At 36.2% G+C, this 144179-nt stretch overlaps 2 protein-coding genes across 7 annotated transcripts; both read left to right on the plus strand.

The window, feature by feature from the left end:
• Positions 1–756: 756 nt before the first annotated feature.
• LOC134755756 (uncharacterized) lies at positions 757–93166 on the plus strand. 6 transcript variants are annotated; one of them, XM_063692326.1, is made up of 20 exons: positions 24573–24662; positions 26012–26202; positions 26585–26837; positions 27524–27664; positions 39630–39954; positions 43816–43974; positions 46521–46704; positions 49385–49540; positions 51285–51400; positions 55289–55463; positions 61800–61928; positions 62096–62238; positions 71284–71515; positions 72643–72914; positions 73367–73548; positions 74461–74643; positions 78087–78246; positions 78736–78860; positions 79561–79727; positions 89735–93166. In XM_063692326.1, exons 5-20 carry the CDS (start codon positions 39864–39866, stop codon positions 89931–89933), a joined length of 2673 nt encoding a protein of 890 aa, XP_063548396.1. In that variant the 5' UTR covers positions 24573–24662; positions 26012–26202; positions 26585–26837; positions 27524–27664; positions 39630–39863; the 3' UTR covers positions 89934–93166. The 6 variants fall into 6 exon arrangements, with proteins under 6 accessions (XP_063548400.1, XP_063548395.1, XP_063548399.1 ...); XM_063692328.1 differs by having other exon boundaries at positions 24600–24662; positions 26044–26202; XM_063692330.1 differs by lacking the exons at positions 24573–24662; positions 26012–26202; positions 26585–26837 and adding exons at positions 757–1143; positions 5134–5241.
• A 12940-nt stretch (positions 93167–106106) lies between these two features.
• On the plus strand, positions 106107–111257 carry LOC134756272 (gamma-glutamylcyclotransferase-like). Its single transcript, XM_063693100.1, has 4 exons — positions 106107–106227; positions 106889–107022; positions 107466–107634; positions 111083–111257. Exons 1-4 carry the CDS (start codon positions 106108–106110, stop codon positions 111236–111238), a joined length of 579 nt encoding a protein of 192 aa, XP_063549170.1. The 5' UTR covers position 106107; the 3' UTR covers positions 111239–111257.
• The last annotated feature ends 32922 nt before the right edge of the window (positions 111258–144179 follow it).

Raw genomic sequence — 144179 nt, forward strand, 5'->3', positions numbered from 1 at the left:
ATAAAAATTTACCTGCCGCGATAGAGGACGCTGGTTCGATTCCAGCCTGGGGCACTGGAGGCCTTGGTCACTTTTTCTTAGTATATGACATTTTTTCAGTTTACAAATTCATCATTTCAGTTTTATTTTATTGTGACGTTATAATGTAAGTTTCATATAATGTATTGTAATTTTTATAAATAAATGTATATGTAAATGTTTACAAATTGAAATTGTCACATACCTCTTCTAGATCAAGAGCATTTTTTTTCGGAAATGTTAGTCTTGAACATATTCCTAAATGATAACGAATATTTAGTTGCATTGTTTTTCTGTCATATAACTAAAGTAGGTAATAAATTATAATTTAACATTATACATTTTATAGATTATAAATTAATAAATCACGCTTCTTGTTACAAGAGATAAAAAAAAAACTAAAGACCGACTACTATTTAAATAAAAGTAAAAGGCCGGAGTAGATTTAAGCTATAGCATGGGGTGCGGCGGTAAACTGTCGAAGTAGAAGGCGGTCGGCTCTAAAAATACGATAAGGAAGCTATCAGGCAGTTGGTTATCGGCTTGGCAAACATAGGACCAACGGTTCATGAATAGTTAAAAGCTGGGCATCTTAGGGCTCGAGTACACATGGCTCAATCCTGTAAAAACAAACAAAGTATACGCTTTAATGCAATAAATGTTTACGCGAGTACCACGGCATTAGTATGAACAGGCGTTGCGTAATCTTTTAGAGAGGGTTGTTGCATTCCTACAGATAAATTCGTTTCACGGATCGAGCAAGCTCTTCAGCAGTCCGTGTGAACTTTGGCTTATTGTGATGGAGGCATGCGCGGTGTGTGCCCGCCAGGCGGTGTTGGCATAGTCTCGTCCGGCGCGACTGGGACCGCCCGCCGCCTCGCGCCCACCGCGCGCGCTCCGGTAAAACTCGCCAATCGTAACCCGATTATTTCCTACAAGCACCTGCTGAATTTTAATGAACTTTTCAGTGCTTCTTGTGATTTAACGTAAGGAGTCGCAGTGAGATCTTTAAATAATTAACAGTGAGTAAGTAATCATAAGTGGGTGAAATCGTACGTGATTTTATTTGACATTTTTGCATCGGACATTGTTTATCCACGAACCGGCCGGCCAAGATTGCACGAGGTAAAATATTTACTTAACTATAAGAATTTTATTTAAATTAAAATATCAGTAAACCTATCATAAAAAATGTATTTATTTGTTTTCCTGTTTGAATACCTACGTGAAAGAGTCTTACAAAGTAAGTCGTACGTAGTAACAGGCGAAGGAAAGGAATTATTCTCTGTCATAATGAAAAATATCGCGCACGTGTTCCCCTCGGCTCAATCGAAAGCGGCTTACTTTCGTGATATATTTTTCACCAAGTACAGTGTACCAAACGACGTAATGGTAAATATAAGACATGTTCAATCCAATTTTGCCTTATTAATTTAAGTTTTCTGGAATAAAATATTGCAGTTTTGTTCAATAATGTTTAACAAACATTGCCTTATGGTCTCGCTACGCTACGGTATATGTTAACACGTAACAAATGACAGCGAGTGGCATGTGATGTTTAATTGATTAGGACGGGATTTCTTAGAGATTTATTGGTCTGTTTTTTTCGAAAATAAGACATCATCATATCTCCTAGGCGTTTTTCACGTTACATACGTCGTATAGGTACGTTACATTCTCGTAACTTATGTTGAAGTTGATAAGTACGCACCAAAATTAAAGACTAAAATTGAAAGAAAAATAACATGAACAATTGGGTTTTCCCTACACACTACCTACACAAAAGTGTTTATCATGTATATTACCTATAATCTGATATATACTTATAAGATTTTGGCAAAATTTCATTATTGGTACAAGCTTTTATTGCTGACTGTACTTTTCTTTCCACAGACAACAAATACTCGAGACAATTCTAAAAACCCCAAACACAATTAGGTTGCGTTGTTTTATCACAGAGTTCCTATGGCCACCAGGAGGTGGAACAGGTGGGAGTCTCCATCATCAGATCAGCTCCATGACGTACCATAATATTGCATTGTCATCCGACTTACACACGTATTCAAATTTTCAGCTTCACCGGAAACCGAGAAGTGGGGCAAATTAAACTTCCAAGATTTGACCCGTACATATATAGCTTGTAAAAACAAGTTAATAAAATGAGTAATTTAAGTCAAATTGTTTTGGTGTAGATTAAATATCTATAGTTAAATCTACGATAGTAATACATTTGAGAGAAAGATGATGACAATATTATACTTTGGAGCTTTTCACGCGTGGGTTCGAATCTTATCCTCGTCGCCATTATTGGTAGTAAAATAAAACGGTAAATTAATTAGTTATGGTTTATTGGGTAAACAATAAATGTTATAGCATACACCTAACCTACCTATACCTATATACTGCTAAAGTATGTACTACTACCAAAGATAGATATAACTCCGTAATAGATGGATACAGTCTATGGAAAAAACGTGCCTCGAAAATCAAGAAAATTTGATTCTCGTTCAGAGAGCGCTACTAGCTTTGGCCTACTGTCGTATAGATGGCGTTGACGGTTTCGTTTGTTATTTAACAATTTTAACGCATATCAGTGAAAGAACATGGGTCAAAATCATAAAAATAATTAATGCAAATAAAAAAATCATTTATCCATATTTAAATACATTTTATCGTATTTTTATAAATCTTCATTTTTAGTTTTAAAGTGTGTTGACAGATAGCAGTGAATTTACTGGGGTTACAAAATTTACTATGACAGTACCGCTCTAGTATAAGTTACTTTATGCTACTACTAAAGTTACTGTAGATATGTACCCAGTACTTACATATACCCGAACACGGAAGCATACTATAACGCAAATTCTCCGCTTAATTCAATCTGTCTGTTTGCTTTGAACTCCGGACGAAATCCGGTTTTAAATAACGTTTCGATTTAATCCCGAATCTCGATTTAGTCTCATCGCTTAATGATAATGCTTTTAGATTAATTTGTCTTGAAAGCCCACTGCGCTGTCCGCTGGATGCTGGTGCTGCGCGGAAGCGAAAACATTTCTCGGCAGTAATGACGCGCTGCAAAACAGCAGCAATAATGCTCGTGCAGCCGGAATCCAAACGTCACATTTATTTATATACCTTCTAAAGAATAAGTTTAACGACTAGGGTACCTCATTGTCGATCGTAAGGACGACCGACAATGAAGTACCCCCTAGTCGTTAAACTTTAAGCGTAGTTTTTTCCAAGTTATCGCAGGAATTTGCGACTTTTGTACAATACACATGATTATTTTAAGTGTCTAGAGACTGTTTCTGAACAAAACAAAATTTAATCAATTACAACTTGATTTACAAAATCATTGATATTTCGGAATCTATAAGCGACAATGCGGTGCCTTTTAATTGACGATGTCACATATATGGAAAGACATATAGTAATAATTCAGGCTATATACTCGTACGTCCCACCGTTGGGCACGGGCTTCTCTTATGCGCGAGAGGGCTTAGACTATGGTGTCCACGCTGACCCAATCGGGTTGGGGACTTCACGTAGGGTAGGTACACCTTTGAATTTCTTCACGGATGTATACAGGTTTCCTCGCGATGTTTTCCCTTACCGAAAAGCTAGTAGTAAATATTAAATGATATTGGATACATATTTTAAGTAGGCACACTTTTAATAAGTTTAAGAGCCTGTTATCGATTTTAGTCGCAAAAATGTAAAATTGATAGATTTAGTCGCTGAAATTGTACACCTTTTGATACGTTATAGAAGTAACAAGTACTGGTTTCTATTAGCGCGTCTTCTCATCTTGCCGTTTTACAGATCAATAGTTTGAAAACGGACTCACTAAATTAGTAATGATTTTTTTCTGATGGACATTTAGGTAAACGCGCGTAAAGCACTGATTTTGTCGCTCTTATTTGTAAATTTCGTAAAGTTTGGACGGCTAAAAATAGTAATTTTGTATTACACATATCCTGTACTCGACCTTTTACAGACTACATTTTTATTATTATGACTTTGAAGTAATGTAACCAGACTAGCCTTATGAACCGATTTTGCATGTACAACCAGCCTTAAAGTTTATAGTCTATAATGGTTCATTATTTTTAGTATGTGGGTATTTTTGCACTTTGTAGTTTATCCTCAGTCACCCGTTGACCACGAACGCTGTAAAGGGTTCGAAACGTCGGGATGTATTATAAATTCAATATACGCGATATAATCCGTTTTCATAGTTTTATTTCATGTGTAACTATCGCGGTAACCGAACACAATATTATGTAATTTTGATATTTAAACAATCTACAACATATGCTGAAACTGTTCTTATACATCATTCTGTATAATTTACCACCATAATTTTTTGATGAATTTTTAAAATCTCTTCTCTTTATATATTACCGGTGACGCACGCTCGCGACCTCATTATTAAAAGGCAAGATGAGATTATCATGAGAAGACGTGCTAATAGAAACCAATTCTTGTTATTTAGATATTACGTAACAAAACGTGCATAATTTCAACGACTAAATCTATCAATTTTACCTACATTTTTGCTCCAAAATCATATAAGGACGTGTTCCGATACATTTGGTCACTTTGACCTTCGTTATCTATTTGATGCTGACTGTACATATTTTGCATACTTATACATGCCTAAATAGATCTTCCAAGATTTAAGGCCCAGTAGGTTTGCAAATTCATCTCTCACTCTCACTGAGCGTAAGCGTGAGCGACTTGAGCGAGATGGATTGGCGCGTGCTCGGGACCGCGGATAGCATGTTTTTGAATTTAAATTTTTTGTATGTTTATAAGATAAAAAGGTAATCATTATATCCCAAGCATATTATTGCTCATTTTAGTTTTTGTACAAAATTTATTATACTTTTTAAAGTGCATTTTAGACCTATGTTCGTGATTTTTTCTATCGAGCTAAAGTCAAATACTCAGGAATCAATTAAATTTTTGGCAAACCGTATTGTGATATAAAAAAGCGTTACGACTTTTCAAAAACTTTGTTCTTTAGCCTACTGCACCTTAACACAAACAATGCTTGGTGAGGCGTTAGTCGTTCCAAATGAATGTGAAATATAATTGGTTAGGAGCTTTCAGCGTGTCTCAGTCTCCGCAGAAGAGTCAAGAGCCCTCCGTCAGGCGAGCGGCTCTGTCAAATGACTACAATGGAGAGGATTATTCACACGGCGCACGGACCACTTGGCAGTAAGATGCATTATCTTTTGTTAGCACCCCTTTGCGTCACTCGAGCGATAAAAACTCTGGGAAATAATATTTGTAATCATGAATGTTTTTGCAATTTTTGCCTTATCTACTCAGTGACGATCGAGTTATGGGCACTTACGTTTCTATCTTTTTGTACAAAAACCATCCTATTTGTAACTTTTTGTGTCACAATTCTACCGTGTATTCCGTAAGTAAAAGCAATCAATGGTAATATTGTTTGGTTCAAGTTTTGAACAGTGGATTGTTTTATTTTTTTATTATTTAGATATTTAATGTTTCTAGAGTTATTAGCACAAAGATGTCATTAAAAATCACCTTTAAATATTAACAACTGACAAAATAGTTATTTACGATACAAGTGCGGAAAAGAGGAAATTAGAAACAAATGGCGATACGCACTAGTGCGAGAAAGTAGCACCATATGTACTGTAAAAGTACTTTACAGTACATATGGTACTACTTTCTCGCACTAGTGCGTAAAAGAGCACTTTTCGTGCATATGTCGAAAGTTTAAAGGGCCATATGTACTGTAAAACGTTGTACGATACACGTGCGAATAGGTAATTCGCAACTCATGTCGATTAAAAACACTCCCTGCGGTCGTGTTTTAATTTATCGCCACTCGTTTCGAATTTCCTCTTTTCCGCACTTGTATCGTAAATAACTATTTCTTAACATCACATTCAAATGTAAGTACCTAATACCTACGTAAAGGGGCCCACTGACTATCAGTTCGCCGGACGATATCGGCCTGTCAGTTAGAACAAAAATTTGACAGTCCCGAACAACTGACAGGCCGATATCGTCCGGCGGACTGATAGTCTGTGGGCCCCTTAAGAATATGAAATCAACAGGTTAGCTATAATAAATGAAACTTTTTAATATTTGGGTAAAGGGGCCCACTGACTATCAGTCCGCTGGACGATATGTCAGTTAGAACAAAAATTTGACAGTTCCGAACAACTAATAGGCCGATATCGTCCGGCGGACTGATAGTCAGTGGGCCCCATAAGATACAACAACCCTGACGTAGCGGCTTCATTATTATCATTATCAACGTTGTCACATAACAATTAGGGCATTATTACACAATAGCCGTGTAGTACTTAGTTTACAATATGAAGTCTGATGTAGGTCAGTCAGCGTTCCGCTCGGGTAAATTCACCATTTCATTTGTCGCATAGAGAAGCACTTTCATTTTTTGTATGCAAGCGAGAGTGCCAAAAGTTTTGCGCACTGCGTCGCTTCCTCAAACTGAATATGTATGGGATGAAGTTGCCAATTCAAATTCGGATACTTTGTACATAGCAATACAACCATAAAGGGGCCCACTGACTATCAATCCGCCGGACGATATCGGCCTGTCAGTTGTTCGAAAGTGTCAAATTTTTGTTCTAACTGACAGGCCGCAGGCCTGCAGGCTATTGCCGGCAGGCAATAATCGCTTATGTGTGTGGACGTTATTGGCCTAGGACGGCAGGCCGCCCGATAAGGCAGGGAGACTGTAGGCGGACTGATAGTCAGTGGGCCCCTTTAATGTGTGGCCTGTTGCGATTAACTTACAGGCTGATATCGTCCGGCGAACTCTCAATTAAAGGGGCCCACTGACTATCAGTCCGCCGGACGATATTGGCCTGTCAGTTGTTCGGAACTGTCAAATTTTTGTTCTAACTGACAGGCTTATATCGTCCGGCGGACTGATAGTCAGTGGGCCCCTTTATATCAGACCGTTGCCGGCGGGCGGCCGTACGGCGGAGAACGGACGACTTTCAACTGCTAGTCTGTAGTCGCAGAGGTGGTAGCAGGCTATTGCCGGTAGGCAATAATCGCTTATGTGTGTGGACGTTATTGGCCTAGGACGGCAGGCCGCCCGATAAGGCAGGGAGACTGTAGGCAGACTGGTAATCAGTGGGCACCTTTAAATTGGAATTTACCGATTTATGTGTGAAATTGAATGGGTATTTTAAAGTTTGGTAAAAATATTCGAATGTAATTTAAGCATTTCTTAATTTGTTATACTAGCCTCCGTTGGTGCCCTTATACATGTATCAGATATTAGGGCACGGACGGAGATTAATTGATAACAATTTGTTATAAAATTAAATACCCAATAATATCAATAGAATAGCTAATTACATTATCTATAATGACATTTACAGGCCAATTCGAGTTTTAGTCATTCGATCTGTTTCCAATATGATACTGATCTGTCAGTCTCAAAAGTGACATTTTTTTTATACCACGTCGGTGGCAATCAAGCATACGGCCCGCCTGATGGTAAGCAGTTACCGTAGCCTATGGACGCCTGCAACACCGGAGATATTACACGCGCGTTGCCGACCCTTTAAAAACCTGTACACTCCTTTTTTGAAGAATCCCATACTGTAGCCCCTCGGAAAAACCTCGGCAGGGAGCTCATTCCACAGCCGAAGCGTACGCGGTAGGATATTCCTCTTAAACCGCACAGTACGCGACCATTTAGGTGCTAGGGGGTGAGGATGAACACCCTGCAGATGGCGAGCGGTGCGGTGATAGAAAGCGGCATTTTTTCAACCAAAAACATACAAACCAAATAAGTACAAAGTTTCAGAGCAATCTAGCTAGTCGTTTTTATGGGGAACCGAGCTTGCCGGAGACCCATAAGTAAAACATCGTCTAGTAATAAGAATATTTCACTGAAATACCTACATTTTTGAATAATCAGTCAAAATTATTTTTTTACCAAGGCATTTTGCGAAAACTAGTTTTGACTGAAAAATTCCAGTTAAAACTATGTAGTTTCCACCGAGGCCTAACGGAAAACTAGTCTTAATTAGTGAAAACGCGGTTTCACTAGGGGCGATACGGAAAACTAGTTTTAAGAAGGGAAAACGTGTTTTCAATAAAAACTGGTTTTTATGGTAACATATACATTGTTGATTACAAGTCCACATGTGTTTTTACAAGTGCGTTATTATGGTGCGTTATTAATAATAACAATTACCTTAGGGAAAACTTCTAAAATTTCATGGTTTTCCGAATATGTGACAATGATTTTGGGCATTCAAGGTCAGAAACTTGATTTTTACAAAAGCGGTTTGTCACTATTAAAATGTAAAATAAACCAGCCAACTCTCATGGTTATAATGGTAAATTGGTTTGTTTACACTTTTAACAATTTCTATTCAATTATGATACTTATACCAAGCAATCATTTCATATCCATGAATAAGGTCAAGCTGAAATGTTAGTATTCTACAGAATCGATTGTTTTTGGTGACATGCCAATATTTTATGTTGGTAGTTCAACTTTGACACTTAGGTCGGATGTATTTGCCAAATCGGGCTGCAAATAGTTCCCGGCAAGCATTTTATGAAGTAGGCATTTTTCCTATTGAAAGAAAATTTTTGCACATACCTCGAAGAATCATTAACGAAAAGTTTTAGTTTTATATTGTGAGGTAATTAAGGTGAAGTAGCTTCAGAGTAAAGTGGTCCCCTATGTTACCACTTTACTCTGAAATATTAACTTAATTTTACGAAAAATATAAATATAATGATTTTGGTTGTTTTATGTTATTTGAAGGTATTTTTTAAAATCTTATGTGAATTCGATACACAACTTAATTAATTATATAACCTGGGTAGAAAATAATCGCAGTTTTCTCTGAAATTGCATTTTTTTGCCCTAAAACTTAAAGCACTTCGTAATTTCATTTTTTTAATACTACGTCGGTGGCAAACAAGCATACAGCCCGCCTGATATTAAGCAGTCTCCGTATCCTATGTACGCCTACAACTCCAGAGGAGTTACATGCGCGTTGCCGACCATAACACCGCACCCTCGTTGAGCTCTCTGGTAACCTTACTCACCGGCAGGAACACAACACTATGAGTGGGGGTGTAGTGTGGTAGGGTCGTTATTACTTAATGTTTTATATTTATTTTTGTGTCGTATTATTTCTAATTTCACACTTAATGATTATATGTAACGTTCCATACCTTAAGCGTCCTTATGCACACGGAGCATGAGGACCCTTTAGGCAAGTAACGTCACATATGAACTCAGATTTTTTCCCAACTAAAATAATTAAGTAGGTAGATAATTAATATAACTGTAAGAAAGACGCTCGCGCCAGGTGCGCCACACAATTACATGCATTTTTGAAGTTGCTGCCCTAATCAAATAAATATTGTAGGAAGATAAAAATAAAAAAGTAATTAAAACACAATTTTTTCTACCTTTTTTAACACAACCGTAGATTGTGTTATTTATTATTTATGTAGAGGAAATTTGCTCGTAGCATACGTAGGCGTATGCAATCTGCACCATACTTCCTTAAAGTGCATCGGGCCGTCTTCAAACTTTACAAATTGATCTTAATCTGGGGGCACGATAGTGCCCCCGCCAAGACGAGCAAAGCGAAGCACAAGGCACTACCTACCTTTTATTGATGCGCTTCGTCGTTTTTTTGAACACTAATAACTTGGGTTTAGAATTCTGGATTAAGTATACCAGATGGACAAAATTTACGGAATATGATGACAATAGTGTACTTATTAAGCATTAAAAAATTCAGTTGCATAGCTCTTATACTTTACATTTTATCCATATCTAAAAAAAAACCCGATTTCTTTACTGACTCACTCACTCACTGATGATCATCAAAACTCTTAGGGTACTTCCTGAAGTCCTAGGAAGCTGAAATTTGTTATGTAAGATAGTATTAGTACACAAACTACAACAAAAATTAAAACTTGAAATGTTTAGCCCCTAAGGGGGTGAAAAGGAGGGTAGAATTTTGTATCGGGAATCAATAACCGCTGAGCCGCTTTAGTTGAGATTTGGTATGCAGATAGTTTTTGTTATAGGGAAGGATATAGAATAGTTTTCAATCCCAAAATCACACCGTTAGGGTGGAAAAGGGAAAAGTTTGTATGCGAAATCAGTAAAAAGCAGATTGTATAGAAGATGCCCAATATGCAGATACGAATTTCAGGATATTGAGTAAATCACCGCCAAACCCTTTAAATTAAGGGATGGAAGATTGTCATAAGCAACTTACAAAAAGAAGTGAAATCCCACCAAAAACATTTTCATGTGAAATGTTGCCAAGACGAAACCATAAGGCTCGCACTATCAAAAAGTTATCAGATCTCTTGTAGAGCCAAGGTTCTAACTCTACAAGCCCTAACTTCACAAACTGCACCTTACGCCCACGTGACGGTAGCGAAACGGCCAATTCACATATTTTGACTAAGGTGTAAAGTTTGTGAAATTAAGGCTAGTAGAGTTGGAAGCTTGGCTTTACAAGAGATCTGATAACTTAATAATAGTGCGAGCCTTATTGTTTCGTCTTGGCAACATTTTACATGAAAACGTTTTTGGTGGGATTTGATTTTTCACATTTTCTTTTATAATACTTGTGTGTAAGTACTATATAAAAGAAAATGTTCTTAGTTTAACAGGCCAATTGGAACGTAGAATCATATTGAAATCATATCAGTCAGCTGTCATTCGCGCGTTCGTTTCTCTTTGACTTGTCCGTACATTTATTAGTGCGAGCGAGACGCCCGCTTTCAATATTCAAATATCGGGTTGATGTCAGGTGCACATTCGAATTAGCTTGGATGTCAATGTCACTAGTTAGAATTGGGAATACGTACGACATCTTGCTCACGACGGCTTTTAAGCCTTTGCATTGTTTGATCAAAAGGCTTTACCAAAACGGTGCCATGTGGTTTGGTCAACGTCCGTTACAATACAGACTATGGCTTTATTGATAAACGCGCTACAAACCTCAATTAGTTGTTAATCGTATGTATTTCTAAGAAATTGATAATACATAAATTAACTAAACAAGGCTTGTAAAGTTTTATGAAAATAGGGGTAATACTTTAAATATAAGAACCACAACAAGAAGAACAGAAGAAAATTATGAAAGTAACACAGACTATAAGAGAGAGCTCAATTTGTTTTTGTTTAGACTATCAATTTTCGCATTGCATAAAAATATTTACTTTTTGTAAACATTTACTTTACCTACGGCTGCATGTGAGGTTTTTTTTTCGTTGAATGTAATATTTTGTCACCATATTCGACCTTGTAGGAATAAGAACAAATTTACCAATATTTTACTTCTGATTTTTCCACGTGGTGTGGTAATTCTGTGTAGCTTGGGTGAAAAGAAAGTGTCGTTAAACATGTCGAAATAATCGAAAACAACTCACTCGTTTAACATATTTTGGTTGTAAGCATAGAAACAATTTTTCTTTTGATCAAACGCCATTACAAAATAGGTATTCACTTACTAAATAAAAGGGGAATGTTTTATTCCCGCGAAGCATAAATCTTCTGGTTTGAAATTTCGTTTTTTCGACATCAAAGGGCCCGGTAACGCATACAAATAGATTGTTTTCATTTTCTTGTTTTACTTTTTTCCTACCTATAGATATGTAATTATGCTGCTTACAGAAAATTATGCAAATTAACGTTGTTGATGACACTTCATTAGACTTTTTAAGGGGTTGCGACGTGACCGAAAGATAAAGAGCGTTTTCACATTGTCCGATCCGATATCGGATGTAGGATCCGACATCCGCGTAGCAAGGCCGTCTCTAGTAGACGCACACTACAACATTACAAACATTATGCCTACACTAGCTTTTGCCCGCGACTTCGTCTGCGTGAAATCAGTAACAGCAGCTTGAGTAAGTTTAGCGTCTGGATAAAGTGTGATAGCAATCATTCAATTTGAGCATAAGCTTAATTATTTGACATCAATTATCAGGCAACTCATAAAATCTCTCAATTTCACCCTCCTTTTCACTCTCTTTAGGGATGATTCCCGACATAAACACTATCCTATGTCCTTCCCCGGGACTCAAACTACCTCTATGCCAAATTTAACTAAATCGGTTCAGCGGTTTAAGCGTGAAGAGGTAACACACAGACAAACAGACTTTCGCATTTATAATATTAGTATGGCTATGGATATACGCACACAAACAAATATTATCGGTCCGACAGCTGACGGGGGGCTCCGACATGGCTGAATTTATCGGAACCGCCTTTCCGATATCGGATTTCGGAAGGCGCCTATGACAAAAACAGCTCTAGGAGAGTGCCATTGGTATTAGGTAAACACATACCTATATATTACTTCCTTCCGACATCCGATATCGGACCTGACAATGTGAAAACGCTCTAACTTCTCAGCTATACATATACAATCACTTTACGGTTGTAAACGAGCCTAACCCTAGGGTCACGCTAAAACGATCCGAACGCTTCGCTCGAAGCTGCTTGCACCGTCAAGCACCATACACTTGTTTATATATTACCAAGCAAGCAAGGAAGCATTATTATCGTGACCAAAACTTACATGCGAATTCTGATTTTAATAACAGGTTATGAATTGGATCATACATACATACATACATATAATCGCGCCTATTTCCCGGAGGGGTAGGCAGAGACCACGGATTTCCACTTGCTACGATCCTGACATACCTCTTTCAATATCATTTGAATTGGATCAGATGCATAAATAATCAATCTAATTCATAACCCGTTATTAAAATCAGAATACCTACGCCTGATACAGGAGGGTGCCAAACTCCGTGATACCTAACTAACTGCGATCTTCAAAGGACTAAGTAGAGCAAAAAAAAAGTTTGATTTGACACAAGTGAAACTAAATTAGTTTTGACTTGCAAAATTTTCAACAAATATAAAGTTGAGTTGTCTTCGTAAAATTATGATCACGGGGCCGCTGGGGAAATGTCATATTATAAAGTTTGAACATTTCCACAGCGCCGCGCCGCGCCGCGCCGACTAAAAACAATTTACTGCGACCTCACTTTGCGAAATCGTCAATTTAAAGTTTCTTGTCACATTGTACGCGGGTTCAATAAGGGATGCCCTTATTTATTGATATTTTCAGAAGTTGAGGTGTTTGTAGTAACAGTCCGTACTTGAAATTTCATGTTGATTTTGAAATATGCTTCAGTGTTCCACAATTCGGAGAAATTGTAATTTAAAGTTACGATCCAGACAAAATAGCTTTTCAAGTTGAGATTTCCAGTAACATTGATGCGAATCTTTTTTTTATAATAGGACTATATTACACAAAAGGATCATTACCGACTAGACCAAGAGCCTGTATTGTTTAAGACTTTTATCAGTTTTTAGTTGATTCACGATTTCTATATTTCTAATACGTCCATAATGTTTATTTGGGGTCGCCGTCATCGAAAACGATGAGGAGGACTATATATTTCTAATAACAAGTTATTAAGCGAAGTTTACAAAAACCAGTTATGAGTTACCTACAATATAACATTCATTGCATAATTTATACTTAAAAACCCGCCAATTCGAGCAAAACATGCAAAAGGGACCTTATAGTTATACCCTCTTTTCTCAAAGCCATTCACGGCATCCCCCCCTCCCCCTCTAACTTCGCTAGGCATATTAAGCGACATAATGAAACACATTTTTTAGTTAATAGGTACTTGCAATCGCACACGGTGCTGTAGGCCCTCAGCACACGGAGCGTAAGCGTAAGAGACGCGTAAGCGTTTCGCAATACGCGCGTAGAACGAGAGCGCTACGAGCACGTACAAGTTCCAACAAGTCCGCGCACGAAACGTCGTCTTAGCGTAGCGTATGAGATTTTTGTCGTCATTACGACAGGCATAGCGTAATACAGGCTTAAAAACAAAACTTCTGATTCTGACATAATCAAACAATAAAAAATCTTCTTCATCTGACGAGAAAGTAAGATCGTCGATACATCCGTCGAAGACATCTGACGCCATGATTTCAAGTAATGACATTTCACTTATAAAACGATTACGCTCTTTCGCACAAACCTGTAATTTTTATGCTGTGCTTTTTCGCGTACGTATAATGTTCGTACTAAGATCGCTGAAGTTTTTATTTAATAGTGGGTTGGACTTATTACAATTTTTCTGTTTCACAAACCTCTAGGTACTCCACTTAAAACGTTGTGTGTTGAATTCGTATACATTAAAGTAACATAAATATACTGTAGTACATCGGAACTCCAGTGATAACGACGCATTTAGGTAGTCTAATGGCGGACTTAAACAGCCCCGCGCCAGTGCAACTCCGAGCGGAAATATATGGCGCTTTCATAAAATCTGAGGTGTCATTTCCTTTTGAATAGTTCGTTATATCTACGCGGGGTCGCTGCATAAAGTCTCAGGTTATTCAGGTTATTACGGCGACGCGATCCGTCGTTGCGGGGACGACGAGTTATAAAGGGAACACTAAATCTCACCCTTATTGACAAATGACATCCCTCGTTACAATACCGTGGATATCGTTTTCCATATCCGTCGTATTTTATACATTTCCTCCCTATTTTGGTGCCATATGATCGTAAACCTACACAACTGTATAGACACTAATACGCTCTTGCCTATATGTATTGAATATTATGGCGGTATGGGCTTTCCCGACAAATTGGGCTCAAGTTTCTCGTATTTTGTTTTATTAGGGTTCCGTACCCAAAGGGTAAAAACGGGACCCTATTACTAAGACTCCGCTGTCCGTCTGTCTGTCACCAGGCTATAGCTATATCTCATGAACCGTGATGGCTAGACAGTTGAAATTTTCACAGGTGACAGTCAAGGGCATAAATATATATACATTCCCAAAGTTTCAAAAATATGTGTACGCTCTTACACCTTAGACAATAAAGTCGTGGTCACATATTTTTGAATTTTGAGCAATTTGTCTGGATCGATATTTTTTCCTTCGACTGTACTGTTGCTATAGAGTAACTTATACTAGAGCGGTACTGTCATAGTAAATTTTGTAACCCCAGTAAATTCAATGCCATCTGTCGACACACTTTAAAACTAAAAATAAATATTTATAAAAATACGATAAAATGTATTTAAATATGGATAAATGATTTTTTTTATTTGCATTAATTATTTTTATGATTTTGACCCATGTTCTTTCACTGATATGCGTTAAAATTGTTAAATAACAAACGAAACCGTCAACGCCATCTATACGACAGTTGACCAAAGCTAGTAGCGCCCTCTGAACGAGAATCAAATTTTCTTGATTTTCGAGGCACGTTTTTTCCTTAGACTGTATCCATCTATTACGGAGTTATATTTATCTTTGACTGTTGCCTAGGGTGTTTCATTTTTCCGAATTTTCGATTTTCATGTGACTTCGCTCGAATTCTTGTTCTCGCTGATGAAAAAATGTTATATTCCAAAAATAATAATCGGTCAATATTTAGAGGTTGCACAACATCAACAAAGATACTCTCATATAACCAACGACTCTATAGCAGTAGATAGAAAAAGCTTTAAGCGGCTACCATCAAAGTGGAGAGTTATGTGTTACTGAACCCTCTATCCATACTATCCATACTATCCATACTAATATTATAAATGCGAAAGTCTCTCTGTCTATCTGTCTGTCTGTGTGTTCCCTCTTCACGGTTAAACAGCTGAATCGATTTAAATGAAATTTGGCATAGAGATAGGTTGAGTCCCTGAGAAGGACATAGGATAGTTTTTATCCCGAAAACCATCCCTTAAGAAAGTAAAAAGCGGGGTGGAATTGAGATAATTAATGAAGTGTCTGCTAATTTGTGTGCATAATATGCTCAAATTGAATAATTGCTATAAGACTTTCTCCAGGCGCTATTCTTACTCTTGCTGGGGTTACTAAGTCCACGCAGACGAAGTCGCGGGCAAAAGCTTGTATATAAATAAATTTAAAAATTTGTAGACGCTGGGACGGAAAATGACGATGGGAATATTTGCTACCACATATCCTCAACGAATTACCTGAAGTAACTTTTAGTAATATTAGTAACAACCCACATAAATGTAAACAAATATTAAAAGCCAAATATCTTAGTTAAATAAATTATATGTTCGTCACACTTAAAGGAATGTCTCATATCACGAAGGCGGATAATTAACAAACATGATTGCCGACTTCGTGAAATGAAATACATACTCCATAGCTTAAAAAAAAAAAAGATAAGATAGTATTAAGATTAAGAGCGATTACAGCGGCAGTTAAGCCTTAGGGGGCTTTGTTCGCTGTCATAGTTTTTAGAATGTATATACTTTGTGTTAATAAATAAATGAAAAAAAAAAAGTAGGAAACTTGGAGTTTGGTTACTTGATAAATGTTCTAATTAGATGCAGTTTTTTCATTCAAATTTAGTATTATGTAATTATATTTTATTATTTTATAACATTGTCACTTTTATGGGGTTCTCACTCTACCTTTTCAATTTGTGCAACCCCTAAACGTCATTCCCTTGAAATTTAGATAGTTAGATAAGTCTTTGTAAAAAACTGCTTATAAAACCTTTTTTCGGTAGATGGCATTAGCACTGTCTGGCACAATCTCTCAAACGAAAAATGTCAAAAATGCTTACGTATGATTATTACCTATTTCCAAATTTTGGTTTTATAAATGGTTTATTGACTTTTTAAAAAACTTATCAAACGGCCCTTGTAGTTTTTAGTTTAGGGAGACTCGATTGGTAAGCAAAGTCAGGAAAAATATCACAACTTTTTTTTCTCCATACAAAAGTGAAACTTACTGTTGCCGCTATAACAATAAATTACTAAAAAGTACGGAACCCTCGGTGGGCGAATCCGACAGGTAACTCATGGTGTAGCTACACTATCACAGTATACCTACACCAGTTAAGTAATTGATTAAAATCTCGGACTTATCTTGTAGGTTGTAGCCGCTAATGCAAGCGAAATAACAGTAAAAGAAGCCAACAATATAAGGGAATACCTGTTCAACATTTTTAGTTCGTATATATATTTATCGTGTATTATAAATGGCAGTCGTTTGGTAACACACAATTGTTCACTGGGTATAATATATCTACGTTTTATTTTCTTTTAAACCTCTCATCGCATATCAACAAATAATTCACGCAGTTAATCTACCGTGAGCGGGTATAATTCATTGCTCAATGGTTTACGCTAAATGTAGGAGTTCTAATCTCTGCCTTATCGCAATCGAGCAGAGTGCATGAGTCCGTCAACGGTTTCCCATGTTCTCAATACAAACGGAAGAATTTATTACAACAACTCTTCATATAGGTACGTACGGACCCTTTTATGGAATATGTCATGAATCACCCGGATGAACCCGCGCGCCTTTGACAAAAGCTTTCATAAATAAATAAATGTACATACATTCATGGAGTTTATCCTTTTTTTTTCATTTACATAACTCATTGAAATGATACCCTCTATGTAAACTATAGAGACATGACAGATGTGTGGTGGCAATCAATTCGGTTTTGTGGTCTATTTGACAGGTTCAAAACTATGAGGAGTAATATTGAAAATAATCGTAGTTTGGTTAATTTTATTGTGGGCACGAAAGTAGGTGAATAATAAAAATGTAACAAAAATAAAAGTAAATTTTCGCCATTTTTAGGGTTCCGTACTTCAAAAGCAAAAAACGAAACCCAGAATCACTGCTGTCCGTCAATCTATCTGTCCGTCCCGTCCGTCTGTCTGTTAAGACCCTTTATCTCGGAAACGCGTGGAGGCATCGACTTGAAATTAAAACCATATATCAATTACTTAGGTCTACAGTCCCTTGAAGGCTGTAAAAAAATCAAACATCTAAGTTAACGTAAAAAAAGATACGTATATTTTGGCACTCTAGAGTTAATCAAAATTTATCAAAATGGCCGTCGAGGTTCATTTACGTTTCTCGTCTGTCTGTATTTGGGTCTGGGCGACTAACATACCTGTACCAAATTCTAACACATAATATATGTATAATTATAATCAGGCATCGTAAACTGCGAGCGAAATCCATTGAAATGACGTATGACAACCAGTTACAACGTTACAACCCTAGTACTTCAATGGATTTCGCTTGCAGTTTACGATGCCTGATTATTATACATGTATGTATTGTATTTATTTTTCCCCTCTGGGTTGGAAGGTCAGATGGCAGTCGCTTTCGTAAAAACTAGTGCCCTCGCCAATTCTTGGGATTAGTTGCCAAGCGGACCCCAGGCTCCCATGAGCCATGGCAAAAATGCCGGGACAACGCAAGGAAGATGATGATGACATGTATGTATTGTGCATACGACTTATTTTTCTTCTACCTAAGCCTTTTCCCATTATCTGGGATCGGCTCTCCTTGTCCTTTTTCTCCACACTGGACGATTTTGTGCAGTTCCGGCGTCAATATTTGTGTTTTTCAGGTCATTTTAGACCGTTGCCAGCCATGTAGCAGTAGGGCGTCTTCCACGGCCTCGTTTCGTCGTTAGTAGATCCAATGACGCTCGTACCATGTGATCAGAAGACCGCCTGAGTACGTGACCGTACCAGCGTAGTCGCTTTTCCTTCAGCTTTTCTTCACTAGGAGCGATTTTAAAACTGCCTCTTAGCATTCGTTACGGATCCTATCCCTCCGGGTGACTCCAGCTGACCAGCGAAGTATGCGCATCTCTGTTGTACGCAGTTTTTAAATCTGTTTTTTAAGTAAAACTTCTTGTCACTCGGATTTTTTTTCTGACGGAAGTAACACTTAGTAGTGACGCACGCACAATAGGACACACGTCAAAGTGCCAACATAAACGTCACCGTAAAGATTACACGCACACACTTTTTTTTGTTGATGCCCAGAATTCGGTTTCATAAAGAATGGCGGGTCGCACTGCGGTTTTATTTAATTTACCCTTTACTTTTAAAGGCATTCTGTTATCACACATAACACCGGTCAACTGCCTCTACTTCATCCAGCCTACTGTGGTACTATGAGTGACATCTCTATCAATTTTACCATCGTTGCTGATTATCGACCCTAAGTATTTAAATTCTTTCACTGTAGACATCATTTATATAGAGTTTTATTGAGTTGGGATCTGTAGTACCATCAAACAAACATGACATTCTGTTTTCTTACGGCTTACTCTGAAACCATTTTCCTCTTATGATTGAGTCGAAATGCTTAGTTGATTTGGGAGGTCTTAGACATTATCTGATATTAGGGTGACGTTATCAGCATACAAGATGTGCCATGGCACTGGTTTTTGGTGAGCCCTTGCTAGGTAATCTATGGTGACGTTAAATAATAACGGGCTTAATATTGACCCTTGATGCACTCCGTTGCTTATTTCAAACTTTTCACAAGTTCCAGCTGGACAAACTATCTGGGTGGTGACATTGGTATACATATCCTGTATTAGGTTTATAGAACTTTATTTTCTCAAAGAAATTATACATTTCACTTCAGAGAAACTTAACTACAGCAGAACTAAATATAAATAATCAGTAAGTATAGCGAGTGCATTAATGCTATATACTATATACTGTTCAGGTACTTCATGGTTTATGGTATCTCAATGCTTCCCAGATAAGTTCGCGTGGGACATGATCGAAGGCCTTTTCTAGGTCGATAAAGATCATATGCAAATTGGTGTTGTTGATGGCTTTAGCTTTTTACACTAATATTCGAATGGCCTGAATCGCGTCGGAAGTGCTCCTGCCAGCAACAAAGCCACATTGATTTTGAGTCAGCTGTACGATATCTTTTAGTATGTTATTTAATATACGTTCCCACGTTTTGAACGCATGTGACATTAGTTGTATTCAAGCGGTAAGCGGAGCTATTGCTCTAAAATTATTGCAATCCCTACCCCATGTAAACTGCAACCACTAATGTTTCCTTTCCCTTTATAAAATTAATTAATTAAAGACTATTTAGATACATTAATTTCGCAATGCAAATTAAGTATACCGACAAGTACCTACTTAGAGCGCTTGGCCCGTTAAAGGTATTTATCTCTTGTGCAGTATTCTGGTGATTCAGTTGAGTGGAAATATCTGAGGTACAAGGGTATCGAATATACCACAGTTCAGTCTGAAAGGATTAAGTCGATTGGAAGTAATCGTCTTTTCTTCTGATAATATTACTGAGGGCGTTTGTAAACGTCTCTTATCTCTGATCTTGCTTGGCGGGATGGATTGACGTTATAGTGATTGGATTATATTTGTCTTACTGTTTCCGAGATATATAATTTTGGGGGAAATATAATGCATGCATTATTTGTCATAGAGTTAGTGATGAATCAGACACCGCAAAGTAGTTCAAATTTAAGTTACAAGATTTGAATCATAATATATACAACGTACAGATAGAAACAAATTGTGCGAAAATAAAAAGCAATCAGATAATTTTAAAGGAAAAGCTATTTAGGTACAATCAACAGCAGAAATAACTAAGCGAACGAGGTATTCAAAATAATCTGAATACAACTTTACTGTTAAGTTTTAGGGTACATTCAATCGGCTGCGCCCACATTGCTTAGTCAACTAGCGTGCGAAATTACGAAATGTATTTGTTGATATCATAAATTTGTGTACAGCGACCTGCAAAAGTGCATGGCCACATTATGAATGAAATCCATTCATAAAGTGGCCATGCAATATTGTGACTGGGTTTAGGTACATAAAAAGTAAGTAAATGATAGATTATTATTATAAGTACGTGCTAAATATTCAAGAAATTAATGATATCGGAATTTACACACCAGCGAATCGTGTCTCAACTTTCTTCGCCGCACAACTAGTCGAGGGTCGAGGCAGATCTTCTCTTACATAATGCAGTCCACTCCACTCAATAACGTACCTATCTAACACAGCACGGTATGTTAAAGTGAAACGTTACAAGTGCAAATCCCCCCATAGGTAGCGTGATGTGTGACAATGGGCGAGCAAACTGCATGAGTGCATGAGAGTTCACCATTTTGCTGAGTAAAATGTTCGCGTCTGAGATTTGCTATACCAATAAAATGTGCAGCAACTTTTATAAAACAATAGAGATGGTAAATAATCTAATATCTATTTTTTTTTGCAAAAAAGGGTTTCCAATATTTCCTTTTTGTGTTTGCCAGCATTTTCATTTATATATTTCATTTTGGTTGATTTGCCTTATCCAAATACCTGTTGCCTATTTCTATAAGTCAATTTTAGAATGACTTTTAAACATTACATTAACGTTGATATTAGGTACATTATATCATCCATACATCTTATAAAACTAAGTCCCCCGCCGCGTCTGTCGGTATGTCTGTATGTTCGCGATAAACTCCAAAACGACTGAACGAATTTTCATGCGGTTTTTCACCTATCAATAGAGTGATTCTTAAGGAAGGTTTAGGTGTATATTTTTTTAAGGATAACCCGTGCGAAGCCGGGGCGGGTCGCTAGTATAAAATAAATATCACTCAGATGAACATCATTGGGACACGATGTTATATTTGCTCTTTAATTACTCAGTGTGTGGGACGCCTACAAGGGTACTCAATATCATGCTATTTTACTTTTCGACATTTTCCAACGTTACAAAAACTAGTAATATATGTTATACCACTTTATTGCGTAGCACAATATTACGTTAACACTTTTTGTCGTTTGAAGCTTTTATTGCAATACTTTATTGTGTACCTTTGTAGGAAGAATAGGGAGCTGGAGGAGCTGGTTGCGGTGCCCAATTGGCGAGATCAAAGCCCCACGACTCCGCTCACCTAGAGAGGATGGGAGAGGAGCGTGCTGTTTGAAGAGCGTATGTGGGGCACCCGGGCGGAAAACGTCCATCTGGGCGCCCCAGATACCGCTGGAGTGACGAAGCCCTAAAAGACCTATCCGCTCTCGGAATACCCAACTGGCGTGAAGTGGCGCAGAATAGGCCAGAGTGGCGCTCTCTTGTGTCAAAGACCAAGATCCTTTTTGGGTCACTGATCCAGTAAAGTACCTTTTCTCAAAAATGGACGGCAAAGTCGACGTTGCCGGTTAAAAAGTAGGTCGCGAAGTACGTAGTTTATGGTCAGTCAAAAAATTAAAAAGTTAAAAACATTGCAGTCTCGATTTCGGGACTGCAATGTTGCATACAAATTCCATTATTTGTCGAGTTCCAAACTTTTTAAAAGTTCAAGTGGCCATATCAAATGAAGGCAGAGGTCCATTAAACAGCCAAGCAGATGATCAGTACTTATTATTATAATGTTGGTACCGCGACTATTTAGGTGTCTCAAATAGGTTGGCGTATTTTCAGCAGAAAAATACACTTCTATTTTTAATTAAAAAAATAAAAAGGCGTCAAAGCAAATCTTTTTACTTTTTTCTGTGAAAACGTATACATAAGAACGTTGGTTCTGTAAAATATTTCTACTATATTTGTATTTATTGCGCCATTTTTGAGAAAAGCACTATATATGACTCGGCTGGAAGGCTACTTGCTGGCTTCGGATTCAATTAAACGGACTCCCAAGGTCGTCCGTTTAAAACGAAACCTCAGCCAGCAAGTAGCTACTTCCGAGCCTCGACAATAATGTACTATTTGTACTCACATTCATGCAATAAAAAAATATGAATTAAGATCTAGCAAAACATTACGGTTTTATTAAGTCTCGTCTCAAAACACATACTAAGAGCATTCAATTTGATATTCGATTTCTTAGTTAATAAACTGATATTCAGATTTTGAAACTAGAGCCATTTCCTTTACCGAGAATATTAAGTTAAGCACCGATCTACCGTCAAATACTTGAGCAAATGCAGATCTCGCTGGATTCCCTTAGGACGTGGTCATCTTCAATTCTCTGCGGAAGTGATGAACGGAATCGGCAAGTAAAAGGCATTAAATCTGTCTGGAGCGTTCGATTTGCATTGGGAAAATTGCATTTTCGAGTCGTCGGCGACAAGGAGGCGGCTGCAAATGTTTGCGACGCTGGCAAAAGCTTTGCTTTAGGATTTTGCTCCGTTTTGTTGGCGATAGCACGGCGACTAATGTGTGTTCTCGGGACCGTGCAACCTTACGGAATAGGGGATAAGTGCTTGATATTGAAACGGTAAGATTAAATAAAAATTCCTCGGGTAAGGCTATAGTTGGCTAAAATGATCTATTAAATACTGAAGAACCTGGTACATACCTAATATATATAATATATAATATATGTATATAATATAGAAGGAAAGTTATAACACTTGTTTACTCATACTGTGTAAAATTAATAAGTTTTGTTAGGTTTTTAATTCGGTGCGATGTTTGTTCTTTTTAGTGTTCCCCGATTTTTCATACATGGCTGATGGGATTAGTTTTTTTTTAAAGTTTAATTGGAGTTTAATTATTATAAATAATAACTGTAAATTTAAATTACAAAACTTATCTTATACTGCAATTTCTTTACATAGAACTTAGTCTATTATAAAAAGGTTCCAAATAGGGTTTTTTTAACAAACAGAATTATTACAACTTCTCATTCTAAACGCATATTAGGTAAGTGGCATATTAACGCATATGGCCAATATGATTTCTTATGGGTTATTGTCGTCCTTGGAGAATAAACAGATCTGAAATTGGAGTGATCAGTGCTGGTTGCAGGTCTAATGCTAATATTTTAATATCGCAACAGGGATCAAGTGCTAACTTTTACGAGCCAATCTCTTTTCTGAATTTTTTTTTTTCACGAAATGCTTTCAAGACAACAAATAAAGTAAATTAATTGAAAACCTTAAAAGTCCCCGTTTACGTGCCGATGCCGGGCCGTCCCAGTCAACTTGCGCCTTCGTAGCTCGGGAGATGTCTATGAGCAACGAACGTGATAGAACTGATAGACAAGCGCACAGACAGGACATTGTTTATAATCAATTTGATTGAGTAAGCGCTGCAGCAGCTGGAAATCTTTCACGTGCACCACCATCTCAATTCACTGCACTCGAATCGCGGTTTTCGCGGACGCCGCTAGAGCACAACAACCATACGATAATATTACTTGAAACTGTCATCTGCCAAAAAATGCCACTGTCAATGCAATTAAATCTACTGCATGGAGGTCCAAATCATATACCTAGTAGCAGAATACTGGTAGGTAATTATTAACTTTTAAATCACTGCCGAATCATTTCAAAATTGACAAATAATAGTATAGGGTTCTTTTGGAAAACTAATATAAATTTATTGTGATATTTTTGTTGTAGCTAAATTTTTAAGTGATATTAAGGATAAAACCATAAAAATGGAAATTTGTTGCTTAGAGGAATGTGGAGCAAATTCAGTGCGGCCAATGCTGGTCGCTCCGAGATGCGATGATGGGCCTGTCGACTTCTACCCTTGTCTTCCGGCGTGCACTAAAACATATTATTGCTGTGAAAAACCAAAACCGAAGCAATGTCGCGAGGAAAGTTCTCGTCGAGGCGAGTGTCCTCATAGACAACATAAGACTGAACGTCGACCATGTTCACCGCCTAACAACCATCAGGACTGCTACTCACCTCGGCCGCCGTGTTGCGAGCCGCAGTGTAAACCGGCCAAGACAAAGTACATTATACCATGCTATCGATATGAAGATGGACGCATTGTAAGTAAATCAAAACTGTTATGCTTTGGTTTTTTTTGTAGGTATTGGCACCAGTTAACATTGAAAAAATAGTTCATGAAGTAATAGTTATTAAATAACAACTCTGCCCAAGTTGTTTAACCGCTCGTGCTAATATTGACACCCGAGCAAGCGAAAGATTCCAAAATTGAAACACGAGCGTAGCGAGTGTTTCGAAAAGTGGAGTCTTGAGCGTTGCGAGGGTTTCAAGGCACGAGGTTTTAACATATTTTGCCACCGCGGTGCACCGAGTGAAACACAAAAATTTTCATCACACCACGGGGCAATTACTAACTGTAAAATATCAAATAAAATCAAACCAAATCAAATCCAAACGAACTTTATTAATTATTTATCATTCAAAATCATCATTTAAAAGTCAATTCCATCAGCCGACATGAGTAAACAACTTTTTTTTTTAAAGTATAATACATTTTAAACTTATACTAGGTTCGCCAAACTTGCGTTTAACGGCGAAATGATAAAAAAAAAGAAATTTAAAATTTGCTATTTATAATTTGGACACATGTGGATAAAATGCAACTTTCTTATCCGTTTTTCAAAGTACCAAGAGAGCCTTTACCAGCTGGTGTGGTGAAAAACAATTTATCGAGTAAGTAGATCAAGTACCAAGAATAGTAATTTGTTTTAACTTCATACAGCCGTTATTTATTACTATACCTAATATAACCTAACACAAAATTACCCATAATATTGACATGTAGGTAGCACTTATTTAAATTAAAATCAAGACAGGCTCAAAGCTTAATACGGTTTTAGTTCTGTATTAATGTATGCCTGAAAACAATTACGAAAAATTAACTGGAACATAATAAAAAATCATATAAGCAAAATAAATCCTTTAGAAAAGATAGTATTTTGAGGTTTTAGTTAAAGAATATATGACAATTTTATGAACTGACACATCTTGCTAGGATAACCTATTTAACGCCCCTTTTTGCGACTTCTTTCCTTTTTGTGAATTCGAAACCAACCGTACACTGAAACCAACTACAAACCTTTTATTATTATTATTCATTTACTTTGTGGTTGGTTCCAGGAACGGTATGTTCCTACCCGTCACGGACGACTACCAAAGACGGCGTACATGCGAAACGGAATTCAGGATCAAATCCATGGATACAGGGGTGCAATTAGGTTTCTGTGTGCTGGTGGGATAGCACTCGAACCTTCCGTATACACAGCTGTTACACCGCTAAAAAAACATTACCCTAAAATAACCCAAGAAGTGCAGCCTATTAAAAAGAGGAAATAGTAGTAGTTACAAGAAAAGTATATATTCAAATTACGACCCAGACGACCTTTGGCAGGTTTATCCCCTGCCATCAACTGCATTGAAAAGGAATGGCCTCCAAGATCAAAATGTCGGAGAAAGCGGTGGCATTGCATACATCAGAAAATGTTGGCACGATGCTTGGTGTGGCGACTATCCCAGACCAATTGCCATCAAACCAATGAAGAAACTGGCTGTAAAAAAAACTAAGAAACAATGATCCTGTTGGTGCGTAGATTCTAGCGTGGGAGTTATTAGCGTCATCAAGAAATATAATCAGAGTATGATTTTTACTACACTCTTATTTTGATTACTCGACCCATAAGATGCCAACTATCACTGCAAGTGCTACATTATCCTCAAAAACAAGACGCATAAGCATTACCATTAATCATTTAATATTGGGTTACATTGTGCAAACAGAGCGTAAACAAGATTAAAAAATAATTTTAAAAAAAAGATAAAAGTGTGGCTGGTTGATTCGTCATGCTCAATAAATTACACATTTCACTAATGTGTGCCTACTCTTTTTTAACTTGTTTGTGTCACCAAGTCTGAAAATTATTTTATCTGACATAAGTGAGACTAAACGGGAGTGTCTGGGTTGCAGGTGCACAAACTCCCCGTGACTGCATTCAAGCGCAACGGCATGCAGGACCAGGAGCATGGGAAGGTCCAAGGTGCGACCAACTTTCTTCAGCGCTGTCCACGCGATGTAGAACTCGAATGCGATGTCAGCCCCAAGGTCAAAGTGTGTGATCCGGCGAAAGTACCGGTCTGCGACGGAAAAACCGCACTTTGCTGTCGTCTTTTGAAAAAACCCATAAAAGTTTCACTTGAAGATATACTAGATGATTGACAATGTACGCTGCCTTTGAATTTTCGTTTGTTGTTATAAGTTATAGTTAATTATACATTTCAATAAAACAAGGTGCGAAGAAAAAAAAAGTATTGCTAGGTTTGTACTTGAAAGGACACTTGTTCTTACCGGTTACCTGCTAATTAGTTGTCATTCATTTAATTCTGGTTTCCCTGGAGTTAACACTCGTTTGACACCTTTAATAAAGGACATTACTAAAACCCTTGATCTTTATTCTTATTCATCCTTAACCCGTGGAGCGCCCTAGTGACACGTGTGATACTAACTCCATACTAATGTGATACTGGGGCGCTCCATAGGTTAAGCTGGTAACAGAGTCCTAAAAAAACGACTCGTGGAAAAATTTAGTTCCTCAATTTTATTCCTCTACATTTCTCTGTACCTATGCTAGACTGTTCGGCCAATAATGAATTTCAATTTGATTTTTGCGTTTAATAAACAGTTCACTTTAGAAGTAGCCTTATTTAGATTTGGTGAAAACGGCTTTAAAACAAACAATACGTATCAAGTCTCGTCAGGTACGTTTTGCCCTAGATTTATCTGTTATTATTTTTTACTACAACGCCGTGCACTTGGTTTCACTTCCTTGTTTTGCCAAAAATCGTTCTGTGTAAGATAAAACGACGTTTAGTAATATTTGTTTTTAAATATTTATTTTTTTTGCTGCAGGCTAACCAACCGACGGTGCTGATGCGGCGCGCCTGCGAAGTGGCAGTCGGCAAGCGCCCGCGCAAGAAGCCCTACGAAGAGAGCCGCTTCATTCGCGACGCTGACCACCAGGAATCACGTTACATTAGGGAAGATGAACAGGTAATTAATATTCAAATCATTGACAGACCATTCCTACATCGATAGCACGTTTATGACAAAAAGCACTTTCATATTACACCATCTGGATCTATCCGTACCATCCGCAAACCTATTTGACAATCGGACTTCTCAATCACTTGTATCGTCATGGGCTCATGGCAATAGAGAAATAGTTATTTGTTTTACAAGGGGGCAGTTGTTGTTTAACATGCTCGTTCTAATATTGATACCCGAGCAAGCGAAAGATTCCAAAATTGAACCATAAGCGTAGCGAGTGGTATCTTGGGCCTTGCGAGGGTTTCAAGGTACGAGGGGTAAAACATCAATCAAAATCAAAATCCAAATAAAATTCAGTTCTACCAGCCAACTTAAGGAAACAAATCAAAACTTGCATCAAATTACCTTGCGCTTTGCCACACATGTGGACAATACTTTCTCAATAGTTTTTGAACAATCAAAAGAGCCTTTACGAGAATTACGAGGTTGGTGAGTTATTATCTAAAAATCTGTTCGGATTAGTTGTCGGTTAAGCTAATGTGCGACTGTAAAAAATTTAAACTGTGGAAATCTACGTGTAATTTTAACTCCGGGTGTATATGTACATATGTGAATATGTATACTATATTTTAATTATTTTGTTTTCAATGTTTTATGTAGTGCCTAAATTAATAATGGTTTCGAATAGAGGTAAATAAAAATATAACAAAAATGGGCAATTTATTATTATAATTAATTCCGGTGTTTATACTATACATACTTACGTTCGAAATTTTATTTAAGAAACAGAAATGGCTATAAATTGAATATCCAGTAAAATTCGATACCAATAAAAGTTTGAAGCATGGAAAATCGCAATCTGAATAAATTCCCACGCAATATCCTTTTAAAGTGAAAGCAAAAAGCCAAATGAACGCCTGTGCCGCCGAGGTGAAATCCAATTTCATTATAGCCACGCTCAAAAAACTAAGGTGGACCGAATCAAACTGAAACCTCAAATAATATTAAAATCCGGCTTTTATTAAAAAACTTGAACAAAAGAGGGAGAGTTAATATAACTGCGATATATTTTAATGATAATCCGATTCTGTAATACTTCTGTGGGTATTCGTCTACCCAATAATGTGCCATTCTCAAGCAAAAGGGATGTCGGTTGTCAATAAGGCGCTATTTCCATATAGCTTTAATTTGAAATCAACCTTTTCGACAACCCACATACCAAATTGTTGGTTGTCGAAAAAGTTGATTTCAAATCCTTTTGGTTGAAAACGTCACAAATAATCGATGGCCAGCACAACGTAAGGCCCACAAGATAAAAGTTTGTCTTTCCCGTACATGAAACAATTTATCACATCGTGGTAGGGTAACGTTACGTAACCCATCATGCACGTTCCACCAACGTTACGTTAACGTTAGATGGGGTAAGAGAAGTATAGGGGCAAGAAAAACACTTGTAGGTAATCCTCATACTGTTTCCTATGCCTCAAGCAAAAATAAACTATGTTTCTCTTACCCCACATTATATTACGAGTATTAAAATTTCAAGCTAAATTCTCCATAGGGACAGTAGAGACGATTTCATAGTCGAGATGAAATGTTTTGTAAATTAGGCGAGACTGAGGTTGGAATTTGTATTCGTCTATGGTTCGTAAACCACCGCTTTGTGAGATTGGTCTCAGTAATTCCTTTTTATAACTCTTGAGTAATTCACGATGCTTTGAAGAGATTACGTTGACTCTGCTTACTCTAATTGATAATGCTCGTAGCAATTTTATGACACAAAAAATTTCTCGCAGCTTAAATGACTTGTTACTTCGTCTGTCGTCTGCAGGGTACCTCTTTAATTTTATAACTTCACCAATCTTCTTTGAAACTTTGGTCTATACTTTTGACAATGCGACAAATAGTTAACATACCATATAAGGACTGTGGCTCTATTTAAATATGTCTATTAGGGTTTTGCAATTGAATCGAAAACGTGTTGTGTTGTTTGCATTGCATGAGCTTCTCTAAAAAGGTGGCCACTGGCAAGCCTTTCAACAGTCCAAATAGCGTGGCTGCATTCGGTCAAAATCGGTCCGTGAATGTCAAAAACTTATGTTACGTTTTATTGTTGTGTTGTGTAATAATGTACTGTAATTTTACTAAAATTATACTAACCAATGAAAATAAAAAACTTATAATGTAACGGCATCCTAATCGTGGATTTCCATTTGGATTGAAATCCAGCACGCCACTCCATTTATACGTATCGGCGTGGCGACTTTGGAGCGACCGTCAATGCTAGAAATGTACACCAAACGTGCGCCACGCCATCTGAACGCACTCCAAACGTACGTCCATTTTATTCAGTTTACATGGCGCTGCCACCAAGTAACGACACGACAACGAATTCATCGTAAAAATGCCAGGCCGAGACTTTGTTTTGTCGTTAATGGAGGAGTATCGGAATCATCCATACTCCAACATCCGTTTGGAAGGCTGACGAGCTGCTTTATATGTGGAAGCACGAAGCACTGATGCTTATATAATTTGGGTTGTCGTCGAATATAAGTCTTATACATTATATTATTAGCCAGTTTAAAACTTTTGCTCTTTTACTCTGGGAGTGAGTACCGTGGTGGGTACGGCTAACTCGATCACTTTAGTAGAGGATGCACTTTATGGTTACACCAGTTAGCACTTTCATATAAACTCTTGTTTGAACCATGTTGACAGCGTTCAAACTTTGACTTAAGTTCACTAATTGCCACGCGAGTGCATCGAGAATTGTATGCAAAGTTTAGAGCGACATTCTGATGGCTCCTCTACACGATGGGCCATCATACTGGCCCACTAAGCTGGGCCAGCGTGTAGAGAGGGTACAGCCGAGCTAGCACATGATTGGCGCGAGAGTATCTCGCCGCGTCATAACTACCCTTCCCTCTTTAATTTATACAGTTAGTAAAAGACAGGTAGTCTATCTCGCGGCGAGATACTGTCGCGCCAATCATGTGCTCGGCCTACTAACTGGTGTCGATGCTGCTGATGACTGGTGCTGCTTGATGGGATGGCCACGGTGTCGGTTTTTCGTCCGCACATCAAACGTCAGCGATGGTGCGTACGCATCTACACGTAGCGTATTCCATAGTGCGTTCTCTTAACCATCGCATGACCGTTTCGCTGGTCCAGCGCTGGGCTCGCAGTTCTAACCTAACCTAACCTACTTTTCTGATAGCATTTCATTTCTGTAAGGGTCACAGCTCTAACCTAACCTACTTTTCTGATAGCAGTTCTCTTCTGTGAGAATCGCAGTTCAAAACCGAACCACCCACCTAACCCACTTTTCTAGTAGCATTTCCGGGTCCGGGTCTAGGTCCGGATCAGAGTCCGGGTCCGTGTCCGGCTGTCCGGGTCCAAGTTTGGGTCAGAGTTCAAATCGCCAATGACAAAAATGTTTCTTGAAAACCTAACTTGCTTAACAAACATAACGAAGAGGACAAATCGCCAAACGTGAACTATGCGTCATTGAAGAGTTCCGTTCCGATCATCATCAGCAGTTCCACTTCATCAAATGTCACTTTTTAAAATGGAAGTGCTGGATTTGTTTATAAAAATACAAAAATCACTATATGTATGCCTTTCACATTTGAGGAGTTCCCTCGAATCCTCATGGATCCCATCATCAGAATTCGAGCTTGACAAAAATGTTTCTTGAAAACCTAACTTGCTTAACAAACATAACGAAGAGGACAAATCGCCAAACGTGAACTATGCGTCATTGAAGAGTTCCGTTCTGATCATCATCAGCAGTTCCACTTCATCAAATGTCACTTTTTTAAATGTAAGCGCTTGATTTGTTGATGAAAATACTAAAATCACTATATGTATGCCTTTAACATTTGAGGAGTTCCCTCGGTTCCTCATGGATCCCATCATGCTTTTTGACAAAAACGGGACCAATCTGTATGTATATACATATACTTACAATCAAAAAAAGAATTTTCAAAATCGGTCCAGAAATGACGGAGTTATGGAGTAACAAACATAAAAAAAAACATACAACCGAATTGAGAACCTCCTCCTTTGAAATCTTGAAGTCGGTTAAAAAACAACTGAATTGAGAACCTATCCTTTGAAATCTTGAAGTCGGTTAAAAATTATAACAAAAGTTGAAAATATTTTGTTCGATTAATTGTGACCACATGTGCGTATAGCTTCCGAATCTTACAGTCACGCACATGAAGGCCTCTTTATAATTGTATTGAATTGAATTTAATTGAATAATAAACAATTTGTTTAATAATTTGTTCTAATGAAATATATGTACTTATGTACTTTATGTTTGTGTCATCTGTCTGTTACCAGTCTGTATCTCATGAACCGTGATAGCTATACAGTTTAAATTTTCACAGATGATGTATTTCTATTGCCGCTATAACAACACATACTAAAAACAGAATAAAATAAATATTTAAGTGGGGCTCCAATACAACAAACGTGATTTTTTTGCTGTTTTTTGCGTAATGTTCGTGCGCAAGTCCGACTCGCACTTGGCTGGTTCTTTTTATATAATTCATATAATTTGGTCTATTTTAAAAATAAATACCGGGATAAGTAGGTAGGATAAGGACATCTGAACTTTTCAACTTTCCGCTCTAAGCTCAGTAGGTAATTAACAGAAAGTGCCGTATTTTTCCAAGAATTTTACAGTAAGATCTTTACCTGGGAAGTTAATTAATTCACGGAATCTAACTTAAGGAAGTTATTCGCTTATGTAAATAAGAAGATTGACGGCTTGGTTTTTTGTTGTTCGGAATAAAGTAAAATTGGTAAATTGATTTGACTCGAGTAAATATAAACGTCCTAGTGCTCGACAAGCTAATGTCCTATAAATATAAATAAATAAATATTATAGGGACATTCTTACACAAATTGACTAAGTCCCACCGTAAGCTCAAGAAGGCTTGTGTTATGGGTACTCAAACAACAATATATATAATACTTATACAAATATTACTTTAATACATATTAAACATTAGAGGAGAAATCACCATACATCATTAAATAAAGGATTTAATACATAAAACCACGGAAAACAGGCATAGCTTAGGTAAATCACACTCCGACGCCCCAATGGCGAGCGATCCTCGTCTGACAGTTCGGTGTGACCATCGACATCAATAGTAGGGCTGCACCCGAGCAAGCCACATAATCGGTTATCAGTAGAAAACATCCATGACTCAGGAACAAATATTTGTGCTGATCACACAAATAAAGCCCTTACCGGGATTCGAACCCAGGACCATCGGCTTTACAGGCAGGATCACTACCCACTAGGCCAGACAGGTCGTCAAATGGATGACACCCTACTGTTATAGTATAGATAACTCTATTGACAATTACTTTAGTGAGATGACGTACTGGGATATTGACGACTGTGATAAGCACTTGGACGTCTGATTTCTCAAATCTGAGAAACAAGGCAAAACGTTATACTTTTTTTTTTCATTAGCGATTTAGTGCAATACAAGTACGAGTATTTAACGCAATGTAACTATGTTTAATACTCTGACACACGCGCTCTATTCTAATAACAATTCTATCCATGACTACTTCTTTTTTATCCACAACTGTGCCAACAAAGTGAACAGCCCGCTTGTTAAGCGGCAATCGCACTTTTGTTTTTAAAACATGATATTTTATGTTTTTTTTTCTTCCTTTATCAGGGTAACTGTTGTTTTCATTTCGAAAAACAAAAAAACCAGTCCTGCCCTCCGCTCATTGGACAGTGCGCTTCATGTCCTCAATACTGCATAGAGTACCCGCCCTGCGTGACCGCTCGCCCTTTGCCTTCAATGCCAGCACCACCGCAGAATTGTTACTATTACTCCTGCTATAATCCTTGTTAAATACTAAAATAAATAAGGCCATTAGAAGATTATTCACTCCGTACATACTCAATAATATATATCGAACCTGTCACATTGTATCCTTGTTTGTTATTTACCGTCCGTGACTAAAGTGATAACTGGGATAATTTCGTTACTTTGAGTAAATGCGCTGTTTTATAGAAACTTCAGAGAAATTTAATCACATTAATGGGTAAAAATCGCCTTAGGTACACCTGCCTATACGCACACTTATGATTTTATATTTAAACAAAGCGCATTTACCCCGATGAACGCAATTTTATTCTGATAGTAAAAAAAAACAATAGTTAATGTTTTGTTTCGTATAACCGATTCCAAGGAAAAAAAATAGATGCCATAAACACGGAATAAAATTTTACAGTACATATGGCGCTACTTTACCGCACTAGTGCGATAATTAGCACATTACGTAACTATGCCGAAAACTTAAAGAGCCATATGCACTGTAAAACGTTGTACGATACATGTGCGAATAGGTAATTCGCAACTCGTGTCGATTTTAAACACTCCCTTCGGTCGTAATTTAATTTATGGCCACTCGTTTCGAATTTCCTCTTTTTCGCACTTTTATTGTACTGTACAATGTATTTATTTTTGATAATTTTCTATACAAACTTGATGTAAAACCATAGGCTGTTCTGTCAATTCCATTTAAGTAGGTATCGAATATCTTAATCTAATAATTAAAATACTCTGTACCTATAAGTTTAATTTATACACCAGATAAATTTTGTTTTTGTTTACTGTTTGTCATTGTTTTGTAAGACAACTGTAATTATTTATGGCAGTGTTTGTTGTTATCTTATCCAGTCTTTATTCGCCATTACATTAATTTGATGTTGAGTTTTCCTTTTCTTTTGAAACTTATAACAAACTTAGCGCATTTAACAACCGGAGTCGCCTATAAGAGCTTACCACTCTGTCGAGAACATGTCATACTTTCTAGCGGTCACACCGCTAGGGACATACTTTCTGGCGGGCGCTATCTATTTCACTATGTAGCAGTCGAGTGTAGCACATTTTTATAATTAGCGTACAATTTTGTGCATTTCTCGTACATATTTTCTGATTCACAAGAAAGTTGAAAACTCGACTGCTACATAGTGAAATAGATATCGCCCGCCAGAAAGTATGCTTCCTAGCGGTGACAGATTGATCATTGATTTCTCGTAAGTACGAGTAGTATATTTTTTTAGTAAGCGTACAATTTCGTACATTACTCGTACATTTTTTTGATGTGAGTTTAAATGGGGTTGGCAACTGTCAAAAGTTTGCAGAGATGGCGCCAACATAACTTGCCCCTTTTTCTATGAGATTTGGCTTAAAGGGCTGGCATCCAGGGCATTAAAAACACAAAAATTTCACACAATTCTAGGCATGGAGACTATATAAAGGAGCCAAATCTCTATGTATGAAAAGTGTCCATCAAAAAACAGTAATTAGGCGGCGCCACCATACACCGAAATACTACCAAAAACAACCTACGTAATTTGGTCGGGTTATTTGTTGGTTCATGTGATACTCATGTCCCAGAGCCTAACTAGCGCCACCGGAGAGATTAGGAACTATTATTTAAAACTGAAAGCGGTCACTTTTGCAACAATTCTGCCATAAGAGATTGGCATCCTTTCTATACCATCCATAATTCTAGGGATTGACAGGGCATGCTATGGACACTTCGACCGGCCAACCCCATTCCGTACGATACCATGTCACCGCTAGAAATATGACATGAGTCGTGTCACAAAAAATACTGTAAATAAAATAAAACTTCCTGGCAATAAAAATAATTAAATTACTTTGAAATGAAATGACAGCTTAAATATGGAAATACTGAATGAAAGGTTTATCTAAACAAGGAGCGGGAGTGTTCTTGTTTTATTATCAATTTATCAGATTATCAAATCTATACATCTCATAAAACAAAGTCCCCCTCCGATTTTCATGCGGTTTTCACCTATCAATAGAGTGATTCTTGAAGGTTTAAAGTCTGAATTTTCTTCTTCTTCTTCTTCTTTTAAAATTATGGCTTCAGCCCAGTGGGACTATTTCGCCAGTATCAAGGTATTGAGAGGTTTACAAACGACAAAAATTGTACGGTTGTACAAGACAGTGTACGGTGAATTGTTAGCTCTTGTAAATCGATAGCTAGTCTTTACAAGAAGCACGTGGACTACCGGCCGTTGACTCCAAGATGGTGGTTAAACGCGCTTCAAAATTAATTCTCCATTCACTGCACACTACCACATTAGTTTACTGTATAATAAGCTATCGATATTACACTTTAAACAATATTAATAAGCAAAAAACAAAGTAATTAATCACGATGCTAACTATCAAGATGGCGCTCGAACCGGAAGTCCAGTCTGAATTTTATTCTCACGGAATTAATCTAAACAAACAACTGTCACTGTCAAAGTGACACTTGCAGGCAAGTTAGGGTATGGATGGTATAGAAAGGATACCAATCTCTTATGGCAGAATTGTTGCAAAAGTGACCGCTTTCAGCTTTAAATAATAGTTCCTAATTTCTCCGGTGGCGCTAGTTAGGCTCTGGGATATGAGTATAACATGAACCATATAAGGCAACAAATAACCCGACCAAATTACGTAGGTTGTTTTTGGTAGTATTTCGGTGTATGGTGGCGCCGCCTAATTACTGTTTTTGATGGACACTTTTCATACATAGAGATTTGGCTCCTTTATATAGTCTCCATGAGTTAGGGGTTCTCAAAGTAAAGCGAGGTGTAGACTAGCAAGAACTTGCATGCAATTTACGTTACATTGCCGAATACGGAGGTAAACTGCTTTCAAAAGTTTTATCAGATACCGCAATGTAATGAAAATTTAATGCAAGTTCTTGCTAGTCTAAACCTCGCTTTTTAGGGTTCGCAGAAAAACTTAAAAATAAGACCATTGGGCGAGGTTGTTCAAATACCAACCTAGATGGCGCTGCTGGAGAAACATGAAATATTCTGAAATATTTATTTATTTAAGAAACAAACAGTCGTTTACAAACAAGTTTACATAAATATTTCTTAAATGAAGACCTGGAGTTTCATTATTGGAGGTATATAAATTGCAGTCTATAAAAACAAAAACATAATGTAGGTAGGTACTAGGTAGTAATAGTTTGAAGGTATAGGTAAAACTCACGAGAGTCGGCGCAAGATTTGTACTGCACTGTCAAATGCATTATATGTATAAAAGAAAATCCTCGCCAATTTTCGTGAATCGACCCATAGGTAAGTACATTAGTACATAGGTAAGTAATGACGCTAAACTGTAATAAAGCTAAACTGTAGAAATTAATAAGTAGTGACATAATTACCGGAAAGTGACATTTAAGTATACATATGAAAAAAATTACATAATTAATTACCTTAAAAGCACATTTTAATGAATTAATTAAACAAATCAAAATTATTAAGTTTTTAATTTTCGTTAAAAAGTTAACCTTTTCGACGCCGTGTCAAACACAAAAGTGTATGTTGCTCTGTGGTCTTTGACCGATTAATCCGTCTTTGGCGTTGGACCTGCGGTGCCGATATATCCGTCCAAACGGTTAAATCTGAATAATTATTGAAATTATTTTCCAGATAATATTACCTATAATATAAGTAATATACCATTAGAGGTCATCTGTAGTAATTATCTAAATTCAACCTCATGTAGTGTGGGCAATTCGTGCAAGTTATTAAATATTATCTAGTACTCGTAGGTCAATAAAAAAACCGGCCAAGTGCGAGTCGGACTCGTACATTACATAATTTTAACAATGTATTTTTATGTGAAACGTGAGTGAAAGGTAAATTGCGGTTTACGATTTATGACGTATTAAAAAAAACCACTTACTAGATCTCGTCCAAACCAATTTTCGGTGGAAGTTTGCATGGTAATGTACATCATATATTTTTTTCAGTTTTATCATTCTCTTATTTTAGAAGTTACAGGCGGGGACACACACATTTCACCACTTTGGAAGTGTCTCTCGCGCAAAAAAAAATGATATTAGAAACCTCAATATCATTTTTGAAGACCTATCCATAGATACCCCACACGTATGGGTTTAATGAAAAAAAAAAAAAATGTTGAGTTTCAGTTCCAAGTATGGGGAACCCCCAAACTTTATTGATTTATTTTTATTTTTGTGTAAAAATCTTAATGCGGTTTACAGAATACATCTACTTACCAAGTTTCAACAGTATAGTTCTTATAGTTTCAGAGAAAAGTGGCTGTGACATACGGATGGACAGACAGACAGACAGACAGACATGACGAATCTATAAGGGTTCCGTTTTTTGCCATTTGGCTACGGAACCCTAAAAATCGATCTCGGGCTGCAATTTTACACAGTTTAGTCCTACCTACCCTTTTTAACCAAAGATCCAGTCTGGCATAATTTGACGTTTATTTTAGTTTAACTACTATTTCAGTGTAAATTGCTTAAAAAAATGCGATGGTGAAACCACTGACATACTCGTATATGTATAGACAAGCTGTCGAGGACAAATTGTGTCCGCGAGGTGTCTGCCATTTTTTGCGTTTTAAAGCTGTCTGTGTTTGAAAGCTAAAGAATAACTGTAAACTGCAGATTATATTTTTTGTGTTTACTGTCGTCAACGCCATCTAGTGACAGCTAACCATACCGTAGAAAGTTACAACTTTGCCTTTTCAACATAGCTTTGCCCACCGCATCACATTTCAGTAAAAGCGAAATATCATAAAACTAGTAACAGATACACCTCCCTTTTCAACCTATGGTTAAAGCTAATCATATTGCTGGCAACACTGGCCTATAAGTTGATGTGTGCCTAACTTCAGTCACTCGTGAGCCGGCTTCAAGTGAGGACGTGTTTTTTGCGGGCAAAAAAAGTTAAAAAAACTTCGGTGGGATATCGGTCCAGGAGAGTCCTACAGGGATGTAGTTTTAACTGTAAATAATATGCAGCTTAGAAACGATGTAGACGAAATTTCAACACGTTATATGCATTACTTTTGTAATAATGGTCGTGGGCAATCTCGTGATCGTATTTACGTATCACTTTTCACAACATTGCCCAGCACATTTTAACCGTTAGGGTTGTCACTAGTAGGTATGTTATTATTGACTTGCGGGGAGGCATTTACCATGCAACGTTGTTTAAAGTTACTTTGCTAGTTTTAAGAGGAAATATAAGAAACAACCGCCTTATTTATAATACTTTATACTTCCTTTGCAGTTTAAAAAAGTTTCTTGTTATGTTATCTGTAGTTACCTACTTTTAATGCTTAGTAATTCCTTTGCAGTTAAAAAAAATAATGTTGATTTTTGATTGTTTCTTTATAATTTGGGTAAAAGTGAAAATTGACAATCCTAGCATATTTAGGATTTTGTATGAAGAATCACATTTTTTTTATGACTGCCCACATAAGTTTGGAGGTGAATTACTGAACTTAGTGACTTAATACCTATACGACAAAACTATGCCATGTTTATTCTGGATTATAGACTTTGAGTCATGACCATAAAGTTGCTAATCGTGGAGTTAAGAGAATAGGCAATCTTGAAATTTTTTCATTTTTTTTCATTTCACTGTTTAAGACCCATTTTCTACAGTACAGAAATTTATTTCGACTATGGTTTGCTCACTCACACAAAGAAGAGTATGTCAATATGTTATTGCCACAGATAAGTAATGCAGTATGGACCAACAAACTTGAAAAAAAAAAGTAAAAGACTGCAAAAAGCGGGCAAAGTTGTACAGTTTTACGGTACCAGTAAAGTTCACGTATAGGTGTAAAAGAATTATTACGCAAAGAACGCATAGATGGCGCTCAATTCAGCTGCAGGCGATTGTTTTGCTGAGATGGTCATCCAATAATGGCCGCGACTGTACCTACTGTACCTAGTATAAGATTTTTTCTAACGAACTATGCTGCTATTGTCGCCTGGCTGACGGGATAGAATAATAAAAAAATATCCACCTAGCAGGTTTCTAGTAGTCTGTTGTTTTTTTTAATCCAAATACCATTTCCGTGATCTCTTTGACCTGATTCTGAAATTTTTGTTACAGACAACACGGCGTCCTAAACCCGCAGTGCAATCAAATGGAAAAACGAAGATTGCGAGGATTCGCAATAAAACCGCAATAAACTAGGGCGGCGAAATAACAATAAAACAACTTTATAGTTATTTTTGTGTAATGAAGCGGATCGGTGTTTCTGCTCGTGTCTGTGTGGTGTGAGGGTGTCAGTGTGTCAAATGCGAAGACGGCGGTGGGGGGGAGGGGTGGTGACTCGCGCGCACCATGCAGCTGGCTCTGTCGCTGCTGCTCCTGGCCGCTTGCGTCACTGCTTTTGCGCAGATCGCGTGGACGCCCATCTTTCTTGACGCCACCAGTAAGTATATTCTATTAAAAAAAAAAAAACAGTTTTACTGGACATATTTGGGAACCAAAGCAGTTAAAATGTCAAAAATCATTACGTTTAAAAACTACGGTTTTTTTTATGTAAAGCTGTTCAATTTTTGAAGTCTGTTTCAAATATATCTTTTGTCACTAAACCCATACACAAGTACTTATATGTTTATTCCTCATTCATCGAAATGGGGTTAGCCGGTCGAAATAATTAGCAGATGACGCCAGCATAGCTTGCCCTGTCCTCAGAATAATGACTAAAGCAAAGAAGCCGGGCAAAAATAAAAGCTTGTTAAAAGATATCGTATTCACAACACGTTATTACTTTTTGTCTATGAGTGAGGGAGACAACAATCCGCAAGTTCTTTCGTTTTTTTTCAGTATTGTCATAAGATGAACTGAAGGAAATGTCAAATGGTCCTGTGTGGTTCTATAATATAATCCAGCCAAATAAAATATAAGTTCGTTATTTCACAGGTAGGTGTCAACTGTAACAACTTGACATAGTCGTATTATTTTAGTTGAAATATTTCGGGATGTTTCAGCGGTCATCTTGGTTTATTTTAATTATATTCTTGCTATTCCTGAAAGATTCTTGGAAAACGTGTTGAGTTTTTATTTGTAATGGTTTGAAGTTCCCTTTGTGATAATGTCTTGTGTGATCGAGGGCTGTAAATCGCATACAGGAAGAAAAGAAAATACGCACGAACCGATAACCTTTAATCGGTGAGTTTTGTTCAATTTTGAAGAAATTAATTTATAGGACCTGACCCTAAACATAGAAATCGATATATTGTTTATGTAATTATTACTTGCATTCAAGTCTATATAGATTTTTGCATAAATTTTCGAACTTTTCTGCTAAGTATGAAAGGTTATATTTTTGGCATAGTGATGTATCGACCTCAGATCAATAACCTATCGACATTTACAGCTTTCTTATAGTTTGGCCCAGGACTGTCCCATTTTAATTGATGAGTACAGTCAAGGGCATAAATATATATACATTCCCAAAGTCTCAAAAATATGTGTACGCTCAGACAATAAAATCGTGTTCACATATTTTTAAGCCATTTGTCTGGATCGATATTTTTGCCTTCGACTGTACCTATAGTTTTCTTTGTTCTTACTTACTGACAGATTGTGTTTGCCAGACTATAGTTTAATACTAGAAACCGGTCAAGTGCGGGTCGGACGCGCGCACCAAGGGGACCGTACTTTTTAGTATTTGTTGTTATAGCGGCAACAGAAATACATCATCTGTGAAAATTTCAACTGTCTAGCTATCACGGTTCATGAGATACAGCCTGGTGACAGACAGACGGACAGCGAAGTATTAGTAATAGGGTCCCGTCTTAACCCCTTTGGGTACGGAACCCTAATAAAAAGACATTAATGATCATTGATGAATGTTCCTTTTATTAATATTGTTGGTCACAAAACTCAACTTTTTATTTCAGATTTCCAAAGGACGAGGAATAGGGGATATTACTGCAATGTTCTGCCACCAGAGTGCAGCACTAGCTTTTTTAGTGCACCGTATCGTAACTTATTCATACTGTACCTTTAACAGGTTTTTGACAAGTTTTCAGGGGACCTACCGGAAAACTCGAAGCCGAAATTTCGTTATCTAGCTGCCTCTTTATCGCTCGAATACGCAAGAGTGACAGAGATGTTAGATAACGAAAGTTCGATTTTCTTGTTTCGCGATAGACCCTCAGATTGTGATAGTGGCGCCACCTACGCCGAGTTTCGCGTAATATTCCCTATTATTAAATAAAAAAAAAATATTACACGAACGTTTTTTTTTTCATTTCCTATTTGTACAGTCAGCTGCAGAGAAAAGGTACCCCACGTCCATACTAATTTACAGAACTTATGCAGGGGGGGTGCCTTTTTTCTGCAGCTGACTGTACATGACTAGAAACTATACTTAGTCTTTTAGCATTAGCAAAAACGGTAAACCATTTCCACGTGTCTTTTTATTGACAAGTTTTTTTATAAATATAGCAATATTTTACTTATGAAAGCAAAAGTATGTAAATGATCGTATATTATATTTGTTGTGACTTATTTTCAAAGTGTTTTTCGATAAAACGACACGTTAAGATCGCTCGCCTTCTTTCTAATGATAAAAAACCGAGAGGTTTATTTAGACGGTTCTGAGTGGTAGACTGCAAATGAGATAAAAGCTATATTAGGTACATGCATTAATCCTCATATCAGGCGGCTCTTTGATTCCAAGGATTGCATAATTTTTATACTTTTTAATGATTTTTAGAATATGAAAATTATAAAAAGTATAAAAGTTATGCAATCCTTGTATTCCACGCATTTCATTTCATTTCAACGAGCCGCCTGCTACAGATTTCTTGAAATTGCCGCGTTTTTTCAAGTTCAACTTTCATTAGCCAGACTATTATCAATTTGCCAATTTCGTGATTATTCTTTTACACGGCACATAAACTTATGCATAATTTATCGATATAAAAAGTCGACACAGTCACATCCCTAGCAAATTATCAAACTTATGACACCGTACGTAAATGAGAAATAACAAGCATATATGCATCTCTTTTCGGCACATTATCTTATTCGTAAGGAAGTAAAGTACGGGTATACATATTTGCGAAGCATTTTTGCCCGACTTCTATGCTTTAGTCATTATTCTGAGGCCCTGTCAATCCCTAGAATTGTGTCAATTTTTTGTTTATTTAACGCCCTGGATGCCAGCACTTAAAGCCAAATCTCATAAAAAAAGGGGTAAGCTATGATGGCGCCATCTCTGCAAACCTTTGACAGTTGCCAACCCCATTGACTCGCAATGCGTATATTAGATTACTGAACTCGTAATCATAAACCTTCCTTATAGTTAGTAGTATTCAATTCTTAAAAAGTATAGTTAGCTTTAAACAAATACAGTGTTGTAGAGGAAATAAATATAATTATATCTGGATTGGAAAGCTACAGTTTAGTATTTTTTGTCATACCAATAAGCCGCGTCAGGCATTCGCAGTTGACGGACGTGCCCATTAAATTGTTTCCAGCTTAATAGTTTTGTGCCGAACGGTACCTACCACTAGTACCACTGTAACAAATAGCTTGAAAATAAAATCTAGTGTTCTAATAAGTTTATTTATATTGGTGATTAACTAAAAACGCCGGTCGAGTACGAGTTCCGTTAATTCGCGCATCAAGGGTTCAAAGTTTCTACTATCTCATGCAACTATAAACACGAAGGATTTTTGACTAGAAGTATTACATACAAAGTTCAATTGTGTATAGCGCCATCTGTCGGCTAACGGCTAACTAATTTTCGCGATCTAATGTATGTATGTTCGTTATTCAGGGATAATTTCTTTAAATGTGAACAGATTTAAAAAAAAAATCTTATAGATAATTTTTTCCGTCTGTACGTTCGTCCATCTGTCCATCCGCCCGTCTGTACTTCCATCCACCTGTATGCCCGTACCTATGATCAGCCACATCACAGCCATTTATCTCAAAATATTAACAGTGACACATCGTTTGATAGATCTTTATAAACAGGTTAAGGTTTCTAAAATTGTTTAAAAAAATATATCTTGCATAGTCATTTATGATCGGCTGACTTATGACTTATTAATGACTTACTTCCAATAAAACTTATTTTCTTATTAAAAGGACGTAAGTGCTGGGAAAATACGCCCATTTACTGTTATGGCTTTTTATATTGTGTGAAGGTACGGAACCCTCCATTATGCTTGGCTCGGCACGCACTTATTGGCCGGTTCTTTCAAAAAGCGGCCGACATATGAAAGCTTATATTTACAAGGGACGCAAACATTAACATTTTGTGCGACAGGCCAAGTGGACCTATGGACGCAATCGCCGAAGGGCTGCGCGTGCCCGTCGGGCGCAGACGGAGACTGCGCGTGCTGCGTGCGCGACGGCGCGTGCCCGTGCGGCGAAGTGGCGCCGGCGCGCTGCGCGCAGTGCGGCCTGGAACAGTACTGCGCCAATAGTAAGTGAACCTAAGGCCAAGAAACGCACGCTCTCAGCTTGCACGTTCGTCATACGTTTATTTTTATCAATATATGGAGGTCGGAATCAGCGTTGAGCGTGCGATCTTTGGCCCTAGGGCAAAAGTCTCAGCTGGTGAGTCGAATGGGAATTCTGTGGGTTCCGTGCCCTCTGACACATCCATGTGCGGCAACGCACAAGTGTTTTACTAGGTGATAACTAAAACTAACCAGCGAATCCTACAGGCCAATTCTAGTTTTAGTTATTACATCGGTTTCCAATATGATACTGACATAATTACTAATCTGCCAGTGTCAAAGGTGACGTTTTTGGTTGAAGAACAAGATAACTCTTGGTTCCATCCCATGGTATCCTATTATATGTCTCGTTCAACGATTAGACTATTACAAAATAATAATAATTCATCATCATCCTAAATCCTAATTTCGTTCGGCTCATCGAAATTTCTTGCATTTTCAGCAAGAAATTCATAAATGCTAGCACAAAATTATAACAAAACCCAGACACCCACTTTTAATCTTCCCGTCCACTCTTGCACTTTCGACTTATCACGCCTAAAATTGATGACCTGGAAATCGCTTACGTCACTTTAATGGTCGGTTTCCGTACCGGCACAATCGAGAAGACCCGACACGTCCTTGACAGCGCGGGATTTGACTTTTGAACCGTAAAACGCGGACCTCCGCAAAGTTTGATTTTAATAATTTAGTTCTAATCCTTTGTTCCCGGTGAAATAAGGCAGGTTACGAACCGCGCAAGTTGTATTACTTATTCATTCATAACTTTACTATACAGTGTTCTCGACAACTTGTTGCTGTTGAACCCAATTAGCAACTCTTATCATTGTTTTAAGCGACGCTTTAATGGTATAGATTTGTGCAGGCTTATTATCTTATACTTGTACTACTTATTAAAAGAAAACTTCTCAACTCGATAACAAGACCAACTTAGTTTTATACTTGGTTAATATATGTATCTTTTAAAAATTTCAACATATATTATTCGTTATGCATCATAAAAATACACGAAATGGTCAAACAAAAATCGATTAAAAAGCCATGTGGCTCTAAACAAAGGTAAGCAAGCCACGAGTACACAAAAAGGGCAAACAAAAATCTATTAAGAAGCTGTTTTGCCGTTTTAAACAAAGATAAGCAAGCCACGACAAAGTTTTCCAATACGATGAAATGAAGAGTTCATTTTATTGACAAATCACAACGAGAAACCTAATGAAATGAATACAACGCTTGGTAAACGAAAAGTTGATTTAATTTCCAATTACGTGCCATCGAATTTCGATGAGAGTCGGCGTGGTACACGCGAAATAGAATCACGAATGAGACTTTTTCGAATTGCTTATTTATATCAATGCAAATAAATTAAATAAACGACAATTTAAAAACGGACCGCTGTTTGTAGCCGGATACCCAGGGGATTGCGAGGTCCGGTTCGCGCAATGTTTACCATTTCCTTGAATAACGGTCCATTATTAACCCTTGGCCAATATCAAAGCTTTTCAGTGTTGTTCTTGTGGGATTTGAAGCTCTCCCACCGTTGCGCAGACATGTTTTGTAACAAATGTGATTTAATGTGGACATGAACACCATGAACGCTAATAGGTGTTTTAGAGATACTTGTCTCATTATGATTTATTATTAGTAAATATTAAATTGATTAAATCTTAACTTTTTGTATGTTACAATTTTAATATTAAAGTTATACCTATTTGCTAATGTACTGCTGCATTTTTGTAAAATCTGACACGTCAATACAAAACATTAAATTTGTATAATAATACTTAAGTATTGTTTTAACAAGAAAATCGACTTCAAAAATGACAAAATAAAATATTATACCTGAAACTGATAGTACTGTACAGTGTACACTTAGTGTATACTTAGTCTTTTTTTAATGCAATGTTGTCATTGTATGTGAGCACAATATCACATTTTAAATTGATGATAAGGGAACTGTAATACATTTACTGTACATTTTTATGAAATAAACTGAAATAAATAAATAGTAGTGTGTCTACTTGAAAAAAAAACACAAATTAAAATATTTTCATAGAAAATAATTTAATTTGTTTTTAGGGGAACTGTAATAGTTATTTGTTTTACAAGGGGGAAAAGTTATTGTTTAACCTCTCGTGCTAATATTGATACCCGAGCAAGTGAAAGATTCCCCTATACCCTCGGAACCTTCAGCGTTGCGAGGGTTTCAAGGCACGAGGGTTAAACAAATTTTGCCACCGTGTGAAACACAATTTTCCACCACACCAACACAGGGAGAATACTAACTGTAAAATATCAAACAAAATCAAGCAAATCGATTCAAAATGAATGTTATTAAATATTTATAATTGAAAATCATCATTTAAAAGTCTTTGCCTCACATCACATGCGAATAAAATGCAACTTTCTTATCAGTTTTTGAACAATCAAGAGAGCCTTTACCAGCTGGTGTGGTGAAAATTATTTAATAATTCCGCTGACGATATCTTGCTAATTAGTGCTTTTTTGACAGTGTGCAACATCACAATCGACTCACGCGTCCTCAAGACCAAATCCGGCAAAACGTTTGGGCAGATCAAATCGCCCTCCATCCAAGGCCCTGGTGCCTGCTCCTACTTCCTCCAGCCGGACGCTGGCCAGCGAGTGGAGATTCAGCTCTACAGGCTGGTCTCCGCTGGAAGGTTCAATGGTACCAGGTGAGGTATTATTAGTAGTTTTGGAAAAGAAAAGCTCTAAAGGGGCTGGAGGAGATTGACAGTCAGACAGACCACGCAGATGAAGTCGTGGGCAACAGCTAGAATAGTTCTGTTTAGTAATATTGCCTAGATTGTTTTCTGAAATAAACAATTTAAATATAAAAGAAACCATTGAACCCACGATTTTTAGCCACCACACACATATGAAAGGATGATATGTATGTATCATGTCTTTCTGTAAACAAGAAATACTGAACTTTTTAATCCCGAATACGCAGACCATTCGATTCCATCCAATTTTGCGCACTCACAAAACAAAAAACGGCTCACCTGTGACGCGCTGTTTGAAATTGGAATTTGCCATTTTTTTATTGATTGAGCAAGTTGAACTACGATTATTGACCGGGGCCGGAGTTACCCATCGGATAATAAAAATCTTACAAGCTAAACATTATTTTGGCGACACGGCGGTTAATTAATTACTAGGAACAACAAATAGTAACGCCGCCTTTATTGTTTACTTGAGGGATTTATTTTGTCTTTTATAGCCACTGTGCAGAGTGCATTACGTTCTAAATGGAAGTATTTCGTATTTTCGAGTCTTTGACTAGTCGTCAAACTCCGTTATAGGTAGGACAGACAGAATAAATAGACGGAGGCTATAGGCAACTATCAGCAACCTATGAATTAAGTAGTTTGAGTGTAAGCTCCATTAAGACATATTTGAATGGTAATGAAATAAGTATACTTATCAATTTACCAACCCCGACTTGCACTTTATTGGGCTACAGATTGACTTTGATGGTAACTCAATTCTCGACAAGATCGGTTTACGTTTACGAATTCATCATTCGCTTGCCCTTGTCTCATTCACTTGGGGTCGGCGCAGCATGTCTTTTTCTTCCATACCTCTCTTACGTTTACGAATTACGGTACGGTTATGAATTCGCATAATGTAATAACTCCTAATTCAAGTTGGCATAACGTATAACTTTTAAATCATATAACATTATTCCGCATAACCGAGTATGCATAATGTTAATGCTCATAACGTAAATTGTCATAAAGATGACAACATGTGATGAATGTAATAAGCATAACGTTACTTTGCATACTTATTGTATGGCATAAATATAAAAGGCAAATTAATAAAAAGATTGCTACGTCACTAATAAGCGGTATTTGGAAGCAATTGCAATCAATTTGAATTTAATTAGGTAGATCCGAGGAGTTAATTAGGATGTGAAATTATCTAATATTCTGGCTGTTAGAAAAAAAATCTAACATCGAAGGTTATAAGGTGATCCATCCATTTCGCTCGCTTTATCAAATTATGCTAATTCATTTTGTGACAATGAAATTTATAGTTGATTATGTTATGAAAATTTCAATTATGCGGATTCATTATTATGCACAATAAGTATGATGAATATGACACATTGTTATGCGTGTCAAAGATATGACTTAAACTTTTATGCAACCCAATATGGACCCCTTACAATTTTATGCATAAAGTGTTATTGACAATTAAAAATATGACAAAAGTTGTTAAGCGACCAGAGGGAGTCCCTTTATTTCTACTACCTACTGTAAAAATGCGGTCGGAAAATCCCCAGAATTTATTAAACATGAAAGAATTTGAAAATTGAAATATTTCATAAACATTAAGCTAATTTTACGGTTTAACTCACGTATTTTTGAGTCACTTTCGCGACATGTTTTGGAGAGCCTTGGTCTCCATTTTCAAGCACTAACAGTGCATGAGTAGTGTTAGTTATAATAGTTGAAAAAATTGTCCCTAATACTAGTAAATCCCGACTCAAAGATTGTAAAAAGTACACTGCTTTCGGTGACGTTCATATAATTGGGGAAAACTATTTCCTTTGTCTATTTAATGTTACCCCTCCTGTCCCCACTTGACGGTATTATAGATTCTTGACACGTCTTGGCCGTGTTTGTGTCTCCGACATATATTCATGAACGAACTCCTTCACTATTTATCAGATGGGCAATAACTACCAACATCCAGAATTACAAAAACAGGGATCACCCGAAATGTGAAAAAGTCGAGTTTGAAGGGACAGGGCCTGTCACACGCACGCAGTGTGATCAATGTCCCGTCAAATTGAATAGGTATTTAGACTGACCGACTAAGCTTACCCGCCATACGTCTATGTATTTGGAGCACGGATTCCTCATTATTATTCAGAACTTGAACTGTTCGGGTCAGTGCAAGCCAATATTCTGAGTTTTTTTATAAATAAAGCGGTATTGGATGTCGGCCATATTCAATTTGCTGCTTGCATACGATTTTACACGGATAAACGAACTTATTGTGATTCTGATTTAATAAAAATGTTTTCAGTATGAAAAGAAAACCAAAGAGAATACCATAACATGAATCTGAATTTTTCCTAATACTTCATAAGATTTTTTAAGTATCTATTAAGTAAAGTATATTTATTTATTTATTAATATTGTTAAAACTTCGCGTGATAAACTCACGCAGCGTGAATGTCTATTTTAAATTTAATTAATTGGCAGAAAGTATAATTCTAACAACTCTATTTAAGGTATGTAAGGTAAGGCACTCATTGTAGTGTTATTGGTGTTCTTATGAATATCGACTTGCGAAAAATGGCCAGAAAAGCTTACTAGATGTGTCTGCTATTTTACATAGTTGCGACGGAGGCTGGCTGCAGCTGAGCGGCGCGAGCGCGGTGCGCGCCGCGGGCGCCGGCGGCCCAGCCGAGACCCGCCTCTGCGGGGCCAATGAGCGCTACACCCCGCCCGTCGTGCTGTTCGCTGACCATGGCGCTTCCACTTTAGAATTTAGGTATGGGTCTATATCGTCTTAGGTACCCCATCGAGCTTACGTTTGGCAGCAGCCCAAGGGGCCTACCAAGATGACAATCGTTTGCAAAAATTGAATTATCAAAATCGGACTACTCTGTAAAAAGTTATGCGTGGCCACACATCAATAAAAATATAATACTATACTTACGCGTCGACTTGGGAACCTCTTCCTCCGTTTCTTTCGTCGGGTAAAAAGCGCTCTGACCTCTGTGGGGTCAATGAGCGTGACACCCTGCCCATCGTGCCTTGTGACTGGCGGCGGCCTAGGTTATTAGGACCTCTGCGGGGCCAATGAGCACTACACTCCGCCCGTCATGCTGTTCACTGACCACGGCGCTTTCACTTTGGAATTTAGATAGGTTGAACGTACCTCCTCAAGTTTTCGAATGGCGTCCGCTGCCCAGATTAGGACATCTGAAGTGCCAACCAGCGCTACTCTCACTGACGGTGTACGATGTGTAAACTCTAAGATAAATGTGAAATTGATGTTATAATATTATGAAAGTGCTTTATTAGGTACTGGATATGTATTAGGAGATATTTTTTCACTAGTCTGCAAATCTAAAATGTGATGTTGAATTACAACATATAGATAAACAAGTAGATGAAGAAACAGCTTTTTGAAAAAAACATTTCGTCATTTTGGGCATTAGGTATACCATTTTGAGCATTTTACTATAAAAATGAACTCATAGAAGGTAGATTGTAATCCACCAATTGGTAATCTTAATATTCTTAATCAATAAGTGCCCACGACGTCAAACTAGGTTCCTTATCTTTCTAATTCTGAATATCGCTACACGCGTCCTACCAAGTGGTTTGGAAAATGTTTCTCTTATCCTGATCCTTTTCATATTATCGGTTCCGGTGGAGTTTCCTATCCGGCGAGAATGTAATTTCAATCCTATCTTCAAGCAATTACACGGACTCTTGGTGTTTTATATATTTAATTAAAATTAATTTGGAAAATTTTGTGCTTAAGTAGCATAATACATATGCATACAAATTATTCATAATACGTCCTCGTCCGAACCCGTAATGAATAATACTCCTATATAGGTACTTACCCGGTATTCGCTTCAAAATTTATCTGCATTTGCAGTTCGTTTCGGAAACGCATGTTCCGGTAGTCAGAGGGACAAAAGGTCGTCACAACGGAACCGGTAATGCTCTGTTCGGAATTGCGGCCCCGGCGCTCGCAAAAGCCGTGCCGACCCGTACTAGCACTGTACGAGTAGCACTGTGGTCGCTGATGTCAGTTTATGGCTTGAGACGCGCGTAATTCCATTTCCGACGCGATTTGCGACTGCGGTAATACATTAGGGTGGTAATTGAGCAAGTGCCGTCACTTTGCAGTTCCCAGCATTGCGGCTGTGATTTACGCAGTTCAACTGCCAACCGCAACAATGATCACGTTGTTTACTCGTAATTTTAACTTTCAATGCTTTGCCAAGGTTTGTTTCGTGTAATTGTAGATTTTACGGACGGTTGGCAGAGTAAAACTTCGATTGTGAAGTCTAGGATACACCTAAAGTCGGGATGCTCGGATGAAACTGTTAGTAGTTTGAAACAAGTAGTTAAAAGTAAAAATAACTATTTATTTGATAACAACTTCGGTCTTTATTTCCGGTTGATTCTTTACGTTTGCACAAGACACATAAATAGCGTTCTTTGATTATATGAAATATTTACAGAAAATTGATTGACTGGTCCCATTCTGGCAGGATAACGGAGAAGACGGACCGGTCACAGTTCCTCGCGTTCTTCAGCTTCACTTCTCTCAGCAACACGCAAGGCGTGGGCTTCCACCCGAGCGGCGGTTCCAGGATCCCACTTACAGGTCTGCTTCTTCTATCTATCTATCTTTACACTTAGTCAATACGGGTAAGTGTGGCATACGGGTAAGCGTAGCTGGCCTTTACACTTGGGTCTATTTACACATTAATTAATGTTTATTATGAGTTCATACATTTGCTACTAAACTCAATACAAACGACCTCGCAATAAACACTTATCAATGCGTACCTAAATAAGCCTCAATGTGAAGGCCCGCCACACTTACTCGTATGCCACACTTACGCTTATCGACTTACTAGGTACTTACGAAAACTCTTCACCCATTAATGTAATGCTTCTAATGGGTAAACAACGGAATAACTATACTTCATTTTTCATGCTCTGAAAGTGGGTCGTTGTTGTACTAAAAAGTGTGCAGAAAATTATATATTTCTGCTCTAGACTGCACTGTATAGAAAGTACAGTACGTTTTTTTCTTTTTTCTTACGAGAAGCAATTAAAATTTTAGTTTTAAATGAATTTGTTGTTCAATTTCCATTCTGATAATTAACTCCCCATACGATAAATAACGATATTTTTACCTAAATTGTTAATTGAAAATACCTTCAAGAAAACTACTGAAGTTTATACTTAGCAGTGTTTTTTTAAATGTACATGTAAGTATTTTACTTTCCTCGTATTTGAATTGAAAAGTAGTGTTTTACTCGGGTGAAAGGCACCATTTCAGTCTCGAACTATTGGAATTAAATTTCAGTCTCATACTACCTCGACAGAAATGGGTGACTTTCTGGTTAACAATCTACTATTGTATAATAGAGGTAAGTAATTTTGTATTTTTTTCGTCAACTTTATATGTATCTTATTTCAATACCTTAAAAAATGTTAAGTTTACTTACTAGGTACTACACTGTAGCGGACCAAGTTAGGATTTATTAGTATCTATACATATACATATTTCGCTTAATGCCTTAAAGTAACAGTAAATCGTACGCATTCTTTCCTAAAACGAGCGCCTTGCAGATTGCAAAAAGAATAGGTATTGAAAGTACGCGCCACTACAAAACTTGAGCAGCAGCGACGCTCAACTCCCTCCTCGAAGTCGTTCAGATCCATTTAATTCCATTGCACTCCCACTCCATTTAGACCTCTTTAACCTGTATAAACTTTGCTTTATGTTATTCATCTTTATCAAGTGCTTTAATGATTGCAAAGTTACGATAAGTATATTTAGACTTCGTTTTATTATTTTAAAACTTAGTTCGGGAGCTCATCTAAACGCTTATTATTAATTCGGTTGAAATATTCTGACAAACTTTTCTACTTTATATCAATACAAAAATGCTTTGAACTGAACGCGCGTGGGCCGGACGTTAGGTGCGACCCTTGTCACTTTCTGTTTATAAATATAATGTGTCCAAATATCAGCAGGATATCACATCGAACTCACTTATAAATTATATATTACGTGACTTTTCTTTCGCTAAATTTGAGCTGACAGAAATGTTTGATATTTCTGATCTCTGCTTGTATTATTTGAGCGCAAGTGTTTTATTGAAATTGAAAAACTTTATTTGAGACACGTTGGGTATCCATAAACATTGGTTAGTACTTAAAAAATAACAAAACAAAAACAAAACAAGGATAATGTTAGTATTACTTAAGGCTAAAACAAAAAACGAAAACTAAAAATAATTACCTATCCTAACTTATTATGAATCGAATGAAATAAACAATCAAGTCAAGTCAAGGTCAAGGTGGTCAAGGTTGTGAACCTTAATATGCAGATGTCGCTAGTGACGTCGTCACAGTTGCAATGATTAAATTCGCGTTGATTGACGGATGGTCAGCTGTCGCAATTGGTAACGCATTGGACCGGCAATCCAAGGATGTGGGTTCGAGTCCCACGTTGACCAGAGTTGATCATCGTTGATTTTTTCATTGTGATTGACATCTGTATATCATTTATTCATTGTTGATTGACATCTGTATATACAATTTATAGATGGAAATAAACAATATTCGCTGAACAAGCTATTCGGTGTTTATTTTATTCAGCCGATAAGTAAATACCTAGTTTATTTAGTTTATGTGCTTGGGCAGATATAGGTATATATTAGGGATGTACCGACTAGTCGGGAAAGCCGACTATCCGGCCACATTTGTAGTCGGCGATTAGTCGGCGACTAGTCGGCAAAAATGGCCGATTAGTCGGCCACTTATTAGATACAGAAAAAAATAGCACATAAACGAAATAAACAGCAAATATTGATTAAATGTTTAATACCTAGTTTACATAAATTAATAAAATTACTTTATACCTATTAAGGGTGCATACGGATATTTTTATTCATATTCTTATATTAAATTTGTATGTAGGGAGTAGATAGATATATTCATTTGTTTTAAAGAAAAATACGTAGTACTTTACACAAAAGGAAAAAGAAATAGCTTTCATTAAAAGATTGTTAACTTAAAATTAAAACAGCAAAACCAACAATTTATGAAGTAAAAATTTAAAAGAAAAATATAAATAAATAAATGAAAAACAAAACATTGTTTATGTATACATAGCTAGGGTAAAGCTAGGTATTTTCGAAGTATCAAAAAAGTTTGTATGTCGTCGCAGTCCGTACAATATTATGTAGTTGATTACAATTGTTTCAATCACCTTGTTTATTTATTTTTTTCAAGCATCTGTAATTAAGTTACTACAAGATGATTAACCTCACAAACCGCGGGACACTTAAGGAAAGTCTATTTTGCTCAAAATGTTCAAAAGGCTTTATGTATGAAGTCTGTATTTGAACGAAATAAATTTTATTTGGATATTTGTTGCCGTAATATCATGTTACATATATTGTGCATTTCATTTATTAAATCAAATGTACAAAAATTGCGCGCGAAAAGCTAAAACGACCCAAGGAGCAAAACAAATGTTTTTCAAAGCATCCGAAGTAATCCCAACTTAGACAAAGCTGCTGCAGTGACTATCCGAATGCAAACTTTGAAGAGAGAAAATTATTTATGGATTTGGCCGACTAGCCGACTAGTCGGCCGACTAATCGGCCATCCGAGCGCCGATTAGTCGTCTAGTCGGCCAAATCAATAGTCGGTACATCACTAGTATATATATCTAGTAATAACAATTAGTTACAGTTCAACTCCCAAATTTTGTTTTATATGTTGTTGAAGAACATATATCGACGACGGGTTGACGACCGGTCTAGCCTAGTGGGTAGTGACCCTGCCTGTGAAGCCGATGGTCCTGGGTTCGAATCCCGGTATTAAGGGCAATTATTTGTGTGATTTAGATTTAGATTTATTTATTTCAGGATAAAAATTACACTATAAATTTGCATCAATGAACACAGATATTTGTTCCTGAGTCTTGGGTGTTTTCTATGTATTTGTATATTATATATATCGTTGTCTGAGTATCCATAACACAAGCCTTCTGAGCTTACTGTGGGACTTAGTCAATCTGTGTAAGAATGTCCTATAATATTTATTTATTTATATAAAACAAAATGAGCAGCAATTGCAATATCAGCATACTCGTATAATCATGACATAGGGTAAGGCAATAAACGATTTTTTACATTGCGTCTAATAATACTTACCTATCCTAAATTTACTGCATATTTTTAAATATGTTTTCAGTGTTTCGGATCATAATCACATCAAAATATTTATCAGTACGGTTTTTACTCACTGTTATTTTTAGTCGCTTTTGGCGACATGTTTCGGATTTTTTGGGAATCCATCCTCAGGCACGAGTGTCCGCGGCGGTTGTACATGTCGCCAAATGCGACTAAAAATAACAGTGAGTAAAAACCGTACTGATAAATATTTTGAAATATGTCTCACGATAGTTTAAGTGCCATAATCACATCATTCGATTTTATAAATAATTGTCATTTTATTGACTTAGATTGCGACTGGCTCTACCAAGATGTGTCGTGCCGCGGGCCCAGCCCGTGCGTGCTGGCGAGCCCGGGCTACCCGGGTTTGTACCCGCCGCACCGCCGCTGTCGCTACCTCTTCGCCACCAACTCCGTCAACACCAGGGTCAAAATCATCTTCACATCCATTTTGCTGCCCAGAAAGTGAGTATTATCATGAAATAATAGACGAAAAGTTAATATAATTAGTAAGTAGCAACTTAGCAAGTACATGTGGATCGGATGCAAGCAAAAATAATCATTAATCATTCTCTCTTATCATTCTCATTTCTACAGCGGCACATGTGACATATTGAAATTAGCCCTTATATTATATTCGCCTGAAAGTAGCTACAACAACTCAGCCTAAAACAGGGACGAAACGTATTCATGACGACATTTAAATTGTATTGAATTTTTAGTTTATTATTTAGTAAATAGGTATATTATTGTTGATTGCAATCATTGTTGTAAGTTGTAAACACAATGGCCCACAATAAGTTTAGATTTAGAATGAATAAATAAAAATGACGGTACAGTTGAAAATACAATTAAAGTGCATTAAATTAAATCAGTTTCACAGCACTATGAAACTGCTTGACAGGATTTGGCGAGCGGCGTAGTTTATAATTTGATAATAAAACAATATTCTGCTGCTTTTAGATGGGCATGGAATCGTGCTAGACTAATAAGAAGAATTAAGCTAATACCCATTAGTGTGATGTGGAATTATGGATTACGTTTATTTGTATTTCACTCTTAGTTTTTGCTCTGGCTATTTCATTTCACATAAAAAGTAACGTGAGCTGCACTCCTTTAAGCTCTGAATTTTATTATTTAGTGATCGACTAGGTAGATGGATTTGCACTGAGTAAAATGTATTAGGGTACTAAATTTTCAAATGTATTACATAATCCATCGATCCATTTATTCAGATGTAATTCAGATTGTTTAAGATGATAACTTTTTCTCACCTGCACGTCTACCAAGTCCTGCCGCAACTGGCGCGACTCCATAATATGTAATACAAAATCTCTAATACGCGAGACTTGATGGCAGGCCTTGCGAAAAGGTGCTCTGAAAGTTACTTTACAACAGAGATAAATACCTGTGCAACCTCGTTTTTGGAAGCCGGTTAAAAGCAACGTTCCTAATCGTTAGCTAATCACACTAAAGCTAACACGCGGTCGACGGTGTAGCCATTATTGCCGAAGCTAATGAAGCGGAGTTGGCTATCTTCCGGCATTTCATTCCAGTCGATTACCGTGCACTAGGCAATGAACGCTTAGGCAATTCAATATGATACAGACTCCGAATACGCGCAATTTCTACGAACCTCGAGGTCACAGTTACGTATATTGCCTTGAGCGCTAAATCGCCTTCGCTCTGCAAGCGATAGATACACGGCCTGGCGTTTTCTCGGACAATCACACTAGCCAACACCGATGAACGGATAGGACTGTGATCAACAGAATTTCAGCCCCGCAGGCGAAGCAGAACCTACGAGTCTGTTCATTGACTTCCTTGTATTCGTATGCAGTAGCTCGTACCGAATGCTTATGTGATGTAAATTTGTAACATACGTTTGAATAGGTAGGTAGGTTTGTATTGCATCCTAAATAACGTAGGTACATAGCTTGTAACAATGCGTGTAACGGAACGTTACATTATCAACTTTTCTATTATTACTGGTACATTCATATTCTAAATTTCAAAATTCAAATATTTCTATTGGAATCCCTTTCGCTGATTTTGATTTTCTGAGTTCGATCCAAAACTTCGATCGATAAATACATCATTATTTTCCTGCATAACTTCCTGAACTTATTTTGTAATTTTGAACTCTAGTGTAATTGCGAAAAAATATTAGTGCAGTGTAATAGTATACAATAACCTAATAACCAAGCGCGTCTCCAGAGTACCTTACATCTTACAGGCACATAAATCGTAAGTTTTATAATATTTAAGTATTTTAAGAAAGTGCTTTATATGTGTACTGCATCGGCATCATCGTTGCCTTAGGTGCCTTTTATTTCCAATAGGTAATATACAGTGTGTAAATCTAATACGGGCGAATCTCTTAGGACGTAAGAAATGTAATTAGATAACTTTTACTTGGAATTGCAATTAAAATTTTATTTATTTATTTATTTTATTTTATTTATTAGGAAAACTTACAGCTGAAGTAACACGTTAGGTAATAACAGCAGTGAGCCAATTACAAGTTTCCACAGATAGAAACTGCGTAAAGTGCATGGTGTGCGAAATTACAACTAATAATACTTACCAACTTATAAATATACTTTACTTATAAGTTGCTTTACTAGAGAGGGAAAATTGGTTTAAACAGTTAACAAGAAGAACAAAAGAGAGAAAAAAGAACAGGATAGAGATACAATGTTGAGTTAACACTTTTTCCACTGTTAACACTTAACAGTGGGAAAAGTCCTGAGTCATTAGCTTACGTATCGAACTAAAGCTATCGCAGAACAGATCGATGAGATCATGATGTTTGCAAAGCTGATTGAAAGACTTACCAGCTCTTAGAACAAAAAATAATAATCCATACAAAATAATTCAGCCCGCAATGTAATACACCACACAAGTTTCAAGATACGAGCGTTTTAAAGTAACTGTCAACGCTTGTTGGCAGTTACTATTAAAAAGCTCGTATCTCGTAATATCATGTCATCTTATGTTTCTTAATGTTTGCAGTACATTGCTGCTCGGTAAATTAAAAAAATATTAATTACGGGATCATAATTAAGTGTAAATAAAAAAAACTTCTTAATGATTAGACGAATAAATTCTATATCTAGTTTAATTTATTGCCCGTATTAGATTTACACACTGTATATCGTCGGCCCTGGTACCAGCATTATATTTCCTGTAACCCCGTGAATTGAGCCTTCCTTCCACCTGTGAGGGTGCTCACATACTCGGTCTTTCTACGGCTCTCAGGGTTGTCAAGTTTGTGTTTCGTGTCATTCTCTGAGAATATGTCTGCGGTTGCGTCAAATTGCCTCGACTCTTTTCATACATTTTGTATGGGTCGAGGCAATTAGACCGCAGAAATATTTTTTGAGAATGTCCGTTATCGTCCGCGTCACCCGCAAAACAAGGAATAATAATAATAAATAAATATTATAGGACATTAACGGAATGATTGCGATTGTGACAAACTACTTACATTAGTCGATTATACCAATGAATGCATAGTGGTATGTAAATAAAAATGTGCGAATGACTTCCTGGGGGGCGATTTTTGAATTTCGATTGCTAGATTTTGTTATTCGAAAATCGGTGTAAAACGGAGAAATGCAAATTTTTGAAATACGAGCGATATAAATTGGGAATCGAGTGGTATTGGCCACTCGTTTTCAATTCTATTAAGTTTAAATGCCTAGTAGTGGAGATATTATTGAACGAAATACATAAAATCGAGCGGTCAAAATTCAATAATCGGCCCCCAGTACATACATATATTATTCGTATTCTATTACAGTTCTGGGCCAAACATGAACTCTGTTAGAGCATAGCAACCTTATGAATAACAACCTATACCTATATAATAACTACTTATAATTAGGTAATTATCGTAATTTGACATACACGCCAACCTACGAGTATGTTATGTCCCTACTTAGATACTTATAACAAGTCTTTTGGGTAATCATTATCATCAATAATTGATTCGATGTTGTAATTTGCACGACAATATTACAGGGAATAGTGAAAACTTAGTACTTTTTTCTTCACGAACAAAACCATAAAACAATAACCGCTTTTAATATACAGCCACTTCCTTTGGAAGTAAACAAACTGTTATGAATTAATAATAGGCAGCAAAGTTATAAATGCCAGCAGGGTTTTATTCACTTCCCCGCTCCCGGAAGTATTTTTATCAAGCACCCGTATGAAATCCGCTGCGCGTTTTGAAAGGTTTGCGAACAATCGTTTCTGTAAATAAACGTCCGGCGTTCTATATCCCTTCGACGCCTGTGGGTTTGCGTATGACCGGTAAGTAGTTACCGCGGGAATATTTTGTCTATTACCGGGAATGTTCCTGAACTTCTATCATTAAGAATCTAAAGAATCTTGCTTTTTTTGTTCTTTATAATATAGGTATTATCTGTATCTTATTGTTTTTTGTTTTACACACTTTTTTTAAATGGGGAAAATATCCCGGAATAATAGGTTGTTTCTGAAAATATTCCTGAAAAATCGTTTCTATAAATATCATACTCCTACTCATACTTTATTGGTAATAGGTAATTACATGTAAACTTACATAACTTGAATATGTAAATAACGTTATTTTTCTTGTTTCATGCTTGCTATTTTCCTACATGACCAATCTCCAAAACCGTAGTCTAAGTAGGAGCTTTTTTTTTTCAACCGTGACTAGCTAGTAAAAGTTGGCATTAGGCCAGGATTACACTCGTAAGTTTTACTTACGTAAGTAGGGACAAAGCTATTTGCTAGAATGAGATAACGATATTCATATCTCATTCTGTAGTATAGCTGTGTCCCTACTTACGTAAGTAAAACTTACGAGTGTAATCCTGGCCTTAATATAATTAAATGTAAGGGGTACACCAAACGAATGCTGCCTGCAACAAAATGTGTTTTATTTGTCATATATACTAAAAATACAATTGTTTCAGCTTTTTAGGAAAAGAAAAGTTCCCATTTTTCGTCCACGGAATTTTCCTTACAAACGGCACAACACTGACTGAAATTAACGGGCAGATTCTTCACCTCTTTATTTCTTTCACAGCGGAACCCCTATGTGATAATTTAGACTCGGATAATTTAATCCTGCACTCCGTTTTCGAGGCACGAGTAACAAAATAGACGCTAAAAGTTTTCTAGGAAATATAAAAGGCAAAGAACGGATCCTGTTATTTAATCCACAGTTAGATTTTAGTATTGTGGTTATTTTTAAACAGACGAATTTATATTTATTGATTAAAACAAACTATGTTGTCGATGCAGCTTACTAACATACATCTAATGATTAATACCGTGTATTAAGGGACACTCATATTTCATAGTTTTTTTTATAACATTTAAATCCTTCGCGCTTTGAACACATATATTGAATCACATTCAAATTCAAGGAAATCATTAATAGTATTACACACATACCTACGAGTATATTGCCATTACGTGATTCCAATGAATATAACAATGGTACCTATCTATCGAGTACAAGGAGTACAGGGCACTTCAATTAACTTTACGCACTTGTTTTGGTCTATACCCTACTCAAGGCAAATTTGTGGTAAGTTAGAGCCGGCGGAGGTAGAAAACTTCCCTGTTATTAGCATGCGGAACGCGCTCGGCGTACACTTGATGACTTGATTGCGAATATTGCGATATCCTGGCTTACACCAATGTGTTCCCTGTTGTCTCATCGGAAATGCTAACTTGCATTTGTAGGGGAATGAAACTTCGTTCCAGTCAGCCAGCGCAAGCTAAACAGATACTCGACTGACTGCAGTTCTGTTTGTGTAAATAAGTTCTTCGTTAGCCCTTGTTATTAAGGGTAAATTATCAACTGAATTTAAAAAGGTATAGGTACCGTTCATTTTAATGACATATAACCTACGAGGCTATGTTACATGACATAAAAAGAATAAACAACAAAGCTGAATTTCTAGTTGAATGTGTTCTCAAGCAATAAATAATTTACTTAAGCATGCAAAAAGTACCGCTCACCTACAACACGTTTATGCTCAAAAGAAAGCAGAGAAGAGAGAAATAAAACCGCTATCTCGGTGCAATACGTTTTCCCACATACTAATACACGCGGAAGCTGAGCTGCTCTCTGCTCTTAGATTAATAGCAAACACACCCTTTAAACTCGCCAAAGAAAACAGTGTTCTGCTATCTTGCAGATAAATGCTACGGCGACTAAAAGCACTGCTGTTGTAGCGAGCGCCATGCACCGTTGGGAGTTAGATGACGCTGCGTTTTTCGATGCGCTGTGAGCAAACCTGGCAATTTTAGTATAAATTAATGCATAGTACACATTTGATAGTATAACTATCAAATGTGTACTTTGCATTAATTTATACTAAAATATTCAAATTAAATTTAATGTTTATTAAAGTTACGTAATTTAAAGAAAATTTCATATTGTAAAATGATGTTATATTTAAATGAGTAATTATTCAAAACGTTTGGTCAAAGGTACAAAAAGCGTACCTTAATAATGCATTCACTCATAAAATACTTTTAGAGACAGTGCGCAGCTTCCGCTTTAAAGATAACAGATTTATGAGCAAAATAAACTACGAATTAAATGATTAAAATAAGAGCTACAATTTTAGCAGTGCCAACTTTGCACTAAGCATTATCCCAAAGCATGCAAACTGCAGCGTCAAGCCTCGTACTCAATTATAAAAGGCACCGCGAAGTCCGCAGTTACATAGTGTTATTTTAAATTTAATTTATTTTAAGTAGGGGATGTTTCACAGCTATAATTATTTGCAGTCACTGCGCCACGGATTACCTAACGCTTCGAGCTGGCAACTCGCCCTCCGCGCCTTTGCTGGCGACGCTTTGCTCGGAGAGAAGCGCTACTTTGGAGCAACCCGGACCAAACCTATTACTAGAATTCAAGTAAGTCCTCGTTGGCAATCTAGCTGATTGAAATAATTCTACTTCCGACGTCAGCTTTTAAATTAATTGCACTAACCTCATTGTAGACTTGCTTTTAATTTAATTAGTGGGGGAACGCGGCATCGGAAAGCCTTTGGTTAAAAATAGTATGATTGTTTGATGTTTAGTTCGGGACCGCTGGTACCGCCGTATGACTACAACGGGTTCATCGCTCGGGTGGAGTTCACGGAGGGGGTGGACGGCAGCGCGCCGCCGCCCACTGTATTTGCCTCGCCGCCGTTGGCTGCGCTCACGCATCATACGTCGCACGGTTTGTATTGATAAGTCGTATGCAAATGCAAAATAAGAATAAAAAACCGGCCTTTTACTTTTTAGTATTTGTTGTTATAGCGGCAACAGAAATACATTATCTGTGAAAATTTCAACTGTCTAGCAATCACGGTTCATAAGATACAGCCTGGTGACAGACAGACAGACGGACAGCGGAGTCTTATTAATAGGGTCCCGTTTTTACCCTTTGGGTACGGAACCCTAAAAAACATCCAAGACTCAGGAAACATCTGTGCACAGTGTAGGGTTCCCTATTTAATTGCCGCCCGACATTATGCATGTATAGCTGTAGCATCCGATATCGGATCGAACAATGTAAAAACGCTCTAAGAGTTGTAGTTGACCACTGAACACTAAAAAGAGCTTGTATTACTACAATTTATTGTAATCATTTAATAATTCAAAACAGTGTATAGTTTTTAAGCTTATGAAATTTATATGTATGTTAGTCTATAAGGTATATGTAATATGGGCCTTGTTGCCTTAATAAATTTTATAATAAAATAAATAAATCAATATTCAACATTTCCATTTAAAAATTTAGACTGGATCAACATGGATTTAAAAAATCGTAAAATGGTATTCCTTTCATGTGCATTTTAATTAATATTACGATCAGAAAAATAAAATTCAACGAATTGTACATATATCCAATAAACCTCAAATGTAAAATACTTCATTCAAGGTAGTAAATTTGAATCGTGTTATTCATTTTTATTGATGAATTAGCTGTTATTGACTACGAGTACGCACGCTTTATTGAAAATGTTAAATGTATATATGTATAATTCTCGAGTGAAATAGCTTATTTATTTACTTAATCGAATTGCATAAAAAACACAAATAAATCGAAAATATAACAGGTATGTCAGTAGTTTATATCCAAGGTTCTCAGCTTTTAAATTAAGACGATTCTCGCTGATTTGGCCTTGAGCGTCTTAGCGTCTCTGTACCCGCACCCCGCTCACTGCGATCGTACGTGAATTTCGTCTCGGTGCGGCGACTGCGGCGGAACGAGTTTCAAAGAATAACCTACAGCCCAGAGGCGCGCGGCATTTGGCGCTATACCTCGTATTTGTGTATCTTTTGCAGATATTTTGTTGTTTGAGTATGAGTAGATCATGCGTGTAGTGGTCGTAAATTATAATAAAAATATATTCCCTTATGCATTATACTTTACAAGCCTCAATTAGTTAATTTGTGTTTTATCTGTTTCTTACAAATAAATACCTAAGTCAAATCGACGGATTAAGATTTATAGCTAAAGCTTGGTATGTACTAAATTGAGGCGTACAGTGCGTTTATTTTATACAGTTTTTTTTATCCGTAATAAATAAATATAAATAATGCCATTAATAGTTAACTTATAAAATTAAAGTACCTACTAGCTTCATATTCTACTACAAATGTGTTATTTTTCGAAGTTCTAAGTTTTCTCAATCATTACGTGGGATATATTAATGATGATATATTATTAGGGTTCCGTACCTCAAAAGGAGAAAACGGAACCCTTATAGGATCACTTGTGCGTCTGTCTGTCTGTCTGTCCGTCTGTCACAGCCTATTTTCTCGGAAATGACTAAACCAATTAAATAAGTTGAAATTTTGTGTATATATGTAAGTTTGTGACCCAAAGACGGACATGTAACGTAAACAAATTAATTTTAAACACGGGGGCCACTTTTGGGGGGTAAAAGAGAAAATTAAAAAAAAAAGTTTTTCAAACTATATCAAATGAAAGAGCTCATTGTGAGAATCTCAAATGTATATTTTTTATAATTTTAGGATAAACAGTCAATTCAATTCAATTCAATTCAATTCAATTCAATTCAATTCAATTCAATTCAATTCAATTCAATTCAATTCAATTCAATATATTCTTTATTCAAATAGGCCTAGCAACAAGCACTTTTAAATTGTTTAGAAGTTATTCACGAAAATAGGCAAAAAATGAGCATTCCCCCCTTTATCTCCGAAACTACTGGGTATAAAATTTTGAAAAAAAAAATACACAAAATAGATCTTTACCTATAGATCACAGGAAAACTTATTAGAAATGAGCAATCAAGCGTGAGTCGGACTTAATTATTTAGTTTTTGATCCAACCCCTACGGGTTTATTAACGACATTTCACGCACGTTGCACATAAAAAATAAATTGTTAGTAGTAAGTTTTTCCGTAAATAAAAATACGATAGGCCGTTTTGCTAGTTCTTAATCGATTAAAATTATTTTTAAACTACAAAAACAATATAATATTGTCTTCGGTTACCGCGATAGTTACTCATGAAATAAAACTATGAAAACGGATTATATCGCGTATATTGAATTTATAATTCATCCCGACGTTTCGAACTCTTTACAGCGTTCGTGGTCAACGGGTCACCCGTTCGAATTATAAATTCAATATACGCGATATAATCCGTTTTCATAGTTTTATTTTACAAAAACAATGTTTTTAACAGGTACTATTAATACATACAACGTAATAGGTAATAGGTAGCTTATGTTAAATCAATTATTTATTGTTTCGAGATGGAATGGAACATTATTCAAAACGTAAAACTTGAATGACATTATAATATGTCGGTTAGAAAACATTTATTTATTTATTTCAAATGAAGTTTTCTCAAACATACGTACATTATAGTATAATATATACGGATATTATCATTACATTCATTGAACAAATCAAACAAAACTGTTCATCCGAAATAGGTGGTTTATTGAGATTGGTAAACAAAAACATGACAGACTACTTATACAATCTAAGAAAAATCTTAACACCGCGATGTACAGAACAACGCGGAGGGAACAGCGCCATCTAGCGGGACATTGGTACACTACCTTTACTATACAAGTTGTACATACCGCCCACCAAGGAACGTCTTACGTTCTTTAATTATAGGAACAGCCGTGACAGAATTTTATAAAAACGATGAGTAGATGTGTAAAACCTTCCTTAAGGGCTAACAAAATTAAACTAACAAACTAAGAACGTAAACTAGGTAAGTAATCTAAGTTATGGAAATATACATTTCTTCTTATTGTTTACATAAGAAGAGTACTCTTAATTAGAAAAATGTGACAAACAGAAATCACACTGACTTAAAACTAAAAGGCCTTGGTCCATAATTGACCAAAAAAAAAAGAAAAAAAAAAAGAAAGGCTTTCAGTAAAGGCATATGTACTGAGTACAATTACTACTATTATGCCAGCCAAGAAAGTGGTAGATTTGGGCTCAATAGACGTCACAGGATTACAACTGGCTGATCCAAATTATCACACGCCTAACAAAATTGACGTCTTGTTAGGTGCAGTAGTTTATAGCCAGATTGTTTCGGGAGAAATAAGGAAAAACAAAGAAAAAACTCTTGTAGCCCAAGCAACGTCGTTGGGTTGGATTATAATGGGAGCGACTGGATCCAAACAAAATGTATCCAATGTATCTGTGTTCCATACTTACCTTGTTGGAGATGATGTGCTTAAGAAATTCTGGGAATTAGAGTCTGATGTGTCTATGGTCAAAGGTCACGACCTGTGGACAGAAGAAGAGAAAAGATGCGAGGAAATATTTGCAGCTTCTACTTCTAGAGATGATACGGGAAGATATGTTGTAAAGCTCCCATTTGCTGACGACGACCCTGGCTGCAAATATGGCGAATCTAGAGATGTAGCAGAAAAACCCGGAACTTCTATCACAATATAAAAATGTAATAGATGAATACTTACAATTAGGACATATGGAGAAAGTACCTGGAAAAGAGAAAAATAAAATAGGCGCTGTATACTTACCCCACCACGCTGTGGTGAAAAAGGAGAGAGAAACAACCAAGGTTAGGGTTGTTTTTGACGCTTCCTGCAAAGGAAAGAATGGAGTGTCATTAAATGATAATCTTATGATTGGACCAAAATTACAACCAGATTTACGACATTTAGTACTTCCCTGGAGACTATATCCCATTTCGCTAGTATCAGATATCGTAAAGATGTACAGACAAGTCAAGGTTAAGGACGAAGATGCCAACTTTCAAAGGTTATTATGGAGAGATAATCCTGATTCAGAGCTGCAAGATTATAGACTACTCAGAGTAACTTTTGGTACGGCTAGTGCACCATATTTGGCCGTCAAGGCTTTACAACAAATAGCACTAGATGAAGGAGAACATTACCCTTTAGCCACTGAAAGAACACTCAAAGACTTCTATATGGATGACTTCATGACAGGTTGCGAAACGGAAGAAGAAGGGATTCAAATTTACAGGGAAATGAATGAATTATTGGGAAAGGCCGGATTTACTTTACAGAAATGGACTACTAGCAGCAATGACTTATTGGAGATGATTAATAGAGAGAAAGAGGATGTGGGGAGTGGAATTGAAATTAAACAGGATGAAATAATCAAAATTTTAGGACTTACCTGGAATCGAGAAAGTGATGAATTTCACTACGCCGTGTCACTTACACCTATGAAAATACCGGTAACGAAAAGAAATATAATTTCGGATATTTCGAGATTATTCGACCCATTGGGTTGGGTAGCTCCTTGTGTAATTTTAGCAAAGGTTATGATCCAGAAGTTGTGGCTGACAGGAATAACATGGGATGAGGAAGTTCCTAGCAACCTAATAAACGAATGGAGTACTTATCGTGAAGAATTGGCAATGCTTACACAGGTTCATATTCCAAGATGGATCGGATTAAAGAAAACGAGCAAGAAAATAGAACTCCATGGGTTTAGCGATGCATCAAAAATCGCATTTGCTGCTGTCGTGTATGTCCGAATAGTAGACGAAACAGAAAATGTAACGGTCACTCTAGTGTCGGCAAAAACAAAGGTTGCTCCAATTAAACAAGTGTCCATACCCAGGCTGGAACTTTGTGGGGCTGTTCTTCTAACCAGACTTTTAATGGAAATTTCGGAGAATCTAAATGTCAACAAGGGTGACATTCATGCGTGGACGGATTCTACAGTCGTCCTAGCTTGGCTTAACAGCCACCCAAATAGGTGGAAGACATTCGTCGCGAACAGAGTGTCCGAAATATTAACTACATTAGATGCCAACCAATGGTCCCACGTCCCATCCAAGCTTAATCCTGCAGATTATGCCTCACGAGGCTTACGTCCATCAGAGCTTACAACTACTTCTATGTGGTTTAATGGACCAGAGTACCTTCAAAAAGAACCAATAAAATATGACAGACCAAAAAACATAGTCACAGATCTCGAAGTAGCAAAGGTCTTGCATATTACACGTGATTGTACAATTTGGGATAGGTTTTCATCGTTATCACGACTGATCCGAGTTATTGCTTATTGCAGACGTTTCTTAAACTCAAGAAGGTCTGTCACTGAAAGATATAACACCAAATATTTAACCAGTAAAGAACTAAAGGACGCTCTCTACGTTTGCATACGGCAATGCCAAAAAGAATATTTTGAAGAAGAAATTAAGAAGTTAAAAAACAAAGAAACACAAATGCCACGAGGTTCAAACTTAAAGTCTCTGAATCCATTTTTAGATGAGCAGGAAATTATGAGAGTTGGAGGGCGATTAGCAAATACTACCCACTTAAGCAACGATAGGCAGCATCCAATCTTGCTGCCCAAGATCTCTACATTATCACGTCTCATAGTAATGGACGCTCACATGAAGACTTTACATGGTGCACCACAAATTATGCAAAATTACATCAATTCAAGGTATTGGATTTTAGGATCAAAAGATTTGGTAAATGCCTGCTTCAGAAAGTGTGTGACATGTATCAGACATTCTACAGCAAGTCGATCTCAATCGCAATTAATGGGACAATTACCAGCAGCAAGGGTTACACCAGCACGTCCGTTCAAATTTTGTGGTGTCGACTATGCCGGCCCTATCCACCTCCGAACGTCTGGAGGGCGTGGACACAGATCCTTTAAAGGGTATATATGCCTATTTATTTGTATGTCCACGCGAGCTGTCCATATCGAAGTAGTCAGCAGCCTTACAACTGAAGGGTTCATACAAGCCTTTAAACGATTGGTAGCTAGACGTGGACCATGCCAAGAAATTTGGAGTGACAATGGAACAAATTTTCAGGGTGCCTCCAGAGAACTTAAATTATTGCTACAAGCGGAGAATAAAAATATGTTGTCAGAAATCGCAGAAGCTTTGGCAACCGAAGGCACCACATGGCATTTTATTCCGCCACATGCTCCCAATTTCGGCGGCTTGTGGGAAGCAGGTATTAAATCCGCAAAGTACCACCTAAAAAGGGTCATAGGTGAATCCACGCTGACGTATGAAGAAATGGCGACGGTGTTGGCTCAGGTTGAAGCTTGTTTAAACTCTAGACCCCTAACCCGTATAAACAATGATCCAGATAATATAAATGTCTTGACACCTGGACATTTCTTGGTTGGAGAACCACTGGTTACCGTGCCAGATTACAATTACTCGAACACTAATGTTAGCAGTTTGCGCAGGTGGCAGTTTACGCAACGCATGGTCCAAGATTTCTGGCGAAAATGGTCAAATGAATACCTCACAAGGTTTTTACATCGTTATAAATGGTCTCAACAGACTCCAGAACCCAACATTGGAGATGTTGTCCTAATCAAGGAAGACGATTTGCCTCCCAGTCGTTGGCTGCTTGGTAGAGTTGTTAACAAACACCCTGGTGCGGACAACATAACTCGCGTTGTTACTTTACGTTCAAAGGGGTCATTAATGAAACGCCCAACCTCCAAACTGTGTGTTCTGCCAGTTAGTAATTAAGTTGCATGTAAAATTAAAAGTTGTCATTTCCTATTATTAAGTTTCGTCCCAGATGGACAATATGGTGTTAGTTTTAAGTCTAACTTACATTATATATGTTTATTTTTTTTGGTCAATTATGGACCAAGGCCTTTTAGTTTTAAGTCAGTGTGATTTCTGTTTGTCACATTTTTCTAATTAAGAGTACTCTTCTTATGTAAACAATAAGAAGAAATGTATATTTCCATAACTTAGATTACTTACCTAGTTTACGTTCTTTCGGAGATTTTTTGTAATTCGTTCGAGCTTTATTCATACGCTTATTTATATCCTCTTGGCTTGCAATCAAGGCTTCCATGTTGTATGGGTTCTAGGTAAATGTATTTCTAATCAAAATTCTAAAATTGAATAAGTATCTAGCGTAATATGACACTAACTTTCTAAGTTCCTATAATGCGTTAACAAAATTTTACAAGTGTTTATAGGACCTAATGTCTATAGAATAAACCTAAAATTTTACAAGTGTTTACCGGATGGAATTCTTCTAAGTCTATAGAATAAAGTTTTAAAATTGTACAAGTGTATAGAATAAGTTTTTAAAATTTTACAAGTGTTTTTTCGGCTGGAATTTTTCTAAGTCTATAGAATAAAGTTTTAAAATTTTACAAGTGTTTTTAAGATTGAATTTCTACCAGTAATCGGGCATAGGTTCCCCGTCGGAACTAATTTCCTTAAACTAAATTATTCTAAGTTAATAAGCTAATGCACTTAAAGTTCAAATTGACTTGATTCTCGATTCGATGATTAATTTTTTAAAGTTTTCCAATTCTTAGACACAAGGCTCAAATTAGCACAACACTTTTTTACTACTTGACCACTATGAAAACACTGAACCTTATGACACTTGGATTAAAGGTTGTTATTTCTTTAACAATTGTAAAAGTACTCACAGTTGTTTGACCATTGATTTTGTCACCTGGCTGTTCACGTTTGCACCATATCCTTCCGTGACGTCACGGATGTAGATCGCTCGCTCGCTGTTGTAGGCTTCCTTCCAAGGCGCCCTCTGTCGGCAGCCTTTGGATGCAATCGTACGCTCCTCACGTAAGTACTTGCTGAAATCGCCCCGAACAGCAATCCACTGCCCATAGGTGCGCGTTAAACAATTCGTCCAATTGACGAATTGTTTATTTTTATTTACGCAAAAACGTTTCCACTACTATTCCTGCCGGAATCCGGCGACACGAAGGATCATGAACAAATCAAACAAAACTGTTCATCCGAAATAGGTGGTTTATTGAGATTGGTAAACAAAAACATGACAGACTACTTATACAATCTAAGAAAAATCTTAACACCGCGATGTACAGAACAACGCGGAGGGAACAGCGCCATCTAGCGGGACATTGGTACACTACCTTTACTATACAAGTTGTACAGTAATAGACCGCAAAATACCGTGTTGCGCTCGCTAAAGTCGCTAATGCGCGTCGCAACCAAATCAGCACTCTGCAGTTAATTATTCTTTCGCCACAATAACTCCGATATTATAGCACTTTGCTTGTGCATAAGCGAACATAGTGCAAGGAAGGCACGGAGCGACGAGCGACACAGCCTCCTCGTCTCAAAGCTGGCACACGACTGCCGGCCACGCCATTTTCAGGCTGCATACGCATGAAATGTGGAAAAACGTTCGATTTCTTAAGAAAATATTTTTTGATTAAGAAAAGCTATGTTGCATTTGTAGAACCTGTTAAAACATTTTTGTTAGTTTAAAAATAATTTTAATCGATTAAGCCGTTTAGAAGTTATAAGCAAAGTTAGCCGCAAAACGGCCTGTCGTGTTATTATTTTTTCGGCGAAACTACAAATTTCAGGAAAAAGAAGATGCATATATATTTTTTTCATAATTTTTGGTTGACTCATTTAGAAGTTATAAGCTCTAAAAAGTAACAGTTTTTGGCCAAAAACTGCGCGAAGCGCCTTAATTGCACTAACCTCATTCATACATAACACCCTAAGATACCTACTTAGGAGAATATTTTTGTAGACAATACGTTTTGTTGTAGTTAAATGACGGAAGTTTTAATTTTTAATGATATTTTATAAAATACCAATAATTAAGAAAAATATTCCTAAACATTGTTTTTCAAATTAATAACTAGCTTAAATCTAAAATAGGCCCTTAAGGCATTGTACCAATGATGCTGGCGGCAATGTAGTAATATTTGATTTGTTTGTTTTATATTCAATTATATCGTACGTGTTTTCTTGTTTATGTTACAGAAGACAGATTGTTAGATTTGGACAGCAATTCCGTGATAAACGAGATCTCGAGCGGCGTGGGCGCCGGCGGGCGCGTCGGGTGCGGGGCGCGCGTGCGCGGCTACGGGCCCGGCGGCGCGCGCTCGGGACACTTCGACACTAGGGCGTCCGCGTGGCGCGCGCAGTGCGCCATACATCTACTGGGCACGCCGACTGACGTCGTGCAAGTTACATTATTTAATTATAATTTAAGGTTTGTCTTTTTCGCTTTATGTTATTTTATTGCAACCCTTTTAACCTTTTCGACGCCGTGTCAAACACAAAAACTGTTATCCAGAGGCCACGTCACCGAAGTGTCAAAACTAAAAATGGACTTTATGCATATGCATGTAGGTCTATGTTGCTCTGTTGTCTATGACCGATTAATCGGTCTTTGGCGTTGAACCTACCGTTGCGTTGAGCTACCGTAGGTTAGGTTACCTACGGTGCGTATATATCGATCATTGGCGTCCTAAAGGTTTATGCCTAATGCGTCATTGAGCATAAAATCAGGAGTACCATAGCTCTTTTCCCTGAATGACTAACGGCACATTTCGAACAATACTGTATAAGATGTCACGCCGATACGACACTGATCTGTCAGTGTCAAAAGTGACGTTTTGATTGAAGAAATGTGTCGTATCGGTGTAACATCTCATCTTACAAGCATTGTTCGTATTGGGCTGTAAGTCCATGTGACTAGATAGCACCTAGGACCGTTTTCATCACAGATATATTTTACAATTTTTTTTACACTGTTGCAGGCTGCTCTAGTTTGATCGAAACACAATGTAAATTAATATCGGAATTTAAAGATATTTTTCGTATTTATAAAACAAATAATAAATGATAAATTACATTTGATGTTATTTTCATATCACAATTGCCAAGTTTGCAATAAGGGGACGTCAATGATGGAACGTGGAACATAGCCGTTGAATTGAGCCACCCGATGCTAAATTAGATAACTTTTTTTCGACTTTTCTAAAATACTATATAAGGCCAGTGGTATTTATGGATACCCCGCCAGCGCCACTGAACGTACGTACTTAACTAATTGTAAACATAAAACTTAATAAAAATATTATTATAATATGTATGTTATCAGAAACGTGCTAGAATAAATTAAAAGAGCACATAATCTTTCTTTCCCCGGCTACTTAGCAAAACGTCTAATGCACATAAGCTATTTGCTCAACGTTGAAAGTAAGACTCACGGTTCATTACATCGATTAAACTTTCAAAGACTTCACGTGATCTCGTTAGCTGCTTAGTAAGGTCGTAAACAGAACTTGAAGACTTATTCTCACTATATAAAACGTAACATTTTTTTGCAATCAGGTTACAAAGTTGTAGATCTCATATTGAGATCTTTGAAGGACTTCATGAGTTTCCCTCGAGAGAGAGGGGCGAGCGGTCAGACAAAGCGGACCGGACGCTGCTGAGAGTGTGCGGTCCGGCCGTGAGAGAAGCGAGGGACCCCTCTGGGAGGTTCCTGGTGCGGCAAGCAGTGATATCCAAGGGTGCTAACTTGACCATTTTGGTGCGACGCGCGACTTCGCAGAGCGCTGATGATGAAGAATTCTTTGATGGCGCTTTTGCGTTTCATGACGGTTAGTATTTCGTTCAGTGAGGTATCTGTGTACTTACTTCTAGTCCTAATAATCACTTCACCTTATAAAACAAAGTCCCCCGCCGCGTCTGTCTGTTTGTATGTATGTATGTTCGCGATTAACTCAAAAACGACTAAACGGATTTTCATACGGTTGTCACCCATCAATAGAGTGATTCTTGAGAAAGGTTTAGGTGTATGATTTGTAAAGGTTCTACCCGTGCGAAGCCGAGGCGGATCGCTAGTTTCTTATAAAACGTGTTATTTTTGGTATCGAATACCAAACAAACAACCTACCATCTCTCGTTTGAGTGATTTTAACCAAGATAATAGAGCAATATTTACGAGTATTATGTATGACTGTATGTATCTAGGAAGTGCTCATATGTGCTCTGTTTATCTGAAATAAAGAACCGTTACGAAATAGAAAACCAACACAACATTCTTGTGCAGAGCAACACGAGGGTACTGCGTCTCCGGACGCTACGTGCACGGCCACACATTACGGGCTGGCGGCGCCAGCACACGGCGGCGTTGCTGCACCAACACACCATCACGTGTTCTGGAACCTCGAAGAGCGGCTGGTGTGCATGCACCGGTTCATACCGGCGGCTAACCAAAGCGTCACCATCGAGGCAAGTATTTATACTTACACAGAAGAACACGAGGACGCGGTGTAAATTCAACGTGCATAAAGTTGAATTACGGGCCTACAACTCTAGGAGCGGTTTTCAGCTTTGTTACCTGGTTAAAGAAATTTCATTGTGTAATTCACAGCTGACAGATCATACTTATCCATAACCGTATCATAACAAATTACAAGTGTTTGTCAATTGTTGCTTGTGAAATGATGACTGTGAGCTGTGGTACCTATATTATGTGGACTGCATGAAACAACGAAGTGCGGGCACTTCCCACCGCCGCCGCGCTCTGGATGCAAAGTGCGCGAAAGGGCACACAATTTATTGAAATCTATAGAAAGTATAAATCCATTAGACATCAGGAGTGGTGTAAATAATATCAGATTCATCTAGTATTGCTTTTTTAAACTTTTGACTTACAGCGTTTTTATCTCTATCAAAACGGAGACTTTATAACATTTAGGGTGAATGAATTTTCCCAATCGTTCTCCAAATCGTTTTGTCGGATTGGTTTAGATTACCGGTAAAGGTTACGTGATACACATGTTATGACAAATAACAAACTCCGGTGGGAATCAATCGCTAAGCTTCATAAACAAAATGAGAGGTAATAAGACTAACAAGTCAATGGTAATTACCAAGAACGAAACAAGTTGTTTATAAAGCACCACATGGTTTCACAAATGATAAGTACCTGCAATATTATATTTATAACAGTGCTACTCGTTTGGACTAAGTAATAATTGATGTAAGATTTGTGAGAATGATGAATAAAAATTAAAAATATCATGCCGGTATAATGTTTTGCTGTATTTGACCCAATAACGATACAAAACGCAGGTTTGTCACACTGTTTACCCGAGGTCGATCACAGCGTAATTTAATTTGTTTTCATTTGCCGTGCAGATTCAGCGGTTGGAACGCATGTGGAGCGCCGAGCCAGCCGGGTCGGGCGCGGCGGGCTGCCGTACGGCGTGCGGTGATGCCGGGTGCGAGTGCCGGGCTGCGACCCCTCTACACTACCATGACCACGTCGCGCTCGTGGCAGGCGATGGCACGCACCTGTCCTGTTTGTGTGGTGACTTTCAGGTAGGGCAACCGAACTACAATAATTAGATAGCCCAAGAACCGAGGAGTGCCGAGGAACTGTATCACTACATATCAATGAGGATATAATAAGATAGAGCGGTACTGTCATAGTAAATTTTGTAGCCACCGTAAATTCATTGCCATCTATCGACATACTTTAAAACTAAAAATGAAGATTTATAAAAATACGTTAAAATGTATTTAAATATGCATAAATGTTTTTTTTATATGCATTAATTATTTTTATATGATTCTGACCCATGTTCTTTCACTGATATGCGTTAAAATTATAAATAACAAATTAAACCGTCAACGCCCTCTATACGAGAGTAGGCCAAAACTAGTGGCGCCATTTGATCGAGAATCAAATTTTGGTGATTTTCGAGGCACGTTTTTTCCTTAGACTGTATCCATCTATTACGGAGTTATATCTATCTTTGCTACATATAGTATAAAACAAAGTCGCTTTCCGCTGTCTGTCTGTCCCTAATATGTATGCTTAGATCTTTAAAACTACGCAACGGATTTTGATGCGGTTTTCACCTATCAATAGAGTAATTCTTGAGGAAGGTTTAGTGTATAATTTGTTATGGTTTGGTGTAACCCGTGCGAAGCCGGGGCGGGTCGCTAGTTATACTTTTAATCCTTATATCCCGCAAACACGCATGTAGATAACCCTTCTGCAGTTGCAAGCGTTCATTTAACTAACAGGCTAATTCGCACACAGTACAGTGATATTTAGTTATAGTGCGTCTCGCCCGCGCCAATACGTACGGACAAGTACATACGAGTTAAAGGAATGATATATGTATTTGAATGACATCAATATAGGTACGTTCGAATTGGCCTGTAAATCTTTTTTGTACCTATAATAATAAATGATATTGAATATACACGACATTGTCTTATTATCATTTATCAAAATCTTACCTACACTACTTCGAAACCAAACGCAGCGTTAATTTTTGAAACTTGAAAATAAATTTCAAGATACGATTATAAGATCAATTGTTCGTCGTAATAATTGAGGAAAAATCTGAGAATGATGTCTATTATTTCAACATCACCGTTTTGCACCGTTTTTTAATTAAGTTAGAAAATGAAAAAAAGTAGAAGAAGAAGGGGGCGGGTGCGGGAACGCAGCGGGTACGTTCACATTTTGGTTTGGTCACAGTCAGCGGGGTTTTATTTGCTGTAAACGTTCTACTCATTATGATAAGTGGCTACTAATAGGTGTACACAATCGTGATATAATAGAGAGCTTTTCAGTCGAGTACCGCGTTTAGGCAACGAAACTTGCTGAGTTGGCTAAGGTACGAGATTAAAAAGCTTGATTATATTAATAGTATTGTATACAATACTTTTTCTAAGTCATCTAAAAAAACACTTTTTTACTATTAATCCTAAATAATTATTGAAAATTGGTAAAGTATCTCAGTAGATAAAAATGTAGTACAAAAGCCAATCCATTTGTGTCTTTTCGATGGGAGCGCGGCGGCACGTGTTTGGTCAAATTCTTTATAGTTGACTACAGCGTATCGAAATGAATATTACAGTTGAGTTGGGAGCCCATACATGAAAAGTACGCAATTACAGTTTGGTATATGAAATCTTAATTCAACCAGTCGACGAGTAAGAAAAAATAATTAAAATGTGATAAAACTATTTACGAGTAGGTAGGTAGATATACTCGTATTGTTGGGCATTGTCCGCAAGACAAAATCCCTTGTAGGTGTTTACCTACCAAATAGTTCATTAGAACCTTGAAGTTTATCCGCCGTGATACCTCTGGTTACCGTTAGTATCTGATCCTTTTTTGTTAAATTCGGTGTACATTCCTTTTGACTTTACTAACTTGCTCGGTCCGAAGTTTCAGTTTGTAATCGAATAGCAATTATCTGATTGCTAACTTCGTTCGTCTTATTTCTTAACTTCACGGAACGTAATACCTAACACAAATTACTTGAGTAGAGGGGAGCAACTAAGCACGTAATAGTATATTATTGCAGAGGCCGGGAAATGGCAATTCGTGGATAAGTATCGATTCCGATGCAAAGCAGAGTTCGACAAAGAAGACGAATCCACAAATTGCTATTCCTGCTGCGGCATACCTATATAGTGCTTTTCTCCAAACATGCGAGGAAATAAGTTTCATATCAAAAACGTCAGAAACAATTTCCCTTTAACAATTATTTTTTTAAAGTTTAAGGCACAACTCATACTGCCATTCAGGACCATTCAATATTCGTTCATTCAATTTAATTGTGCAATATAAGCTGTATGTGCAAGCCTGAGATCCTTAAAAAAATATAAAAGTTATGTAGTCTTTCATGTTATTAAGCAGTGTTCGCACGATCATATATATCTTGTAAGGAAACGAGACATGTACGTTGGTGTATCTTCCTATCTCACTCTATCCTATAGCTTGAAATTACTGCTGACCGGGACCGGTGTAGACTTGGCTATAATAATAATTGGCTGTTTGCATTGATTTTTCTGATTGGGTACATATTTTTAAGAGGTAAAAAACAATACAGTAATAACTTACCGTCCGCTAATCAGGACAGTAATGATTTGATTTTTTTTTAATTTGAGTTTGACCACTTCCCGTTCTATTTTTGCTACAATAAGATAACCATTTCCGAGCATATTGGAGAAATTTTTTAGTATTGTGTTTAACATTGTTCAAGATACGCGGGTCTGAGAAGTGCTTTTACCTACCACTCTAGCCTTGCAACTAAATACTCGCCCGTTTGTTTAGTTTTCTTTGTTATTTATGGCTGTTTGGCTGTCCCGACCTCCAGACTGATAATTTATACTTATTCATTCCTTTTTTTCCGCTCCGTAAAAGGAATCATAGGTCTCGGGCGAAAGTCAAACGCAACGTAATTTAGTTTTTCCGCGACAGTATCTTAATTGGAGACATACATGAAGTGGTTATGCGGTTCCAACTTTTGCATGCAATGCATTACCGCCCGTCCAGCGAACACGTAATTTAATTATTCGCAGCCCTCTACCCCTATCAAGCGTCGCGTTGGCGACGTTTGGCCCAAAATTGCCGCAGAGACACATTGTTGCAAAATTTTCGAGAATATCAGGGGCTGACGCCTGCCCTCGTCCCGGTGGTCATAAAACACGGCCTAACTGGCGGCGTGTCATCCTTCCGCCCTTGTTATTAGTGGCCGGGCGACGCCCGGGGCGACCGGCCGGATTCTCGTTCCTGAAAATTCAATTACTTAGCACCCGCCACCGTATGCGTATTGCGTAGACAGGTTGCAGTACAATTTGTCAATACTCCGTGCACGTACTTACTACGCACCTACACGGCGACCACAGTGAGCGTTCCCTAAGGTCACCAGTTAGTCACGTCGATTCCTAAATGCACGTGGCATAATTACGAGTAATGAATTTAATCATCGTTTACACGACGATGTGGTTGGCAGGCGGCGTGGCTGCCGGTGGTGGTGCGCAGCTGGACGAGCCTGCGTCTCGAGTACTCGGTAGCACACTACACGTTTGCAAGCCGAGGCTTCGATTACGCAGCCGCCTACAGTTTCAACGACGACGCCATGTGTGGACAGCGCACCTTTACCACGCATTCTGGTAGGCATTCATATTATTTTGGCACCTATATCAATCTCATTGTCCGTTTAATAATGCATAGCTGATGAAAACGTATTACCGAATAATTCGATAAAAAATAATAAAAATTCTCGTCGGAAGTAGGAGATAATCTGCAATTTATCTCCAATGAACTCCGGACGCCCCAATCGCATAAAGCGAAAAACAAACAGTTCAATTTGACATTCGACACGCGTCGGGGTTTTGGAAAATGCGTTGGATATTGTTCTCCGCGGCGCCGGGCGTGTCAGAGAAAATTACATGGCACGACCCAGATTCACGTCGCCTGGGTTGACACTGAATCGAAAAAATCCTTGAACAAGGTCGTAAAGTTCCTATTACGACGTAGCTATTGCGGCGACTCATTGCGTCTGCCCTTTCATTTGATTATTGTTCCCGTAAACACTGCTGTCTATTAAAATGTCTCGGTTTTCTTGACAATGTTGCTTTATTTTGTTTTTCTTGCTATAGGTGAAATATCATCGCGAAACGTGCCGGTAACGGGCAGCCTAAACGAGTTCTTTTACCAACAATGCACTTGGGTATTGGACTCTAATGTTGAAAGACAACTCTACATTGACATATCCTCAGAACAGGTATGTATACGTTATTTTTCGCATATTCTTGTTGTGTACCCTGTGTCATTTGTAAATGTGCAAATACAGTATTAAATATGTATAACCTATAATTTAACTTCATGTAAGTTGGTATTAAATCGGTACGTTAGGGTCTAAGCTAAGCCAGCATCTGCATATGCGAAAACAGAGTGTTCCCTCACATAATTACAGATTTGCATTGACGAGTTCGTCTCAGATAGATATACTATAGTCATTGAGGGCCCAAGATTGATCAAAGCTGGGATAAGCCTCTCCGACTGGTTTTATATGATTGGATGCGGAAGACCAGTTCCTTTGAGAATAAACAGTTTAATATCGACAAAAACGTATTTTTTATTATTATTGTTCATATTTGCGTATTAAAAACTTAATGATCACAAATCACAATTTAAGTTATCCTTTCAATGTATTATAATGTCATAGCTATGAATTTTGTTTGAGTAATGCAATTGACTGAATAGAATAGGATGATTATAACTAAAACGCTTGTTGAGTACCTATATTAACAAACGTATACCTAAGGCTGGGTGTTTAATATATTCATTTATCAATTCAAATTTAAACTATATATTTTTTACTTTGTTAAATGCATATGACGTCATTTGCATCTAATTAATTAATACTGCATGATTTGAATACTTACGAAACTGCTGCATTAATGCCAATATGCGTACTTTAGGACAAATCGTGTGGGTCGTGGAACATCACACTGCACGAGTGGGCCGGCGCAGGTGCTGGTGACGCGGGGCTGGCGGCAGCGGCCGGAGACCGGCTCTTCACTTTCTGCGCGCGCTACAAGAACCACACCTATTCGCTGCCCTACAAACAGAACACTGTCGTCATAAGGTAACTTATTTACGTTACATCATTTTATACCTTCCACATACGACCACATCTTCATCTCGTGTCGAGGTTCCTTTTTTTCATACAAGTGATGCGCAGTAGGCAACGGTGTTGACAGCCCTGGCTGTCGCGTCCGTCCCTCAGATCCAGCTCCGAACAGTAACGCGGGTATGCGGGACACGTCAGTAGATGCGGCATGGTTTGCGGTGCTGTGTCGCAGATAAACATTAAGTCGAGGAGCTTCGGAGCAGTCCGTATTTGGCCATGTTTTGCTTACGAACACCAGAAATTGGTTCATTTTCGCGCACGCCATTGATTTTTAAATTTTTAGCCACCCGGATATATTCCCTAATCGTTAATGTTCTTTTACACTTTTTCAACTTAGACGCGTTATAATTGAGGAGTGTCTTTTAAAAAGGGCTTATTTTTGTATGGCGTTCATAGAGAAATAAGCCCTTTTGGAAAAACTCCATAATTGAAATTAAACTATGAAAACGGATTATATCGCGTATATTGAATTTATAATAGGTACATCCCGACGTTTCGAACCCTTTACAGCGTTCGTGGTCAACGGGTGACTGAGGAAAAACTACAAAGTGCAAAAATACCCGCATACAAAAAATAATGAACCATCATAGACTATAAACTTTAAGGCTGGTTGTACATGCAAAATCGGTTCATAAGGCTAGTTATACAATACAATACAACTATTTTTCAAGTAAAGATATATACGCGATACTGAAACATCTGAAGAAATATTTGAACGTGAACTGAGGGTCCTTTTATTAGATAATCCACTTTATTCAGTAAAGTTCAATTTACAATTTCAAATGTCGAGGTCATATACTCAATATGACCTCGACATTTGAAATTGTAAATTGAACTGTAAACTTGACATGTTCTCATTTATTGATTCTTAACGAAATGTGTATATTAAAAAATGTGTACTAGTTATTATTTAGAACATGACGATCAATAGGAGATACTCATACTTATAGTTAATAATCCCGTATTTTGTTTTTGACATGAATGCATAAAATTTAATTTTTAATTTAATTTAAAATTTGAAAGATCTTTTTGATTTGTATTTATTAATTTATTAAATAATGTTATGTAAATACCTAGTCAATGACGATCATAATATAAATTCATGTAGATTAGTCTAGCATATTTTATAATGTAATTTCATATTATGAGAATAAATATCTAATCTAATCTAATCTAAGCTCCATAATTGTTATATGCATTAGACATAAAACAATCAAACTGTCCTACTGAATATATTTTTTCAGGAAATACGTCATCATTGAGAAAATATATAAACCAGAGTGCGTAGTCAACGTGCAATCGTTTACGTTTCGTAGCGAACGAAACGCAAGTGTCACTGTCGCACTGTCGCACTAATATGGTAGAGTGATAGAAAGATATTACGGAGCGTTAACGATTGGCACGTTGGCTACGCGGCGAGTTTTACCACAAGTAAATAAGTAACACTGTCCAAGTGTCCAAATATTTAGAGCACGTAGATAGTGGGGGACCAAAGAAAAAAAACTGGCGAAGTAAAATAAGTCTTTGGAAGAGGCTTTTAGTACGTGGTAAACAATTTACTAAAGATAGAGAAACACTTTTCAAGTCGGCCATTAGGAACGGACCTCGGCCTTAATACACGGCAGACGTGCCAAATTCGTGAAAGCGCATACTTTTGTACACTTTCTTGGTACAAAGGTTTTCTCTTTGTGCATATTTGATAGAGACTGTAAGCGGCGACGTGGCGTGCTTCCCAAATGTCGTTTCCACTCGTAAATCCCACATAACGATGTGTAAAAACAAGCCCGTTCGATGAGCCTATTCGTGTCAAAAATATTTTATAGCCTTTCAAAGCTGTAAAGCAATAAATGTAGTTGGCTCTTACTATGATTGCTTTTGCTACGAGAGTTTGATGAATAAACTATGTTCATAGTTTCGTGAAAAGGATTAATGGCAGTCAGATATTTTTGAAAGTCAGGTTTATCGATTTAGTCTTACCGAGACAAGTAGGTACCTACTTTATAGCATGCGGTTATCCCTTTATTTATAATTTTTCTGAGGTTAAGATTTTATAACATGAATATAAAAGTAAAATACAAAAGCACGTACAAAAACAATACAAAAAAAAAGGGCCCAAGCTGCCAGTGGTCAGGGCCGCAGAGAGAGGAACCACGGACTATCCGCGCCGTGTCCAAGACCACCACCTTCTGCATCTGACCCTTGATCCAACCACCCAGCGAGAGTCTCTAAACGTGTTGGTCGAGGCTCTTATTAGCTATGAGACCGTTCGCCGAAACGACTATCGGGGCAATGATTGTCGAATCAACATCCCACATGGCGCCATCTCCCGTTATCTCGTGAGCCAAGTCTGGCGGGTACTTACTGGACTTGTCCTTGTCGGCTTTCACGTGATTCTCATCACGGGGGATGGTGATGTCGACGAGCACGGCACGGCGTTGCGATCGATCTATTATCACAATGCCAGGCTTATTGGCTACAACAGTCCTGTCAGTGATGATAGATCGATCCCAATAGAGCGTGGCACGACCATTCTCCAGAACTGGCGCAGGTATTATTATTATTACATTTTTTTTTTCAGATTCAATTTCAGAGATAGGTACACTGTTAACTGAACATCGGTGGACCTTATTACAAAAGGCATAATGTACGTACAGTTAGGTGTTGCTGTTTTATTTAAACTATTCAGTATTTACTTCTGTCAGTTTCAGTTTATCCTTAAAACATTAATTTTGTTTTCAAATAATTAATCCCTAAGGGACTAATCGGGGACATTTGCGGTGAACTAGTTCAGATTTTTTTTACCTCGATCCTTATGAGATAATAATGAAAAGGGTAGCAGGCAATGAGACAAACAATAGGTAGTAAGTACATTTTATTAGTTTTTGTTGTGTAGGCTAAGCTTCGCCTCCCTATAAAGATAACCAATTAGGATGCATTTAGGATTCCTTATCTTAGTTTGCAAATGCCGCCGGTCACAAAGACAATGGACGGCAATAAACTTTAATTGAGCTAGCCTTTTTTTCCAACACCCACAATTGGTCATCACTTTTATGTTATCGCCTGACCGCCTGCAAGACGTTTAAACGATTTTTGCCCTTAAGAGGATATAGGATGCTGATAAGCAATAATGTGTCAACCCACAAAAACTTAAAAAAAGAGATTTTAATGCCATATCCACTCTACTTAATTTTGCAAAAATGACCTTATGTCAGTAGTGATTTGAAATTTATTAATACTCCAAAAGAAGGAAAAAAAGTTGACACAAATCCGTTAACACGTGTTGGGTGTTTTGCATGAATACGTCGAGTACCTTAACTTATTGCAGTAATGGGCAGAACGCATACTAAAATATCAATAATGTCTTAAGAGAGGTTAACTCATTATTGCGGAAATCCCATTTCATTATTTCTGTTTTACCAGAAGCGCTCTGAAGGTAAGTGTTTGAAAAAATTGTGTTTATAATAAGTAGTTTTCCATTCCATTTATTTTATTTAGTGCACAACTATGTTAATTGTTGCGGTATTCAAGAGATTAATACTAATGCTGATCGAAATAAGGTATTTATAAAGCGTAATCACACTATTTTTAGGGGTTTTATTTTTTAGGTAACTTTGCCGAAATAAATTAAACGAAATCACAAAATGCTGTAGGTAGTTTTTCTTAGCAATTCATTTTAAATGCCAAGTTTAACAATTTGAATGTATGCACATTCGTAAAATAATGTTATTTTTATAATTATATTGATTTTAAATAACTTAGTAAACTTGAATCATTCTTGCAAATCGAGAAAAATATCATATTAATGTATTATGAGGCTTGATTGATTATTGCAAAACAAAATTTATATTAAGTTAGTATTAAACAATAACAAGTTATGTGCTATAACATGTGGATTATAAGTTCAAATGCAGATTTACACAATTAGCAAAACTGTGTTAAGTATAACGACACGTTTTTGAGAAAGTTTCACGTCGTAATGCAATTCGCAATAACCAAAAAGCTGATTATTACGATAAATCTAAATTTATTTCGAATAATATAATTATAAATCACTAGTATTCGTCGTATTTAAACTGACAACTATAACAGTTTGAACAGAATCTTAAATTTTTAGAACAAACACTCAAAAACCACGGAAAAATCTTTAGACGCCATTTTCTCAAAATGGTGATTATGTCGGTTAACACATTATTGCTTATCAGCATCCATATCAGCTGAGCCCCTTCTCAGATTTGAGAATACTAGGTAAATATCTCCATCGCGCTGACGGGAATGGCTTCTAAGATTGATATGATAAGGACAACTGCAGCTCAGGCGAAAAATCCTGCGTAAAAATCTCAGAAATCGAGGTTTCGTTCTCGACATTTTCTTCCTCCAAAACTTAACCAATCATAACGAAATTTTGGGAACGGAATGAGAAAAAAATCGTCTGCATCTGACCGTTTAGATTTTTGCTTTTATTGTTGCCGATTTTGTATGCAAGTCTGTTTACGGCACATTTATTTGGCCGTTTTTACTGCTGTTTGAAGTAACCTATAGTTCTTATAAAAACAAGAATATCAAAAAAAGCAAAACGTACAGACACAGATACTGGATATATTGAACTCTTACAAAAAAAAATCATTAGGGCCAAAATCCAGAGAGGAAAGTGTCGAGAACGTTTGAATGGCAAAAACCGGCCAAGTGCGAATCGGACTCTCCCACCGAGGGTTCTGTACTTTTTTGTAGTATTTGTTGTTATTTATTTATTTAAACTCTATTGCACATAAAAAGTGTACAACAGGCGGACTTAATGCCATTATAGGCATTCTCTACCAGTCAACCATAGGGCTAAACAGAAAAGCGTCAAGGTGGGTGCACTGAGAGAAAAAACAAAAAAGAAACGTAACTTTTGAGCGAAGTAAAACTTTTACATGAATAATCTATACATATAATAAAGCGGAAGAGGGTCGAAAGTCTGTACATGGAAGACATTCGAAAAAAAATTGGCTGGGGATACTTAGAATCGATAACAGAACACGTTCCAACAGTTTTTAGAATTTTTGTCTGTTTGTCTGTTTATCTGTTTGTCTGTTTATTTGACCGCGCATCAAATGAAAACGGCTGAACGGATTTTAATGCAAACTTTATTAATCTGTCGAAAAAAACCACGGCCAGGTTATAGGCTATAAAAATTTGAAAATTTTACCCCTCTTTTAAAACAGGGATGAAAATTTGTATGGGGTTCAAGATTTATTTTAAGCTAGCAATTTAAAACTTCGTAAAAAGATATATCATTGAAATACAAGAAAACTAATTTCAGCGTTTTTGAAAATTCATCCCCTAAGGAGGTGAAAAAGAGGTTGAAAGTTTGTATGGAGATCAAATTAATTTTCGAGTGCGTTACTTGAAACTTTGTATATGGGCATATTATTATAATACAGAAGTTATTCTATATCCTTTCCCACAGCTCAAACTATCCCCATACCAAGTTTCATCTTAATCGGTTCAGCGGTTATTGATTCCCCATACAAATTTCCACCCCCCTTTTCACCCCCTTGAGGGGTGAGTTCTGGGATAAAAAGTATCCTGTGTCCTTCCCCGGGACTCAAACTATCTGTATACCAAATTTCAACTAAATCGGTTAAGCGTGAAGAGGTAACACACAGACAGACAGACTTTCGCATTTCATAATATTAGTATGGATTCGTCCGCTAACGGGGTTAAAAGGGGGTTGAAAGTATTGAATCCATTACAAATGCTTTGAAACTTCTTAGAAAGGTATAATAGACGATTACAAAAAAAGTAATAACGACGTTTTTGGAAATTTAACGCCTCAGGGGGTTGAAAAGGGGATGAAAGTTTGTCTTGGGGTGCAAATTTTATTTTAAGCTTGGAACTTGAAACTGCAATTATATTAATGCTGCAATTAATTCCTCTTCACGCTTAAACCGCTAAAAAAATTGCCAAACTAACAAAAACTTTCTTTGCTGCCAAATAGAAAAAGAAATACGAGAAGTAGTTAGTAGTGCAAGAACTAAACATGTTTTTCTGTTGGATTGGCACCGCCTTCGAAAACTAAGCCATTACCCGGATGGTAATTAATTTGCTTATTATTAGGTATTAATTACTTTTTGCCAGAAATTTGCTTTACGACGGGATAGGGACTGGACAAGGATAGGGGGTGGGATATATAAATTATTTTATGCTTTTCAGTGGGTTGGTTTTTTGAAGGCGGTTCCCTTTTTTTAAAAAAAGAATTGAAATTAAATTATTACAGTTTTTACTTATTTATTGGTTTTTATTTTGTTTTTCCTTTAATTTTTTTATTTATTTTTCATTTATTTTTATTGATTTATAAAAAAAAATTCTTGAATAACTTCTAAAGTGGTTATCTTAAAATTATAAAAAATATATATTTGAGATTCTTACAATAAGCTCTTTCATTTAATATATAACACGATATAGTCTGACAAACTTTATTTTTTAATTTTCTCATTTACCCCCCAAAAGTGGCCCCCCTGTTTAAAATTAATTTATGTACGTTACATGTCCATCTTTGGGTCACAAACTTACATATGTGTACCAAATTTCACCTTTATTCGTCCAGTAGTTTCGGAGAAAATAGGCTGTGACAGACGGACAGACAGACAGACAGACGCACGAGTGATCCTGGGTTTCGTTTTTTCCTTTTGAGGTACGGAACCCTAAAAATCGATTGTGATCCCAAAGACATCGTACGCAATACATATGTAGGCGCAGATTCTGACGGAGTGTGGCCCCGGAGAAGCCGTGTTCATCCCGCACATCCCCCTCACCCCGAGCAACTTCCCGTTCCGCTTCAAGCGCCTACAGGTTCCCGTGAGCGTCTGCTTCGCCATGACCATCAACAAGTCGTAGGGGCAGACGCTGCGCGCCGCCGGCGTCATGCTTAGGCTGATTTGACTGGAGGAACGATTTGGATGATATTTGCCATGGACATGATTTAGATAGGTACAGTCAAGGACGTAAAAATTCAAAAATGGTACTGTATCGTTCGATATACACCTATGTCGTTTAAATCACGTCAAAATTTTGAATAAGGGCAAAACAATATTGATTTTGGAGTGTAGTTTTATTTAGTGGTAACTAATTGTAAAATTTTATCTGGACTACAGTCCTCTAGCATATCCATCTGTCAACTTTACTTCAAGTTCCGCCTCCAGAGGAGAGGGAGATAAATTAGGGGTAAATTAGCCGCTTACTGACACAGACCGAAATCCACGCAGGCGAAGCCGCGGGCACAGCTAGTATAATAATATGTTTAATTATACCTTATGACTGAGTACATTAAATATATATATATATTTATATATAATTAAATATATGAATAAGCAAGGATAAGGATACATACAACTGCACGCATGGTATAGTATCTCTGAAGAGGAGTAATGTAATGCTGATAATAATGCCATCTCTGGGTTATGCTGGACATATATTCCTCAGCCGTGGTGCCCTGCTGAGCTAAAAAGCGGTATCTCAATTGAAGATTGCATGCAAATAAGTACCTTAAATTTGAATCATAACGTTCCATTTCCAGTTCATTCGTTTTTGAGATACCGCCTTTAGCATAAGGAGGGCTGAGTGTGGCTAGATATCATTCTTGTGTGTAGATAGTAGAAAACAAAATATACCAAAACAAATATTTAAGCAGGTAACTTAATCGTATTTAATTAAATCTAGAAGAATATATTTTAATAAAAAATGTTTTGATAGTGTTACTAACCTTACGTTGCAAATGAACTAGGAAACAAAATAAATTTGAAACGTAAAAGTAGTTTTTTTAATATGTAGTGCAAACACCGTACAATGACAGACTGACGTATTTAGACGAATAAAAAAACCAAATGACGTTTGGTTTGACGGGAAGTTTTGAAATTATTTCTAAGTTGTTTTTTAATATAAATTCCGTTTAAACATATTTTTGGTCAGATTTATGTTAAGATATTAACAAACAGCGTTTCTTTATATCACAACCAACCTTGTAAGTTGTGTTGAGTTGTGCTCTTACTCATTCAACCAAACCAACGCAGGCAAGATGAAAAGCAATGCCGGCCGGGCCGCGCCGAATCTGTGTACCTTCTTGTATGTACATCGGTATAAGGGCAAGGTAAGTAAATTTTCGAGTTTATAATATATATATATACCTCCTGAACATTTATTTATTATTTCATCTTTATCAAAAGCTTTGATAGAGGCTTCGGGTAAAGCATATTTATGAAATGTTGGCGATGGAACATGGAACATTGTAACATTTCAAATAACAGCCGTTGAACTAGCACCATTCTTAGTGCCCGTAAGGCCCGTCATACACGTTGCTCTGATTATCATAATTAAGATACTATTTTCCGTGCCTAGGTCTTAATCTGATAAATCAACTACAACCTGCCAAAATTAGAAAGACATACATCTACTGATAAAATCCAACCACAATACGTTACCTTTGTCGACATTTTACATGAATAATATCCCGATTCACTGATTTCTTGTTACCTAACATTAAATGTGACAATAGCACACCCTTAAAATGCATGCTCAACACTTGTCCTGTTTCGCTGTAAAATAACCTTTTTATACTTTTGATAACATCTTAACTGTTAATATATTTTCAGGTATTAAAAAGCTTTCAGAATAAAGTTGCGACACGGCAGGTATCGTGCTTTTCTTCGATAAGTTTTTCGATGTTGTCAATGGCAATTTCAGTGAACCTAAAAAAGGAAAATCTACCTAATCTAATGCGCTGTAACACCCAGATCACCGCACCACAAATTGTGGATAAAAAGCTTGAATGTTCTCAAAACTATGAAATATGCGACAAAAATGGATCTAAATTAAATCAAAAAAAGTTGGATCAAACTATTGAAGCTTTCCAAGTTATTTTGGGATCAAGAAGAAGAAATGAATTAGGTTGCCTCTAATTATTGTTTAAAACATAGTCAGGAAATAAATTGTTACATACTTGCTGTTAAGTTATTTTCACGGAAGTGCGCTTAAAGCGTCGCTGTATTTGCATGTGTCTTAGTTACTTGGAATGGAACGTATGTAAATAAGTAGGTACTTATAAATAATATATTGTACTTGATTCAACATAAGTTTTCATTTATTTATTCTGAAAAACTGATTTATGTAGTTTTCTAAGCAAATGGAAATTGGTACGACAAAGATTACTACATAAATCAGTTTCCAATATTAAAGATGTTACATGTAGGTAAAGAACCCATAAGTACGTGTGTGTGTGTGTGTGTGTGTGTGTGTGTGTGTGTGTGTGTGTGTACATGTGTGCGTGTTTACTGCATATACAGTCTCATTAGTTGAGAGCAGGACCGCTAGGGGCAGCACTAGTAGAGACGTGAACGTGAAATGTCCGAGAGTTTCTTATCTATTACAGTAATAACATATACTAATCTATGACTGCACGTGCGTTAAGGGTTACCTGCCGACTAATACCTACTATGCCTGCCTTAGCAGGTGGTTATAAAGCAAACGTTTAAAAGTTAACTTGTTATCACGGTTCATGAGATACAGCCTGGTGACAGACAGACAGACGGACAGAAGGACAGCGGAGTCTTAGTAATAGGGTCACGTTATTATCCTTTGGGTACGAAACCCTACAAACGACCACTATTAGGCACTAATTTATCCTCTTAAGGTGGTTCACCGCGAATATCCCCGCGATAGTACTTGCATTACAGAACATATAACTAATTTTAATCAATAGTTTACATAATGGTTCATTTAAGACTCAACAAAAAAAATGTTAGAAAACTTAGTTAGCTTCAGCAAAAATAAAACGAGCGTAATTTATACACATATTTTACGTACAACCATTAGTCACTTGAGCTAATAAGATCCCTGGCCTAGCTACAGCGTACGTGCAACGAATATAGTTTAAATAAATAAAAGCGGCGGTGTGAGTAAAATGTAAGCAATAATTTTGTCCCCAGACTCGTGGCGTTGTCACGGCAGCAGCCGCTGTACACGATCCGGTGGCGCTCGCAGGTGGTACGCGCCAACACGCGCCTGGGCGCGCCTACGCCCGCGCCGGCCGCTTCCGCCAGTGAAATCTCCAATCATTTACACCGTCTTCTACTCTACGCGGTCCTCTACATCAACGCTCAAACTTTCCGGCCAGTGACTGTGTGATTTAAATTATTCAGTGAATCTCGGTGGCTGTTTTGCATATTTACTTATTGAAATTTAATTTTTTTGAAGCCGTGCGAACGATGTGAATTGAGTACGGCGTGAAGACTGTTTCTTTACTTAGGTGTATCGTATAGTCTTCAGTTCCGTAGATTTGATATTGAATGAATATCTGAAGCTATAACAGATGTTTGAGAATTATACTGGTAAATAAAAGTTTTTTGTTCATAAACACAGGGTGATCGTATTTCAAATTACGTGAGTAAATAGTTTTTGTTTGCTCTTTTTATTTTTCAGCACTTCTTGTTGCGTTGTTTTAATTAACTTTGTTTTCGATCAAAGTTAATATTACTTGTTTAGGAGAACACATTGCAAATCGCTGTATTAAAGTAGTTAGGGAAGGACATTGAACGTTTTAAATAACCGCTATATTTATTTGTATTTTGTCATTGTAAATACAAACAATACAACAAGTTCATTAATAAAACGTAAGACGATGATAATAATTTATAATTTTAGAATGTTTAGTGTCCAACACAATACATGTTCAATCGTTAAATTGTTTGTTTTAAATATTAGTCTTTAATGTATTAAATATGTATGTACGTCTCGATGTCAATTATGATATTATGTTAGTCAAACGAAACAGCTAACTTAATTTTGTGTCGGGCTTTGTTAGCTTAGACGCTGCTAAAATGATTCAGTTTTATTGTCTTGCATAATACATTCGACGAATATAATTAAAATATGTAGGTAGGTTATACCTATTAAATCAATAGGAAACCTTACATTTCTGGATCATAACATAGTTGAAATAGGTCTGTTTTAGCTTGTTTTGTGTCACGCTTTATATATTATGTATAGTTAAATACACTTGGTTGAAACAAAATACAACCGGCACGTGTTTATTGAAGAGTAAAACTCAATTATTCTTAAAAACCTATGTATTATGCACAGAATTATATGAAACACGTAGCCAAAACTTGTTAAAGCATGAACATTCCTTGTTCATTGCACATAAATTATTAGACTACACAAAAGTAACCGAGACTGACAGTCGTTTATACAAAATTTCAGTCGTATAGAAACCTAGAAATTATAAGTGTGATCAGCTCAAGAACTGTACTGTACTGACTAGGCAGACGGCGTAATCAGATAAAAAAATATAGTTATGCTATTGATCAGTGCATCCTCTTCGCACCTGATCAGTGAGTGGGAGCTAACGGGACTAAAATTGATATAAAATCATATTTTTTATCTGAGTGCACCTCTATGAAGTCCATTAACACAAGCCCCTCTAGTAGAAATTCAGTTGATGTCGGAAGTCTCTGCTTACAAAATATTTCTGTTGCTTAAACGCCGCTTATTTAACTTTAAGAAATGTTCGCAATAGTTTAATGGACTTTAAGCTTTGATAAGGGCGTTTACGCCAGCGTTTACTTTGGTGCAGAGGCAATAGTTTTATTTATTGCTTGCAATTGCGCTTAAGTTGATTTAAAGGTGGACTATGTATAGGTACAGTCAGCATTGAGATAAATCATAGCTGTGATACTAGAACGCTGGTAGTCGTACCTTGGAAGATACACTAGCACAGGGCGGACACGCTATACCTACATTAAAAATCACTTGCGTTTCTATGTGTGAACGGCACGTCTGTACACGCGGCATGCGTCTTTGTGTGAGTAAGGTGGTTAAAAACAGTACTAAGCGGTCGGCAAAAGGCTGTCTATCCGCTGTCGTAGGGTGAGGTAATTCGAATCGGGGCGGGGCGGTGCGTAGCCGTTCTGTATGATAAAACTGTTACTTATTCTGTGACACTAGCCCGACAAACGGAAAATAAAAACAACAGACATAATCACAAACAATTTGATGTTGACTGTACTTAGACAAATTGTTTTACTAGTCTTATTAAACATAAACCTAATTAATGGAAGATCGAACTGACAAGTCAAATTGGAATATTGTTAAAATTTCCAAACAGCCCAATTCATTAATATTAATAGTGAAAAATAAGTAGAATTTAGTTTTAATCTGTGAATTTTCGAGTATTTAATTAATTGTTTAATGAAAATAATCTAAGGGCATGGCAAAGCCACCGCCAAGTCAAGCATAATATTAATTTTACAACAGATTGAGCCTTAATTGTCTCTACCCCTTAGTAATGTTTTTGTAAACTACGGCGTTGTTCAATGTTGTTAGCAGAGGCCGGCATTCTCGTGGCAGTTTGAATTGTCATTAGGGACTTCTCATTTATCGACTTCCGATATAGTTATATCGATACTATGTAGAATAATTTAAATACAACATATTTAAAAAAACCGGCTAAGTGCGAGTCGGACTTGCGCACGAAATGTTCCGTACCATTACGCAAAAAACGGCAAAAAATCACGTTTGTTGTATAGGAGCCCCACTTAAATATTTATTTTAATTAGTTTTTAGTATTTGTTTTTATATCGGCAACAGAAATACATCACATAAGATCACATAAGATCACATAAGATCACATAAGATCACATAAGATTACATAAGGTCAAGGTCACCAGGCTGTATCTTATGAACCGTGATGATGATGATGATGAGTCAGACGGACAGACGGACAGCGGAGTCTTAGTAACAGGGTCTTGTTTTTACCCTTTGGATACGGAACCCTAAAAAGATTAAAAGCGGAGGTAAATAACAAGCGGTCTTATCGCTAAAGAGCGATCTCTTCCAGATAAGTTTTGAGTAGTTGAAAATGCGAAATACAGATGTGATATAAAAACAATGAAACTTAATAATTAATAGTTCCGTCGTTTTTTTCAATTTCACTTCCAGTCTATTTTAGTGCTAACACATATTCCATTAGTTTCTTTATAAAATAAATAAGTAGTCATATTTTTTTCCATATTATTTTACTTAAATTACTTCTTTTACAGTCAAATTTAATATCCACTAACTATTATATCTTTTGTAATATTTTGTGTTCCACATTGTATCGATATATGTGTATCAGAAGTCGATACATGACAACTCCCTATGACAGCTCAAAAATGCCATAATAATTCCGGTCTCTGGTTCTAAGTCATTGTTTATAATAGCAAATTTGCGGCTGATTCAATCTATGTTTAATTTAGACTACTAGATGTAAATAGTTAATTCGGATAATAACTAACGAAGCTCTAATCTTATTAGATGATTCCGTGGTACCTATTAATTAAAACGTTTGTTACACCGAAATAGATAAACTAAACGCATAATTTGTATTATTTCATCCTTCTACAAACCCACGATATTTTAATCGATATGAGATGATTTTTATTTTGTTGACGAATCTTATTTTCATCAGATTTGCATAAAATTTGGTGTATCTATAGATAGAGAAAAGCGCAATGTCACCGTATGTGCTAAAAAAATCTTCCACTGAGATACGAAAATTTATGGTTTTTTTATATTAAAGGAAAATATATATTTTTTGTTCCAAATTGGGATTTGGTATTTGTTCCGCCCAGAACGAGGAGCTCTTCTCTTCACCCAGCCAAATTTTATCCAAACGAAACGGAAAAAATATTAAAAACTAAATAAAAATCGGTCCATAATGTACGATTCCCACCCAGCTGCTGGAGTCGCGCCGCGCCGGAGCGCATTTTCGATGTGCCTAATATACATTATGTATGGCAGAAGTGATGGAATCAGTCCGGAGCCAAACGCGCTGTTAAATGCGCTCCAACTCCGTTCGGTGGGAATCGTACTTAATAAATTGGGCACATTCATGGTGAACTACTCCTGTCCCCTATTGCTATTATTATAATTTCCGACGGGAGATGTCTTCGATGTTAACCGGTTAAACCTGAAATTACCATGGTTAACAGTACAATTTGACACTGAGTTAACGGTTTAACCGCTTAACCCCGGGTTAGTGGGATGGTGCAAGTGGCCCTAACAAAATCATAAGCTATAGAGCTACTAGCTACGTCAAGTTTGAAGCTCTGTTATTCCAGAAGGGCGGTTAAACTTTACATTGGAAATACTAGCCTCTGCCGCTTTTTAACTTCCGATACTTCGCTTTGCGGTTTCTACGAGGAAACTTAGTTTTTACTAGATAGATCTCCGCATCCGTTTTTAGTTTATTTGCGAAATTGTACTTATCTATTTCCGACTTCTTACTTGTTTAACAATTTAAGAATAATATATAGCTACAATAAACTAAGCATAAATTTACTAATTAGTAAACCCAGTTTATATCTTTATTTCTATATATCGAGAATTTAAATAACGTGATTTTGCTCACATTCGTACATAATTAATTTTTATATAGGCAGTCGGAACACAACCATTAGACCATTAGAAACTTACTTTAAATTTGATACCAATTATAGCTTCAGTTGAAACTCTGTCTAAAACCTATTTCAGAGAGAAGTGACGATGCCGAAAGCCATACTTATATTTTATTTTAAAGAAGTCTGTTACCTATCTAAGTTTTCTCAAACATATACATCGAAGAGATATAACAATGGACTAACTAGAGGAAGCAGAACCTGTGCATTCAAATACAATTTCCTCAAGTCGGCAGCCTACTTTGACGCTTTTGATTGTCGTCAGCCGCTGCGCCGCTTCAAAACTTGTGCACTGAAAAAGACTACTGGCGCGGCCTTCGCCTGGCTAAAGTTCCTCGCATCCACGCCGCTGACGTCTTTTGTGCCCCTCTCAAAGGAAACGCAATTTAAACTACATGCGGGCACGGCAAATATTCAAATCCCGCCCGACGCGAACTCGTCCTGCCGCCCCCGACGCCAACATAACAATTAAACAAATCCTGATTTTTTCATTTAATTTCGTCATTTTCTTTCGTTCTTAAATATGCAGATCGTTAAAACTCTTCCATTGGGAGTTTTAAACATCGGAAGTGTAGCATCACCAAAAGCCACAAACGCGGCAAAGAAATTTCATATTTTCTGTAATACCTTAATGACCTTCGGGAAATTTGGCTGTGGTGAAATTCGCAATTCAATTCGATAATTATTAAAATTAAATGCTCAAACAAAAATTGATAGGTACTTTGCTTGTCATTTCGTCCTTCTTGTCATAATCAATTACGTAATTATTTTGATTTATTATAGTTATCATCAGTCTGACAAGTCTACGAGCCTACTAAGGTACTAACAAAATTCCAAGTTTGTAAGCAAGGTAGGAACTGTACCTACCTACCTATATCACTTCCAAGTGAAAGTTCTTCAGTGTAAGTTGGTGCCAGCAGCTGAACTCGACTCAAGAATAATGACGGGTACTGTATCCTCGGACACTTTACCGTTATTGTCCCTTGTCGCCATATTTAAACTACTAAACTGACATATTTACATAAAAATACAGTTCATAAAGTTTCGCTTCAACATAATATTTGTCATTCTGTGATACTGCCGGCGCGGCGATTCTGCAAATTATTTTGATAAATGGCCATCGTTCGAATGGATGAAAACAGTTTATGTTTATATTTACGTTCGTAAAACGTTTTAGTGTTCAATCCATAGCCGTTCTTGATGATATCATTCTGCCAATTCGTGAGACATTACCAAATTTAGTTAAAATAAAGGAAGCAGCTTCTAATTTGCTGGCCGTCACGATCTCATCAGTTTGAATATATTACAAAGTATAAAGTAAAAATTTGTTACACTCTTATTATTGCTGTTATAAAAGATGAGGGCAGGCTATTCAATTCATAACACCTTCGTTTAGCTTTGGGGTCATCTATAAATTACGTCACACGAATTTTCTGATTTTTGACCCCTCCCCCCTCCTTGTCACACCTGATGACATTTGGTAACCCCCTTCCTCCGAGTGACGTCATATATTAGGAAATTTTGTGTTCAACAAAATCAGCAATTCGAAGTAATGTTATTATTTTATTAAAACATATTTTTAGTAAATTAAATATGACAAGAAACCGATTAAAATACAAATTTCACGAATAAAACGATTTTTCATTGCAAAAATCTATTATTTTGCTGTACTATAAATACAAAAACAATCAGAACAATGTTCAACTTCTGCTGCTGACTGTACCCTACTTAGTAATATCTATGAGTGAAAAAAAAAAACTAAAATGTAAATAATTGATTTGAAACAACACAATCTTAAAATTAACAGATATTAAATGTGTGACATACTTACTTTTGTAATTTTATGTCTAAAAGAGGATACTTACCACTCAGCATGACATGTGTCGGAGCACATAGTGCAACGACGCTGATTTTCAGTGGACCCTTAAACTTAGACCCTAAACTTTCAAATAAGAAATAAAATACTTTATAACATAAGAATAATAAAAAAAACAATGCGGAGCAGATATAGTCTTAAAAATAATAGCCAGCAAAAAACAAAATTTGAATTACCTATACTAAAAAACAGGTAGAATGTGTACATTAGATGAATGGGGAATTTCATTATGAAAAATGAACTTTAATAGTAGAGTTTGATGTGTGAAGTTTTCACTTGTTTTAATATAAATATAAATACATAATATACAAAATATAATATACTATCAATGATGAAATATAATTAATAAATAAACATTTACTTCTCAGGGGTAACAAGTATTGATTGCTCCTTCTCTTAATTAGGTAATTGATGTTAGCAATGGAGAACTTTTACGATTGAATTTGTTAATTGAAGTAACGTATTCGAATTAAGGCTGTGACAATTAAAGACAACCGTAATGTTGTAAATAAGAGTTAAGACATTCATTCGTGATGTACCCCGCTCAGCATGTTGCCAGTTTAATCGCTGGTCGAACACATTATTCAGTTGACTCAGTTATGCCATTGACAGTTAACTACTTCTTCAGTCGGTCCCTCAATGCTGAAGATCGTGACATCTTGTCCTTCAATTCTTCGCCATCAAGCGCATGCCCTCGTGCAGTTTTAATTGCAAAGGTGCAGTGACTTGAGCACACCATCTAGTGGGAGGAGGGCCCGAGGTCTGGTGCGTTCGTCTTTACCCGTCATAATAACTCTCTCCAGGCTATCCGAGGAGCGACGTGAGAGGTTAAGGGACAGTTAACTAGGTAACACGAAATAGTTCATGCATGACATTTCCAGAAGGATTACCTACATTTTACTCTCACATAACCCTTTGCATGGATAAGAACATTTACATTGCTATTAGGTGTAATTAACAAGACTCCTAGATATATAAATCCCGTACTCCCTTAAATTTACACCTTTAACGGACGATGGACGGAAGATATCTATTAAAAATCAGTTTGGCTTACTAAGAAATAAAATAAAATAGGCTGTTAATACGTCAGCGTCAGCGTAAAACGAAGTTGATTTTGGAGGCGAGGCGATTTTGCCGCACAATCGGACGCACCTAACCTGGGCGTTTATTAGGATTCCGTACCCAAAGGGTAAAACGGGACTATTATATTACTAAGACTCTACTGTCCGTCTGTCTGTCTGTCACCAGACTGTATCTCGTGAACCGTGATAGCTAGACAGTTAGAATTTTCACAGATGATGTATTTCTGTTGCCGCTATAACAACAAATACTAAAAATTAAATTTGTACGCAACCCTCGGTGGGCGAGTCCGACTCGCACTTGTCCGGTTTTTATAACGCTTACCGAAAGTCTCGTTGGAGGTAATCCAATTCAAATGAGGTCTCTGGGTACGAATAGTTAATATGGATCTTGTAGTTACACTTAAAATTGTTCTCTTGAAGTGATGTGATTGGATTGCGATGATAATCACAGTAATGTGCCTCGCTGGTCTCACTACACCAGTTTTCCGTTTGGGAATTAACTTGCGTTCATCTGATTAATTGGTTTCTCATTTAATAAATTGGTTCGAAACGAATTATATTTACGAATTAACAAAAAATCGGTCAAGTGCGAGTATGACTCGTTCACTACTCTACTGCATTACCTACTACTTGACTATCCAATTTAGGTAGGTACCTTAAATTTATAAGGTTCTGTCAAATTTAGGTAGTTAGGTACATAAAAAAATTAATAGCGTGAAGTTGCCGATAAAACAGTGCCATTTACTGTGATATTGGGCAACTAAAAAACTAATCATTACTACCTACATTTTACAGGTGGGTTAGCCTTTTTCATAACTATTCGATATTTCAAATCGATACCGTAAGTAAAGTTCCCAAGATATTTAGCAAAGTGACAGACTTGCAACGAGAGTCGCACCTTAAGGGTTCCTTTTTACCATTTTGATACGAAACCCTTTAAAACGCTCATCGTTAAATTTTCACCAGATATCATAAAATGTCATCAAAACTAGATTCAAACTCGAATACCTGAATTCAACAAAATATATACTGAACTCAACCGATTTCATTTCAAATTGCTTTCATGATATCTTAGACCACTTCCAGCAAAGCTTAATACATTGCTGGTAAAAATTGTTGAGTCTCAGTATTATTTTTGTTTAAACTTTGTGAGCGATGAAATATGCACAGAGGAATTTTGCGAATGTGACTCAATGAACAAAAAGTTTGAGCCACTTGTCGACTCCAACACTTGATAAAACAGAAGTGAAACATTGACTAACATTTCAAAATATCTTCTGTTCTGTTTGAAATTCAATTTCTTAGGATTCATTCGTAGATTCAATAATCAACTTCACTCGCATGATTTAAAACTAGCAGAAAAATCTCCCTGCTCTTGTATATAATAGGGTATTTGACTGTATTTAAAATAAATTATTTTACACCATGCATGAAATAAAGCACCAGAAGATTAATAGAGAAACGTAGACAGCAGTTATTTTTAGACACAATTTCTATTTTAAAACCCGTATAAAACTATAAAGAGTAGGTAGTAATTTGATTGCGACGTCACATGCAAGTGTTTCATAAAAATTCCATAGTAGCAAAATCGTTTTGACAGTTCGAAAAAAGAAACTGATTTGACTAGTAGTCAAATACCCTATTGCCAATCCTCACTTATTTATATTTAGAATTTACATTGGAAACGCAAATAACGGCGATGGGATGCGTGGGCGAGCAGGGCAGCGAAGTGCGACGCGAGATTAAAGGCTTTGCCCGGCAGTAGCCAAACAAATTGCCCATCTAATGGGCGCGCGGCGCGAGCTCGCCGCGATTTCATCCGGCCAGTGCGCTGCCATGCTATTAAAGTCTGTCCACGATCCCGAACTATCCCTTATTTACCCCTACAAAATATCGCTGGTGCAAGCGAGATAGAGCTATAAGGCAATTTTAGTTTCGCTGAAGTACGAATGGGAGATAGCTGCTGATAGTCCAACAAACATTTAAGAGGTAGAAGGCTTTTTTAGGCTTCGTTCGATTAGATTAAAGCCGGCTTTGGTGATGCCAGTGCGAACTTAGATTAGTTTTCAAAAGGATTTAAAAAAGTTACAGCCTTTTTTAGCTACACATTTTCCCACTAGAAACGAATCCAATCGCGCTTCTATTCGTTCGAAGTACGGTATCTCTCGAGCAAATAATAAGAGTAGTACACTGATACAAACGAGTGCAATCGCAGACGGGACGGGAAATAGGTGCGCGGGGCGTATGGACTTCATCAGCTCGTTAAACTACAAAGGGATCCGATCCTTTTCTCCTTTGTCTGGCACGCGGCAAGCAAAAATTGTTCTCGTATCGTTAATGTTGTAACACATCTCAAGTGCAAATAATATGAACGGGTCTTAAAGTGCTTGCGAGCGCAGCCGTGTATGAAGTAGTATGAACGGAAAATCATTAAATCAACCGCTTACTGTTAATTAAACGATAGCACTAATAATAGTGTCTTTGTAGGTAAATACATGTTCTAAAGATGACAGTTTTCTATTATTTTAACTAGAAAATTATGCTATTGCTATAATTGGATACACATATAGTGACCGAGCGTCGTTTCTGTATTGGGATGTTTGTTTCTTATGGCGGAGCGGACATTTATACAGTTTTAAGCTATCACGAGTATAGTTCAGGTTTACAGCTCGCGATCTATATGGAGAAAAGTAGTGACTTTAGCATTATTTTTGTGTAAGGTATATGAGACAAGGTATATGTATAATACAAGGATAACATCGGAAGGAGGATAAGAAAAAATCGGTGAGTCGTATGATCGCAATTGCCACCAGAATTGTTTATTTTATTTTATAGTAGTAACGGCTCAGTCATGTCAGTCTGTGTTACGAACGTTTAAAAAAAAGTGTGCAAAAGTTAATTTTTTTTATTTATTAAAAAGACCGGTTTTCAACGTATGCAACTTATTCTCCTTGCTTTAGTTGAAATAAGCTATAAGTCCGATCTTAGTCCAAGAAGGTTTTTCGGTACCATTTTATTAAGGGGCATTCAGGGAATAATGAAAGATTATTTTCTTTTTTAAACATTCAAAATTTTGAGGTTAAAGTTAGTGAGAATTAAGTAATACATATATAATATTTTTGTGACGTCCTTCCAACTCGCCGAAAAATAGTCTGGTCTTATCCGGGTATACCTTATATCACGCATTGCAGGAAAAAATAGATATGAGCCGCGCTTAATTTTTGACCTTCTGCACAACCTGCAGTCTGTGCAGGCTGTGAAACCGATGGCGATCTAGATTTATTGACTGTACCTTCACGTCGCAGTCATAAATCTAGAGGCGTTAGCAGTTCACGCTGAAGTGGCCATAACACGTGTTGGACCTCTAGCACTTATGGAAATGACACATGGCACTTTTGTGAGGTGCCAATTTTACTTAAAGATTGTTTACCATGTTATTGTACCATTTTGCTCATGACAAATGTATCGGAGGACTCTACATTATATATTATACTTACATATGTGTATTATTATTCTCTAGATATAGCACAATCGGATTAAGTCTCACCTCGAAATCCTTCCAAAGATATGAAATTTGGTGTGTATGTTAATTAAAGGTCTCTTAAACAAGTTTGAGAACAAATACAATTATTTTTTATTAAATATTTTGATTTGTGTTTTTTTAAAGTAGTCACACTACTAAATATAAATTAAAAACTGTAATAGATGTCATATATTAAAGAAAAAGTGACGAAGCCCTCCAGTGGTGAAGGCCGGATCCGGCCTTCACCACTGGAGGGCTTCGTCACTTTTTCTTTAATATATGACGTCTATTACAGTTTTTAAAGGTCTCTTTTTTATGTCCACACTATTTGACATTTGGGGACCTCGAGGAATCGCAGCCATCTTGGAAAATGTGTACCATCCTGGAGAAATTTGCGTTTTACTCTAAATATACGTTCTCTATGAAAATATGGTGTAAGGCAACATTAAAGCTTATTAAATTCTACACAAAAAAGTCCAAGATAACTTTGCGGAAAAAATACATCTTGTTATAGAAAATAATAGCTGAATCCAGATTTAGCGCTTATACCCTTTCAGGGGATATTCTCTTAATATGAAACATGGATGAATATGAATTCCACTTTTGTCTATACATTTGTACACGTTCTACTCCAATATCAACATTTTACTCGACTGCGACTTAAACGGAAAGTAGGGTTATGGGTTTAAATACTGAAGATCAGTACACCCTGTAATTCAGGAGACTGGACGGATTTTTTAAAACGACATATCGGTAGATTCCTCTTGCCCTTTACAACCTGCTTACACCTGTTTTATTAAAGAAAAAATAATACAGCCGCCTTGAGAGGACGCCGAATAGTAAATCATATTTTTACTTCTAGCGCCTAAACTATTGAGTGGATTTCAATAAAATAGACATCAGTAGATCCATAATTGATACACGAGTGCTATGCAATACAAATTTACTAAAATAAATGGAGGAAAAATGTGTAAAAGTTAAAAATTTGACTACAAAAGCAGATTTTATGTCTTAAATGGGGTTTAAACAATAGTGACAGTAATGAAATTTGACACCTACAATTTTAGGGATCCCTGTTTGCGTGTCATAAAATTGGAGCTTCGGGGACCACGGGGATCAAACGCCATCTTGAAAAGTATAAGTCTTTTTTGGTTTTTCTGTTTTTCTCGGAATATCTGGGTTTAATGTGAATACTGTGTATGGCGAAACGAAAGCTTATTAAATTCCACACTAAAAAGTTATACAACACCATGTCCCTAAAACGAAGCCTTTTTCTAGAAATAGGGCTTAAAAGTTACAAGGGAAGCTTACAAGTTTTCACACATTTTTTTTTCGTGGTTGGGTAGATAATGTTTTTGTGTTCCAAAAATTGGTAAAAAAAATATACAAGTATTTGTTTCTGACCCGTCTTAAAATAAAATTTTAGTAGGAGATGATTAAGTATAACCTTTTGACTTCTGAGCCATATTTCTAGAAGAAAGCTCCGTTTTAGAGACATGGTGTTTTATACCTTTTTTGTGTAGGACCTAATAAGCTTTTGTTTCGCTATACACAGTATTCACATTAAACCCAGATATTCCGATAAAAACAAAAAAACCAAAAAAGACACACTTTTCAGGATGGCGTTTGATCCCCGTGGTCCCCGAAGCTCCAATTTTATGACACGCAAGCAGGGATCCCTGAAATTGTATGTGTCAAATTTCATTACTGTTACTATTATTTAAACCCCATTTAAGACGTAAAATCTGTTTTTGTAGTCACATTTTTAAGTTTTACACATTTTTCCTCCATTTATTTTAGTAAATTTGTATTGCATAGCACTCGTGTATTAATTATGGATCTACTGATGTCTATTTTATTGAAATCCACTCAATAGTTTAGGCGCTAGAAGTAAAAATATGACTTACTATTCGGCGTCCTCTCAAGGCGGCTGTATTAATTTTTCTTTAATAAAACATGTGTAAGCAGGTTGTGAAGGGCAAGAGGAATCTACCGATATGTCATTTTAAAAATCCGTCCAGTATCCTGAGCTACAGGGTGTACTGATTTTCAGTATTTAAACTCATAACCCTACTTTCTGTTTAAGTCGCAGTCGAGTAAAATGTTGATATTGGAGTAGAACGTGTACAAATGTATAGACAAAAGTGGAATTCATATTCATCCAAGTTTCATATTAAGAGAATATCCCCTGAAAGGGTATAAGCGCTAAATCTGGATTCAGCTATTATTTTCTATAACAAGATGTATTTTTTCCGCAAAGTTATCTAGGACTTTTTTTGTGTAGAATTTAATAAGCTTTAATGTTGCCTTACACCATATTTTCATAGAGAACGTATATTTAGAGTAAAACGCAAATTTGTCCAGGATGGTACACATTTTCCATGATGGCTGCGATTCCTCGAGGTCCCCAAATGTCAAATAGTGTGGACATGAAAAAGAGACCTTTAATTAACATATATACTAAATTTCATATCTTTGGAAGGATTTCGAGGTGAGACTTAATCTGATTGTGCTAATAAGAGCTAACAGATTTTTGATTAACAGAAATTTGATTTTCAGAAAGTGACAGAGGTTAACGACGCTACCAACTTGCTTGCGACGCTTGGCAACAACACAATAAACTGTCACACTTTAGGGAGATACCTACTATATTTTTCAAAAGTAACCATACTCCGATGACAATCAATTTGGCACTTGTAAAGGATCAAGCATGGATTAAGATAAGAAAGTTGACGGAAGTATTCAGATTGTAGGGTGACCATGGATGTCTTATATAATTTAAAACTTTATTTTTTTCTTTTTCAACACTAAAAAAATTAACGTTAATCTCACTAATACTGGCACGAAACATTAGCTTATCGTTTACTGAATGCGTAGGGTTGATCCTGCTCACATTTCCTGAATTGCAATAGTATTTATCGCCGGATACTGTACAAATCACATCATCTTTCACACTATCTGCGTAAATGACATCTTCAATAAACTGCGATTTCCTCTCTACTTCGATACCTATCATGATGTTTAACGTGACAGAATTCTAAACGAGTACCTACACATACATTTCAACATCTTATCCTCAAAGGCATGTGTCCGAATGTCCGATAATTGATGCCAAATTTTAGCTGGATTGGGCATCAAAAGACTGTGTTGCTGAGACTGAGTATTGCTGAACTGCAATCGGACTTTGCAGTTGACCAATAAGGTAGCTCGCTACAGGGAGGTCAACAAAATATAGAACTCATAAAAAAACCTGCCAAGTACCTACATTACACATTTTTTTTTATGTGAAACGTGAATGAAATGTCTTTAAAAAGCCCGTAGGGGTGTAGGATCAAATAATTAAGCAATTGACTCACGCTTGATTGCACATTTCTAATACGTTTTCCGTGTGTGTAAAGAAATATTTTGTGTATTTTTTTCAAAATTTTAGACCCAGTAGTTTGCTGAGATAAAGGGGGCACACGATATAGTTTGAAAAGCTTAATTTTTTAATTATCTAATTTACCCCCTTAAAAGTGGCCTCCATATTTAAAATTAATTTGTTTACGTTGCATGTCCGTCTTTGGGTCACAAACTTACATATGTGTACCAAATTTCAACTTAATTGGTCCAGTAGTTATATGAAGAAAATGGGCTGTGACAGACGGACAGACAGACAGACAGACGCACGAGTGATCCTATAAGGGTTCCGTTTTTTTCCTATTGAGGTACGGAATCCTAATAACAAAAATTAAAGTAGCATTTAATAATTTGATACTATGGGTATACCGAAACTAGCTGCGACTACTTACCTCCCAAACGTTTCAACCCTCTTGGGATTCAACTCAAAATCTGCAGCTCAAAATTGGTATAATATACAAGTAACCTGGTGTACAACTTTCAACTTTCTATATTTTGTAGTTTCGACTCTGTGTTTATGAGTCAGTCAGTCTATCTACCTACTAAAAACATTTAGATATATGTATGTGATATAAGTAGGTATGAAAATTATTAGCAAAATTCACGTGACATATATAGTAATAGGTAAACATTAAACCAAAATAGGTTTTATTTTGGCTTAAAAACATGAAAAGGTACTAGATGAGCCCGAGAATTTTGTCATAATATCAATAATATATGAGTGGCTGTTCGGAAATCCACTGGAGACAAAATAATAATCGTCAGTTCATTTACATGAATATTAATTTTCAAATTTAGATTGCGTTATTAATTGAACAAACTACGGGTAAATTGCTTATTCTCGCATCAACTTTGCGGTCGTGGTAATCTGATCGTTTTTCTGTAATTAGCATATTAAAATGAAATATGTTAGTAATTAATTTTAAATTTAAACCAACCCATCATGTCTATTTTATGAGAGTAAATGAGTACTCAAAGCACAATAAATAAATTATCTACTGCAGCCAACTTGGATATTATTAATATTAATAAATGAAACAAGGGCCTTGCCTAAAATATTATATAATAAAAATACCGACGTAATGTATATACAATTTCGATAACTTTTTAATGTGTTATTGAAATTTTATTACACAGGGTCGGTTACACTATACGCGGCAATTTTACAGCCCGTGTGCACTGTGTGCAGCGTGTGAGCCGCTGTTCAAAAGGGCTTGGCAAGGGGACAGTACTTTATCTATTTTGGATCGACGTAAATGTGCGTATATGAATCAACAACATCAGTACAATAGTATGAATATTGATATAAAACGCCAAACCATCATACGTATATCACACGGTATTAGGTAATTAATAGAGATCTGGGGGCCGATTTTTGAATTTCAAGCGCTCGATTTCGTCACTCGAAAATCTGTGGGTAACGGCGAAATGCTATTTTTTAAATACGACCGATATAAATTTGGAATCTAGTGGTAATTGGTCACTCGTTTTCAATCCTATTAGTAGAATTAAAATGCCTAGTAGTGAAGAAAGTATTGAAGTAAGCCACACGAAATCGAGCGCTCGCAATTCATAAATCGACCCCCAGTCAACCTGTAATGGGCGTAAAGTGCTTAAAAGAGATGCTATCATGAAGCATCGCGAACGACAGTTGCTGCTTCGTTGGTGGATTAAGAAAAACTATGTAAAAGTACACGTAGTTTTATTAGAAACTGTTGACCCCACAGGCCAACTCACCCTTGAGTTTTTCTTAACCTATGTTAAGTTTTAAAGTTTAAAGGTCATGACATAAAATAAAATGTCATATCATTTATGATTGAGTTTTAGATCGCTGTCTGTTAGCCGTGAAGTACAGACTTTAATATATATAAAATTGATTTGTCTTACGCTCACCATAAAATTATTACGTACGTGTTATAAATCAAATACCATAAAACGTGACATATAAGTCATATAACATTTTAATTTATATTCCATTATTGACATGTGTCAGACTACAGGAATGGAGGTATTTTTCTATTTTGCGTACGGCAGCAACCTGCTTAGTAATAGAATTCACATTAAGAATCCTTCGGCCGTGTATTATGCTCCCGCCAAATTGCCAGTAAGGAATAATAAAAATAATTTTACTATATAAGTATGAAATTTTAGGTTTTAAGAGAGGCGTTATAATAATTGTACTGGTAGGTAAATATTAGTTGATAACGAGTATCTGAATAGTTTCTATCCGCCTGTGTCTGCCTTCTATTAATACTATGTAATACAAATGCGATTCAAGTTTGCATTACATGCTAAAAATGTGATTAAAGTAATTTTGTTATTGCGTTGCTAATCGAATTGAGATTCTGTTAGTCGGTAGAAAATCTGAAAATTTCATTTACAGCGGAATAAGTCATGTCGCTTCTGTATGAAATACTATGTAATTATTACTAATTATTTTGTGCCACAGGCACTAATTGACGTGATATCTGTATAATGATTTTGCATTTATCACACGGACGCCGCATTTGGAAATCGCATCAATGTGATATATAACCGCTTGAGCTGTTAAGGGGCAGAAAATAATTAGTGCAGACAGTGTAATTACTAATTAAAGTTATTTATTTAAAAAAAGTCCAGCAAGACTGTATTTTTATAGATATACCTAAAGATCTTCGAGTTTACCTCTACGGTGGGATATAATTATTTTGTGTATGTACTTAGTACACCGTGATAAAAATATATGTCCGAAATTTGAGTTAAAGTTTATAAGATGATTTTCGCAGGACTACAGACTGGATTTCGACATGCAGGCCCAGACGTGGAACGGAGCCGTGGCAACCATTGTACCGGACACAAACGATACTGTTTGGGGCAATCTTTGGCTGATTGATACTAACAAAATGAAATATCTAGACAAGTAAATTGTGATTGTAATATTAAAAACTGTAACAAAGAATCAAACTGTAACGAAAGTTGATTTCTTGTTATCTTTATCTTACGTTTCCACTTCTACCCCGAGAACGCAGCTCTCGCGACTCTACTCTGGACGGCCTAGACGTAATATTAATATTAATGGTACCAGAGCTGATCTGATGATGGACACAGGAGGAGGCCATATTAGGAACTGTGATAAAACTAATATTTGTGTTTGGGCTTGTTAGAATTTATTCGATGAGTAATTAGTTGTATGTTAAAAGAAAAGTACAGTTAGCAATAAAAGCTTGTATTTTTTTTACAAAAACTTATTTTTATTTATTATTTAGGTATACTTAAGATAAAAGCGGTTAGTCCAAGGTCTCGGATCCCGCCACGTCGCCTATACATTTTTAAAGATAAATATTATAAAAATATTATGTTCAGGCAAGAAGGTGTGGACCGCAAGATGTACTTTGCTAAGAACGTGACGGTGGCAAGAAGTGACGGATATGAGATAGTAGCTCGCGCTTACATCCTAACCCAAAACCCTGCGAAGCTAAGGCCAGGACAAGTTCTCCCCTACAACAGGCGCCCGTCTGATACATATATGAAGGTATAGTAAAGATAAGTTTAGGTAAGTATATCAGGTTAACTCCTTTCAGTCCACCGGCCTGAGCCGAAAAGTTCATCTGATACTAGCTCTACTATACCAACTTGCGGTATGGCACATGCGGTTTCTAATCCGGAGGTTGTCGTAACGACGGCTAATATATATTTACTAACTAGTTTTTGCTCGCGACTTCCTCTGCATGTAATTAGTAATTTGGGTATCTTAATTTTAAAACAAATCTGTTTTTTATTCCACTCTTCTTTTCACCCCCAAAAGGGATGACCAATTGGTTAAAAATTAATAATCAATAAACATTCTTTATTTGTAACGAAACTTCTTATAATCCCTTTTAAAAAAAATATTGTTTTCTTTTATTTATTTACTTTGTAACTGCGCTTCACTTCCACTTTTATTTCTCCAACTTCTCCAATTTCTTCTACTTCTCCAACTTACTCAACTTCTCCAACTTTTGCAACTTCTTATCTTCCACTTCCCTTCTCCTCTCTCTGTACATCCAATCCGCTCTTTATTTATTCCCCATACAAACTTCCATCCCCATCTCATTCCTTAAAGGTATGGCTAATTGGTCAAAAATACATAAACATTCTTTATTTCTTACGAAAACTTAAATGGTAAAAGGCTTGTCCTTTTTTTAAGAAATTATTGATCTCTTCTACAAATTTTCACCCCATTTTTTATACCCTTAAGGGATGATTTCGGGGATAAAAACTATTTTATTTTATATCCTTCCCCACAACTCAAACTATCTTCATACAAAATTTCATCTAAATCAGTTCAGCGGTTATTGATTCCTCATACAAATTTCTATCCCCCTTGTCACCCCTATAAGGGATGAGTTCTAGGATAAAAAGTATCCTATGTCCTTCCCCGGGACACACTATCTCTATGCAAAATTTCAACTGAATCGGTTCAGCGGTTTAAGTGTGAGAAGGTAAAACACACAGACAGACAGACTTTCGCATCTATAATATTATTATCGATAAGTATATATAAGTAAATAGAAATTGTATATCCGATTACAGACCTATATCGGTCCTACCTGTCATATCAAAAATTATAGAAAAAGTCGTAAATACCAGAATATTAAACTTCCTAAATAAATTTAACATTTTGTCAAACGTCCAATATGGGTTTAGACGAAATCTCTCCACAGAAGACGCAGTATCAGCTCTATCTTCTCTAATAATAGACAAACTAGACAAAAATAAAAAATCACTTACCGTGTTCTTAGACCTAAAGAAAGCATTTGATACTGTTTCTGTTCCCATACTAACTAGATCCTTAGAAGCCACTGGAATCAGAGGAGTACCACTGTCGCTACTTACCAGCTACCTTCATAACCGTAAGCAAAGAATTAAGATTGGTGAATATCTTAGTGAGGAATGCGACATAAGTTATGGCGTTCCTCAAGGAAATGTTCTCGGACCAACTCTCTTCTTAATATACGTCAATCAACTTTGTCAACTTAAAATCGATAACGGATCGATTTTTGCTTACGCTGATGATACAGCTATTGTGTTCTGGGGGATAGCTGGGAAGATGTAAAGAGATCCGCCGAGTCTGGAGTCTGGACTAGCAAAAATTGCTCAGTGGCTACAAAATAATCTATTAACATTAAATATAGCAAAAACGAACTTCATATGTTTCACTAAATACAAAAGAACGCAGCCCAAGTCTACCTTCACTTTGAGAATACATACCTGTAACGACCTACATGTAAATTGTACATGCTCAGAGATCCACAAAGTTGAGTACACAAAATATTTAGGCGTTATGATAGATCAGAGACTTACCTGGCATGTACATATTGAACTAATCATGTCGCGCACTCGAAAGATGATTTGGATCTTTAAAAATCTTCGACACGTAGTAACAAAAAAGCTACTTAACCAGATTTATATTTCTCTCGCTCACTCGGTTCTTGCCTACTGTATTCCAATCTGGGGCGGTGCCACAAAAACTATGTTTTTGGAGTTAGAAAGAGCTCAAAGAGCGTTAATCAAGGTAATGTACTTTAAGCCCTATATGTTCCCTACCAGTGAGCTCTACCAAATTTCGGACCTGCTCTCAGTTAGAAAGCTATATGTAATTAATGCAGTTTTACGAAGGCATAAAGAAACCGTATACAAACCTGAAACAGACGATAATAAATCTAAAAGAAGAAAACCCGACGTAATATCCGCTTCTGTACCTAAATCCGTATTCGCAAAGAGGCAGTACGTAGCTCAGTCGGTAAAATTGTATAATTATATAAATAAGTTGTTATATTTACCCCGCAAGCTCTAAAGAATCTTTAAGTAAACTTAATACATGGATTAACACTAAAAGCTATAATGATGTTGAAAATATATTAGTTGAAGTCGTCTAATATTAATTGTATACTGTATACTACATCTTAAAAAAAAAAAAATCTTCCTGCATTTTTACGCATCCAGAACCTATACACACGCACACAGAAAGTTTACCTAAATTTAATAAACATGCACAAACACACGCACACACACACACACACACATCCCTTCGATTGTTAAAACTTTATTAAAATTGTAGTCCACCTCATTGTACCTTACATAAAAAGAAAAAGGCTTAGGTACTCTATTAAGAACAGATTTTTGTTAAAATTAGCTTTATATACTTAATTTCTTTCTATTTTTAGTTATTTTGAAGAAACATTAGTTTTAAGCCACAGCTATTGCTTTTATATACCACCTATTGCCTACCTTTTATTGCCACCTACGGGAGAGCGGTGTCTCTTGACACAAGTGTCATTGTACGCTTAAAAAGAGGCACCTGCCCGGTTATAATTACGTTTGTTTGTGCGAACTCAATAAACATTTATTTTTTATTTATTTAAGTATATATATATTTTCGATTTCGTAGCTTTTGGGGTCGAGACCCTTGGCCCGTGGGGTCCGAATGCGTCTTCATTATTTAAGCAATTAGCTAAAAAAATTATAGACATCACTGGTGATCGTAGAGCTGGCAGCTTCCTCGCACAAACAGTAAGCATTGCAATACAGCGAGGAAATGCTGCCAGCATCTACGGCACCATGCCGCGTGCCGCAGGGGATTAGTTTTTACTGTTTTTAGGTATTTATTTTAAGATTAGTTTTATTTATTTTTAGTTTTAGTTTTTTAAGTTTTATATGTATTTCTAATTATTATTACATGAATAAATAGTATTGTATAACTCATTTACGTAATCAAAGTTGTTTTAGTGATTTTTAGTATATATATATCCTTATGTATATAAGTATGGATAGTATGGATGGGTTTCTCAAAACTTATGCTCGAAATTTTATCTGCAGAGAAATTCAAGGTACCTAGGTGTTAGCGAAGCTTCCAATCAGCATTGCCTTAGCGTGGAAACTGTAAGCCAAGCCCAATATATATTATTATAATTATATTAACTGCACTTGTATATTTTTAGGTAATCATTCTCGGTGCGGTTGAAAGTGGACTACCTGCTCGCTATGTGAATTGTCTGAAAACTTTACCAACAAACAATAAAAAGGCATCAAAGGACATGCTCAAGTCTCTTGGAACGGTGACACTGGTAAATAAAAAGGTCTACAAATTCGACTGATATACATATAAAATAATTATTTACTTTTGTTATTTAGTGTTATTTTATTAAAATTACGTATAGTAGAAGTTGGTAAGTTGATTTAATACTGCCCGCCCTCGCCTCAGCTCACCGTACGGTCAAAGATAGATATAACTCCGTAATATGTAGATAGATACAGTCTAAGGAAAAAACGTGCCTCAAAAATCAAGAAAATTTGATTCTCGTTCAGAGGGCGCTACTAGTTTTGGCCTACAGTCGTATAGATGGCGTTGACGGTTTCGTTTGTTATTTAACAATTTTAACGCATATCAGTGAAAGAACATGGGTCAAAATCAAAAAAATAATTAATGCAAATAAAAAAATTCATTTATCTATATTTAAATACATTCTATCGTATTTTTATAAATCTTCACTTTTAGTTTTAAAGTGTGTCGACAGATGGCAGTGAATTTACTGGGGTTACAAAATTTACTATGACAGTACCGCACTGACTGAAACATTCCTAACAAGTTCCGTATATAACGCAGAGTTGTTCCCACCCGGCTACACTGTGCTGCGCTAGGACCGCGGCGGGGATGCGGGGTGGGGAGGGGTACTACTCGCCGTGCGCGACTGTTATAGTATGGAACTAGTTACCGATGTAGATGAGTTTACTGACAAAATGGAACTGTTAATAACTATAATTAGATTTAAAAATTGTATTAAATTTATTTGCTGTGTTGTATATTTACCGCCTAAAATTAGTGATACAGATTATATTAATGTGTTAAATTGTTTAGAAAGTGTTCTGCAAATATGCCACTTTAAATGTTTTAGTTCTTGGAGATTTTAATCTCAATTCTTGTAGTGCGAATGTAAAAAAACAATTTGAATTGTTTCTTGAATTCACTAAATTTTATCAATATAATTCTGTAAGCAATAAGCATGGGGGCATTCTGGACCTGGTGTTAAGTGGGCTGAGTCCCGATGGGGAGGAGAGTGTGAACGTTTCGGATGAAGTGTGTGCGTTGGTGCCCGCCGACGCGTATCACCCCCCGTTGCTTGCTACTATCTCGTTGCCGCGAGGCGAGGACCTTGGCCAGCAGCAGCAATGTCCATCCGATAACCCAAAGCTTCAATCGGAATGGGACTTTCGAAAAGCCGACCTTGGTGCATTATACGAAGCTTTAGGTAACATGGATTGGAGTGACGTGTGTAACCAGGATCGTGTCGAGTTAGCATGTAACATTTTCTATGATAAATTGAAACAATGTATTTCTAATTTTGTTCCATTGAAGAAGCAGCGGATGCCTTCAATAAGTAAATACCATTATCCAAAATGGTATAATAAGGAGATAATTCAGAATATTAAAAATAAATATTTCCACTTTAAAATTTTTAAAGAAACTGGTGCCATGTTTAATCGTGAACTTTTTAAGTACTATAGAAGCCGCGTAAAACTTTTAATAGACCAGGCATACCAACAATACAAAAACAACATCGAATGGAATATTATTAGCAACCCAAAAAAATCTGGGAACACGTTAAGGGTAAGAGTAATGACCGATACCAACGCAACGATTATACCTACCAAGACCAAACAGTGATAGGACAAGAAGCTGCTAATGCTTTTGCTGAGTACTTCAGCAGTGTATTTCAGGCTGAGGAGCCGCGGCTAGACCCTGCAGAGGCTGTACGTACGAGCAAGGGAGACGCGACGCGTTTGAAACAATCATTGATCACAAAATAAGTCAACAAATTAAAACTCAACTCGCCGACAGTCAACATGGATTTCGCAAGGGCCGTTCTACGGCAACTAACCTCACCGACTTCGTAGACTACGTTACAACAGCAATGGACGGTCGGCGGCAGGTGGATGCGGCATATTTTGATTTTAAAAAGGCATTCGATGTTGTAGACAATGATATTTTACTTAAGAAATGCGCAGCAATAGGGTTCTCACCACATTTAATCCGTTTTTTGGCTAATTATCTCCATAACCGTAGCCAGTTTGTGCGTCTAGCGGGCTATGATTCACAACCTTATTTTACTCGTTCCGGAGTTAGCCAGGGAAGTACTTTAGGTCCTACACAGTTTCTAATAATGATTAATGACTTGCCGAGGGTTATCAGTGCCGCTAAATGCCTAATGTTCGCGGATGACTTGAAACTGTTTCTTGATATCAAATGTAATGCCGACTCCGAACTTCTACAACATGACATTGACGCAGTGGCCAAATGGAGTAAGGACAATCGGCTTCATTTCAATACTACGAAGTGTAAGGTGATCACTTTCACTAGAGCCAAAAACCCAATTCTTGCGACTTACCATCTCAATGACACGGAGCTGCACAGAGTACATGACATACGCGACCTAGGACTGACATTAGACACACAACTTGATTTTCGACAACACGTAACTTAACGTGTAAAAAGGCCTGTAAAGCTCTGGGTTTTGTTATGAGGATCGCCTCGCAGTTCTCGAGTACCAGAATAGCCTTATAACTTTATTACGCGTACGTTCGGAGCCGGTTAGAGTACGCCGCCATCGTGTGGGACCCGCACGAGACAAAGTATGTGCTCATGCTCGAGCGTATTCAACGAAAATTTGCTAGATTCGTTTATAAGCGGAGGTACGGATACTATCCATATCTCTACCCTTCCCGCTTTGTCCTGGGAATGGTCGGCCTTGACACTCTGGAGCTCAGACGCAAATTAATGTTAATAGTGCATTACCATTCCCTGTTCAATGGCGGGATTGACAATCCCATTGTTTTGGTTCGGGTGGGTCTGGCAGTTCCCGCGCCGAGCTGTAGATTGGAGGGTGCGAGTACTGGGGGCGCGCGCCCCGCGCGGCGTTGCCGGCGCCTCCTGGCGCGTCCTGACACACGCACTGTCCACGCAGCAAACGCACCCACCGCCCGGGCCATCTCCCTTATTAATAATATCATTACACAGGTCCCGGATGCCGACATATTTGCAGATAGGCCGGGAAAGTTTATCAAAGCCGCCATAACGGCTTTGAACTGCACCCAACTTAGTAATTAATTAATAATTTTTCTCAAAAATGGACGGCAAAGTCGACGTTGCCGGTTAAAAAGTAGGTCGCGAAGTGCGTAGTTTATGGTCAGTCAAAAAATTAAAAAGTTAAAAACATTGCAGTCTCGATTTCGGGACTGCAATGTTGCATACAAATTCCATTATTTGTCGAGTTTCAAACTTTTTAAAAGTTGAAGTGGCCATATCAAATGAAGGCATAGGTCCATTAAACAGCCAAACAGATGATCAGTACTTATTAATGTTGGTACCGCGACTATTTAGGTGTCTTAAATAGGTTGGCGTATTTTCAGCAGAATAATACACTTCCATTTTTAATTAAAAAAATAAAACGGCGGCAAAGCAAATCTTTTTACTTTTTTCTGTGAAAATATATACATAACAATGTTGCTTCTGTAAAATATTTCTATTATATTTGTGTTTATTGCGCCATTTTTCAGAAAAGCACTATATATGACTCTGCTGGAAGGCTACTTGCTGGCTTCGGATTCAATTAAACGGACTCCCAAGGTCGTCCGTTTAAAACAAATCCTCAGCCAGCAAGTAGCTACTTCCGAGCCTCGACAATAATGTACTATTAATGTTTATTGACTACGCTGTTTTATTATTTTTATTCTTTATGTTTGACTTGGTTGTTTAACCGTAATTAGTGTTTTGTTGTCCTTTTATGTAGTTGTTAATTCTATGGTGTTATTTGTGTCAGAATCTTGTATTTGTCAATTAATTATGCATAATGTTTACCGTGTAAGCGATTTGGTACATTACTGTAAGCTTATATGAGATAATAAATAAATGAAAATGAAATAAGTTACTCTATGGTACGGTATTCAAATAAAAGCAAACAGACCGTGCGAAATCGCCTTTCCATACAAAAGTAGTCCTCATTTTTCTTTCCTCTTAAAATTAAATCAGAAATGATTGGACGGTCTATTCAGAAAATTAATTTGTATGCAAAATTTAAATTTTGCCATAATTGTATTATTTAAACTTGAAAAATTAATAATTTAAACAGTCAATATTCTAGAACAAGCCGCTGTCTGTGGTAGGTATGCACGGCATACATTTTACGTTCATATATTTTATTCCCATGCAATAATTTGCTGCTCCAAATCTTAACCGTTTATCGAACGAGCGAGCGAAGCGAAGTTCTTACATTCAACTTGGAAGTTGGAACACACAGCTAGCTAGGGGCACGTCCCGGCATTTCGATGTTTTTAAGTTGAACTATCAGAGGATAGTTTGATGGACAATAACTTAAGTAAATTTGTTCTAATTTAAATGAAATTGGGTAAACGTGTAGTTGAGGGCATTCTATTTTAGTTATTAAATTATGAGCAGGCTCGATCAAGGTGTTATTGAGTTAGATGAGCTGAGAAGGCTAGCTATTTGTGAGGGGTCTTGCTATTCTGGTCATCTTATTTGCAAGAAAGTATGGTCGAATTTGGTATCAAATGAAAGTGCTTACACATTTATAATATTGTTTTTAAATTTACCATTTAAAAATAATAATAAGCAAGATAAGCGAAATAAAATAAATATAATAAAGGTATTTGACATGAAACATTACGGCTTACCTCAGACAGATACAGTTTATTTTTATCTCTGTGGTTACTTAAATTTATCAGTTAAGGGCTCCACAGACCTTGCAATGAATCACACGCGATTTTCGATCCATTGCCGACTAAGTAGGTGCAACAAATTCAATCGCTCTATACCGGTATACCGGTACCAGTATAACCGCTCTAATCGGTAGTTTTTGGTAAACCGCAAGTTCTCAGTTCGGGGCGAACTACTAGTAATTTAATGGTAGACTGTTCTAGATGAAACCATACAATTTCACGGTCGGAGCACCGTCCCTAGACGCTCGTCTGGCTGCCCGTCGCCGTAGACGTACCTACTTTCTACCCATATGCCACTATAGAAGCATGCAACGATCGCGTGTGACAAATCAAATCAAGTTGTCACGCTTTATGGCTAGTACGCACGGAACGACGAGGGTCGGCTCGGTAACACTTCAATGCAGTGGAGTGACACTTCACGCAGATGGTGAGTTGGTCACTTGAATCATGGATACCGAACAATACATTGTTTTTTGTTAAATGGGCACACAGCAATGTGGGTTTTAAAATATGTACTCAAGAGTAAGCGAATCATTTTATGCATATACGTTAACAAAGTTGTGTTCATGAAATAAAACTATGAAAACGGATTATATCGCGTATAATCAATTTAAAATACATCTCGAGAATTCCCGACGTTTCGAACCCTTTACAGCGTTCGCGGTCAACGCTAAGTTGTGGTGTGTTGTTTTTTATTTAACCAATTAAATGTCGTAAAACTACCTGAACTGAAATTAGCGCCTTTAATCCCTTAGTCGCAGATTGTTAAATCAACTATTGTGGTACATTTGACCCCGAGTCAATGATGACAATCATTAAATGTTAAATTCACCAATGCTACGGCAAATTTTTAAATCAAAACCAAATGAACGTTATTTAAAATCATTCAAAATCATCATTTCAAAGTCCATTTTACTCACCGACATCAAAAATCAACTCAAAAATTTGCATCAAATTACTTCACCAGTATTGTGGATGCAATTTCTCTTTCGTTATTGAAACATAAAGAGGGTATTTACGAGCTTATGTGGTGAAAATAAGATTGTATCTTAATGTGTATAAAATTCACAGAGTTCGTTATTCATAAGGTATAATATGATGTATTCTCAGACTAACCTATCTGCTTATCTCTACTCTTCCTCAAATCATTCCCGCACCGTAAATAAACCTCGATGTATGATGATGAGCATTCGTGACTCGTGACTATGGGGGCCGATTTAAACTTGATGTAAATTTTCGCAATTTCTCTAGGTAATTGGGTGAATCTACTTTTTCTTGTCACTCGTTGCCATGGTTACGGTCGCCTCTCACTTTTAAAAGGCTCGTTTTATGGTGTTTTATAATAACCAATCATACACTTTCCCGTGGTTCAGTTGTCCCCGGTCTACCCCATTCAAGGCTTACGTACTAAGTAGGTTAATGCCTATAGTTTCTAGCACGAATGCTAAGTCTCCATGACGTTTATTCGTCTCTGTTTTCCTTGTCGAGAAAATGCCTAGTAAAAAAAGAAAACAATAAAAAATTAGCATTACTTCCCGTGCGACTAACTTATTATATAAAAAAATAATGAAATAAATATTTGAAATATTTTAAAACTAAAATAATCTTAAGAAACAGGTATACTTATACCTAATTTTTTTGTCTAGTCGAGTGCTAAGTGAACATTTATAAGCTAAACCTAGGTTTGTAGGGTTATAGGTTGCAGGGTTCCGTAGCCAGAACAGAAAAAAATGCAAACCAAAACGCCTGATTCGCCGGTATATACCGTACCTATGCATACATATGCATGTAGGTACTTAATGCCTGATCTAATGGGCGGTTTATAGGTAGATGGAGGCGAACCGCGCCATACAAGCAGAGACGAGATTCACTAGCAATAATACCTGGCCCGCTTAGGAACTTCTGTTGCTGACTGTACTTGCGCAAAATTGAACGCAAACCATCAGCGGATTTTGTATGCTAACGTTGTCACGCCGCCGGCGGTGAAAGCCATCAGTGTGCAGTGTGGCTACCACCAGTTTGGCACTGACATAAACGCTATCGAGAACGTAACTTACTTTCTACGCATCTCGTTCGTACCAATCGTACCTGCATATTAGTGCGAGCGAGATGTATAGAAAGTAAATGAAGTGCGTATATTTAAATAAAAACATTTAAAAAGGCAATATTCTTTCTTGTAACATTTTCACCTAGTGTCATAAATCAAAGTAAGTAAAGTATTTCAGAAAGTAAATTACGTAGACGGTAGCAATTTTGACACTGTCAGTGACTCATAGTACGGGCTTAGTGCTTTAACCACGCATTGTTTCTAAAACAAGAATTTCATCTCATCAACTACTGTGACAAAACATTGTTGACCTAATGTTAACATATAAGTATAGTTAAGTACAGGAAAATACCCAAGTATTTTATTATTTCTGCAGCAATAATTAAGAGTCCCCGGCAAGCTCGGCCGAATTGCACCTTCCGTACGTAAACGTAGTTCCGCTCTCATTTTAAAAATACGTGTTGGATTGTAATGAAACTTTGCACATACAATGACATGAGGTAATATCTAGGTCTTACAATTTTATATAGCTCCAGTTTATAAAACAAACGAAATAGAGCAAAAACAAGTTTTTTATAAAAAACTTAAATTCACTGAATTTTTGTAGCTTTGGTAACTGAAGCTACATAAACTAATTACAGACATAGATATACCTTATCTTATTGTAAGTACAAAGTTTCGGAGCAATCTAGCTAGTCGTTTTAAAATGAGAGCGTAACTACGCTTGCATGGAGAACCGAGATTGCCGGAGACCCTTAAGACCGTTGTTTAACGTCTGATGTCAAGAGTCCTGAAACCAGTAAGTACCTTACGTCTTTGGCAGACTTTGTAAACAAGAAAATTAAACGAGATTAAACGCTTTATATTTACGAGGTAAGACGGTACTCCTTATTAAGGACGGAATACCATTACGAAGTTCCAGCAATTTAAGAAGATCTAGCCCCGTTTAATTGCTGCTACATAAATTGTCTTTTGAACAGACGATATCTTGGTGTTCGTTTCATTTGTCGGTGTAAGTTAAAGGGTGCTCACGCTACACCATGCCGAGCTCGAACTAGTTAAAGGGTGCTCACGCTACACCGCGCCGAGCTCAAACCACTTACATAATAGTAGATTGTGTCACAAGGGAGCAAAATGACATATTTACGGCGAGGGCGTACAATTGAATCCTAAACGAAGCGAAGGATTCTATAATAGAATCCTGAGCGTAGCGAGGGATTCTAACATAGAATCCTGAGCGTAGTGAGGGATTCAAGTGTTAACGCCCAAGGTGAAAATTATTTTGCTACCATGTGACACATACTGCTTTTCACATCACCTATGAGGAAATTACATACATATACTAGGTTTCAAAACATTATTATTTTAAGCAAAGATCGATACGGACAAAGTGCCAAAAATATGTATACACGACCTTAGTATAAATTAAATTAAATTAAATAATTATTTATTTTCAGGCATGGCCCATAGAAGTGTATAGGTACATACTTCTGGCACTTTGTCCGTATCGATATTTTCAGACGTGACTGTACTGACAAATTAAAAGTACCTACAGCTCATAATTATGTACCTAATATATTTTCAAAGACAGCAGCAAACACCTAAAATGATACAATGAAAATCAGGTACATTATTTTTGTAGATTTTTCTGGTAACAAATTAGCTCTTAACCCTTTGAACCGACTCTTCGGAAGAACACTATGAAGACTGATATCACTTATATTTATTATTATAAAGTTATTGATTTAAACTAAGTATTTACAAATTTATACACAATACAAAACCGCATAATTATGCTTTGCATAGACCTAGCATTACATAGACCAGCTATACGCGTGCGCCCGTAAGGGATAGACATAGATGACGTCATAAACGTGGGGATACCATATTGGTAAAAATTACCCCAATATTTGATATCACGTTGGGGCGATTACCCTGGAGGCAAAGTTAGCTTGTTTGACGGTATTAAAAAATTGTTAAATAAAATGTCAATGGGCCGTTCTTTTTAGGCGTATAAACAATGAAATACCTCCTATAATTCGCGCAGGTGGTACAAAACTAAACATGTTTAGTAAATAAAACGTAAAATAAAATGTATTATGGGTTTTAATTTAAAGAAATCACAAATCGCAATCACACCAATTAATGTACACCACATTTAATCTTCACAACATTTGTTTATTTATTTTTTGGAATTAGAAGTACGAAAAAACTTTGAGGTCAAAATTACCCATAAAATTATGATATTTTCATCTGGTATCCCTAACATGATTGTTATGCAGCTAAATTAAGAAGAAGTTTAAAAATGGCTGACCTCAGACTCCTACCTACCTACGTAATTTGGGCGGATAATTTTACAAATAATGTTTTGTCATGAAATAAAACTATGAAAACGGATTATATCGCGTATATTGAATTTATAATACATCCCGACGTTTCGAACTCTTTACAGCGTTCGTGGTCAACGGGTGACTGAGGAAAAATTACAAAATGCAAAAATACCCACATACTAAAATAATGAACAATCATAGACTACAAACTTTAAGGCTGGTTGTACATGCAAAATCGGTTCATAAGGCTAGTTATACACTATAATTATTTTTCAAGTAAAGATATATATATATACGCGATAAAAATAAACTATGCCGGCTCCAACCCTACACCACGGACCCGAGAAGATTTAATTCCCTCCTAAATTGTAGGAGGGTATCCCAATATGGGACCGGCAACAAACTCGGCGGGACACATCTTTTCAAAACATCAGAATGTCCAGCATCATCCAACACTACGGTCTCACAGTCTATGTCTCGCTTGCTCCTTTATCAGGTGGACTACAGGATCCCAAGCTGGTGGTAGAGAAAAGCCATCTTCCCTATTAAAGTTTGGATATTTCTTAATCTCAATGGCCTCGCGCAGCATTCTGGGTAGTTTTATTTCATGAGTAACTATCGCGGTAACCGAAGACAATATTAAATAATGTTTTGTTAATTTGCGTAAATAATTGTGATATTTTTATTGAAATCGTTTGATTCTACATTGCTTTGAGTGTAACGTAATTTTACGATGTTATTCTCACATATTGCGTTAAGAGGAAGGTGTAAAATACCGTACTTACGTGTGAAAGGTTATGATCTCATATTTTTGCTCAGAGCGGCTATTACAGCCGATTACAGAACAATTCACCAGTATTTTATCAAAGTTCAAGCATTCAAAACGCTAACCATCACTATATTTCATAAGAGAAAGCACAATTTCATACAAAAAAACGATAATTAAACAAGCAACGAACAAACATGACATGTCACGTACTTATTTGTTTGCCACAACCTCGGTTGTGGCAGCGGTGGAAAAGTGAAACTATGACAAGGACAAACAATAACAGCGCTTTCTCTGCTACTCCTACTGAAAGATACATAAGACTATCCCGTTCGGTCATTTTCCCCCACCCCTCATGACCGATCCAGTTATACTAGATTCATGATGCTTTGTGAAATATTTGTACAAAACTTTTTAAATATAAACTTTTTAAATTGCATAGACAAGTATGGCTGCGTTTAAGGAGACCTAAAATGTCAAAATAAAAATTAAATTATTAAACTAATGTTTTTTACGTTTCTTTGTAAATATTACGCTAATTAATTAATTTACTTAATTAAAATATGCTATTAATTAATTTAAAATACGCTAATTACATTTATTGTTTACAATTAAGAAAATATTATTTAAGTTAGAAAAATTGTATGCACGTAATCGATTATAAAGAAATTGTAATCGATTATATGCATACTAATTTCATATGTCTTTGTGTCAATATTTCATACTGGCAACAAAATGTCCTTGAACAGAAAAGTGCCACTTTGATCCCTCCTAGCAGGGAAGAAAAGTTCCCTTTTCGAATAGGTGATGTGAAAAATAGAATACAACCCGGCTAAATTCAGTAATAGGCATGTAATAGGTATTTTCGCTTTATTAGAGCAAAAATTGTTTTGTAATGTCATATTTAATTTTATTTTGATAGAAGTAGAATGTTTCATAGGAGATATTTCTGAAGACAAAACGGTAACCACTTGTTCTAATATATACTGTATACTGTTCAGCCAAACTAACGTCGTTATTTGAAGACTAATAAAATTGGCCTTTATGCTATCAGTTTTCCAGACTGAATTAGTTTTAACGTAGTTCATATACGAAAACCAGCACCAACTTTTACTATATTGTTGGGCTTGATACTGGAATCCCAAAACTGCCGCGAGACAGCCTCGTCATTCCCTAAAGAGATTTTTGCGTTAAATGTGGAATGCATTACATTTTGAATTATCTGTACTTTTTTATATCCTAGGTCTTTTTAATAGTCATTCGTTTTTAGGGCTCCGTAGGAAACTAATTTATAATTTCCCCATGTGCTTCGGTTTGTCTATTTGTCTGTCCATCTGTAGCTTAGCTTAGTGATTACATTAGAAATATGCAGCTAGGTATAGGGATTACATACATAATCAATTACGCCGACAAAGTGGTAAAACAAAAAGGTAAAAAGAAAAACTTTAGGGTACACGTAAAATGGCGAGTAAGTAATCGTAATCACAAAAACAAATCCAAAAATGGTGTTCCTTTGGAAATATTTAACTAATTTTTGAACAATGTAGCCAATCAAATTTATACTGTCGTGAGAAATACTAACATTAAATAATCAATAATCATTAAACAAGTCTAAACCGTAAAATTGCGGGTTCGAAGGGTTTATATGGGACTCATAAAAGGCCAAAAGAGGCTATTCTACTCTCTGCAACTCAACTCCAAATCCGCACCTTCCAAAATGCGGAAACTCCAGGGGAACCCTGTTAAGCCAAGCAACATATTTGGACGGCGACAGACGCATGATTTCGCATGATGATCGCCGACATCCGATAGGATATAGCACCAGAAGAAGTAGATTAAACAAATGTCTAAACCGTAATATTATTTAATGTAGCATAAAATATATTTGAACTAAAACTTATATGAACATGCTCGATTCAGCCGCTTTTGAAAAGCCATTTTGGAAGTCATCCCCTTTTAGAAAAGGACGTTAGTGCTGTTAAGATAAATACTATTTCTTTATTAAGCTACTTTTATTTTCTATGTCCATAAAATATAAAGTAGCTTTTAATGTGCTTTAAAATTTTCCGTTAACAATGAATGTCAAACAATGACAATAGCATAGGCATTTATACTTAGATAAGATTTTATTTATATTTACCCCGAGCTCTTTGATTAAATCCCAAGACGTTTCCGGCCGTGCCCTTATTAAATATTTGCAATCTCAACAGATTCTAAATTAATTTCACAAAATTAAAAACAAATTGCAAACTTGCGCCGTACTTCACGATCCTATTGGGAAATTAAACATCATAAATTACGTCATTTATACATTAAAGATGAGATTTAAAGGGTGAATTTAGCCTTTATTACCATAGCCACGTAACTCCACCGCACCGCGCGTCTCATTTTGCAGTGCTACGCCGTAGCGCCCATTAGGTAGGCCCCACGTAGGCCCGGTTTGGAAGCGAAAGTTCATCGTAGTTTAGACGCCATGTCGCGTAACAGGAACAGGTAACAGGCGGCAAAAACGTTTCATTTTATATATTTTTTGTTGTACTATGTTTAAACAGATATGAGTATTTATTTTTCTATTTTGGCACTTAAAAATAAATATAGCCTGGTTTTTGTAAAAAGTTTTTGTAAAAAATTTAATTTTAGTATTTTTTTTCATTAACTTCTACACCATGTTTTTTATGTTTGACAAGCTTGACAAGTGTCACATAGATTTGTCTCGCTTTTGAAATGTAAATGTCACTAGAGAGAACCCTTAAAAGGGAGACCATCTAGTAACGACTGAAGAAAAGATTTATTTTAATTCGTTTATCTGGTAAACTAGCCTTGGCAGAAAATAGGTTTTTGAAGGCACAATACGGTGTTTGAGTGTTAACTACCATTAGGAATCAATTAACTCGTTTAAAAATTTACAGCTACACATTTCTCAAAAGTACCTACATAATTTTTCGTGTAAGAGTAAAAAATATTGTTTCATAATCAAGTTAAAATCACTTCTAGAAAAAAAAACAAGGTTAGGCCAACACTGAAATCTAAATATGAGATACATAGATATAAATACCAATTTACGGTAACTAAATAAGTTATTAAATTTATTAATAACTGTCATTATTGTTTCAAAACTTGCAGATTTTTATCTTGTCTCGTTCAACTATGACATCATATTCCTATAGTTGGTCAAACCAAATTGTCAGTAAATAGGAACAAAAAAAAACTATACTCATCCTTTTCTTTTAGGTGCTCGTACTAGTGTAAGACAAAGATAGTATGATTATCTCTATCTATGTTTGAAATGAAACAGTCCTTTGACAAACTATATATTTATTAAAACCATTCATAGGCTTCATAATTACCGGTGTAAGGCGAAACCGCAAATGAAAACTTTTTGTCTGTATTGTAATATTATACGTGAGGCATTCAATATAACCTCAATAATTTTACATAGAGAAACTACTGCAATTCCGTGCAGTTTATGCTCTTACATTCATTTTATATTTCATTCAATATTCATGTCCAAGAATTTCATTATTGAACAAGAGGGACACCTATTGCAGGAACTTCACATAAAATACTTTGGGTAAAATACCACAGGAATAGTAGGAAATATTATAACCCTAATTTTTTTTAAGTCCATAACTAGAAAGTTTATAAATATGGAAAGGTTTACATTCAAACTTAATGTTTTAAAAGCCAAATATAGAGACACAAGACAATTAAAATAATTCATTAAATTTGCTGTCAAAAATGCAATCTCAAAAAGTTTGAACTTGGAAGCTATAAAATATATTACAAAAGAGACGAAACCATAAGTCAAAAACAAACAATTTTCAATTCAAAATTCAAATCAAAATTTAAAACCATACTTCTGAACAAATTTATTTGCAATCATAACATTTGTACAATAACAACATAAAAGTTGTCAACGCAATGTCATGAAATAGCGGAATTTTGTTAACAACCATTTAACAACACATTCCATAAATGTCATGTCAGAAAAAGTGCTTAAACTGATTTAAAATAAAAATAAATTGTATTAATTCCGCTGGATAAAAAAAAAGAATGTATTTTCCTGAAACTTGGAGTAGAGGAAGAGAAATCAGTTTTGCAGAGCATAAGTAGAGTAAGCTCATATACTTCATGACTATTCGGTGGTAGTGCACATATAGGTGTAATAAAACGGTACCCGTGAAACAGAGTACATTTACTTGAACAGATTTTTCCTGCGAACGGGTGCGTGGAGGTGGCTTCCGAGATTTAAAGCAAACATAACTCGACGGGGAGGACGTTAAGTGGATATCCCAGCTTACGGCTCACGGTATAAAGTGGACACTCGGATGCAGCACTCAGCGCGCTGCCGGCAGCTTGACAACTTGCAGCATTCGCTGATAAACTTACTGTATCTATAACTCGATTCCTTGTTCGTATTTGGATAAAACAATGTTAATACTTATATTTATTTTATCCTCGTAGAGGTTGGTTTTCAAGTTAGTTCTCGTAACGCGATGTTTGGCGTATCTTTGCTACTAGGAGTTTATTGTTATGTTGAATTGGAGAAATAGTTTTAATAAAAATATCTATGACCACACTAGCTGTTGCCCGCGACTTTGTACGCGTGGATTTGTATATTATTATAGCATAGAACATTAAGCAGCAAAAGATAGCCGTAGGGACGGTTAATCATTTGTTAATTACTTATACAACGCATGAGATTTGTCTGTTACAACCTACGAAGTTTCAAGCCCCTAAAATATTTTTTTCTCAATATAATCCCTCTCAACCCCCTTAGATGATTTTCAAGTCCACCATTTAAAAAAAATCGCTTCCGTTGCCAACCTTTCAACCCTTTTTTCACCAATTGGGATTAATACAAACTTTCAATGAAAGCCATTTTAACTCCTTTAGGGAATACATTTTTAAAAGCGCTGAAATCTATCTCTATTCTTGTTTTCTATTATTGTGTCTTTATTACGACATTTCAAGTTCACTTTTTACTTAAGTTTTCGATTCCGATGCAAACTTTCGACGCTTTTTACACCAACTTAGGGAACGAATTTTCAAAAACGGTTATACAATTTTCGTCTATTTCAATATTGTGCACTTTTACAAAGTTTCAAGTTCCTAGCTTAAAAATTGGACCACATATAAACTTTCTATCCCCTTTTTAACCCTCTTAGGGGTTGAATTATCAAGAACGTTGAAATAACTAAATAAAAATTAAAATTTGCACACCAGGTTGCATTTATAAAGATCAACACTGGGCGTTTCGTAAATTACAAACAACTGTTTCGTATCAGTATTCGTTATTTTTTTAGCCGTGTTGAAAAAAAAAGTTATAAATTTATTTAAAATTAGAATGAGTACTACCGATAGATTAGATTAGTTTAGATTAGATATTTATTCTCATAATATGAAATTACATTATAAATTATGCTAGACTATCTACATGAATCTATATTATGATGAGTTAGCCGCGACCACGACCAGTGAAACCTGTGTCGAAACGTCGGTAAATAAAGGTAACAAAATAAATTCGCGATAGACCCGATTGTAAATGTGATTTAATATATATTATGATCGTCATGACTATTTACATAATATTATTTAATACATTAATAGATACAAATCAAAAAAATGTCTTACAAATAATCAATATTATGTCAACAAATTTTATAATCTGTAAAATTGAGTGTCATCACCATTTCATTACTGTCATCAGTCTGGTTACTTTTGAAAACTCGTATCTCACTCAAGTTTAACAGTTTATTTTCTTCATAATCAAAATGCATTACGGTTAAAGAGGTTTTATGTTTATTAATTAGGTGTTGTAGGGTAACCATGATTGTAGAGAATTAAATTTGTCCTGACCAAAAAGTAAAAAATATCAGAAGAAATGTGGTTTGTTTCAACTGAATACGACGGTGATCGATCAATCAACAGTTACTGAGTGTGCAGAATTAGTCCTGCACACGTCTCATGAATCATCCTGTATATATATTTATAATTATTTAGCGTTTATTAACTACGACGGAGAATGAATGGGATAATCTCCCACGTCAATAATATCGGAATGAGGCCGCGGGTCCACAGTAGAAATACAGTTTCCGGAATAGCACTAGCCTTTTTAGTAAATCATAGTGTAACTTATACATACTGTACCTTTAACAGGTTTTTGACAAGTTTTCAGAGATAATAAAATATGACATTGATGCATCAAGGCGGTTTGTTTACAGAGGACCTAACGGGAAACGCGAATCCGAAATTTCACTATCTGCCTCTTTATCGCTCGAATATGCAAGAGTGACAGAGATGTTAGATGAAGAAATTTCGATTTTCTTGTTTCGCGATAGACCCTCAGATTGTGGCAGTGGTGCCCCCTACGCAGAGTTTCGCGTAATATTCCCTATTACTCTCTTCATATTAAATACTGATTGATAAAATAATAGTCTTAAATACATAATACCTATTTGAATTTTCTTTTATTTTCGCGAATATTTAATGTCAAGCAATATAATAATACTTTGCAAAAAAAAAAAAAAAATTAAAATTATAATTATTTATTTGGTAGCATACAATGTTTCGGTAATTGGGCTAGTATCTCTTTTTAAGTATTGTAAATACTTGTATTAAGAGAATACCGCTCTTCCAGTATAGGTAAGTTACAGATTTTTACATTAGTTGTAGTTACGCTAAAAATTTACAATTACAATTTAACATTAAAATTAAAATAACAATATCATGCTAAAATATGCTAAAATATAACTAAATACTTTAATATAAATACTTTAACACTGTTGAATAAATAAGTTTTGGTAACTAGAACACTGTAGCCATAATGTTGATGCGTTATAGAGGCAGACGGGTTTCGTGGAATTGTCGCGGAACTCCAATTAACATTTTCTGCTTAAAGCCACGCCGGTTTTATTTTTTTACGCCTGCATTAGTGAAGTATGCTTGAGCATGAAATATTTTCTAACTATAATATAGTTTACAACACTTTGTTAACTATATTTTCTAAACATATACAAAACTCAAAATGAAAAAACAAACAAATAAATTTTAATTTCAATTGAAATAGTCAAGTTTACACCAGTATTTCAGGAGGAAGGCAAATGCTTGTGGTAAATTTGCTTACTGTAATCAACATGTACTGCAAAATACATGTACCAACAGGAAACAGAGCCGTGTCCTCAAACATTTATGAAACTAAGCTAACAAAATCAATGACACCTGTTCCAGCGGTTCTCTTTCACTTTACTTTTTTCGGTATTAGAATGGGTATGACGTTATTCAAATATTATATATTCTACGGTACAATATTCCGTAGCAATTTGGGAGAAAATTGGGCAGAAAGCAATTGATATTCTGATCTCGTAGGAGAATTTTCGCAGGGAATTCTGTCGAATCCACTTCTGATTCGCGTGAAGCACACGTCGCGCCTCTCCCAGGAATATTCCCCGACAACCAAAGGAAAACACGTGGAAATCACATTAATAAGTTAAAATTCACACCTTCAACCCTTCCAGGCGTTAAGTAAAGACATCCACAAACTCAGTCTACGGAAAATAAGTTCGTACCTACCCTGTTTCGATCGAAAACATATGAGAGTAATTGAGTGGTTTCCTATACCCAGAGTAACTGTTTCAAGGCGTCGTAAACAAAGGGTTCATAGAATTGCGTGAATAGTTTTCCAAAGGCGGTTTTATCGGAGACATAAAAAACGGTCGCTTATTATTGTTTTGGGGTCCCTTCTACATAAACGAATTCTTTCCAACAAACCTATTATGTTAAACAGTGGAAACAGCCAACGCCTCCGTGACTTCTCGAATGAATTTCTGTGTTCCATTAGGAACTACGAATATCAAAGCTCTTGAGCATAAAACGCTCGTAATGATCACGAAAGAATGTTTATTGGCGAAGGCAATGTTCTTATTAAGTACTTCATTGCTTATTACGCTCTCACATGTTTAAGTATAAATAAACGATGATTTACGCCAGTTTTATTAACAGCTTTGTATTAGGTAGGCAATATAAATGCCACACATTTTATTGCTCTCTTGGTTTTGTATCAGTACCATATTTGAGATATTTTTAACTCGTCTACAACATAAGCCATGTACAGAGAATTACTATTAGATGGTAGTCCATGGAATCAGCTAAAGAAACAGATGAGTATAATCATTTACAATAATATTTTTTGCACATTACATATTTACGAAGATATATGTCAAGTCACATTGTAAACGGAACTTTAGTCAATACTCAAAGACAAAATCCATACATGGCAGGAAGAAGTTGATAACTCGAGATATTTTGTTGAAGAAATTTGAACTTGAAATAAAATATATAAGGTTCAAATTTCTTCCATTTTTCCCCGGCAGATCAACTTCTTCCCGCCTTGTACGGAAATATAATAAGATAAATTCATGAAGGAATTATCCCAAATTGTAAAGAGTCGCAAGTTAAATGATTGATTAATTCCCAAATTTCAAGGAAGAGCCGAAAGTTAAAACAGAAAATGTCTCCGAGAAAATAGCGGCATGTTGGTCGGTGACGCGAAGGATCTTTAAATATATAATTTGACAGCCGCGCCGCGAAATATCGACTATAAATTGTGCGGACAAAGTTTGACGTCTGCAAAACATTTCCAAGCTTCTTTTCGAGACATTTACTTGGAAATACTGTTGCGGGACAGGGGCTGAGACTGCAATTTGTTAGTTTGCGCTGCGTAGACTGCCGGTACTGGCCTTAGACTGCGCAACAAGAGGCAACTTATTATTCAGTAAACACAGGCATTTATATTTTACGTCTCTATTCTGCCCTTTTCTTCAGTAACAGCAGATAATAGATACAAGTGGCGTTATTCAAGTAAGTTTACGATAAAAAATTTCAATTCTACTAACCAAGCATAATAATTTAGTTAATAAAATTATCAAAGAGGATATAATAGGATAGAGCGGTACTGTTATAGTAAATTATGTAGCCACAGTAAATTCACTGCCATCTATCGACACACGATTAAAACTGAAAATAAAAATAGCAAAAAAAAAAATATATATATATATATATGGATAAATGATTCTTTATATTTGCAATATTTGCATTGATTATTTTTATATTATTTTGACCCATGTTCTCTCACTGATATGCGTTAAAATTGTTAAATAACAAACGAAACCGTCAACACCATCTATACGAGAGTAGGCCAAAGGTAGAGGCGTCATCTGATCGAGAATAAAATTTTCTTGATTTTCGAGGTGCGTTTTTTCCTTAGACTGTATTCAGCTATTACGGAGTTATATCTATCTTTGATAATATTGAACGTACTATGACCTATTGTAAATTTACCCTTAATTACCTATACAGATTTTATAATTTGTAGCAATATAGAGGTTACGAAGATCAGAAATCGACCTAGTTAAGATTCATTCGTAGGAAAAATCATTTTCGTTAGTTTTTTTTAAATATCTAAATAAATTTCTATGTTACAGTTAGTTCTAGTTGCACCAACCCCAACGCCCCGACGGACTGATCTGCGGCAATCAATGAAATTTCCCATACAATACAAATCAGCGAAAGCTTGTAACCGGCCCTTTGATTCTCATACCTAAGTAAGCCGGACATTTCAGGCAGTTACAAATTTATATGGACAGCTACACCGTCAAACGTTATTTTCATTTATGTTAGTCATATCAATGAACTTAAACATGTATATGAATAAATACGACCGTTTTACGACGGACCTCATAAACAATATGGCGTAGACATTATATTAGAACAATGTAGCTTACACCTTCGCTGAGCAGTGTGGTATACACTATATTTTTTTACAAATACATGATAGACCATCCGGTATAGACTACCGGGGTAGTGTAAATGTATCACGATAAAACATACGTTTGGTAACAGACATATTTATTGATCTGTATTTGAGACTAATGTATCCATTTAATGTATACATTTGAGACTAATGTATGACTCGATAGGGTATCTAATTTTAAAACGTTATAAATAACTACTCTTCAATTCATGAATAAATTATTTGATCAGATTTTGAGATGTCTGTTACAATTGACCCCGGGGGTAATATTGACCCCAGTCCATATCCGGGTCAATATTAACACAATGGATTTAATTAATGTAACGTTTAACCCCATAAATGTTATATCAAAAATTTATAGCGCAATAACCTTAAAATGTCTTAGCCTAACTATAAGTATAAAGATTAACTTTTACATTCAAATTTAAAAAAAAAAAAAAAATTATTTATTTGGTAGCATACAATGTTTCGGTAATTCGGCTAGTATCTCTTTTTAAGTATTGTAAATACTTGTATTAAGAGAATACCGCTCTTCCACTATAGGTAAGTTACAGATTTTTACCGCTCTTCCACTATAGGTAAGTTACAGATTTTTACGCTAAAAATTTACAATTACAATTTAACATTAAAATTAAAATAACAATATCATGCTAAAATATGAATATTTGAGTAAATTTACAAATTAAAGTAATAGCAGTTTATTTTCTGAACAGTAGTCAGCGACTAGCGTACGAAATAGGTAACAATAAAGATAATAATAATTTAAATAATTAGTATGTGAGTTAGGTAAATAAGTGTGCGCACGCACGCAGGCGTGTATGTGTGTGTGTGTGTGTGTGTGTGTGTGTGTGTGTGTGTTTGCTTGTCTGTTTAAGTGAATTGATATGATTAGCTTTTAGATATTAATTTTTCTATGTCACTATATGTTTTAGATTTTAACCATTTTATTACATTATTTTTGCACTCACAATTGGAGGAGGGATAAATATCAATATGTTTATTTGCGAAGTTACATAGGTAGGCAGATTGTGTAGCTTGTTACGTCCTAGCAAATGCAGTTTTTACTGTCGGAATGATTACGACATAACTATTTTTCCTGCGTGAGGTTTTGGTATCTGGCTTATAGTTGGTATTTTTGTGAGTTTTTAGTATGAGCTGAAGTATGTAGAGTTTTCGTACTGACAATTGGTCACATGTAATATATAGGTCGCTAGTTGGGAATGTATAGGGTTTAAACAACATAACTTTTAGGAGCGCTCTTTGAGCCCTTTCAAGCTTATAAACGATTATTTCAGAATCGGATAAATTGATCCCGGATTGAAAATTTACCTTAGACCTATAAATTAAACATACAACAAATACACCCAAACTGATTAAACGGTATGATTAATGAGCATTTTTATTATGTTTTTGAATGAACACCCAGGTTAAATTGTTTTTCACGTTACATATCTCAATACGCGGGTCTGCTCGGCACACCGGGCACGTAAACCCACTTCGGCAGAAGTTTTTCCATCAGTGCTCTGAGATTACTTAAGCGTTAAAGACCCACGAGATTAGACCTCAAAAGTTGAAATAACTACCTTAGTTAGCAAATGAAAGATAATTATAGACACTTACCGTATTATTATCATAGAAAATCATAAAATATATTTAATTATATCACCAGCACTAACTAGCTTTACGTTAAGTTTGCTTTCTGATGTTATTATGTATGTTAACATTATGTACTTAATAATGAACTTCCAAGTCTATTTCTTAAGTATGTACACTACATTGTACTACAAATCCATTTGTATATGTGACTGTTTGTGTTCTAAAAAAAAAAAAAAAAAACAAAATGTTTTATAAAATACCCAATGGAATATTAGCTATATCAATGAGGATATAATAAGATAGAGCGTGTCATATTAATTTTGTAACCACTGTAAATTCACTGCCATCTATCGACATACTTTAAAACTAAAAATGAAGATTTACAAAAATACGTTAAAATGTATTTAAATATGGATAAATGATTTATTATTCAACAACGACGGGACTTAATCGGGAGACCACGGGGACAACGCCGTCCTCGAAACGTCGGAGGTAAATTTAAAACTTATTTATTTACTACTACTTATACGATTAAGTCCCGTCGTTGTTGAATAATAATGAGTAAAAATCGCGAAAGTTTAAATGATTTTTTTATTTGCATTAATATTTTTATATGATTTTGACCCATGTTCTTTCACTGGTATGCGTTAAAATTATAAATAACAAACGAAACAGTCAACGCCCTCTATACGAGAGTAGGCCAAAACTAGTGGCGCCATCTGATCGAGAATCAAATTTTCGTGATTTTCGAGGCACGTTTTTTCCTTAGACTGTATCCATCTATTTCGGAGTTATATCTATCTTTGGCTATATGAAAAGAAAATGTATTGTTGTTGTTTTAGATATATGATTACAACATTGATGGTTTGTATAAAACATACAGGCCAATTCGAACGTACACTGATATCAGAATGACATCTAAATGATATCATATCACTCAGATATAGTGTGTTTCGCTCGTACTTGTCCGTACATGTATTGGCGCGAGCTAGACGCACGATAACTAAATGACATCATTCAGATATCATTCTGATAATAATGTACGTTCGAATAAGCCTGACAGTTTATAAATCGACGTACATGTTCGATATGATATAACCAAGTATTTATGTATGCTCGTTGATATGTATACTGTTTTTTCTCAAACATATAATTTTATTTAATTGTAAAGCTAATATATCTTAGTTAAACGCTCTACTTGTCGGATTGTCTTCATGCAGCGTACGCCTCCCCAATTTCTGTTACAGATAATAGCATCATCATACCAAAGTAGAAAGAAAATCTCCGATCTAAATCTAGCCGAGAGTATTGTGTCCAAGAAACGAAAATCCATTACGACACAGCACTGCCTGTATTGCTTTCTTTGTACTATTTCCACTGGACAATAATGGATTTGGCAACAACTACTGTACTTACTGAAATGTTATTTTACATGCGCATTTAAGTTATTACCACACGAGTGCACCATGTAATTAAATAAACACAATACTTAATTACACAATCGCTTAAACCGCTGTTAATTGAGCAGTCATTCTGATAAATCAATAATCCCTACTGTTTAATATTACAAATGTGAAAGTAACTCTGTCTGTCTGTAACCCCTTCACTCTTAAACCACTGAACCGATTTAGATGAAACTTGGTATTGATATAAGTAGTTTGAGGCCCCGGAAAGGATATAGGATAGTTTTTATTATCATCATCATCATTCCACGCATGAAGTCGGGGGCAGAAGCTAGTATAGAATATTTCATGTTTTTTTTTGTTGGCAGGAGTTTCATTAAGCGCCACTTGCACCATCCCACAAACCCGGGGTTAACCAGCTAAACCGTTATCCCAGTGTCAAATTGAACTGGTACCTAACCATGGTAACTCCAGGTTTAACCAGTTAACCCGGGGTAGTGGGATGGTGCAAGTGGCCCTAAGTTAATCAAGTACTTTAGGGAAATTGTATTTTATAAAAAGTAATTTAGCTTAGTCAATAATAATTAATATGACCTACAAAACGAAATTTCCATTATTGCTTTCTAATACCTACCTACCCATTCTTCGTCTCACTGATCAGCTATGCCATTTAAAAAAACTACGGTAATGACTAATGAGTTGCCATGCCACGTCGCGAAGTACCTATTAAATAGTCTTTACAGAATACGAAATGTGTGATTTTATTCATACCTAAGGGAAATACGGATTTTCATGTTGTAAAGGCGTACCTATAAGAAGTCGTAGCGGCACTCGTTAACGCAAAAATATTGGAATGACATAACGAAAATTCACAAAGTCAAATCCATTATTTTGTTTTCGATTGGCCTACATTTTGGTTATATATGTTACTTATATGTGCCTAAATTGTGGTATACTATTTACTGGTTTCATTTTGTGTAAGATGGCCGATGTAATAATATTCGGGGATGTTCGCCCTTCCTCATTAGCCGAGAGCGAGGGCGCCTCACGCGTGACCTTGCTAGTATGGAACACACGGCGCATTTTATGAGCAGCAATAAACACTATTGCTTCAACCTGTAAACACGGCATAGTATATTGGGGTAGTTTCAATGTTACCAACTCATACTTATAACCGCAGCAATAGTCCTAATAGTCAAGGTTGTTACTAAACGTCTCGCCTATTTTAAGGTAGCATATCTTAAGGCAATTCACAACTTTATTACCTGGTTTCTATAAAGATTAAACTAGGTTACCACTGACTTACCTACAAATAATTATGTTTATACCGCCAATCCACAGAAATACCGACGATACTTACATTTTTGACAATATTTTGAGTTGGTTAGTACACCTAAATATTATAAGTAATAGTTTTTGCTTGACTTTGAAAGCCCAAACCCCTACATGATGGTACCTACTTTAACAATGGTTTGTAGGTGGCTTTAGTACTAATTTGGTCATGAAGAAAGTTATTTTGGTTGTCAGTAACTTAATTTAGAATAAGCACATACAGCAGCTCTAACTGAAAGATTGCTTACCAACGTTTGCCTTTGACGTTTACTCTGTAGCGCGACACGGGCGCAGTGCGGCTTGTGATTTTAGCGAAATTCTACTGATTTTGCGGTAGCATAATACTGACAGTTAATTGAGCAGAAACTAATTAAACGTTTCTTATTATACTATGCTCAACCACCTACCGGCTGACATTACTGCTGCACCAAGTGCGCCTATATTTAAAACTAAGCTCAAAAAATGGCTTCTCGAGCAGGCGTTTTACGACCATAGGGAGTTATTCTCTAATGTATAGTGTAAGACGCTCTAATAATAATAATGCTATTTGTAATATATTTTATATTAAGGTTGACATGTTATTAAATATTACCAAATAAAATGAATATGAATATAAAATAAGGCAAACATGATCATTTTTGCCTACCTACTGTGTTGTATTAATGAACAATTAAAACAAGACCAAGATTATATTTCATGTTCCATACTGATAAAATTATATTAAAGGTTTACTATGCCTACCTGCTTAATTATAGGTAAAGATATATATAAAAATTAATAATAATATGCTAAAAGAGGTTATTTTTTTATTGTAATTTTATTGTGTTGTATTGTATAGTAAATTAATAAATAATATATCATTAAGAATAGTATTGTAATGTAATTATGATGACGTGTAAAATATGCTAAAATATATCAACTTATATAATAGTTTATCCAATTTTTAATTTATGTACAACCTTCCATATATAAAGAAAAAGTGATCAAGTCCATCGGTGGCCCAGGCCGGAATCGAACCGCCGTTCAGCTTACGCGGCTAGAGTCCTGACCACTACACCACCCACCCACGGCGGTAGCCTTCCCAAATTCTCTAGAACATATATGCTATCTTGGAAAGGCTAGCTTTTGCCCGCGACTTCGTCTGCGTGGAATCAGTAACAGCAGCTAGATTAAGTTTAGCGCCTGGATAAAGTGTAATAGCAATCATTCAATTTGGGCATAAGCTTAATTGCTTGACATCGATTATCAGGCAATTCCTTAAATTTCTAAATTTCACACTCCTTTTAACTCTCGGGATGATGTCCGACATTTCCTTTCCCGGGACTCAAACTCTCTATGCCAAATTTCAACAAAATCGGTTCAGCGGTTTAAGTGTGAAGAGGTGACACACAAACAGACAGACAGACAGACAGACAGACTTTCGCATTTATTTCACATTTATAATATAAGTATGGATTTCGGGTTTGAAAAAGGACAAGCTACATTTAAGTAATGACATTATTCCACTCTCTATAAATCGGGAAACTTATTATAAGTAAACTAGCTTAATTAAGAAGAAACTATTTTTCACAGTCATATCCATTTTATTAAAAAGAAAATACCTCAGCTACAGTGTCTAATTTTAAAGGCTTTTACTTTTTTAAGTTTCATGCTCACAAATCCGTGAAAAGATTTATTTTAATTAAGTAAGTTTTTTGTGAGAAATAACGACTTAAGGAAATACAGGCTTTACCTGGCCACCAATCTTCATTAGCTTCATTATTCTCTTGTAAAATACAACCCACCACGTCCCCACCCCAATACGTTGATCTCATAAAACATTACTTCAGGAGTTTATTATCCTCTGAGGTTATATTCCACTAACGAATTAAATGAAATGAATTAAAATTTTGTGTTTACCTCTGTTTTTGACAAACAATTTAAAATAGAATAGTTATTTGTGCAACAAGAGAGGAAAGTTGGTTTTTCTTGCGAGTGTTTATTTTGAGTCCCGAGAAAGCGAAAGATTCTATAACTGAATCACGAGCGAAGCGAGTGATTCTAAGGTAGAATCTTGAGCGTAGCGAGGTACTCAAAAACACGAGATATAAAATAACTTTGCTCTCGTGTTGCACACATAATTTTTCACCTCAGTAGTGAGAACATATTAAAGGTTAAAATGTATTTCGAATTACACAGAATAAACAGAAAAAAAAGTATTATAATATGTACGATACGATAAGATACGATACGATACGATACGAGACGAGACGAGACCGGACCGGACCGGACCGGACCTGACCGGACCGGACCGGACCGTACCGTACCGTACCGTACCGTACCGTACCGTAGTATGAAGTTCATGGCCTTCACTAAATTAAAAAGCTACATTCACTCCCTGGAGTGACGAAAGTCGCACTTTCCTCACTCCAGGGAGTGACGAAAGTAGGCTTGTTCGAGCTGCTGAGGTGAAAAAGTTATTGTTATATGTGTCAATTAAACATTAAGGTTGTCAAGTGTAAAATCAAGCTATCAGCGTATCACATTTAACAAGACATACTCAAGTATATAAATTTTATTTCATATTTTAAAAATATACTTACGTAATGATATAAATCTGTGTCAGATATGGATACTATAGCGACGTTCTAAGATAATACAATGAGAGTTTTATAAAAATCTGTATTCAGTACTTATCCGATACAATTACTTATTTTACATATTTTATGTTTTAGTGACATTTTTTTGTAGTCACCTACATTTTTTTTTATATTGTGTAATTTAAATCGAAATCTATGATTTTTAATAATATACTACACCTTATAATTTAATTGATATTACAACAGTAAGTAAAATATTTGTTTAAATTACGAAGACTACATTAATGATCTACATTTTTAATGATCATAATTATATGAATATGAGCACGTAACAGCCTACTAGTCGGTACTCGGGAAATACATCAGGTAAAAAAAGAATTAGAATTTGGTTCAAGTACTTACCTTTATAACTCCATTTATAAATTAAGAAGTTTCATGAAATAGGTTTGGTTGAAACATTTAATTGGAGCCTATTAGCAATTCAATGAGCTTGAAATAATATTATAAGGTAGGAGTCAACATTATTGACCGTGGACCTTTCAATAAAATCATGGATTCCCATGAGCAATTTACTGGTTTGATTATTTGTTTTAAAACCTCTTTAAGTAATTCCCTCGTGTATTGTGAGGGGTTAGAGTAGGAAGGACATCATGCACGATTGTGCATTTGACGTATGAAAATGATATTGATAACATATTGAGGGGTTGCTTTAGCTTACCCTCGAGCACGACCGCAATCGTACGAACGCGCCGTGCTGACATTTATATTACATTTTATTAAATGTTCTTGTCTGAATACGTTCAGAGGTCGCCTGTGTGCCACCGAGTGAGGGATAGAATCGTTTGATTTATACCCATGGAATGCCGTCGTGGCCGTACGTTACTTAGGTAAAGTTGGGGGACATAAATCTCCGACCGCCTCACAAACTGCTCGAATTGGCCCGAATGAATAATTCCGAATACATTCAGCCACTTAGGTATTAGAATTTCCATAGCTTAATCCAGAGCAGTCTAAGCTGTGTACCAAAGGATATAAAGTATTCGCCAAAGCAGTAAATAAAATGAAATTTTAAGAAATGCAAGTCAGGAATTTAATTCATAAAAGTTATAATATGTTATACTAGCTTCTTTCCTCGACTTAGTACTTACCTATAGTAAAATTTCACCCCCCTATTCACCTTAAAAAACTATCCTTCTTGAAGTTCAAACTATCTTAATACTAAATATTTAGGTATTTTCCTAATTCTGATCAGATAGACCGCATTTCCGCATCGGCATTCGCACCGATATTCGCATTCATAATATTATAATTATTAGCAGTGGGGACTATAATACCTACTATTATGTTAATGCTGATGTCACTTTAAATTTGTGTGTAGTGTGTACGACAGAACACAATTAACCAGCATATACCTAATACTTATACTTATGCTTACCACAAGTGTTTTGTTCCTTTGGCCTTGCTAGGGGTTATCGTTCCTGACACGCCATACTTATTACAGTATTATTATGTTAGTATTCGTCTTCCTCTGATGTTGTCTTGTTAATAAATAAATAATATAATATATATTTGATATATATATACATACATACATACATACATATATATATATATATATATATATATATATATATATATATATATATATATATATATATATATATATATATATATATATATATATATATTTGATAAATGCTCGCTTGATATCGGATTGGTTTGACACTTGACAGACGTCATTCATTGTCTTTCTTTCTTTTTTTTTATAGTTGGTGTAGTTGGCGCTAGTTGCATATGTAGCTGCAATGTTCAGCCAAGGTATGGTTGGACCGGATCGATACAGTGACTGAGTGTTATGTTATAAGTACGATGCTTGCTTTATATAAATAAACTAGCTGTTGCCCGCGACTTCGTACGCGTGGATTTGTATGTTGGTGGTTATATATTCTACATGAGCATAATGTAGAACATTATGCAGCAAAAGATATTAGTAGGGACGGTTAATCATTTGTTAATAATTATACAACGCATGAAATTTATCTTTCACAAACTACGAAGTTTCAAGACCCTAACTGAAAAAAATTGTTCCCGATATTATCCCTCTCGACCCTCTTAGAAGATTTACAAGTCCACTATTTAAAAAAATATTCGCTCCCGAAACTATTAATACAAACTTTTCAAAAACGGTTTAAATAATCAGTTTTCGTCTATTTTAATATAATGCCCTTTTTAACAAGTCTCAAGTTCCCAGCTTAAAAGAAAATTTGTACCACATATAAACTTACATCCGCTTTTTATAACCCTTTTAGGGGTTGAATTTTTAAGAACGTTAAAATATTTTTTTGGAATCTTATACAATGCGAAGAAGTTTCAAAGCATTTGTAATGGATTCACTTTCAACCCCTTTTTAACCCTTTTAGGGGATGAATATTTAAAAACGCTTAAATTACTTTTCTTGTATTCTAATAATATGCCTTTATACAAAGATTCAAGTCCCGCACTCAAAAAAATATTTGATCTCCATACAAACTTTCAACCCCATTTTTACCACCTTGGGGGATGAATTTTCAATAATGCTGAAATAATTTTTTTTCTCTTTTAATTATATATCTATCTATGAAGTTTCAAGTACCTAGCTTAAAATAAAATTAGGACTTTCAACCCCTTTTTAACCACTTTAGGGGGATGAATTTTTAAAATTTCTTGTATTCTAATAACATGCCTTATTTACGAAGTTTCAAACTCTTAGCTTAAAATATAATTTGGACTCTATACAAATTTACAACCCCTTTTTAACCCTTTTAAGGAATGAATTCTTAAAAACGCTGAAATTACTTTTCTTGTATTCTAATAATATGCCTTTATACAAAGATTTAAGTCCCTCACTCACAAAAATATTTGATCTCAATACAAACTTTCAACCCCTTTTTAACCCCTTTAGGGGTTGAATTTTCAAAAACGTCAATATTACTTTTTTGTAATCGGCTATTATGCCTTTCTAGGAAGTTTCAAAATATTTGTAATGTATTCAAACTTTCAACCCTTTTTTAACCCATTTAGGGGATGAAATTTTAAAAACGCTGAAATAACTTTTCTTGTATTTTAATAATATGCCTTTATACGAAGTTTCAAGTCCCGCACTCAAAAAAATTTATGATTTCCATACAAACTTTCAACCCCTTTTTCACCACCTTAGGGGATGAATTTTGAAAAACCCCTTCTTAGTGGATACTAACGTCATAAAAGCTACCTACTGTGAAAAAATCAGCTCTCTAGGTCCAACGGTTTGGGCTGGGCGTTGATTTAAGTGAGTGAGTCAGTCAGTCAGTCAGTCAGTCAGGACTTTTACGTTTATATATATCGATTTTAATTTAGTCGTTATGTTGTATCTTCTTGCTGTGTACCTTTTTCTTATTTAACTATTTGTTCATTGTATGTTATTTTAAGTATTTTTTCTTCTTGTCTGTTACCTTCCGTGATTCTCCTCACCTGATGGTCTCATCGGAAGAACAGCACTGGAAGTCACCAGCAACATGCTGAGATGAGGCCATTTCGTGGCACTTTAATCTTATTTTATGTTTTCTTTTATATTATGTAATGTCTTGTTTGTTTGTGCTTACGAATAAAATCTTATTCTATTCTATTCTATTCTATTCTAATATTCAAATTTATTTTCTGTCTAAAATTGTATTCCGTAGCAAAATAATAAAAACGTTTTAAGAGGATACGGGAGCTGAGATTTAAACATTTTAGGCGAGTATATCCGTTCCTAAAACTACTGCGATAAGGACGCCAGGTTAGGCAAAAAATCCCGCGTAAAAAACTCAAAAAATGATGTTTTGTACTCGACTGTTTCCTCCTCCAAAACTTAACCAAATGTAATGAAATATTGAGATCTAAATGGTAATGAAATTATATTTTCCCCTCACTAGCTCGGAAAGTTGTCGTTTATCCTTCAATACAAGCGGGGAAAAACGCGTTTTACCCACTAGTGGGGAAAGTAATTTGACCTTGGATGGAGCGTGTTTAAGTAGCTTGACAGATAACAAAACGTAAAACGCTCATGATAATGGTTCGTTCGATATTAATTATCATTAAATAAATAGTTTGAGAATCTAATAAAAAATACCAAATTTAGCTTTATTTAATGTTTTTAAGTCATAAACCTTAAAATTCCATAAGAAACGTTTGTTTTTTTATAATGATGATAAATATAGTTCTGAACGCACAAGTTGAGTCGATGCAATTTCAAAACGCATCGTTGACATTTCATACATCAGAAATGTCAACATTGTCAACAATTTTTTTACTTAAAACCTTTTCTCACCGACTCGCGTAAAAATACACAACTTCCAGAGTTTTCTGTTATAATATCGTAAAGAAATGAGTGATTCCAGTGATGAAGATGATCTAACGCCTGTGGATGTTGCACTTTCCTCGCTATAGTGAGGTGAAAAGTTTTGTGTTACACACGGGCGCAAATGTATTTTACTTCTCGTGTGTCGAAACACTCGCTACGCTCGGAATTCTATTTTAGAACCACTCGCTTCGCTCGTGGTTCACCTATAGAATCCTTTCGCTTGCTCGTGTTTCAATTCTACACTCGCGGGTAAAATACAACTTTGCACCCTTGTATAACAAATAACTATTGTCGGACTGTGTTGAAAAAATCATTGCTCTAGCTTAAAAAAAACACGGAGAAAACAGTCGAGTACTTTTGTATGGAGAAATGACCACTCCTGTTGCCTCTTAACGGCATCCGGTAAGCACGTAGCGAAGCAATTAATTAACTAGAGATCTAAGAAACATTTCACATTTCTGATACTCAAAACAGCGCAGAAAAGTTTTGATTTGTTGTAGGACAAGACACGAAGGACGAAATTGCTCGGAAGTTCTCGAAGTTTGGCAACTTTCCATTTAGCTACCTACAAATGCAGCTCTTGAACTAAGTATTTTCAATTGGTGCCTTTTATTGCCTAGTATGTATATTAATTAAAAACCGGTCAAGTGCGAGTCGGACTCGCGTTCCAAGGGTTCCGTACATTACACAATTTAAACAATGTATTTTTTATGTGAAATGTCTTTAAAAAACCCGTAGGGGTCGGATCAAAAACTAAGTAATTAAGTCCGACTCATGCTTGACTGCACATTTCTAATAGGTTTTCCGGTGATCTATAGGTAAAAATCTATTTTGTGCATTTTTTTTCAAAATTTTAGACCTAGTAGTTTCGGAGATAAAGGGAGGGGAATGGTCATTTTTTGCCTATTTTCTTGAAGAACTTCTAAACTATTTATCTTAAAATATAATTATAAAAAAATATATTTGAGACTCACACAATGAGCTCTTTCATTTGATATATAACACGATATAGTTTGAAAAAACTAAATTTTTTTTAATTTTCTTATTTAGCCCCTAAAAATGGCCCCGTGTTTAAAATTAATTTGTTTACGTTACATGTCCATCTTTGGGTCACAAACTTACATATGTGTACCAAATTTCAACTTAATTGGTCCAGTAGTTTCGGAGAAAATAGGCTGTGACAGACGGACAGACAGACGCACGAGTGATCCTATAAGGGTTCCGTTTTTTCCTTTTGAGGTACGGAACCCTAAAAACATGCCATTGAAAGTTAGTAAGTTATAAAAATAACATTTAATCGAAATTAAACTATCGTGAGACATATACCAAAACACCAAACATACACACACACACACACACACACACACACACACACACACACACACACACACACACACACATATGCCAAACATGTCGCCAAAAGCGACTAAAAATAATAGTGAGTGAAACCGTATTGATCTAAATATTTTGAAAGAACATTTAAGTATTATTTTATTTTATTTTATTTACTTATTATAATTAAAAAAATTCAGCGCGTAGTCAATAGCAATGAAAACAGGTCTCTTACGTTTTTTGTAACGTTACGTTGTTTGTATTTAGGTAGCATCACAACATTCGAAAATTAAATGTTTAAGAAATTCACAGCACTTTTCAATAACTCTACTAGTAGGTAGTAATAACTCTTCTGTAGAGAATTTAAGACTTTTGACTGCGCCCTGTCAGTGTGGTATAAAAGGAATGGTTGTGAATATCACTCGACACCTGACCGGCTAGCATGAGTTGCGTTCTCGCGCGCGAGTCCATACTTGAAGTCGCGCTAAATATATGAAGGCGCGCGCGAGAACGCAATTCAGATCAGATGAATATTAAAGACCCCGGTCAGATGGATATTAAACGTTACGTAGGTATTGAATATGATAGAAGTGCCCAAATTCATTAGACTTCCTTCAAGTTTTAAATTTTAATAATATGAAATACCTAATATTTTCATAGTAGTTAACCATAACGTTTCATGTTACTTATAACGTCAACGCAAAACATCTACTTACCTAAAATAAAATAACATTATAACATTGTTACAC

Source organism: Cydia strobilella, chromosome 3, assembly GCF_947568885.1.
Source record: "Cydia strobilella chromosome 3, ilCydStro3.1, whole genome shotgun sequence".
Lineage (NCBI taxonomy): Eukaryota > Metazoa > Arthropoda > Insecta > Lepidoptera > Tortricidae > Cydia > Cydia strobilella.

Coding starts and splice junctions, on each gene's coding strand:
- LOC134755756 (XM_063692330.1), top strand. CDS start 39,864: ATGCAGCTGGCTCTGTCGCTGCTGCTCCTGGCCGCTTGCGTCACTGCT. Junction 49,541..51,284: donor GCTTCCACTTTAGAATTTAG/GTATGGGTCTAT, acceptor CCATTCTGGCAG/GATAACGGAGAAGACGGACC. Junction 62,239..71,283: donor CACGCATCATACGTCGCACG/GTTTGTATTGAT, acceptor TTTATGTTACAG/AAGACAGATTGTTAGATTTG.
- LOC134756272 (XM_063693100.1), top strand. CDS start 106,108: ATGTGTCAGACTACAGGAATGGAGGTATTTTTCTATTTTGCGTACGGC. Junction 107,023..107,465: donor AAAATGAAATATCTAGACAA/GTAAATTGTGAT, acceptor TATTATGTTCAG/GCAAGAAGGTGTGGACCGCA. Junction 107,635..111,082: donor CGTCTGATACATATATGAAG/GTATAGTAAAGA, acceptor GTATATTTTTAG/GTAATCATTCTCGGTGCGGT.